We start from the raw sequence: 144,179 nt of genomic DNA on the forward strand, positions 1-144,179 counted from the left end.
TTTTTCTAGAAAGCTTTATTACTAGTAGCTAGAATGAGCTCCACAATAAACAATTATAATGTATATTCTCATATAATATACTGCTATTGCTACAATTTGAGAATGCAGAGGAATGAAAGAAATTAGTTACATAATCTTTCTTCTTTGCCCCTCAAGACTCTCACACATCATCTCCAATTTGTAATCAGTTTGTGAAATACTGCACGAAGCTTGGCACGTGTAAGTTTAACATCTCTGGCCTCAGAGTACGGAGGAGTTACGGAACTTTCAAGGGCTGCCCAGAGCGGTCCCACCCACTTATAATGTGCGAGCCGGGGCCTCTCGTGGCCCCCAAGCTCCGTCCTCAAGCAGAGGCCAGGGATGCGAGGCTCTCTGCGGTGCGAAAGGCGGGTAAACCCGGCGAGCCCAAGAAAAACACCATCGAAACGCGTGGTTTGAGCCACAGCGACCGCCAGCCCAGCTGTGGGCGCATCTTCAGACCTCCCGGCTCCCCGTCGTCCTGGTAACCACACTGAGAACGCGCGTGCGCAGATAATTCTCTTATCACGTGAGGCCGGGCCAGGGGGCGGGGCCGAAGAATGCTCACCCGGACCCGTCGCCCCTCCCCTGTCAGTGCGGGGCCCGCCGAGGCTGGGCTAACCTGCCCAATTGCGTGGGGGCGCCTCGCAGCTCCCGCCCCTTCTCGCTTTGCTTTCTAGCGGCTGGTTCCTCGCACCACGTGCCCTCCTGGCCGCTCCCCCTGCTGCCCTTTCCAACTGCCTGTTGGAAGCTGCTGTAAAATGTCGTGAGGGGTGCTGCCGCTTTACGGCTGCCTCTCCCAGACTCCAGCCCGGGAGCGCCCACCGCCGTCAGCCGTGTCTCTGAGAGTCGGCCCAGTGGAGAGTGAGAGACCCGGCCTGCCGCTCTCTCCCCGCCGCGCCCGATCCGGCCCCCGGCGATGTGAGCTCGAGGAGGCTGCGGTGCCCCCCTGCCCGGGGTTGAGACGGGCGGCAGGTGCCTGTGAGGCGGGCGGGTGCTGGGGGCCTGCAGGATGGAGGAGAGCATGGAAGAGGAGGAGGGGGGCAGCTACGAGGCGATGATGGACGACCAGAACCACAACAACTGGGAGGCCGCCGTGGACGGCTTCCGGCAGCCCCCGCCCCCCCCGCTACCCCCCTCGTCGATTCCAGCCCCTGCCCGAGACCCTCCGGGGGGCCAGCTGCTGGCGGTGCCCGCCGTCTCTGTGGACAGGAAAGGCCCCAAGGAGGGGCTCCCGATGGGGCCGCCGCCGCCGCCGGAGGCCAATGGGGTGATCATGATGTTGAAGAGCTGCGACGCGGCCGCCGCCGTGGCCAAGGCGGCCCCCGCCCCCGCCCCCAGCGCCACCATCAACATCAACACGTCCACCTCCAAGTTCTGTGAGTCCAGCCTTTCCCCGGCAGTCCCGGCTTTCCTTCTCCCCACCCGGACGCCGAGTCCACCCCTCTCGGCCAGCCCGCTTCCTTTGTTCCAGGCCCGGGTCTCTCCTCCCCTCCCCGCCTCTCCCCCCTCGTTCGGTGTCTGCGGCCAGCGCCGGGGCGGCCCTGGCTTCTTGTATTACCTGGCCGGGAGAAGCAGCCCGGGACGCGCGCAGCCCCAAGTTCTGCAAACGCGATCCTTATCGCAACCGGCTCGCTCTCGACTGTAGGAAGCTCTTTTCTTCTCCGTTCCCCCTTAAAGTTTCACTCTCAAACGTGAGGGGAGATTAAGGGTCCCTAAGTTTCGTCAGGGAGAGGCCTTTAGTCTTCCTTTTACAGCCAGAGAGAAAAGAAACCTGGCAACTTGTGCTCTTGTGCTTTTAGCCAGTCCGCGTTAAACAAGTCAGGAGTTAGAAAGTTAACCTACATCTACCCCTCGTTCTTTCTCTTCTCCGGTGTACACCTTCTGCATCCTGATAGGTAGGGGCATGTGTGAGTTGCTTCTTGAGTAACACCAATGCAGTGGGAGCTGCGACACCGTTTTGAAGCTAATAATGTATAAAATTACTTTTCAAAGCCTGCACTTGTAAGAATAAGCCATTCAGCATGTGTCCACATCCCAGATTCTGTTGAATATTGAACTTTCTGTTAGTGATCTGCCTTAACGCTCGATTGCAGGCAGAAAGATTTAAGACCATAGTCTGTTTTGTAATCGGAAACTGTCCCTGACCAGGATGTATGCTTCCATAGCTAGGGAAAAAAGTGCTTTTGCTCTGAGCGGTTTTTTTGGGGAGTGGTGGTGGTGACAGTTGACCATTACGGCCAGATTTTTCTCTCCTATTAATAACTGTAAGTTTTGAGTGGCATCTGCTAAACCAACTGGAGATTTCATTTCTAGTTACTAATTTTATCAAGCTGTACCAGTAATTGTCCAATTAGCTGTGCAGAGGAAATATCTGCCTTGATTCACATGTGTAGTCACAGCCTTACACTTTTTGTTTTTTGTGGGAACAAGCACATAACCTTATTTGTTTGCCTTTGAGATAGTGCTTTAGTCAAAGACATTCATATGTAGGTATGGTTGGTAAGATTTGTATGTGATTTTTTCCATATTATTCATACGTGAGAATAATGGTTATATCGTATAGTTTGTATGTTGAAGTTTATGTGGTGAAACCAGACCTTGGACAGAGTGGCAGGGTGACTTGTCTAATGCTGAAGGAAGCTTGCTTTAGTGTTTAAACAAAACTCTTTTGAAGAGTTCAAAAAAGATCATAAATTTAAAAGCAGAAATCAGTGAAATTAGGAACAAAAGGAAGATTTGCCAAAACAAAAGATTGTTCTTTGAAGATTAATAAGCTAGACAGACCTCTGATAAGATTGATCAAGAAAGAAAGATGCAAATAAAATACGTGAAAAATGGGAAATAACTACAAACATGAGATTTTAAAAAAGAATTTTATGAATTGCTATAGGTTAGTAAATTTGAAAGCCTAGATGAACTGTATAAATTCTTAGAAAACTACAAACTGATAGTTGGTATCAGAAGAAATAGATAGCTTGAACTGACTAATAGATATTTGATAAACTGAAAGGGTAGTTAAAGACCTCCCCTTTCAAAAACTGGACTGAGATAATCTAATGAGTTGCATCAAACTTTTAAATAACACTTAATTCCTTTTTACATGTTGTTCTGGGGAATACGGGGGAGGGGGGGAAAAGAGATGCTAAGCTCATTTTATGAGGTTGGTTAAATCTTTATTCTAAAACTAGATTAGGACAATATGGGAAAATTATAATCTGTCTCAGTTATTAGCATAGATATGAAAATCCTACACAAAATACTAGCTCATCAAATCCAACAATGTGTTAAAAGACTCATGATCCAGAGAGTTTGTTTTAGGAATGTAAGTATGGTTCAACATCTGTTTATCTATTAATGTAATTTATCATTAATAGAGTAAAGGAGAAAAATCATGATTTTCTCGATACCATAAAATCAGTGAATAAGATCCAGCTACTACGTATTATAAAAACTCTTTGCAAGCTTGGAGTACAAGATAAACTAGATAAAGGTCATTACCAAAAACCTATAGCAAATAGTAATACTTAATGGAGAAATTTTAGATACATTCACTTTAAGATTGGTAACAAGATAAAGATGCCCTCTATCATTGTTACTGTTTAACATGGTAAGAAAAGTCCTGGCTAACACTACAGAGGGAAAAAATAAGAAGTATAAGAATAGGAAGGGAAACAATAAAACTCATTATTTGCAGATAATATCACTTACCCAGAAGAACTGTTAGAATCTAGAGTGAAGCTATTAGAACCAGTCAGAGATTAGCGAGGTTACTGGAGTTAAGATCAACCTACAGAAACTAATAGCTTTTACTACACTAGCAGTAACCAAGTAGTAAAGGTAATCAAAAGCAAATACTGTATACGATAATAGCAACAAAACTATAAAGCCTCTGGGAATTAACACAAGACTACACAAGACCTTTAAGGAGAAAACTTTAGTAAGGAGCTAGAAGAGGGTCTGAATAAATGGGGAAACTTTCCATGCTTTGGGCATAAGATTACTGATTATAAGGATGTCAGTTTTGGGGGCCAGCCCCGTGGCACAGTTGTTAAGTTTGCACATTGTGCTTCAGTGGTCCGGGGTTCACTGGTTCAGATCCCGGGTGCAGACCTGTGCCCCGCTTGTCAAGCTGTGCTGTGGCAGGTGTCCCACGTATAAAGTAGAGGAAGATGGGCATGGTTGTTAGCTCAGGGCCAGTCTTCCTCAGCAAAAAGGGGAGAATTGGTGGCAGATGTCAGCTCAGGGCTAATCTTCCTTAAAAAAAAAAAAAAAAAAGAATGTCAGTTTTGGGGTTGGCCTGGTGGTTGAGTCGTTAAGTTTGCACGCTCCACTTTGGCAGCCTGGGGTTTGCAGGTTTGGATCCTGGGTGCAGACCTACACACTGCTCATCAAGCCATGCTGTGGTGGCATCCCACATAGAAAATAGAGGAAGAGTGGCACAGATGTTAGCTCAGGGACAATCTTCCTCAACCACAAAAAAAAGCTTTCTCCATTTGTTTTTTTTTTTTTTGGAGGAAGATTAGCCCTCAGCTAACTACTGGCAGTCCTCCTCTTTTTGCTGAGGAGGCCTGGCTCTGAGCTAACATCCGTGCCCATCTTCCTCTAGTTTATACGTGGGACGCCTACCACAGCATGGCTGCCAAGCAGTGCCATGTCCGCACCCGGGATCCGAACCAGCGAACCCCGGGCTGCCGAGAAGCGGAACGTGCGAACTTAACTGCTGCGCCACCGGGCCGGCCCCAAAGCTTTCTCCATTTTAATCTATAAATTCGATTAAACTGCCAATAAAATTCCACTTGCTTTGTCTGACAAACTCAGTAACCTAAATCTAAAATTTGTATGGTAGGCGGGATAAAGTTTCTGAATAGCTAAATCAAAGATTTGTTTTGGCGGTGGCTTGCGTTATCAGAAGTTAAGATACTGTTTCAGGGCTGTAGTAATAAAAACTAGGGTAAGTGCAAGTATAGAAATACAGACTGGGGGAACAGATTACAGAACAGAGACTTACATGTATATGTTAAGGAACTTAAGACAGAGGTGGCATCATAAGTCAATGGAGAAAGGAGGCATGTGTTTATGAAGAGTCCCTCACTACATGGAGAAAAAACAAACCTAACACAGACAGGATGGACAGTGGATAAATTAAAGAGCTAAATGTGAAAGGAAAAATTAGAAAAGTAATGGAAGACTATGTTGAAGCTTTTTCCCTAGGGACAGGGAAGGCCTTCTTAAAGTTTCAAAAACTTACAAAGGTGAAAAAATAATGACACTGATTCTATAAAAATTAAAGATTTTCATTTAGTGAAAGACATGAAAGAATGAGAGAAGATATTTGCAGTGCCTAAAATTGACCAGGGATTAATATCTAGAGTAGAGAAGGAACTACATATCAATAAAAAGAAGGCAGCGGCTCCTGTGGAAAAATAGGCAGAGGGTATTAATAAGTAGTTTACAGAATAGAAAATCTTAAGCATAGAAGGAGATGTTTGAAATTATTAAATAATCAGAGACATGCAAATTAAGAGAGTAATGCAATATCTTCTTTTTCCATGTATTAGGTTGGCAAAAAGTAGAAAGCTGGATGGTACCAGGTGTGGGTGGAGTATGGGGCTGTAGGATTCGCTGGTAGGACTAACAGTGTAGCGGACCTGTGAGGTGTTGAGATGCCTGGTCTCTGTGACCAGATAATGAAAGACAGCTGTAGTGATGAAGCCCTGAGCCGTGACGGTGAGGGTGTACTTCTGATCTGTAAGGTGAAAACAGCTTCTGATGGTCTGTTTTTGGAACAGATTGAAAAAAAAAAAAGCTTTTGTTACCTTACTGGGTGCGTACCAGATTCCAGGGACTGTTAATTTGTCCCAGAAGGAGACCATATCTGGAACAGCAACTACAATTGTAGTTGCCACTTGATGTGATTTACTATATACTCTACAGTTATTTTCCAAGACCCAACTCCTCCACTCTGGCCAAATAAGCTACTGAGATCGGAATGTCATAACAATCACAGTCCCTGTATCTTTTAAGTCTTTGAAGTTGGTACCATCCTCTGCAGTTTCCACCGGGATGCGCTGTTGTTTTGGTAGGAAAGGGCACATCTAAGGGATTTTACTTGACCCTTCCTACGCTGATAGCCCTTACTCCATAGTTTAGGGAGCCTTTAACTGCATTCAGAAACTAGGGAAGTTACAGGGTGGGTCTGTGGATCCACTGAACCTGCTATGAGACAGATTGAGGCCAAAACACCATTTATCAGTGTGACATCTACAGCTCCTGATCTGACTAGTTTACTACAGTGACGTTCTGTCAGGGTTTGTATTGGCTTAGAGCCAGCGTTGAGTAACCCCTAAAAAGCCTGAGTGATTCTGTTTCCCAAATGCACTGTCTCCTTGATGAATAGCTGCATGTTCTATTGGAAGAGGCTAGGAGGAAGACTTTAAGTATGCTCTTGATGCGATTTTATAGGATCCTTCCTCAGTGAACCCATTTTCTCCTTTATTCCGGGAACTCTGTGTCTGTGAACAGGCTCAGTCTGGGTATTAGGTGAGGTGCCGTAACTCTCCATTGTGGCTACTTAAGTCAGGCCTCTGATATACTTAGAGTTTTTTGTTTTTGTTTTTTTTCTTTTTTCTTCCCATTATACAGATCAAGTAATACCTTAGTATACCGCCCATCTTTTTTTCCTAAAGACACCATGGTTAGCCACCACCAGAGATCCAAGCCATTCTGATAGCCGTTTGGCCCTGCTGCCTATTATAATAACCATCCCCACTTTATGTCTGAGGAGTTAGTATTTCTACTTACCCTTTATCACTTTGGAAATCCCATTATCCCACTGAAATCAAGCAGCCGCTTTTAATGGTCAGTGTTGCCTGTCTTTAACCCAGAACTACAAAGGATAGCCACCTCAGCATTTTATAAGGATGTTGTATCCTTCACCAATATATTTATCAATTCCTTGGTGAAGGGTCTTCTCAGAGGACAGTTTAAGAGTGTGTATGTGAGTGGGCTGGATATGATAAAAATACTCTAACATGCGTGTCTTCATAAGTCTGGATTCATTCGTCTGCATACTAAGGAATTTTTGGCATCCTGACCTCCTCTCTCCTTCCTCCTCTTCCTCACTCAGTTCCCTTCCTGCTCTTTTTCCTCCTTGTCCATTTCCTTCTTTCTCCTACACTTTTTCTGTTTTCCCTCCTCCTCTGTTTATAGTCAATGAAGTGTACCCGTTTTAGCTATGTAGTTTGATGGGTTTTGACCCATGTAACTGTTTTATCTGGGAAATCCAGATAAAAGCAAGCTAAAAGCTAGCCCATTGTTGTTATTACTGGATGCTGGCAGAAGCCAGAAGACTCCTGGGTCAGAGGAAGAAATATGTTATTCATGACACAGCAAATAGCATGAGAATCGGCATATTTGCATAGGTTTCCTTTCCCCTCAAGTCCCCCAGAGGTGACATCATATGGCCAAGATGGATGCTCCCTCAATGGGTTTGTGTTGCAGCTGAAGAATATTGAACTTGAGGAATTCACTGCTTTTATAGAAAGCAGTAAGCAAGCCTGCTCTTTTGTCCAGAGGAAGATAATACCTCACCTTTCAAGGTTGTCAACTGTAGAATGGCCCAGGTTCAAGAGTAATTGCTCTGGGCCTTGCAGTCTTTGCTCACTCAGCAAGACATGTAGGAGTGCAAGAGGCCGGCAGAGGACTGTCTCTCCGATGGTAATCACTACAACAATCAACAGATAGAACATTTCCATCACTAAAATACTTCTCATGCTTCTTTGCAGTCAGTATCCCTGCCCCTAGCCCCAGGCATCCACCGATCTGCTTTTTGTCGCTAGGTTTTCCTGTAAATGGCATCATACAATCTGTATAATTTCCTGCTTGGCTTTTTTCCTTCACCCTGTTTTTGAGATTTATGCATATTCTTGTATGTATCAGTTATTTTTATGGCTGAGTACTATTCTTTTTTGGGATATACTACAAATTGTTTACCTGTTCTTCTGTTGGTGATCATTTGGATTGTCTCCACTTTGAGTTATGAATAAAACTACTATAAACAATCATGTGGAAGGTTTTGTGTGGACATAGGTTTTCATATAAATATCTACAAGTGGAATTGCTTGGTTATATATTAGTTGTATGTTTACCTTTATGAGAACCTGCTAAGCGGTTTTCCAAAGTGATGGTAGCATTGTACATTCCCATCAGCAAGGTGTGAGAGTTCCAGTTGCTCTGCATACTTATTGATACTTGTACTGGCCAGACTTCACCTTCTTAGTATTGTCAGTCTTTTAAATTTTAGGCTTTGTAGGGTGAATAGTGATATCTCATTTTGGTTTTATTTTGCATATCCTTTTTACATGTGCTCTTGGCTTTTTCATGTGCTTATTGGCCTTTCATATAATTTTGTTTGTGAGAATCTCTTCAGGGTTTTCCTTGGATTGTTTGTCTCACTGTTTTTAAGAATTTGTCATCAATTTTGTATGCATATTTTTTCAGATATGTATTGTGAATGTTTTCTCTGTGGCTTTTTATTCTTAACAGTGTCTTATGAGTTGCAGAAGTTTTAAATTTTGACTAGGTTTGATTTGTCAATTTTTCTTCTATGGCTTGTGCTTTTTGTATCCTAAGAAATATTGCTTACCCCAAAATCAAAAAGATTTTTTTCCTTCTATTTTCTTCTAGAAATTTTATGGTTTTAGCTTTTATGTATAGATCTATTATCTAAGTTATGAGTTGATATCTGTGTGTAGTTAAGGATTGAAGTTCATTTTTTTTCACATGGATGTCCAGTTGTTTTAGCACCAATTGTTGAAAAGATTATCCTTTCCTCACTGAGTTACTTTGGTAACTTTGTTGAAAAATAACTGACCATATATGTATGGGTCTAAATTCTCTGGTGTATCATATTTAGGATTGTTATATCTTCTTGATGAATTGGCTGTTTTATCATTATGGAATGTCTATCTTTATCCTTGGTAATATTCTTTACTCTGAAGACTGCTTTTTCTGATAGCCATTGCAGTTTCTTCAGGGTTATTGTTTACACAATATATCTTTTCCTGTCATTTTATTTTTAACCTCTGTATTTAAGTGCATTTCTTGTATGCAGCATATAGTTGCGTCTTGCTTTTTTTAATCTAGTCTGATAACTTCTGCCTTTTAATTAGAGTATTTAGACCATTTATGTTTAATGTCATTAGTAATATGGTAGGGCTTAAATCTATCATTTTCCTGTTTGTTTTCTCTTTGTCCCCTCTGTTCTTTTTTTTAATTTCCTTTTTTCCCCATCTTCTTTTTGGTTATTTGTTATGATTCAGTTTTGTCTCCAGTTTGGCTTATTAGCAGTCTTTTTTTTTTTTTTCATTTTTTTTTTTTAGTGCTTACTCTAGGATTTACAATGTGAAAATTTAACTTATCACAGTCTATCTTCAAATAGTAAACTGCTTCATGTATAGTGTAACCATCAGTTTACTTCCATTTCTTCCCTCCTCTCCTTTATGCTATTGTTGCCATACATTATCATAATTTTACTTCAACATGTCATAACCCCCCCAAATAGTTATTAATTTTGCTTAAGACAGTCATTTATCCTTTAAAAAAAATTTGAGATGAAATTCATGTAACATAAAATTCACCATTTTAAAGTGAATCATTCAGTGGCATTTAATACATTGGGCAACCACCCCTCTGTCTAGTTCCAAAACATTTTTTTTTTTTAAATTCACCTTGAGCTAACATCTGTTGCCAATCTTCCTCTTTTTTCTTCTCCTTTTCCCCAAAGCCCCAGTGTATGGTTGTCCATACGATAGTTGTAGGTCATTCTAGTTCTTCTGTGTGAGATGTCGCCACAGCACAGCTGTTGACAGATGAGTGTTACAGTTCTGTGCCTGGGAACCAAACCCGGGCTGCTGAAGTGAAGTGTGCCCAACTTTAACCACTACACCATCAGGGCTGGCTCGCCAAAACATTTTTTATCACCCCAAAATAATACCTGGTACCTATTAAGCAGTTACTCCCCATTCCTTCCTCCCCCCAGCCTCTGGGATCCACCAGTCTGTTTTCTGTCTCTGTGGGTCATCTTATTATGGATGTTTCAGATGAATGGAATCATATATGAAATTTGTCTTAAATAATCAAAAAGTGGAAAATAAGTCTTTTTTATTTCCCAGGTAGTATTTGTCTCACTCTTCATTCCTTTGTTTGGATCCATGTTTCCACCTCTTATTTTTCTCCTACCATAAGAACTTCTTTTAACATTTCTTACAGTGCGGTTTATTTTGGCCTTCATTTATTCAGCTTTTGTTTGTCTGCAAAAGTGTTTTACCTTCATCTTCTAAGGATATTTTTGCTGGATACAGAATTCTAGATTGACAAATTTTTTTTGTTTTCTGTTTTTCCTTTCAAAACTTTAAAGATATCTTTCCATTATCTTTGGCTTGCATTGTTTCTTACATGAAGTATTGATATTCTTATCTTTGTTCCTCTCTATGTAATGTTTCCTTTTTTCTGGCTGCTATTAAGGTTTTCACTTTTAGTTTTCAGCAGTTTGATTGTGGTGATCCTTGGGGTAGGGTTTTCTTTATGTTTATTTTTAGTGTTCGTTGATCTTTTTGGATTGTGGGGTTTTAGAACTTGTCAAACTTGGGACATTATCAATCTTCTGTATGTTTTTTCGGAATTACTTCTCCTCTGGGTACACATTAGACCATTTGTTATTGTACCCTAAATCACTGAGGCTCTGTTCATTATCGTTTCTGACTCCCTTACCTCCCTTCAGGTCAGATAGTTTCTATTGCTATATCTTCTTTGGTGTCTAATCTACTGTTAATCCTGCTCTTATCAGCAGGAGTTACAGCTGTTTTTAATGTAGGCTGTCATTGAGTCCAGGTTTTAGTCAGTTAACTGAGCAAACTCTTATACCCATATTTAGCTTCTTGAGGAAGTGCAGTGAATAAAGAATCTTTAGTAAGTATGTTCCTTTTGATAACTTAAGTCTTATCTAAAGTTATGTTTCTTTCTTACTCAGTATCCCCAGAATCTGATCCCACATGTATTCTTTAGGTGTCTGTCCATATAAGATGTTCAAGTCTTTGGAAGTCTTAAAGTCTTCCCAAAGTCTGTAGATCTTTTGGAATGTAAGCTGGCTTCTGTTCATTTAGCGTTGGTACTTGTTCCCTTGGGAAATCTGATTTAGTTGGAGGATTAGAAGCAGTGAGGGCTGTCTGGAGGTGAGGCATAAGGAGAATCTGCATTCCCTTGCAAGGTTTCAGGTAATATCACGGCAGGGTCTTCAGTCATGTGAAGATTAGTCATGTAAAGGTTAGTTGGAGAGGAGGGGTGCCTCTTAGGCAGGGAAGGCTCAGTGTGTTGTGCAAGGTCAGAGTCCTCGGGTTGATCAGACTCCACTAAACTGGCCCCATTTCTGGTTTCAGGGTCCTCCTCTTTCACAGTTAGTGTCCTAACTTTTACTTAAGAGATCTCTCTAGGATTTGAATTATTTTTATATGGTAATTCTGTAATTTGCAGGATCATTCTGTTTCTGATTTTTGGCTATATTAACCCTGTGCCTGGAAGAATTAAGAGATTCTTTTATGGAAGTCATAGATGCTCTTTGGCTGTGTCTTCATTGAGCTAATCATTTTCTTAAAACTTTTACCTGTCATCAGAATCAGACAACCCACTCCACAGTCTTTCTATTTCTCATTAACTGCCAAAGCAGCCTGCCATGTTGTTTTCTTCAAGAACAACTTTATTCCAGGTGTCTACAAGTAATAATAAGTAATTTTGTGCTGCTACATGGCATATATTGTTAGTATTATGCTATCTAATGGTGGTAATGTCATCATTGCCTTTAAATCCAACTAGATCCTAAAACCAAAGCCAGCTTCCTAGCTTTTGAGGGTGTGTGTCCTGTAACTACTCTGATACCAAAGACTTTTATCAGTCACAGTTCAGTGCAAGAAACCGCTCTAGGTATCCAAAGTGAGAAGAGATTTAATACTGAAAGTTAGGTCTTTTTAAAATTGTTGGAAAGGTTAGAGGTAGTGGGAGTCAGTGAGGCTGCTGCTGCCGCCGTTCTTACGTCGTCACAACTGCCTCCCTCATCCCTGAAGTTGGTGACCACACACTGGAACTTGGAGTTTGGCTGCCAGAAACTCTCGCGTCTCTAACCTTACTGCCACAACCACCAGCAGCAATATGTCCTTTGCCTCACCTTGGCCTTCCAGATCTCAGTCAAATCTATCTCATTGGTGGAATCTAATTTGGGAAGTGTAATTATTTAGTTCAACTTTCCATTCTACATTAGTCAGCTTTCTATCATAGTAGCCCCCAAGTCTCAGGAACTTCAGGAACAACCAGGTTTATTTCTTGCTCGTGTTATGTTAGCGGCTGACAGTTGGATGTGGCTCTTAAAATGTTGTCTCATTCTGAAGACAGAGAATGAGACACAAGCTCTTTTCTAGGTCCTGTCACTCTTGGCAGAGGCACAGAGAAGAGAGTGGACAGAAACACAAAATGGCTTTTAAAGGTTCTGCTCAGGTGTAGCGTGTGTCACATCTGCTCATATTCCAGATTTATTACACAGTAGAATGGTTCCCCGTCTGCGTGTGTTGGGATGGGGGCAGGTGGGACTGTGGTGTGAGGATAAAAGGCAGTGAATGGGTGGGCGGAGGGAGGGAGGGATCTTCTATTGACTGATGATACTGTGCCGTGATCTTAGGAGAATTATTAACCCAGTGCACCAAACGGTTCTCTCCTCCAGATGAACAAAGGCTTCTAGTGTTTTAAATTGAACTCAGTGAAATTATTTTTTAAATTATTCAAAAGTGTGTTAAAATTGACTTTTGAATTGAGTGAAAATGTTAACTGATTTTAGTAAATCATAAATAAAGTTGCCCTTTACTTGATCAGATCCTATCTGCCAGTTTCCAGATTGGTTGGTTGTTTTACAAGTGGATCAGGTAATGTATTCAGGTCTTAAAATATGCACTTTTTGTAGCATCTGTGGTGGTATTTGGTATCTTCTTGCCTTCTAGCTTAGTGGAGTTGTGCTATAGCAAGCATCACTATGATATTGATTGATTGTCCAAATTCTAAGATCTCATTGGGGACATCGTCTTGCTGTCTTTTGACATGTATTGCACCAAGTGACATTGATGAAACTGTAAGAGAAAACCATTGTAATATTTATTCCAGTTCCAAATTCCTAAAGAAAGTGAATGCTGTTTACTTCCTCTTTAAACTGTAACTCTGTAAGGGATAGACCATATGTAATCACTCTGTAAACTGTTAAATAGTATATAAAACAGTTATTGTTGATATCCTTTTGTAATGTGTTGGCAGCGCAAACTGCCCTTCCATTCTTCTTCCTACTTTTGTTGTCATTTGGCTGTTAGCCTCTATAGAGTTATAGATCTGTAATTTGTAGTTGCAGGTGTGCTGACTAGACCGGGAATGGCATTTTATTCAACAATTATTTATTTAGTGTCTTCTGTTTACCAAGATAATATTTTAGCCTCTGGTGGTGAATGAGACAGAGTTTAGTGTGGGAGATGGTGGACAGATCATTATTATACATTATGGTAAAATGCTGTAGTAGAGTTATCTATGTACGTGGTAGCATAGAGGAAAAAAATAATCTTTGTGAAAATGAATATAACTTTGTCAGGAGGATTGAGGAGGCAGGGTTGGGCTGGAAGAGACCTCCTTTGCAGAGGGGGCAACTTGAGCTGAAGATCCAGAGTTGAAATTACTGTTGGAACATAGGGTGTGAGGAGGAAGTGGCACAAATTAAACCTAGATAGAAAGAAAGGTCTAGATATGAGGTGCATGCGTATTAGATGTAGGATTTTCTTCTGTAGGAGTAGGAGCCACTGAGGGATATTAAGGGGCTCAACTTAGTAAAATTTGTCTTAGTGTGTTCAGGTTAGAAGAGAGAGAATGGAGGCTTAGAGACTACTTAGGGGGGTTGTAACTACTGTAGTCTAGACAAGAGATGATGGCCTGAACAAATAAAGCATCGGAGGAGAGATTGCTTCAGATTTTGGAAATATCTGGGGACTAGGTACAAAATTTGGGAGTGAAGGAGGAAGAATATGGATATGGGAGGAGTATAGGTAGGTGCCTCTATGTCTGCACATGTGTGCGTCTGTCTCTTTTTTAAGGTGTCTCTGGAACATTCAGGTAAAGAGGTTCAGTAGGCGGTACACTCTGAGCTTTCTCATTCCCTGTGCCTTAGAATATTGGAAATACTGCAACAAAAATTTAATTTCACTAGGTTTGTTTTTCCCTTTCTGAGGATTTGAGATTCACCAAACTCTTTGGCCTTAAAACAAAACAACACAAAACTTTGCTCTTACTAAAATACAGGTTTATAATTTGAGAATTCAAACTGTGAAGACACATAATGAAAATCAGTGGTTCCCTCCCCTGCCCCTTCTTATGCCGAGACCTGTGACCCAGAGTCAGTCACTTTTAATTCTCCTAGCTGTTTCTGCTGGTAGTTATCCATACGTCTTAATGAGTTAATATTGTTATTCCTTAATTTATCACTTTTATATTATCTGTTGGCTTCCTGTTATTAATATGAGGTTTAGTTCTCTTCTACCGCTACACACCTTACCTCTTCAGTTCTTTTAATACCACAACTTTTGGTTCAATTAATAAGCCATGTTTATGTTATAACTATGTAAATATTCACTGAAGGACCAGGAGTGTCTCAGATTTCTTTTGCATAGAACTTTGTTATTAGTTGTCCTGTTTATACTTGTATAACTTTTGTTAAACTTATTTTTAAAACGTCAGTGGCTTCATCAGATCTGCCATATACCCCTCACTGGTGTTTTTGAAATGCTCAATTAATTAGTATTTTCTTTTTGTCTGCTTATGAAGCTGTTAGACTTCTTGTTCCTATTTATTCTTTAGGGCCACTGCATGGTTGCCTCTCAGGGACGTCTTAGATAGTGGGAATGACTGTGGCTTGGCGTCTTCCCCTTGTTGGTTTAGTCGTGTGTGTGTGTGTGTGTGGCACAGATCTTCTAGTAGCCTCCTGAGAAAGTGTGTGTGGATAGTAGTTTCACGCCTTGCATATGTAAAAATGCTTCTTTAACACTTGATTGACAGTTTGATTGAATATAGAATTCTTAACTGAAAATTTTTCTTAAGTTTTTAAAGTGTTGCTTCATTGACTGTAAGCTTGCAATAGAGAATTCAGGTGCCATTTTAATTCTTGTTCTTTCGCATGTAGCCTTTTTTCCCCGGAGGAAATTTCTGGGATATTTTCTTATATTTTTGTGTCAGTATTTTTCTCCCTTTACATTTTGTCTATTCTCTCTTTTCTCTGGAATTATTGGTAGTCAAATGTTGAATTTCCTGTTTTGATCTTCTAAGTCTTAACTATGTTTTGCTATTTTCTTTTTCTCTTAATGTTCTGAGAGAGTTCCTTGATATTTTCTTCATTCTTCTATTGGATTTTTAACAATGGCTATATTTCTAATTTTGAGAGCATGTGGATTGCTGTTTTTCATCACAGTGTTCTTAATTTTTATCTTACATCTCTGGGGATAGTAATTATAGGGTTTTTTTTTTTGAAGTTTTCTTCTATCCTCTTATCTTTGTTTTTATCTTTTCAGTTTCTTTTTGTTTTGATCTATCATGTCTGAGACTTTGCATATCTTGGTGATCCTTAGCTGTCTATTCATATTCAAAAGTGAAAAAGGCTGATTGGTAGTTCTGTGTTTACAAGGGGCCTGGCCAGGTTTCACTGTTGCCTTTCACTTCAGGCTAATTGGATGCAGAGCGGCTATTTTGTTGGAGAACTGCCAAATATTAGTTTCGTGGATGACTTTTCTCTGGTCAGAATGGTGGGGGTGGGTAGGTGGAGCGGGAAGTAAACTGCATTTCTCCTGCCTGATGACGTTCTAGAATTAAAGAGAAGGAAGCAGGTTAGATGTTTGAGCATTTCTTATGTTCATTTTTGACTGTTATTTTGTCCACCAGCCCTCTGCTTCTCTCTCTCTCACACACACACACACACACGCACACACGTCTGTGTCTCAGAGACACAAGTTTTATCTTTCAGTTTCTGTGCAGAATAACCCTTCTCTTTTTCACTGTTTAGTCTATAGGCCAGCATCCAGTCTTCACCCGCTACCCACTGACTTCTAACCCACTCTCGCTGTATCCTGTCCTTGTGCCCTGAACTTCTCAGGGTCCTGCAGGGCAAGAGGAGCTCACTTATTGGTGTTTCCACCTCAGGACACATGGCCTTATGCTCCCACCTCAAAGTTACTTTCCTGGTCTTAATGCTATGGAGAGATCAACTTGAAATCTTGCAGGAAATCACAGAATTATAAAACTATGGCAGATCTGCAAGTAGCATGGTTTATACCTGTGTAATCTCAATTGAGCAGATACTTTCTATTCGAATGTTGTGAGTTTTTGGATTAGTTGAGCCATAATGGATGTCTTGTTAGCTCTTGACCTTTTCATATATGTACTATCATAACATGTTCATTTTAGGAACTGTGTCACAGGCTCAAGTGTGATGTTGTAATTGTAGAATGACGTTGAACAGTAACTATTCTAAAGGAGTATAGATTTCAATCTTGCTGGTAGGCTGCTGCAGCTAATTTTCATTTTTTTAAGATAGTAGTGATGAAGGAAGTTTCCACTATTCTATTACATTTCCTCAAACTGAGAAAACGTTGGATTTCTAAGCAGTAAAACAACAATGAAATGTATTTTCTATACAAGTTTTACAGTGTTTTGGGGAAAGAATGTTATTTGAAGCAAGGCAAAGCAGGTTATGTAGTTTCATATAGTTAATATGTTACAAGCCTTATCTGTACCAAAATGTTTTCTTTTTGTGGGGGAGAGGGTGGGGTGGGAAGCACAGAACTCTGAAAGAATGTGTTAATGAGAACCTATATAAAATAACAAGGGACTGGCCCCCTGGCCGAGTGGGTAAGTTCATGAGTTCCGCCTTGGTGGCCCAGGGTTCACTGGTTCGGATCCTGGGCGTGGACATGGCACTGCTCATCAGGCCATGCTGAGGTGGCGTCCCACACACACAACCAGAGGCGCTCACAACTAGAATATACAACTATGTACCGGGGGGCTTTGGGGAGAAGAAGAAGAAGATAGAAAAAAAAAAACTTTGGCAACAGATGTTAGCTCAGGTGCCAAGTCTTTAAAAAAAAATAAGACATCAGTGTTTAGTTATTTGTTTAAATGAATGTCACCATGTTTACATGGATGTAAGATTATATTCACAGTAGACATTTTATATTGTCTGTAGTGTTTAAATTGAATTATGCAAACCACAAACAGTAAAACTTAGAAACTCTCCAAACAGACACCTAAAGCATGCAACTTTAAAAGGTTTTATCCTACTTTTTTTATTTTTTATCTTTTGTTAAAAGATTGGAACCTGCGCTAACATCTGTTGTTGCCATTTTTTTTTTTCTTCTTCTTCTCCCCAAAGCCCCCCGGTACATAGTTGTATATTCTAGTTGTGAGCGCCTCTGGCTGTGCTATATGGGACACCACCTCAACGTGACCTGATGAGCGGTGCCGTGTCTGTGTCCGGCATCTGAACTGGCGAAATCCTGGGCTGTCGAAGCGGAGTGTGGGAACTTAACCACTCAGCCCCAGGGCTGGCCCCAGCCTACTTTAGAAACAATTGCTTCATTAGGACTTAACATTACCTACCCTCTTCTGTTGACAAATCAAAATATACCTGAGTAGGTGGTGCAGGTGTTTTTTTTCCCTACTGAGGAAAAGGATATTTAACATATTTGGTAACTTATTTTACTGTTTTTTTTTTAACTGGGCCGTTCTTTTAGGAGCAGCTAAGTATTACTGTCTCCTTTGTCAGTATCAAGTTACTTTCCTTTTGAAAGAAATGAATAACTGGAATTTTCTTAAAAATAAAGGTTAAAACCCCATTTATTTATTAGACTACACTACCTTGTTCTGGTTCTCCTCTTCCACTCTGTTCCTTTTCTGTATTCCTAGAGGCTTCCCACCTTCCACAGGCTTTGATCTTGGTCTTCAGCTTCTCTCTATTACTGGAAAGATTTCAGTCATCCCCTTGTGCTGGAGGGAGCAGAATGTTCCACCAGGTGGTAGTGTTTTGGACCACACAGATGTCCTGGATTGTTACTGATAGATGGGCACACCGTGGCAACAAGAAGTCATAATTTTTCTCTTAGATCACATACGCTAGCCAGAGTTAAATAGAAAACCCAGGGCCTTTTCTCCTAGTCCATTTTGTCAGATTATCCAATTGTAATTAATTATGGTTAATCTAAAAAGTCATTATTTTGAGACATAATTTAGCCTGTTAAATTTGGCTTAATCATTTATTTAATAATTGCTATCAGTTTTTTTAAAGATTGGCACCTGAGCTAACATTTATTGCCAATCTTGTTTTTTTCCTTCATCTTCTCCCCAAAACCCCCCCAGTACATAGTTGTAGATTCTAGCTGTGAGTGCCTCTGGTTGTGCTATGTGGGACGCCGCCTCACCATGGCCTGATGAGCAGTGTCGTGTCTGCATCCAGGATCCGAACTGTCGAAACCCTGGGCTGCCAAAGCAGAGCCCACAAACTGAACCACTCGGCCACGGGACCGGCCCTCTATCATTGTATTCTTAAGGAATCAATTCTAAATGAGGGTGGCTTTTTTGGTGGGGAGAAGTGATATGAAAGAGTGGAACATTAATGAGTCTTTGATATGAAAACAGTTCCTAGCTGCCCTTTAAAAATTTTTCTTTGCTACATTCACACCTTTGACTCTCCAATTCAAGTTGTTTAGAACAAACCGTATGTTAGCAATCGAAAACAGAGGAACACCTGTGACCCCTGGCTGTCCTGAGCTGCTGATTCTCAAACTTGAGAAGGCATAGGAATCACCTGGAGGGCTTGGTGAACAGATTCCTGTATCATGGGGTGTGCAGCCCCGTCCACCCTGCCCATAGGGGTTTGAGTTTGTAATGCCTTCTTTAAACAGTAGTGTGTTATTTTCAAGCTGGAAAATCTAACCTAGATAAAATTTAGTAATTTAATGGTAATTTCATTTTTGTTTAGGTTCCATATAGTATATTTCTTTTGGTCAGTCTGATCTTTTTTGTGGGCAGATTGAAAGCGATTGATTACATTTCTTTAACAAGAGGATCTAGTTTTAAAATTCAAGACTGTACATACATACACACACTTACTTTGAGGCTATGTATGTCAAAGGTTATAAATAAACAAAACAAACAGCTAATATATATTTTTGTTTTGTTTTTAAATCAGGGATTAGGTTGAATTTAGCAAGGAAATAAATATCTTAGAGGTTCCTGGATTGTCATTTTAAATGTTGACTGCAGATTGGTATAAAAAAGCTTCCTGATCTTTGGCTCAGAGTATATACCAACTAGTACTCATTCTTCAGACTTCTTCTCGCTCTGCGGACTCTTGTCTGTGTTCTATTTTGCTGAGTCTGTTCAGGCTGCTTTAACAGAACACCGTAGACTGGGTGGCTTGTTTATGTCTCACAATTCTGGAGGCTGGGAAGTTCAAGATTAAGGTCCTGGCAGGTTTGGAGTCTGGTGAGAGCCTGCCTCCTAGTTCATACAGGGCCGTCTTCTCACTGGGTCCTCACATGGCAGAAGGGGTGAGGGATCTCTCTGGAGGCACTAATCCCATTCATGAGGACTCCACTCATGAACTAATCACCTCCCAAAGGCTCCACCTCATAACACCATCACACTGGGGGTTAAATTTCAACATATGAATCTTGGGGTGGACACGAACATTCAGTCTGTAACAGCTATAATATATGGTCAACTGATTTGGCAAAATGTATGTGGAAATAGATAAAGCTTTTTTTTGGATGTGGAAATAGGCTTTAAGATTTTCTGCTGTGACTCATGCCCTTTTCATTTTGGTTTTAAAGTCTCTTTTCAAAGATGTTTAAAAGCAGAGCATTAAAAAAGAAAATACCCCGTGAAAGACACTGGAGAGGCACTAGAAATCCCTGCTTCTGTGGTGGGACTGCATTCTGTACTTAGAGCTGCAGGACTTTACATCGTAGGTTCTTTCTCCTCCTTCCTGTCTTTGACTTTGTGATTTGCTAGCGTGTGAAGCCTGTGCTTGAGAAGAAGGAGTGCGCCCACCTGCAGCCATAGGGTGTAGTTTGTTGAACTGAGCACCAGGAGCCCATGAGATTGGTGTGTTAATTCTTGGCTTTTCTGATACTTGGAGTTTTCTTTCTGAGCATGTCACTTACTTTCTTTAAGAATCAGCTTTTGGTGTAGAGCCGGTGTATGATGTGGTTTAGGTGATACACTGTTAGGGGGATTCAGTAACCTAGACTCACATAGCAAGAAAATTATTTCTTTTTCCATTGTTTTCAAATTTTTTTTTTTAATTCTTCTGAAAGCAGAAAGGTAGTATTTTGTAGCTGATGTGTAACACTTCTCAACGTCTGCCAGTCTCCCTTTTTCACAGGGAAGGAAAGCAAGCTTCAGGCTCAGAACCTTTAAAGGCGGTAGGACCTATCTAGAATTTAATAACATTGTATTTATTTCTATATTTCCTTCTGTTTAATGGCAAATGACACTGCTTTTCTATTTTTGATCATTTCTTTTTTTTTGTTTTAAGCCCAAGTACTTTTAATTAAGCACACGGGGGTGATTCTGGGAAGCACCTGTGGGAGTGGAAATGTGAGACAGAGATGGTAAGGAAGCTAGTAAAGCGGTCACCACTGTGGTCACCTGGAGCATTATCCCAGTGGGCACTCTGGGAGACAGTGTAGCACATGTGCCTTAGCCTTATCTCACCTGAGAAAAAAAGGGAGATACTGGGGTATCAGTGTTTACAGCGAATTCTCTTTAGTCGTTACCTGAAGGTGGCTCCTGGGGGTTAATTCTCCAGAACTTCCAACCTGCTCCTCCTTTAGGCAGAGCAACTTTGGCAGCCAGACGCAACGCTGAGGCAAATAGTGGTAGGTGTTGACAGTGGCCTTTTTGGACAGAGTAAACTGTTCACGGAGCACGAACTTCCACGCATGCTGAGCTTCTTCTGCATCCTCCTTGTCTTATTAAACAGCAACCCCAAACTTTGGCACTCAGGCCCAAAACTTTGGAGTCCTGCTTGACCGTGCTCGCACATCTTGCATCCAAACTATTAGCAAATCTTCTTGGCTCTACCTTAAAATATATTAAAAAATCTGACCCCTCCTCTTGACCTCAGTGCCACCACTTCATTTAATTGCCCATCATCTCATAGCTCCTAACTTAGTTTATTCCTAACACAGCTGCTAGAATGATCTATAGAAAACTAAACTCAGATGATGTCACTTCTCTGCTCAAAACCCTCCAGAAGCCCCTGTCTTACTCAGAGTAGAAGCCAAAGTCTTTACGATGGCTCATAAGGCCCTCCAGGATCTGGCTGCCTCCTGCCTTGTGTGTGTATGTGTCTGTGTTGCACGTGCATGTACACTTCTTTTTGTTTTTAGCCTTGTATGTGGTCAAACATTTCTTTCTTCCCCATTCCCTTCAGTGCAGTTTATGTGATTCTTTTGTAACTTAGATTCATTTGTGGGAATCTCAGTTTGCATTTCTATCTTTACCACTATGTTCTGGTTGATTTTTTAATTTATTTTCATTCAGTAAGTTGACTTTTATGGTGTATAGTTCTGTTGGTTTTGACAACGCATGGCATCGTGTATCCACTCCCACAGTTCCATACAAAACAGTTCGTCCTAAAAATTCCCCCAGGCTCTCCCTTTGTAGACGGTCCCTCTCCTCACGTTCCAGCCGCTGTCAGCCACTGATCTCTGTTCCTTCCTGTAGTTTTGCCTTTATTAGTGTCTTAGAAGTGAGAATCTTAAAATATATAGCCTCTTTGGTCTGATTTTTTCATTTAGCAGAATGCATTTAAGATCATTCCGTGTTGTGTAAACAGTAGTTCATTCCTCGTGTCCTTTAAATTTATTTAAATAAATTGTTCAGTATTTTCTTTAAAAGTGATTTGATTTAAAGAAAATATTGAACAAAAATGATAGAGGTGATACATAGATATGAGAAACATGTCGAACCTGAATGACTAGGATTTGGAAATCAGTAATATGGTAGAAAGATGCTAGGTGAAGGCTTTGCTTCACTTGGTACTTCTGCTGGTAATTAGCCATGTACTCTTGGGGAAGTCAACCCTCTCTTCCCCATTTTCTGGTAAAATAAATGTAAAACTTCTGATCTAGTGGTTGTTAGCTCCTTTCATGGTTCATAAGAACCGGGGTATCTTAGGTGCTTCAGGTAGCTCTTTTTAACATTAGCATTTCCTTGTTGTGAAGCACCTGTCACCCCTGGAGTTCAAAGTTGTTAGGACCAGCTGTTATAAATTCTTTATTGACCCTATAGTGAAGAAATAAGAACCAGCCTAGGAAGACAGAAGCTTTCCTCCAGGTCATGGGCATTTTTTTCTGTGGAGCTTATCTATAGTGTAAGATAGTGAGAGCCTTAGAGCTACAGTGACCTCCAGGAGGTACTGATGGTGCCATAAATCTCTGTAAGTTTCTAGCAACCTCTTTTGTTAGTGTCACATGTGAACTTTAATCCCCATAGTGTTATCCTTAGGTAGGTTTCCCCAGCAGTGTCTGTAAAGATTGATTGTTGGAAGTCGTCGTTTCCCAGAACTTTATTGTGGTTCACGGATATGCCATCTTGGCTCGTCATTGAGGGTCAGTGCATGTTTGAGAACGCTCCACTGAAGGCTTACAGAAACCAGGAAGGGAAACCCGTGATATTTGCTCATTTTGTTTTTATTTTTAAAGATGGGCAGATTCATAGTAATTCCTTTCTAAATCATAATTAATGGCTGTTTAAAATTCCTGACCAGGTTGATTTTTAAAAATTGAAAATGGGATAGTGGTTGAGTTGTATTTGGTGATAGAGTGTCATTGTGAAATCTGAGAGTAAGTGAAAGGAATTTGAGTGCAAAATTGCTGTGATTTGTGTGTTTTACATGTGGCACATAGTAATATTAATTTTACTTTTTACTTTTAGTAATGAATGTTATAACTATTGAAGATTATAAGAGCACATACTGGCCAAAATTGGATGGTGCCATAGATCAGCTTTTAACCCAGAGTCCTGGTGACTATATCCCCATATCCTATGAACAGATATACAGGTAAGTCGAGATTTAATTTGCCTAAATTTGAGAGGGTAAATTGAGGTTCATAGCAACTTGAATTATGACATTATGTATGCATAGAATATACATAAGATGAGGTTCTGTAAGTAATTTATATGTTACACACTTGTGGGTGGGAGGTTTGATTTATACTTTTTGCTTCAAAATTGGTTTCCAAATGAAGATAGTGTTAACCCCATTCAATTAGACTTCCTCCTGCCATACATAATGCAGAAATTGTGGAGGTCAGTGAAAAGGCAAAAATATGTATTTTTAGTCTCACAGGAAGACCCTAGCTTAATCTCTGGATGTTTATTGACACAGTTCTGACTATCTTTGGTTGTTTTGTTTCCCAGCTCCTGGAAAATGGAAACAGCAAATTAGTGAGGAACCGGGTTGGGGTATGGGATCAGCCCAGTCACAAGAGGAAGAAGTGACAACTGTGTTGTTCCTTCCACATAAGTGATGCATGTAGAGGTTATATTGCAAACGTTTTTGTGAATTAGAAACCTTCTGCTAATTATCGTTCCCTCTTCCTTGTTTTGACATTCATTAAAATGAGAGTGAGAAAGAAGCTGGTTTGTAAGTGGTTATCATAGTCAGACTCTCAGATTATCACCCAATATTAGAGTATCTAGTACTGATAAAATGTGTAATAGAGTACTCAAAAAAGATTATTTGTAACTGGTGGTAATGTCTCTTCCATCTGAACACTGATGGGGGCAGGATAAATTTTTATTTAAAATTCATGATTGGCCCCATTTTTTAGGCCAGAATGAATTATTTGGCCAGTGGCTGTCTCTTGAAAGTATGCTTTAACCTTAGGTTGAATTAAGCGCTTCATCGTTAACTTGGTTTTTCTGTATTCCCACAGTTGTGTGTATAAATGTGTATGCCAGCAGCACTCGGAGCAGATGTATAGCGATCTGATTAAAAAGATAACTAATCACTTAGAGAGAGTCTCAAAGGAGCTGCAGGTAAAGAACCGATTGTATCGATTTTTGCTTCTTTGGGATTTTCTGACTGGTTGGAATTAACCTGTGTAATATACATTTGGAGGTTTGCTAATTTGATTATGATATAAAATTATAAGTATTTTTCTAGATGAATATTGACCAAGTCATCTAATCTTTGGAATAGATTATTAATTTGAAAATTTGACATAAATTATGGAAATTTTTAGATTGAATTTATTTTAGACTTTAATTGGTTCCATTTATTACCATGTCAACGTTTCTTTTGTTTCAAACCTTTTTTTCTGTTAAGCTTCAGTATTTGGTGACTTTCATAAGATAAACATGTATGTTTTAATTTTTTTCTGGAACTTTTTAAAAATTATCTTTGAAGTGTGGTCTGCCTACCAGTTTCTAATATTTGCTAATAGACGCAACTGAAGTCAGCATTTTATTGATAAGCCATCTGTAGATGAATGTCACCCCAGCTGTGGAATCTGGGGCCTAAGGTTCTGGAAATCTTCTGTCTGAGGAAGCACTCGGCCTCTTGATCCCCACCCCGCCCCTCCCGCCTCGGCAGAGTTTCCAGTGCTTGAAGGTCAGGAGCTATCTTTATGCCAGGGCCAGATCGTATTTTAGTTCTGGTGTAGGAGTTACATGATGTGTAAAAAAGCCACTCGGCAGTAGATCACCAGGGTTCACCCACAATTAGGAGGTGCTCCAGCAGTTCTGAAATATCCGCAGTTTCTAGCAAGTGCTGGGGTGTGTTTTAGATATTGTTCCTCACTTACCTTGTGGTCTCAGGTATCTTAATCTTGTTTACACCAAACAGTTGTGGCACTAAGTAGCTTTTTTTTTTTTTAAATTATAGCCAGAGCTATGTTTATCATAGCTAAATATATACTTTTCCTGTTGTTAGTGTAAGTTGTTTTCTTCCTTTTTTTGCCACTAAATACAAAATCTTTATTCATTTAACAAGTGTAAATGAATGTTTAGTGCCTAGGCATTGTTTATAAATTATAGATGAAATCTAAGATCTGTGCATTATAGCTTTGAATGATTTGCTTACTAGTTCTTGACTCTACCTTCTCCCTGAATTTCCACATCCAATTTATTGCCAAATCCTATTTACTTCCTCTTTCTCTCTTGGCTGTTGTCCACTTCTGTTTAGTTGCCACTACTCCGTCCAAGCCACCATCATTTCCAGTGTTTTACTGAAATGCTGGTCTTGGCTTGTTGCTCTGCCTGTAGTCTTAACACCTCTAACTTATTCTTGCATTTTAGTCAGAGTGACTGTTTCTAAAGCACAAATCTGATTATCATATTCCTGTTAGAATAAAGTCTAAACTTCTTAATGTGATGTAGGAAGCCTTTCATTATCTGACTCCTGCTTATTTCTGTAGCCTGATATCTTACCTCTCTGCTCCTGCGTACTGAACTTACTTCAGTTCCTTGGACATTTTGTGTACTGTCTTACCTCTTGACTTTTGCCATGATAACTTGACTGCCTGAAACATTCTTCCTTTTCCTCTGCCATCTTGTTTTTTTGGTCAGTGTGAACTTAACATTTAGGCTGCAGCTTAGACATCATATGTTTTGGGAAACATCCTCTTATGCCTTGTTCCCCCTAGTCTGTGTTTAGGGGGTCCCTCATTTGTGCTTCTTTAATACCTCGTACGTTATTGTAGTTCTTTATGTATTGTAATTTCTCGTTTAGCTGCTCTCCCTCCCCACAACCCCTCTCCCCGTACTGTGTTCTGACAGGGCAAAGGAACGTGGCTGTCATCTTCGTTATTGTCTTGGCAGCACGTAGTCCTGTATCTGGTACATACTAGGCATTAAATAGTTACGGAATGAACGTTTGTGAGTAAATATTTACTGGTTGTTGGATAGTGAAAGTTTTTCTAGTGGGAATCTGAGTTTGATCATGTTTTTTAACCTGAAGTCCAGGTGGTCTTTGGGGTGCCGGCAGTACCAGAGATTTCATTAGATGAGCAAAGAACTCAGTGACCTCAAAAAGGATTGTTTTGCTATTACTGAAATAATTCTAAATGTCTTCTGAAACAGCAAACCATTTCAGTTCAAATTACAGGGACAAAATATATTACTTGTCTTGGTTATAAAAGTTACCTATCAAACGTGAATTGGAAATTTTATAATATGTATTATACTTGTGCTCTGCCTTCACATGTACATCATTAATTTGTCTGATAGAATTGTGATTTGCTAAATTTATTTGTCATACTGTGGTTTCTGCTTGAGTAGATTTTCCTTGTATTTAGTTTTGTAAGCATTGTAAGAGCTCTTTTCATTCTTATAATTAGAATGTTATTGTAAAATATTTTTAAAGTTAGAGGGCACTGTAGTACTGTATTATCAAGCTCAGTCTAGTTGGTAGTTTTAGAAGGCCACTTGGCTACATTTTCTGGCATGAGTTTGCTTGACCAGTTATCGGTAATGTGAGGGTAACTTGCCCAGGCTGGGCTGCACAGGGTACTAATACTTGGAGTCACTGAAGTTCAGAGAGTAAGTTTCTGAGGTTTTGGAGACTGGTCCCTGTCAGTATGTGAAGAGCTCCTTTATCATGAATGCATAGTAGTTCATTGCACCTTACTTCATTGATGTACCTTCATTTATTTAACCATATTTAGGTTACTTCCAGTCTTTGGCTATTACTAACAGTCTGCAGTGAATAATCAGTCTTGTAAGTAATGTCATTTGCTACATCCATGCTGTGGTTCACAGAAGTTGTACCACGTTACTCTCGCACCACTTCTGTGTGTGTCGGAGTGCCTGTTTTTTCTCACCCTTATTAATATAGTGTATTAGAAAACTAAAGAATTTTTGCTTTATATTAATATAGGGATAATTCTTTAAAAAATTAAAACATAGTTAAGAATGATCTCTTTTTTTTTATTTTTTTTTTTGAGGAAGATTAGCCCTGAACTAACTGCTGCTGCCAATCCTCCTCTTGTTGCCGAGGAAGACAGGCCCTGAGCTAACATCCGTGTCCATTTTCCTCTACTTTATATGTGGACACCTGCCACAGCATGGCTTGCCAAGTGGTGCCCTGTCTGCACCCGGGATCCGAACTGGTGAACCCTGGGCCGCAGGAGCGGAATGTGCGTACTTAACCGCTATGCCGCTGGGCTGGTCCCAAGAATGATATCTCTTTTGATGTTAGTATTTAAAAAACCATATTGATAAATGTAAAGGTAATATATGATGTAAAAGCAGGGAATTTAGTTTATTTTTAGAATCAATGCATGTCCTACTTTGTTTTCAGCAGTCTGGCCCTATAAAAAATCTTACTCTGAAGTGATCTCTTTTGTAAGATTATAAAGTCTAACCATTATTAAAATCAAGGTGGAGTTGGTGAAAAAAACATGGGGACCTGGGCTCTGGTCTGAACTCTGCCACTCAGCAGCTGTATGCTCTTGATGAAACATGCTAATATCATCTTGTAAATTTTCTCAACATTAAAATGAAGTGGCTTCACTGAAATATCTGGTTCCTTTAAGCTAAATTCTAAGATATTTTTTCTTCTGCTTCCAGCTTGGCAAATGCTCCTTCATTCTTTTCTCAGGCTTACACTCATTTGTGTCCACCCTGCAGTCTTCCTGGAATCCTCGCACACCCCTCACAACAAAACAGACCATTGGAATTTCTTCTGTGGATTCCTAGCATCTTGGCAATAGCAGCACTGTTAGAGCAGTGCTTATGTTGTTTCTCCTTCCACGTCTGGCCACTTCACAAGTTCTCCTTTGAGGGCAGGGACTCTGTCTTGTCTTTTTATCCTTAGTGCCTGGCACAGTTACAACTCAAGAAATGCTTGTTGAGTGAATGCTCAGCAACTAAATTTGACCTATACCAGTGGGACGATAGCATAATTAGCCTCTTATGACTACTAATCTTTGTTCTCTAGATGCTTAGGCGTTTTATTAATTTATTCAGTGTTCAATTAATTCAGTTTATTAATCAGTGTTACAAGTATGTGGTATGATACTGGTGCAATCTCTATAGAGACTTTAAAGGCAGTTTTCTTGTGGGACAGAATAAGATTATATGCCAGGCCCCATGAGAAAGAAAAGTTTTGAGAGGAGTGTTTTGTTTGCAGCTCTGATTTTAGTAGTGAAATATTGTTTTTTATGAGTTAAAATGAGAGTGTGGAATGAATGGCTTTTTGCAGATAATGAGAAATTTAGTGTTAGGGTTGATAAATGACTGAGTTGAACCTTCAGGGCATCAGTCTCTATCTTTCAAGGGCATCTTGAAATTGCTGGTTTGTATAGTTTATGTATCAGAGTGACTTATTTATCTCTATCAAAAGACATATCCTTTTGAGGAGACTGAAGAGTATATGAAATAACGTTCCATATTCCCCAGTTATTGACTTAAAAGCTAGAGAATACTGTTTGCAGAGATTTTAAAAGATTATTTTAAAATTTTGAACCTAAATGTTTTTATATAAATAGCATAATCTAACTTGTTGCCTCTTTAAAAAAAACATTATTTCTTTCATTTTGGAAACGGTGACTTTTCACCACTTGAGTAACTTTAAAAAGTTTTTTGTTGTTGTTAAATTAATAAAGCCACTTAAATAGCTAAACTTACTTAGTATTCTGCTTACTGTTGTATTTTATTGTGCGTGTATCTATACTTTTTCTACTTACTACTAGATTGTTTGAACTATGACAGTATATTTTCCCTTAGTTTTTTTTAAACCACTCTCCCCCCTTGTGTTTAACTCTTCTCCTCTTTAAATGTGGTAATGAAAGTCTCTATTTTATTCTCCTTTTTCCAGGTCTCCAAAGCCTCAAAATGTGAATTTCCAATTCTGATTTTTTGATATACCAATGAATGGAAATAGATAATTATAGAGAGAAAAAAATTGGTTTACTAATTTAGTAAATTTTATTCTGGTTAGTTCTGGAAAATTCTGTTGAAACTTTTAGCAGCCACCCTACTTTTGGTGAGGGTTCCGACCAGGTTCTCCAAAGGCTTATTGAACATTTCAACTTGGATTTCTTCTTGTAGATATTTCATATTCTTGTCTAAATCTTAGTTCCTCTTCACCCAAATCAGTTTCACTCTCAGACTTGTGATTTCATATCCATCTTTGACTCCTTTTTTTCTCCCTCACTTCTTGCTTCCAGGTGATAGTCAGGGTTGATGGAATACTATATAATTTCACTTGCTTCTATCCTCTTTCATTCTCATTGCTGTTGTCCTTTTCCTGTCCTTATTGGCTCATGCCTGTGCTAGTGCAATATTTTCGTAACTGGTTTGCCTTTCTATAGTCTGTTCTTTTGGCTGAATAATCTTCTAAAAATGCTATTCAATGGGTATACTTTCTTGTTCAAAAACCTTAAAGACTCCCTCTTGCTTTTCTCAATTAATCATAGTTGATTTCTTGGTCAGCATAAAAAACTGAACTGGTTGATTGGTTCCAGGCCTAGTGGGAAATCTGATAGAGCAAGCACTCTTCTATGCAAGTATGCAAGGTTCTTTATTAGGTACAGCAGTAGACATGATTGATAAGACTAGATAACTTTGGACCAACCTTTCTACTGAGAACAGTTTAAAAAATGGACCATGGAGCTAATAAAAAGTGAAGAATTATGGGACCAAGATAAGGGGAGAAAAAGTAAATCCAGAGAGAGGTGCTAGCATTTGAGTCATTTTTCTTCTAGGGGCACATATTTATTCTGGAAGCGGAGGCTAATAGGCTGAGAGGCTAACAGGTGGGGATAGGGTGGTAAAAATTGACGTTTAGTTCCCACCAGACCTGAAGGATCACATCCCAGGAGTAGTAAGAATAAAAAGTCATAGACTAGCATGTTGTACCGGGTGCCTGATTCCTGACTGGATTAAGATGGTGTGGATTTGCTAGCACCTCTAGTTGCTTATCAGGAGCAAAAATAAATTCTCTCTGGAGAAAGAACATTATCCTAGGCATCAAATTATTTCCATAATTTTTCGTAAATGGTATCTGGCACTCAATCAGAAATAACTAGTCATATTAGGAGATGAGGTGATCATAAAACAAGAGAAATGGAGAAATACATTTTTAGATAGGAATTGAGAGTTCATCACCAGAAGTAGAAAAATGAAGAATGTTTTTCAGACAGAAAGAAAATATTCCTAGATGAAAATTTGGAGAATCAGGTAGGAATGAAGGATAACAGAGGAGATAAATATGTGAGTATAGAATAATGATACTGTCTTACAGGGTATAAAAAAATATATAATCAAAACCATGACAATTGCATATAAGGTGGAAAGGAGTAAATGAATTTAAAATGTTCTAAGGTCCTTCCATTGTCTGGGAAGAGGTAAGAGTATTAATTTATTTTAGACTATGATAAGACAAGGATGCAGTCTGTAATCTTAGGGTAACCACTAAAGGAATAGTAAAAGAAAGTGTAATTAACAGGATAATACAGAAAGTGGAATGATTTGAAAATAACCAAAGAAGTCAGGAAAGGATAGAAAAAGGTACAGAGAACAGATCGGACAAATATAAAACAAATAGTAAAATAATAAGTGTAAACTTCAGTGTATTGACTATTATATGAAATGTTAAAGACTAAATGCTGCATTAAAAAAAGGTAAACAGTTGGGGTCTGGCCCCATGGCAGAGTGGTTAAGTCTCTCATGCTCCGCTTCAGTGACCCAGGTTCGCAGGTTCGGATCCCAGATGTGGACTTACACCACTTGTCAAGCCATGCTGACCCACATACAACATAGAGAAAGATTGGCACAGATGTTAGCTCAGCAACAATCTTCCTCAAGCAAAAAAAGAAGAGGAAGATTGGCAACAGAGGTTAGCTCAGAGTGAATCTTTGTCACCAAAAAAAAAAAAGAAGTAAACAATTTGAATGAAATTCTGCAGCCTTACTAAATGCTGCCAACATGAGGCACATCTAAAATGTAAGGAGACAGAAAGATTGCAAGCAAATGGTGGAAAAAGATATACTATACAAACATTAGGCAAAAAGAAAGATGATATAGCTACATTGGTGTCATAAAAAGTAGATTCAGAGTAAGAGGTATTATCGAATATAAAGAGAACTACTTATTATGACGAAAGGTTCAGTTACCAAGAAGATAACAATTCTAAATTTGTGTGCACCTAATAACACAGCCACAAAAATTAACAGACCCGAAAGGAGAAACAGATAAATCCACAGTCATAGTGAGAAATTAACACATCAGTGGCTTCAGCATTTATCTCAAGAAATTAGAAAAATAATAACAAATGAAACCCATAGAAAAAAGTCACAATCTCTCCTAGGAGACCTTTGGAACAATAAGAAATACTAAGAGAGCTATGATGCGAAGCAGAATAGGAGAGTGCCACCTCAGACTGAAGGTGAAATCACAGCCAGGTGGAGGAATGAAGAGGAAGGCAGCAGGAAAGATGGGTAGATGTTTGGGGAGTGGGTGTTTCGGACTGAGGGAGCTTCCTAAGCAAAGGCAGCTCTTTGGAGAGGTTTGAGTAACAAGGAGTGGTCCCATGAGGATACAGTGTGAGATAGTTGAGAGAGACTGGGAGAAGATAAGGCTGAACAAGGCAGACTGAGCCAAATTTTAGAAGCCCTTCAATGCCAGGAGTTGCATCTTAGATTGGTGTGGTAAGACAATACACAATGGATTGGAGTAGGAAAGAATGAGATGTGATTGCAGTAGACTAGGTGAGTTATACAGGTCCACAGTCCCTTATCTGCTATTCCAAAATCCAAAAAAAGCTTTGAAAATGGGATTTTTTTCCTCCTGGGTTTGGTGCCAAAACTCATTTGGGAGTCAAACTTGATCTAAACTCATGTGAGGAACTTAGTGGGAACATTCATACATTTTCTCTCAGAAATATATCAGTGTGTTGATGTTCCCAGTCTCTACTGGGTGTTTTACATAATATATGGTATATGTACCATAATACCTTCCAGATCTGAAAAGTTCTGAATTGTGGCACGCGTCGGGCCCCAGGAATCATGGATAGGAAATCACGGACTTGTTGGTAATAAAAAAGGAGAAAGAAGTATTTGGGACCCGATGCAGAGATCAAAGAAACAGTACAGATAAGACAGTAACTAGTTGGAGGAGAGGTGGGGTGAGAGGATTCAAAGGTCATTTTGGTTTCAATAGAAATGTTAGAGGGACTTGAGAGAGGGGAGGAGAATGGTGATGGTTTTAGAATCTTTAGTTCAACACATGGTTAGTGTTCGTATGCCAGGCAATGTGCTAGATGCTTAGGGTACAGAGATAAAGAAGATATGGGTTTATTCTTTATACTGTTTAGGGGAAAGGTGTAATGATCATTTTAATGTGCTGGAATTTGGTGAGTAATAGGACAGAGACATGAAATGAGTCACAAGTCTTGCTAATTTCTCCCTTTGTAAAATGTCTCAAATCTATCCCCTGCCATCTCCCTAGTTTAGGTCCTCATTGGTACTTGCCTGAACAATAGAAAAAGATTTCTAGTTTATATCTTGGCCCTGCACCTTCCCTGAATCCGTTTTGTTTATTTTTCACACTTATCATGTCATCTGTTTATTTAACCGGTTGCCTCTCTATCTAAAGAGCGAAGACCATACTCCTTAACAAGGGTTTCAAGGCCCTTCACACTCTGAACTCAGCAAGATAATGTAACAGTGTTTTGCTTTTAAAATTTAACCGGACTTTGTCTTTTCTTCTTTGTGTGTTTTCGCATTTGGTTTCTTTCTTTCTCTTCTTTTTTTTTGGTGAAGAAGATTGGCCCTGAGCCAACATCTGTTGCCAGTCTTCCTCTTTTTTTCTTGAGGAGGATTGTTGCTGAGCTAACATCTGTGCCAGTCTTCCTCTACTTTATGTGGGATGCTGCCACAGTGGGGCTTGAGGAGCAGTGCTAGGTCCATGCTCGAGATCCAAACCTGCGAAATCCGAGCTGCCAAAGCGGAGTGCTTGAACTTAACCACTATGCCACCAGGCTGGCCCCTCGTTTGGTTTCTTTTGCTGCTACTTCTTTCCTCCTTTCCCTTTCTGCAAGGGGGGCATTCTACTTGTCTGTTAGGGTTTGCTCAGCTTTTAACTTCACTATTCTCGGCAGGCTTAATCAATCACTTTCTCTTGTTTGCTGTGGCACTTTGTTTGTATTGATACTGTAGTCCTTAGTTTAGTGCTTTGGCTCATATTTAGTTACCAAGCAGGTTATCACCTTTGCCAAATTTAAGCTTCTGGAGGGCAAGAATCCTGACTTAATGGTACTGGTTTCTCTTGGCTTGTTGTAGTCTTGGACTAAGATAACTACACGTTAGGTAAATGTGCTAGTCGTCATGCTGTTGACCAAAGGTTTCCAATTCTCTTCCTTCTGGATACCTGGTAGGAGGGTACTTCTCTCTGCCATCGCAGTTAGACTTGGCCAGGTGCTTTGGCCTGTGAATTGTGATGAAAGTGAAGTGTGTTTAGTGAGGTGTGTACCCAAAGATCTGAAGCCGTTAAGATCCGCTGTGCAATTTCCATGATTCCCTTTTCCTGCTGAGTGTTCCAGATGGTAGCAGCTCCCTTAACCTGGGTCCCTGAGTAAGTATGACATGGACCAGACCCTCAAGATGGGCATGGAACATGAATGAGAAAGAAAGGTTTGCTATATATTTTTTCTATTTTTAAAGTCTGTTTTTTTATTGCAATACAATTCATATATCGTAACATTCACCTTTTTAAATTATACAACTCAGTAATTTTTAGTATGGTCGCAAAGTTGTGTACCATCACCAGTAACTTCAGAATATTTTAGTCACCTTGGAAAGAAACCCAGGACTCATTGGCACTCACTCCCTCTTCTCCCCTTATCTCAGCCTCTGGCAACAACTAATCTGCTTTCTGTCTCTGTGGATTTGCCTGTTCTGGACATTTCCTAGAAATGGAGTTAGACAGTATGTGGCCCTTTGTGTCTGGCTTAATTAACTTAGCATAGTGTTTTCAGGGTTCATTCATATTTATAGCATGATTAATACTTCATTGCTTTTTGTGGCTGAATAACATTCCATTGTATGGTTTTACCACATTTTGTTTATCCAAGCTCTGTTGTGTTAAGTCGCTGAGATTTAGGGGGCTGTTTTTTGACTGACACAGTAAGTATTTGAATTGACGATGTTGGGAATATCCTGTTTTGCCTCACTACTGTTTCGGTAATTGAATTTGGTGGATATGGCATCCTTTATTCTTAAAGCTGTCTTAAATGACACTTCCACATTGCAATTACGTTTGTGTGTGTCTGAATCCAGAATCCACTAGAGCATTTGGGAGGCATTTTCTTCCCACGTAATGGTGATAAATTTATTGTATACGTTAATGCGCTTTATGGAATTGAGAGTATATTTTCACTTTCACCAAACAATAATAGTCTGCTGTTTTACTCTAGTACTTTTATAGTCAGTAACCCACTAGCAAGTGTGTTCCTTCCAACAGTTGTCTCTCACTGATTTGGAACTTACACTGTACATAACCCCCAGTAAACAGTGTTTAAACAGAGATCTGGTTCCCAGGCCAGGACGATAACATTAAAGTGTTAGGAATAGCACCAGTAATACTAACCTGAGTTCTGGGTCCTGAGGAGGAGAGACCACAAAGACAGAGGCGGAGAAGGAAAATGTTGCAATTTTTATTCTCAAATAGGACTGAATTTATTTTTTTATTAAAAAAAATTTTTTTTTAAAAGATTGGCACCTGAGCTAACAACTGTTGCCAATCTTTTTTTTTTTTTTTCCTGCTTTTTTACTCCCCAGATCCCCCCAGTATATAGTTGTATATTTTAGTTGTGGGTCCTTCTAGTTGTGCATGGGGGACACCGCCTCAGTGTGGCCTGATGAGCGGTGCCATGTCCGTGCCCAGGATCTGAACCGGGGTAACCCTAGGCCGCCGAAGTGGAGCACGCGAACTTAACCACTTGGCCATGGGACTGGCCCCAGGACTGAATTTAGAATAGTTTAAATGAGTATTTTTCAACTGTTTTAAGAGGAAGTTAACTAATTACGTTTAAACCATTCATTTTAGTAAAATTATACTTTTGATGTCTTCTAAGCTAAATATATCTTGAATTAAATATAATTTGACTCTCAAACCAATTAATAATAGAAACTAAACCATAATCAGTCCACAATGCTTAACTTCACTCTTCACAGACACCAGATTACACATAAAAGCTTTATTTCCAAACTGCCAGCAAACTGAGCCAGACTTTGTTGGTGTTTAAAATCAGAGAAGGGTTGCTTTGCTATTTGTGTTTTGTCCGGTGGGTGGCAGCAAAGCTCAACTAGTTGTATGTGGTCATTTGAAATTCTATGTTTTTTTTAAAGGGTATAATTTCTATATCTCTTGAACTATAAAGTGTGTTTAAAAAAAAGAACTTTCATTCCTCCAAATATGCTATTTATTCCTTACTAGAGTGAGGAAGATTTTAGATAATAAGAATTGCCTGTTATCCTTTCTACATAGATTTCAAGTAAAATAAATATCATTGCTAGCTGGTAAGTAGCTCTTCACGTGTGTATTCTACTGAAAGTTCTCCTTCGTAAGTTATTTGGAGATCTGTTTTCTAATCCAAACGAGCGCTTAAAGCAGTTGTTATAGCAAAGTTGTTCTTGTCTCAGAGAATTTGCCAGAGACACCCTAACCCTCAGTCTCTAGGCTTCCATTCAGAGCATAATTCTAATAAGTTTACTATCAGTCTTTGGAGACAAGGACTGTGTTTTCTTTTCATGTGTCCTCATAGGGCTTATCATAAAGCCAGGCCCCAAAGAGAGATCCAGTAAAAGTATTTCTTAGTTGATAAAGAACATGCTTGCTTTACAGTGGAGATTCACTAGAATCGTCGACTTGTCCCAGTTAAAACAGCATCCTCAACTTGGAAGGTGGAATTTGTGATGAGCAGGAGAGTAAAATCACTTAGATAACAAACAGTTATTTGCAACTGTTTATTATCATAGTGTACGGAATACAATTATGAGTTGTACTCTTTTTGAAATAAGCTTTTTTTTTTGAGACAGTTGTGTGCTTAAATTGGAAAAAATAAGGAAAAAGTTTCCTTTAAAAAGTAAGCAAATAAGGATAGATGGTAATTTTTGCTAAGTGTTAAAAAGGTATATAGGTGTATAGGAAAGTGAGAAGTCATCCTAGTCCGTCAGACTTCTTTAGATATTTTCTCTATTAAGTAATCCTTGAACCTTTTATGACTAGTCTGTGAAAAGCTAGGATTTGAACCTAGGTTTATCTCATTGTTGTGTGGATAAGCTAAAGCAATCCAGGATCACAGAGGCTGTTCAAGCCAAATAGTATTTGGAAAATGAGGAAAGTCTTATTTTAGAAATAAATCAAGAAGACATTTCCATATGATAGTAGTAGTAACAATTGTAGCAGTTAACTTTCAGAGTGGAGAGACCTAAGAGAGAAGTGTCTTCTGCTGTCTTATGTTAGACTCACTTTAACTTCTGTATTGTGCTTTTAATTAGAAAATCATTCTTACACTTTATATTAGGAGCATCTCATACATATATTATAGCTTTTAACAGCTCCTAAGGTTCATTTACCTTCTATATAACAGCTTTTTTTTGGATATTCTACTATGGAAACAATATCTGTACAGCAGGAATGAGAATGCAATGTCAGATGTATGTGTCTATTTGGGAAGAAATTCCATTTTTCTGTAGCATCTTTGTGTCAGCCTCAGGTGTAATTGGTGTTGCTTCTGTAGCCTTAACAAATCTGTCCATTGGCAGTATGGTGTTGCTCTGGAAAGTCTTGGAATAAACTAATTAGACTAAAAGCATATAACACACTGTTAGTTTTTGCTAGAGTTAGTCATGTAGAGGCAGATTTAAAAAAAAAAAAAGGAATTTCTAGTTTTGTTCTGAAAATAATACTAAGGATCCTTGAGAGAGCATCCAGGTCTATTTGTATGGTATCCAAAATGCCGAAGTCATACTTGGTAATATAGGAATACATATTAAAAGATTATGAAGGAACTATTGGAGAATTTTTAGCATTCCCAATTGATTTAGAAAGAAATACTTTCCATTTGTTTGTTGAAATTCCCCATCTTTTTATGTGTGTTGTCCACCATTTCTAGTAAGTCATTACATATATTAATCATAGTTATTTTAAAGTGTGTATCATAGTTCCAGCTTGTGAGCATCTCTGCATCTGGGCCTGCCGACTCTTTAACTCTTGACAGTGGGTTGTGTTTTCTTGCTTTTTGGGGTATTTCTTAATTTTTGATTGAATGCTGGAGATTGTGTATAAAACAACAGCAGAGACTGACATCAGTAATATTTATGCCTAGAAATCGGCATGCCTCTTTTCTGTCAGGCTGTTAGTGTGAGGAGCTGAGTCAGGCCTGTCAGTAGTTGAGCTGGGTTTGAGTTTTGTTGTTACTACCAGCTTTAGATTCTCTGCTAGTGGGCTGTGGCTACCCTGTTCCTAGTGTGAATCAGAGGTATTTTTCCAGTCTTCTGCTCTACCGCCAGCTCTTAGCAGGCCCTGCCTCACTGAGGGGCTTTTCTTTGCTCCATGGCCCCTCTCCCAGCAGTGAGTGGATGGCTCTTGCTTATTGCTTGGGGAATGGGGGACAAGTTTTTTGGTTTTTTTCTGGTGCTCTCGCTCCTGCCGTAGTCATAGGTAGTCCCTGTGTGCTGAGCCCTCGGAGGTGGGGCTTGCTCAGTGTTCTCAGCTCCCTCTTCGCCACCCCAGTTGCAGATGGTCTTTTCTTCCTCAGTTCATGGTTAGAGCAGGGGTTAGTAAACTTTTTCTGTCAGGGGCCAGATAGTAAATATGTCCATGGGCCTTATGGTCTCTGTTGCAGCATCTTCAGCTCTGCTGTTGCAGCGTGAAGGCAGCCATAGACAGTTCATAAATGAGTAGGCATGACTGTTCCAGTAAAACTTTATTTATAAAAACAGGTGGTGGACCAAATTTGGCTGCAGGCTCTAGTTTGTTGACCTCTGGTCTAGCTCTGGAGGGTTTCTTGCTCTCCTTCTACCCCCGTACCTCTTGTCCCCTGCACCCCTGTGGCAGCCGCATTTTGCCTTGTGTCTCTTGGGCGCCGGGGAGTGAGCAAGTTTCCTGCACTTCCCTCAGCAGTAGTATGCTTTTGCTTTGTAATAGTGTAGAAACCTGGGCATGAGTGGATTTTCTTCCCCCTCTCCAGTGGTGGCTGACCTTTACCTGTGACAGGAGGGCTGGAGGATTACCTGCCCATCCCCCAGCAGTAGGCAGTTTTTGCCGCAGGTCAAAGAAGAGTCACGAGGGCGTGCAGGTAGGTCTCTGACCTCTTCCCTTCAGCAAGCTTGTGTATCTGAGTCGGGTCCAGTACACAGGCATTTGTTCATGTCTTCCGTTGGCAGCTAATCACCACCTTTTTCCTGATGGAGGGCCCAGAGTGTGCATGGGCTTCTCCGGTACTCCTCTTCCCTCCTCAGACCTTGACAGCCTTGCACATCTGTGCCATCCAGGGTGGCTCTCAGATCTCTTTCTCTGTCCTCAGTCTCTCTCTGAATGACCTAGTGGAAACCCATGGAAAAGAGCTGGAGAGTAGGGGTGGACCGCCCTTGTGTTGAGGCTCCCAGGGATTCTCCACTGTTAGTTCACGCTTGGCTTTTAATGATTGATGACAACTTCTGTTGTTTTCTTACCAGCTTTTGTGGCTGCCATCACCAAAGGAGAAACAGTTCCTGTGTCTTTTCTTTCCTTAGAGGAGCTTGTCACTCTTTGGAATTTGTTTCTCCTGTTTGGACGTTGCAAATGTAAAACACAGTCACCTCAGGTCTCTGATGAGCTCAAAAAATTGATTATGTAGGTTAACCAGCTTTTTGTTATTGTAAGGGTGGGACTGATTCTAAGTGGAGGTGGAACTTCACTGTGACCTTCTAATAACTTTGTTATCACTGAATTCAGTAACAGTCAGGAAGGTGTTAAATTTCAAAGAAAAATTCACCTATAGTCTCAACACTAATGTTAAAATGTTAGTGTATCATGTTTTTACTAATTTCAGTATAGTTTGCGGCTAAATTGGCGTGGGTACTTGCTGCTCAACCCTCTCGTGAATCCTCTAGGCCTCCTTCCTAGAGAGCTCCTCTCTCTCCTTTGAAGTGGTCCCAGGTAGAGGTTTCTAAAGGCTTAACAGCTGCTGGGTCAGCGGTTGAAGGAATCCTCTGAAGTTCTTGTTAAAGATATACAGTCTGGAAAGTTTCTGAGTCAGGACGTTGGAATATGGCAAAGGAATCTGCATCAAGAAACTCGTTAGGTGATGTGCCTGTGGAAATGTGCCATTGTTCCTCACCCTGGTCTGTCTCTTAAGCAAGGAGTGGTGTCATTTTGTGTTTAAATATAAGGTGGTGCTATTGCTGAAGCCACTGAACGTGTTTGCACCACCAAAGTGCAGTCTGGATTAGAAGCATCCGTGTAAACCTCGATAACAGAAATAGCAAAGCACAGTTTAAGTATCTAATGAAGGGGGATTGATGGAACAGACGATGGTGTGTGCAGAGGTCATTAAAATTAGGTTGTAGAAATATATTTGACCTGGGAAGTGTTGATGACATATGGCTGAACGATAAAAGCGGTTTACAAAACAATGTAATCCCATATTTGTTAAAATATACACACACACACACACACACAAAAGAACAGGAGAAAATGTTAGTAGTTATTTACCAATGTTGGTAGTGGTTATTTTTCTATAATTACATTTCACATTTTTTTAAATTTCAGTGAACCTGTATTACTTCTGTGAAGATACGTTAGTGGCCTTGTTATGTTTATTAGATCCTTCCCTCCCTTCCTTTCTTCCCTCTCTCTCATTTTATTTGCAAAAGTCATTTCTTCACTTGAAGACAGCCAAAATGTTTTTGTGAACATAAAAGCACATATTCTTAAATTTTTTTACGTTTTGTTTTGATGGGATGGGGATGGGACATAGGAAAGAAGGGATATAAGTATGAAATTGTGGAACTTGTCTGTATTTTACACCTGCAGTGTCTAATTTGGTAGCCACTAGCCACATGTAACAAAATTAAAATGAAATAAAAATTCAATTCCTTATTTTCGTTAAATGCATTTCAGGTTCCCAGTAGCCACACACATGGCCACTGGCCACCATATTGGACAGTGCAGATGCAGGACATTTCCATCATTGTGGAAAGTTCTTTTGGGCAGTACTGACCTAGATCATAGTATATTTAAGGTTATTGGCTGGTAAAATTATTTAAATAAATCATGCTGTTTTAATATGCATCTAATTAGAGTAACTGACCAAGCTTCTTTATCTAGCTTTCAAAATTAAAGATAGCAAGCTTCTGTTCTCCTTCCTTCCTGCGAAGGTTTGGTGTGTGTATCAAACCTGACCCTTCCTTTCTTGCTGTAAGGCATTTCTCACAATTTACTTATTAAGGAATATACTCAGTAAGTAAATTGTGTGTGTGTGTGTGTATTAATTTATTTGGTGAAATTTAATGGGTTGAGTCTGTAAAAGTGGGTGCCAAAATTATTTTGTTTTTAAATAGTGATACATAAGATTATCATCTAGTTCTGCATTTTTTAACTTTAAAATTTTTCTTTAAAACTGCTGTCTACAAAATAACATCTGTATGAAGTTATTTATTACAACATTGTGGTAACAAAAGATTAGCAACAAGCTATTAATATGGAGACTAATTAATACATTCAAACATTGTACTTAGAAAACAGATTTCTTAAAGAGTGGTTTCAGGAGCTCTGAGGGTCCCTGAAATCCTTTCAGGGGGTCCACAAAATCAACACTGTTTTTCTAATACTACTAAGATATTATTTGCGCTTTTCACTAGGTTGATATTTGTTCTGATGGTGCAAAAACAATGGTGGGTAAAACTAGTGTTGCCTTAGCCCGAATCTTCACTTCCACACACTCGCAGTAGAAAACAAAAGCATTCCACTTAAGAACGTCCTAGATGAAGTGGTGAAAGTTACTAATTTTATTAAATTCTGACTTTGAGTATACCTAAAAAAATATTCTTTGTGAAGAAATGGGAAGCTGCGTACCAAAGTAACAATGATTGTTTTGAGAAAAAGCCCTTGTGTGGTTTTGAGCTAAACTAGCTGGGTTTTTTTCCCCCTCTAGAACACTATTTTTATTTGAAAGAATGAGTGACTGACAAACTGTGGTTATTTGGACTTTGTTATTTGACCCACATTTTCTCAAAAATGAATGAAGTGTATGACTTCCAGGAAAACAGCTGACAGTATTTGTTGCCAATGATAAAATCTGAGCTTTGAAGTGAAAATTAGAGTTTTGGAAAATGCGTATCTACCATGATGACCTTGATAGTTTCCCAATACTTATAAAGACTTCTGATGAGATAGGTGGTGATATTAACAAATATAATTTTTTTAAATGTTGTATGGTGAAATTTGTCGACGTTTGGAAGTTCTGCTTAGCTCAGTGAGTCAGTATTTTCCAAATGACCAATTCGTGATGTTATAAAATGTCTGTAAAAGAGCCATCAAAGTAGGAGCTAGAACAGTGGGTTTTAATGTAATGGAGTACAAAGTTTCAGATTTCATGTTGCAACTATTAAGAAACTACCACTTGTCAAGTTTCAAAGAATATCCACGATTGTCTGAAAAGGCTATTAAATATACCTTCCTTTTCTGTCTACATATTTGTGCGAGGGTTGGTTTTCTTCATTTACTTCAACCAAAACAGCACGTCACAGCTGATTCAGTACAGAAGCCGACAGAGAATCCAGGTGTCTTCCATTAAGCCAGACTCTAAAGAGACTTGCAGAAATGTAGAAACAATACTGCTCTTCTTACCATTAAAAAAAAAAAAAGTTATTAACATATAACTGTAGTTTATAATATAAAATATGTAACCATGTTTTAGTATTAAAATATGTTAAAGTGCAATGCGTTTATAGTCATTTTAGAATGAGTTAACACGTATTTTTAAAACCCAGTTTTAATTTCTAATATGGTAAATATGATAGATATAACCCACAGTATAAACAAAAGCTTTTTGGAATCTAGTTATTTTTAAGAATTTAAAGAGTTCCTGAGACCAGAATGCTTGACAATCACTAGAATAAAACTGTCTCCAAGATGCATTGTTAGGAAAAGTGCAGATCAGTGTGATTGTGTGTTAGCATCTGTGTGGAAAGGGATATAAACGGGACACTTATGTTCTTGTATGTGCGTAAAATTCTTCTGGAAGAATATAGAGGAATTAAGTGTCGGTTGGTTCAAGGAGGAAGGGATGACAGGTAAACTCTTTAAACTTTTTTGAACTCATTTGAATTTTAAACCAGATGAATGCATTACTCATTTAAAAAAAGAAGAAATTAAAACATTCCTACCAGCTATATTATAAATTTCAGGGACTCTAGGTCTGTTATGAAAAGTTGGAGCAAGTTTGGAGTCATGGTTATTTTTCTGGCTGCTTGCTTTTTCTTGTTTTGTTTGAGAAGAAAATGAAGCTTGCTTATTTTAAGGGTAAAAAATTTCATTTAATGTCCAAGCCAAATACATTCATGTTGAAATAATGTAAATCAAATAGGTTGCAGTTTCCCCAGTGGGGCCCAAAGTATACTGGACTTAAGTTTTAAAGAGGAATAATTTGATTAATTTTTTTTCTTTTAAACAGCAGTTATTTCTAAGTTCCTAGTAAAGAGATTGGATTTATTTTAGAAGACTTATAGTTTATAGTCCTGTTATTTAAAAGGTTTTGAATAAGTGCTGCATGAAATGTGGAAGTATAAAAAGCTAAGTAAATGTTCTGACGTTTGATTCTTTACAAAAAGTCCTTTTTAATACTCATAACCTTTGAGGCTTTGGGAATTCTTGAAAAGAATAAAGAATTCAATTTTATTTATTCTGTCTGCTATTAAGTGTGCCTTTTGATCAGTGTTCATACTTTTACCTTGTGGATAAATGAAGTGTCCTTTTTATGAAAAGGGAAAATTATTTTAATGCAAAAACTCTTCATTTTCTTTTTTCATATAATACTTCTAAAATTTATTTTTTGAATACTGAAATATCATTTCCAGAGTTCTTTGAAGCAGTTTAGAGAAAGATATTACATGTGATTCTGTTCATTAGTTATAAAAATTTGCTCATCATGTGGAACCATTTTCTGCAACTTCTTTAGTTAACAAAGAATGCCTTTAATAATGTTAATGGATTTTTCTGAAGTCTTAGACAAGCAGGTAGTTAATTCAGAAAGGAGTTTACTTACTCTTACTAGTTACATATGCATGTTTGACATTTTCAAAACACACATTGTTTTCTTTGATTCTTAGCATATCTTGGAAGTAGCACAGTTAGTATTTTTCCTCTTTTGTGTGTATGGAAATTGAAATTCAGGGAGCTAAATGAGTTGCTTAATGTCATACAGCCTTGTGAAATAGTAAAATAGCAATTTAGATTTAAACAAGCCTAGATTAGATTTAGGTTTAAAGACTGTCCTTGCCAAAAACGCGTTTCTCTCTCCCAGGCTCTGTGGTCAGCGTTGGTGATACTGCTGATATAAAGACAAGACACGGATCTTGTGCTTCAGGGGCTTAAAGTTTAGTGGCAGAGACTACTCCGTGGGGGAAGTGAATAAGTGCGATGGTGTCCCATTGAAGGGCCATATAGCTCAGATAGTTTTGAGGAAGTGACACAAATCTTGAAGGATGAACAGGAGATAGGCAAGGTGAGTCTGGTTACGGGGCCGTGATGAAGGTGTTCAGGTGGAGAATGAGTCAGAGGCCTAGAACAGCACACTGATGTTGTTTGGGAACTGTTACTAGTTCCATATGGTCACTGTGCTGGGTTACATGTGAGAAGGAGTGCGATGTGAAAGCAGACAGGTAGATAGTGTGCCCTAAATTGGAAGTTTGAACTTTTTTCTAAAGGTTTCAGGGTGCTAAAAAAAGGAATGTAAATAGTTGGAAGGACTCAGATTGGCCAAGGTTTGAGTCTTTGTTCTTGGGTTTATTAGCTGTGGGACTGTAGTCACGTGACTATTTCTGAGCTCCAGTTGACTCATATGTAAAATGGAAATAGTGTTCAATTTGAAGGCCGTTAAGAGGACTAAGAAAAATAGCCGTAAAAACAGCACCTAGGGTGCACCCAACCTGTAAGTAGGTACTCGAGTGGAAGATGAATTAGAAGTAAGGACAGTTCACTACACATATTCTGAGCTTCTAAGTAGAACTGAGAAAAATTTGAATTAAATCTTATTTTGAAATAGTATTGGAACATTTGGTTATTTCTAAAACAGCTGAAATGGTTTTATAATTTTAATGTTTAATATTTAGGAATCTTTCAGTGTGGCATTTCCTTGTATCCTTGTTTGAAAGTAAGACTTTCTGTATATGATTTGGTTGTCAGGTTAGGGGACTGCCGTGCGTAAGACCTGTGTAGAATCTGGTTTGTTTATGAGGTTTTGTGCCATGCCCATTCCCCCAACTCCCTGGCCCAGGAATGAATTCTTAGCTGGAATACCTGGATCTGTCATCTCCTAACACTCTAATTTTAGGCAAATTACTGGCGCATTTGTGTGTTTCTTCAATGTCAAAATGATACCTAATTAATTTAGCTCTAGAGAATAAAATAAAATAGCATATGGATGCATTTTTGTAAAAAATAGTATGTTAGTCTGCTTGGGCTGCCATGACAAAATATCACAGACTGGGTGGCTTACGCAAAAGAATTTTATTTCTCACCGTTCTGAGGCTGGGAAGTCCCAGAGTAAGGTGCCAGCTGGATTGGTTCCTGATGAGAGCTCTCTTCGTGGCTTGTAGATGGCCTCTGCTCGCTCTGTGCTCACATGGTCTTTCCTCTGGGTGTGCAGAGAGAGAGACCATGTTAGTACAACCAAGTTAGTACAGAACTCAGAATATTACTGTGCCTAAGGTAATTATTAAGTCTGTGCCACTTCCTTGATTTTCTTTCCCCCCCCACCCCATTCCAGGCCCAAATATAGTTTGGTTCCTATAGAAAATGTCTGTATAGTTTAGCGATAATTTTAAAAATCTATCATTTACCTTACTTGTGAATGTACCTTTTTAGTCATTAATACAGCAAGCCTTTTAACTAACATGGTAAAGCTACACAGTTTTTAAAGACAGCTAAACCAAACCTCAGTTTTGCATAGCAGATCTTGGAACAGAGATCGAACGTCTTAACTGAACTTTAGGATATAAACCTCCTCCTTTTCTTTATTGTGAATTTCAGTGTGAATTTTGACTTAGACTTCTAAGTCTGTGTGCATTTTAGGTTGTGGTGGAAGGTCTTTATACCTGGTTTCCCAGAATGATCACATTTGTGTTCTTTCTTACAGGCCAGCCCTCCAGATCTCTATATTGAAAGGTTTAATATAGCTCTTGGACAATATATGGGAGCATTGCAGAGCATTGTGCCTCTTTTCATTTATATGGTAAGTCAGAGCTGTCTCCCCCTTTCCAATACCTCAGTTTATTGGTCTGAGCACAGATAGATGCAGAGAGTTAAGCATGTTCTATTTTTCTTTTACTATATGTTATGTTTGAAATGGAAATTAATCTATTTCAGTAATGTTTGATAGTGTTGACATAGAAGAATTATTTACCCTTTTACTTTTCTAAAGTTTCATGAATAACATTGCTGAATAGACAATTAGGCATTAATAGTCAGCAGTCACCCAGTGAGCGTTTATTTTATTTCTGCCAAATGGAAGATACTGTGCTTGGAAAATAAAGATATATAAGAAAGATTTCTTGTCTTCAGAAAGTAGAGAGTTAAGACATGTATCTGAAAACGTGATGTGTGATAAATACCAAATAAGTCATTCCGTAAAAAGTAGAACAGTGAAGTGTGCTTCCATTCTGATGCTCGCTTTCATTTGGAGAATTAATGCCATGAGTCTAATTTGTAGTCTCTTGCCTTTGTTGCTTATCCTCCCCCCCTCAAATATATAAAGTATAGAATCTTAATGTTAGTGTTCCTGTTGAACAGAGGGGCCCTTAGAAACCATTGTCCCAATTCCTCTTGGTTTATTAGGTTAGGGAATGGGATGTTTAGGTTGATTCCATGTTCTGTGGTGTAAAGATCGCTAATGTGGGATACCATCCTCAAAATGATTTACTCTCTATAAGATATACTTTATTTAAAAAAACAAAACAAAACATTGGGAGAAATCTGTATTATCAACAGAGGACTATCATTTAAATAATTTATGAAAGATATTTCAGTAGAAAAATATGCAGTTAAAAATAATGACGTCTGTATGTTATTTTGAGAAAAATCTTCCCAAGTTACAACATTAGGTGAAAAAGCAAGATGCAAAGCAATGTGTAATATTTCTTCATTAGCAAGTATATTTTTCTTTACTGGGAAAAAAAGCACATACCCACATATATGCAAGCAACATTTTAGAAAGAATATTCAGAAGGTATCCCAGTGTAGAGTGGGGTCTTTGGGAATGGGACAGAGGGTCTGCTGTGGAAGCCTTCTTTTTATTGCACACCTTTTTGAGCGATTTTATTTTGTAACCACGCTCATGTTATTTTTATACTTTTTAAAGAAAAAAAACCCTTCTGTTTAAGAATTGAGAGAATCAGTGAGCAACTTGTCAACATTCTTCTTTGTATTTTCCGCTACTATACATTGAGTTAACATCTAAACATGAACAAATTCGATCTTTTTTGACTTGCTAGTCATTCTAATCAGGATGCTTTTGGCTGTAAGAAACAGAATCCCTGATTTAAGTAAATAAGGAAAAGTCTTGTCTCTTGTAATAAAACTCCAAAAGTAAGGCAGTCTCCAGCTTGGTTGAATCTCTGGTTCAACAGTCACCAGTGTTTCAGGTTCTTCTTTGTCTCTTTGCTGCGCATGTCGTCTGTGCTCCTCATGATTGTAAGATCACTGTAATTTCTTGCTCAGCCTAGGTTTCTGTCAGTCTGATTGGGCTACCTTGGGTCACGTGTCTGCCTTTGAACCAAAGTCCATCCATAGGGAATGCCATAAGCTGAATGACTTAGACTAATCACTGAGGTGGAATGTATGTTGGGGAGTCAGCCAGTGTATGTCCACTGCCTGCTTTCAGCCCAGATCATTGATAAATGGGGAACCTTTCATTAGTGTTTTCTGATGTTGCCTTTAGATGACAATGTAGTGTTTTTAAAGGGCATATTAAGTGCATGTCACACAGTGTGGTTCATATGTCTGTACATCTCTGTCTAGTTAATGTTGGGTATCCTCCTGTTCTTTTGGAGTTGTATGGTTCATTGCATTTTATATTTATGTGCTTTTAACCTCATGCCAGAAAGACGTATAACTAATAGTGGCAGGGCTTTTGTTTTTTGATGTTGGGTTTTTATGTTTAATTGATGCCTTTATGAATTGTTTCTTAAAATAATTTATTTTTTAGTGCTTCAGCTCATTGAACTAATCATTTCCCTCTAATCGATGCACTGAAAAATAATGTCTTTTTCAGAATAAGTTTTACATCGAAACCAAGCTTAACAGAGACTTAAAAGATGACCTTATAAAGCTGTTTACGGAACATGTTGCAGAAAAGCACATTTACAGCCTAATGCGTAAGTAATTCAACTTACAGGGTGCGGTAACACTAGCAGTGATCTTTTTTGTTTTGTTTTGTTTTGGTGAGGATGATTGGCCCTGAGCTGACATCTGTTGCCAATCTTCCTCTTTTTTTTTTTTTTTTTCCCTCCCCAAAGCCCCAGTACATAATTGTATATGCTAGTCATATACAATTCTCCTATGTAGGATATTCTCTTATGTAGGATGCTGTCACAGCATGGCTTGATGAATGCCCAGGATCCGAACTGGCAAACTCTGTGCTGCCAAAGCAGAGTGCGTGAACCCAACCACTATGCCACCGGGCTGGCCTCTATGATCTTTTTTTTTTTTTTTGGATCAGAGAGCATTGTTATATAAACCCCAATGAGGACATCTTCTGAATCCTATAGCAAGAAGTGTTGAAGCCCATTTCTACAGAGAGAGACACTGATTGAAAACGTGACTTGAAGGCCACCTAGTGAGCTGGGAGCAGCTTAGCCATGTCATTGGACAATGCCTTCATATCTGGTCTGATGCTGGATGCCTTTTTTTTCCGTCTGATAGTGTGGAAATATTAAGGGGTTCACCCCAACTTTGTTTCACTCTAGAAGGAGCGCAGTGCTATATCTTTGCAATGGTAGTATAGAATCCTCTCTGATTTTTACTTTTAAGTGCAAAAACTCTTCTCTAGTCTGGCTCTGTATTATTGACTGTATCCTAGGTAAGCTGTTTAGCCTCTGCTCCTGCATTTTCTCTTCTGTGAATTGTGATTTTTAAAATGTTTAACGTGGCTATCTATGCACATTAAGTAAGCAGGTCAAAGTGCCGAGTTCAGTTAGTTTTTCCTCTCCCCCCGTTGTCGGGCCCCCTGCCCCTCACAGAGGTAGCATCTTATCCTACCTTTCCTCAAAGAATACACCTCTCCACGTGGAGTTTAGGAAGACCCTGCAACCTACTGTTGCAGCATCCTTTTAAAGCTCATAGTTTATGCATATCATCAAGTTGTTTTTTAGAATTTGGCACATATTCTGGATTTGCGGTATGTATTTTTACTTTCCTAATAGTCATAATTAATTTCTACCACAATGAACTTTTACCAGAATTGACAAAAGGATTGTTCTAAACTTGACCACAAACTCTTTTTTCGTTTTTGAGTTTAAATTAACAGAAAGAATTGTTAAAATAGGGCCAGTTTATTTTAGAAAGGCAAGATTTTCAAATAGTATTGTAGATGAAGATAATATATGTTTCATTATGATGTTCCCAGGAGATTCTAGAATCAGAATAAAGGCCTAGAATCGTGGGAGTTTGACTTTTTTTTTTTTAAAGGTTGGGCAGATATTTACAAATATCTTTAGACATTATCTCATGGGGTATTTCAGCTATTAATTATAACCATTTGAGTATCACCTCTAATGTTAATATTGTCTTCTGCTTTTATTGTAAGATAGAGCCCAGCATTTTAGAGTCTTTCCTGTTCAAATTCTGTAGAGAAATGCTACCATTTGTTAGAGAAGCTTATTCACTATGTAAATATGTTTTTTATGTTTGTCAGTAATTTGGAAGTCAGTTTTATTGGGCATATGCAAAGAGAATATTCAAAGAGAATATAGTAGTCCAGATCTGGTGAGAGAAAACATAAACAGATTATTCCTTCCTTTTGTTTTTTTTACGTAGTCTGATTTTCAATAAAAATTACGCTTAAAGATGGGTATGCCTGTTCTTTTCCAAGTACACTGAAAAGGCCATTAAGCTTTTGTAAATGAGGGAAAACTGAGTTATCAGATATTTATTGAGCAGCTACCATGCACTGTACTTAGAGTAGGGGATACAAGAAGCGACCACTGGCCTCGCCACCAGGAGCTGGTTTGGGCTCTCTAACAAGGGACTCTATAAGTGTTTAATGATGTTATGTGGACGGTCATTAAAAAGACTTTTTTAAACACACACATGCTGCTTACTATGTGGTATAGGACCTGTTGTAGATTGTTTACCAATATCATTTATTTCTTATAACTCTGTAAGGTAGGTACAGTCATTACCTCCATTTTACAGGTGGGGAAACTAAGGCACAGAGAGGTTAAAATTAAACCAGAAAAACACAACTGTTAAGAATTGATGTCTTGTCTCCAGCTACACATTTTCCTATACTCACCCCCTCAGTTCAACAAAACAAATAACTATACTCAGTTTCTATAATTGTCTGAAATCTGATCAGTAGTTTCCTTCTTGTGGCTTCAGATACGTTTGGAAATGCTAGTGTTTCATTTATTATTGCTGTGTGACAGATCACCCCAAAGCACCATGGCTGAAAGTAGTGGCTATCTCTCATTTGGCTCACATCCTCGGTCTGGCCAGGGCTTGGTGGGGCAGCGTCTCGCTGCTCTGCTCTGCGTTGGCTGATGCGACTTGACCAGGAGTTGGGGACTTGCAGGATGGCTCACTCAAATGGCTGGCAGGTTGTGCTGGATTTTGGGTCCTCTCTTGTGTCCTCCAAGAGGGAGCTTCCCAAGATAGAGGAAGTGGAAACTGCCCGTTTCCTAGGTCGTGGGCCCAGAAACTGGCCCAGTGTCACTTTTGCTGTATTCTGTTGGGCAGGCAGTTACAGAGCCCAGGTTCCAGGGGAGTGGACGTGGATACACCTCTCAATGCCAAAAGACTTTGGTGGCCATGTTTTAGAACCAGTACAGCAGGGCAGTGGACACCCTCTGTGCTAATAAATAATCGGTACTTGAATGCACAGTACTAGCAGTTGTTTCATGAATGAGGACAGGGACTTCTCGCTGCAGATCAAGGTAATTTTCTATCATCTCTCCATGGTATAATAATTTTTTCATACATATATGCTTCTAAAATGGCTTCTACTTTGGGCTGGTGGTAAAATTATTTTCCTTTGAAATGAATTCTTACTTTGCATTAAACTTTGAAAACTGCAGAAATGCTAGAGTCTACATTAATCCAGGTTTCTACATTATGTGGTACTGTTGTATTGATGATTCTGAGCAAATATGACAAAATGGGCCAGTTAATGGTAGAAATTTCCTGAGAAAATGTACTATGTTGAGTTGCAGTAGAAGATTTATAGTTCAGTTTGCACGGAAGGTTTTAAATACATTTCAGTTATTATCCTTAGGAGTTATCTTCTGCCTTTTAGTTGAGGCCCTTGTAGTTTGAGATTTTTGGTTTTAGTTTTGATTTTAAGAATTGCTTCTCAAAGTAATAAAGGAGAGAAGCTCCTGGGCAAGTTTGTAGCTCTGAGGAGTAATGGAAAGAGCGGAAGAGTTTGGTTCTGGTCCCAGTTGAGCTATTAAAAGCCATGTGACTTTCAAGAGGGCACTTAACCTCTGAGACTTTAGTGTCAAAGGGATTAGTGCTGGAAGTTCTCTAAGGTCCTATTCTAGTTTTAAAACTATTGACCGACTGACAGTTGGCCATCAGTGGGATTGTTGGAGGATCCTTGTTTCTTTTAAGTTATATAATTTTTGGAAGAAAACTGTTACTAAGGGTAAAACTTTATTAGTACCAGTTTGCATATAAAATCAGCATTTCGGTGGTGGCTTGGTGAAGTAGAAAGAATACAGAATTTAGAATGAAACACACGTTCTTGGACCTCTTCCGCCACCTGCTAGCTCTGTGACTTTAGATGGATTATTCAATGTTTTTTGCTCCATTTGTAGCCTCAGTTTCCTTATCTGTAAAAAAAAAAAAGTAGATGAGGATAAAGCTTGTGAGAGAGTAAATTCTAAGTTAAAGCTTATGAGAATTAAGCATAATGCAAAGTACCTAAGACCTGATAAATACTCAATAAATATTTTCTTTCCTCTCATGCTACTGCTTCCTCCATAGTCCCATTCCTTTTTCTTTAAAAGGGGAGCTCAATTAGAAAATCTTTTAAACACTGTTTTCCTCCAATGAGTTTAGGTGGAAAGGATTTTAGTGAAATGTTATACCTTCTCAACTTTAATAATTTTTTGTTATTGAATATAATTATTTTCAGTTGATTCATTCAAATTAATTTATATACTTTTTATGTATAATTTAGTCTGTGAATTTATCATTTCTTCATAGCTATCAGATTTGACATAGGTGATTGTAGTTATGTAGGGGTTATTTGCAAATGTATATATTTGACAACATAATGATGTGTGGTTGAGTGTGAAGAGTTCGTGAGAACAGGACTTACTGAAGGCCAGAATGATTGGTCAAAAAGTAGGATGATTGATTAATAGAGAGCGCACCTGGGTTTTGGGTGCATGTTGAAATTAGAACCTTGAGTAGAAGAGACTCTCAGAACTTCAACTTTAGAATTTGTTTTTAAATGTTGCGCTTCAAAATGTGATTTTCTGCAGTGCTTAACATTTGTCGTCCTTACATTTATCTATGCCATTCAAAATTATAACTATCTACTGATGATAAAATCAGAAGGATAAACTTGAACAGTGCACCTCTGGCCTTCATCATGTAAATTCAAATGTAACGCACGGTGTATGTTTGAAACCATAAAATCATTATAGGCAAGTGAGATGGTGTTCTCATTTTTAAAAAGGCATGGAGAGAAGAAAACAGCTTATACAATTCTACAAGCCTGGCTTAGAGTAAAATTATGCCAAGTTTTATGGGATTTTGGTTAGTACATTACAGGTCTTTGAGAGAGAAATTAAAAATGAACTGAGTCAGTAATATCTGTTGTATCCACTGAATAATAGAATTCATTTGTGTCTGTTAATGATGTTATATGGAGGAATTATTCCTATCCATTTAAAAATGTTTTTGTAGGATTTTTGTGTGGCAGTAGATAACCTAAAAGAAAACTGACTCTGTTGTCACGTTTGGTGTGGGTCACATGGTCACCGGTCAGGAAGGTGGGAAGGATGAGCCAGTGTGATGTAAGGAAAAAAGGACATGCAGGTGTAGCATTTGGGAAAGTGAGTTTCTGACTCGGATCACAGTTAGTGAAATTACTAATAACATGTATTTCAGAAAAATTCCGAGAGCCAAATGTGATGATTTAGGGGAAAGAGAAATGATTGAGTGAGTTAGAGAACAGTTTATTCCCCAGATGCGTGACTCTTTTTGAATCGTGGACTTGATGGGAGGCACTCTCAGCACACTCATTAAGCACCATGAATACTATTGCTTTTGGAAAGCTTTACTTACTTATTTTCAGAACCTCCATGAATTGAATCATTTCCATTAGCGTTTCAACAGACCTGCACGTATTTACTTGTTAGATTGAGCTACTGCATCATATTTTTAAAAAAAAAATCTTCAGTGTATGAACTCTTAGTTTCTTCTCTTGGGCTGTTCTTTTCTTGTACTTGTTGACCTTTCAGTCTTTGGGAGAAATAGTAGTAGGAAGACAAACCTTGACAATTCAGTGTTACATCATTTTTGTAACCCATTTTCTCGTCTTATTTCAGCTTTACTTTTAGAAGCCCAATCAACACCATTTCAGGTCACACCTTCAACTATGGCAAATATTGTGAAAGGCCTGTACACTCTCAGACCAGGTAAACATTCATCATTTCTTTTGGGGTTGGCTTGTTTGTTTGTGGCAGTTCCGGCCTTATCCAAGAGGACAGTGTTTCTCTGTGTGTTTTCTGAGGCCTATCGTATTTGGATTTGCTCTAGCGAAAAAGTCGACTAGATACTTATCATTGTGAAATGTAAACTCAGGACTTACTTGGAATTCTTTCTCTGCTAGTGAAAATTGTGGTACTAGGGATAGACTGTGATGGCAGAGATATCTTCTTTCTCAGGCCACTTTAAACAATTAGTGACTTGTAGAGTATTCAGATTTAAAGTTACTTAAATTTGGATCAGGTCTTGCTCTGTTATAATTTTTCAACAGATTATTTGTATTAAGTAGTTACTTACATAAAGTAGCAAAAATATTCTCTTGCATGTGTCCAGTAAACCAATGTTTTTCTTTTTCTACTGTCTCAGAATTTTGAATTTCATTTTACTAAATTTGATGAAAATGGTTCATGAATTTTTCTTTCAGTGCTAGATTATGAATGATTTTTTTCTTTTATTTTTATTAGGCATCCAAGTGCAGTATGACAAATTTCTAAATTCTGCCTCCCAAGCAGGCAACTTTATCAGCTCTGGCTTTTATTATAAGTAACAAAATTGCAGAATAAAACTAATCACTAAGGGTAAAAAAACTTGTAGATACGTATTTGTCTAAATGCTGTTTTATCCCAGTTTGAGCTCTTTTGTAATAAGATTCATTCTTCATACCTGTGAAGAGATTTCTGTATTTGAGAATTGTGCTTTTGAAAAGGTGAATTTTATCACAGACTAACCTTTTGCTACCTGAGGCCTTTTCTGAAATGCTATTAAACATATTTTTATATTTACATGTCTTGCCAGTACCCATTATATTCTTAGTTTATTAAAGCAGTTTATTCACCTGACAAATTAAGGTTAAAATATTTTAAAAGTTAAATTTTACATGTAAAAGTTTCTTTCATTGCAGTTGTTCTCACGTGCTGCTTTTTGTATAATGAATGCATCTGAATCACCCAAGAAAGTTTTTTAAACTATGAATTCCTGGGCCTTAATCCTTGGAGATTCTGATAGCTATTACCATTTTTGGTGTGTTTCCATCCAGTCTTTAGAAGCTCATTTTAGAAATAGTTCCAGCCATCCCCTCCTGCCCTTCTTCGTTTAATGCACACACTTTCTTTGTTTCTTCATCTTTGTTTTAATGACTCCCTAGAGTTCCATAACCTGGCAGATCGCTTTGACTCCTGCCAGCTCTGGCTGACTGGTTAGTGGTTCCCCGGAGCACTGTATTGAGACTCTTTCTAAAGCCATGTTTGGCCTGAGCTGGAAGGAGGGACCCTGTTGAGTACATTTTGCCGTGAGTTTGTACAAGGGGTGGGTGGATGGCTTGTGTTGTTTGCGGTGCTTGTTTTTTTTTGCCAGCTCTGACTTAGCTATTCTCCTGTTGGACATTTTTTTACTTACCGGTGACCCAGATTGCACAGCATTAAACATGTTTTTTTCAGATTTAGAATTATTTACTCATATTACAGTTTTTAAAGTGAGCTCATGAGATTAGATAGAGCATTGGTATTTTATGTTTTTGTTTTGGTTTTTTTTTTGGTAAGGAATATTAGCCCTGAGCCACTATCTGTTGCCAATCTTCCTCTTTTTTTTTTTTTTGTTTTTGCTTGAGGAAGATTAGCCCTGAGCTAACATCAGTGCCAGCCTTCCTCCACTTTATATGTGGGTCAGTCCCACAGCATGGCTGACAAGTGGTATAGGTCCACGCCTGAATCAGAACCCATGAACCTGGGCTACCAAAGTGGAGTGGACCAAATTTAACCACTGTACCACGAGGCTGGCCCTGACGGTTTTTGATATATACGGCCACGATGTTTTCACAAGGGAAAATTTGAAAGGGCTAGATTAAAAGAATCCACAAGGGATAATAGTGTTGCATTGGGCTGACCAACAAGGAAGGCGTTGCTGGTTTTGCCACGCCCCTGCTACAAGTGGGCAGTCTTTGTGTTTGTGAGTAGCGGAAAGGGGGAGTAGGTTTATTTTAGCCTGAGTTTTTCTGAATATTAACAAGGGTGTTATTTATTTTTTCTTGTGAATTATTCAGTCCTGTCTTTCACTCATTTGTTTGGTCTTATTTGTAAAAATGCTTTGTAATAAATATACTAATTTATCTGTCATGTCTGACACAAATATTTTCCTTAGACTTCTCTTTGCCTATTTATGTATGAATGTTTATTTTTCTTTAGATTATTCTCTTGATCTTTTATCTTAATAACCATTTAATTCTCTTTTCTTTTACTGTTAGATATAATTTGCTGTAACTTAACATGGGTCAAAATAGATTTTTATTTCAAAAGTAACTTCCTAGTTATCTCCAGCCCACTTATTAAATAGTCAACCCCTCTACCCCCATTTTTGTGGTACTTCTTTTTTTATAAGTCTGCTTATTACTACCTGTAGTCTTCTATTCTTGGGCCAGGATATTGTTTTAATTAATGCTTAATGGGGCTGGTATTGCCACCAAGCCCCCTCCCTCCAAATCGCCTCCACTCAGAATTCTTTGGTTTATCTCATTTGTTTGCCTCCATATTTAAAATTTTTGATAACGTCCCTTCAAAAATTCTCTAGAGATTTTCATTAAATTTTGTTAAATCAGTAAAATGTAAAAATATCTGCTTTCTTTGTACTGTAAATTCTTTTTAGAGAGGAAATCGAACCTCTTTGTATGTTATCAGATGGGATTGCACTATTTTTTTCCCCATTGTAAGTTTGGTTTACTTTATATTCTTTGAACAAAGAAAAACTTACCCTTTTCCATTTACTTTGTCTATATGATTGCCGTAATGAATCTTCTCCTTCCCTCACAGAGTGGGTTCAGATGGCTCCAACTCTATTTTCTAAATTTATTCCAAACATTCTCCCTCCGGCTGTGGAATCTGAACTTTCTGAATATGCTGCTCAAGATCAGAAACTTCAAAGAGAACTAATACAGAATGGCTTTACAAGGCAAGTTTTTTTTCCTTTTGTGACAAGATATGTCCATTTCCTTAGGCGCGTTTGGCTTGGCAGGGGAGGGCTGCAGGGTTCTGAGATCAGCGTGCAACTGTGCGAGAATCAGAGGAGCCGTGCCCAGATCGGCAGCTCCCTGTCTGGGGAGCTGTTGAAGCTGGGTTTGATTTTGTGGAAGCTGCTCTTCACTAAATGGATTTTGAAGAAGGGATTTCTCGTTGGGTGGGCAGTCAGGCTGGGCACTCTCCAAAGCTCTTCCAGCTTCCGTCCTCTCATATTCAGTCTGAACACTTGGAAAAACAATGTAGAAATTTTATCATCAGTTATAATGAACTGTTATGACTAAATTAGTAAAGAGGCTTTAGATTCTGTTTTTTATATTTTCACTTTTGCCCTAAATGCTAGTTATTTCTTCTTAAAAAGTAAGATATCTGTTGATATGTGTCTAGAAAATTTGACTCGCTTGACTTTGCTAGTTTTTCTAAAATTTGCAATTCAATATCATGGCTACATCATGGAAAATTTTGCAAAGTGCATATTTTCAACTAAAACTGTATAAAAATTTTGTGATTCCCTATGGGAAAGCACTCTGTGTCACCAGATCATTGAAGGGTACAGTAATACCTTATATTTTCATAATCCTTACTTAGCACTTGTACCTATCTTCTCGTACTGGAATCCCTGGCTTTAAAGGAAGAAAACTGTGGAAAGGAGGACGCCTGGCTTCCTCACTTCAGCATAGTTAGGACTGCTGGAGGTGGATCTTCTCTTTCATAGGGTCTGAGGCCAAACCAGGTCTCAGAACATGAGTTACTCAGTCTCTAGTTTCAGTACAGGTTAGGAAAGAAAGCAGATAATTTGTTCTTTGTTGCCGGTGGGTTGGCACTTATCCCCTTTTTGTCCCTGTGGCATCTGTATTCGTGTGCTAGTGGGGGCAGTAAGTAATCCACTGGTCGTTTACCCCACTCACTGGCAGCTCACACTGGAACGCCTCAGTGAAGCTGTGGAGTTAGGTCTGGTCAACCTGACTTTCTTGTGGTGAGTTAGGGGAAGGAAAGGCCAGTGGGAAATGGTAGAATGGAAACAGCTAGTTTTTCTCCCTGATGTCCAGTGGTCAGGTGTTTCCTGACATTTACTTTAATATTATTTCACACATAGAATGAGACCGTTTAATGCCGTTGTTATTTTACTTATTTTTGAAGAGCTAATATATTTATATAATTCAAAAATAAAAGTGATACAAAAAGTATACATTGAGAAGTTTTGTTCTCACCTGTCTCTCCATCTACTCCCACCCCCCTAGGTAACCATTTTTATTAGTTTCTTATGATTCCTTCCAGTGGTTTTTTTTATTTACAGTTACAAGCAAACATAATGTATGTTCTTGTTTTCATTCCTTTCTTACACATTCCATTGTGCAGATACACTACAGCTTACTTACCCAGTCCCCTGGTTGGCAACGTGCATTATTTCCATCTTTTGTTATTACAGAGAATGCTGCAGTGAATAACCTCGTACATGCATAATTTTCTACCTGTTGCTGGTATATCTGGAGAATAAATTCCCTCAAGTGGGATTGCTGGGTCAAGAGTCAATGCAGTTAGAATTTTGATTAATATTGCCAAATTGCCCTCCATAGGGGATTGTGCCATTTTGCATATCCACCAACAGAGTTGAAAGTGCTTCTTGTTCATGGCCTTGCCTACACAGTATGGTGCTAAGCTTTTGGATTTTTGCCAGTCTGGCAGGTGAAACATAAGTACTCAGAGTTGGTTTAATTTGCATTTCTCTCATGAGTGTGAGGCTGAGCATATTTCCACAGAAATACGTCTGCTTTTTCTGTAAACAGTCTGTTTTTGTCCTTGCTTTACTCTTCTCTTTGATTGTTGGTCTTTTTCTCTTGGTTTCTAGGAGCTCTTTCTGTAGTGAAGAGATCGATTCTCTGCCCAAGATAAGACAGTTATTTTTTTCAGTTTGACTTTGCTTATGGTGGTTTTTAAAAAATTTTAAGTCATGCAGAAGTTTTTAAATTTTTTTATTTTTATTTATTATTTGTTTTAGTTTAAAAAACTAACTTTATCGTTTTTTCTTTATGGCTTATATATTTTGAATTATAGTTAAAAGTTTTTCCTTAAATGTTTTTAAATAAATGCAAAATAATCTGAGTGTACCTTCTATGTTTTTTTTCCAAGGCTGACCACAATTTGAAGTCTTTTATGCTTTTATTCATGTTTTATTTGAATGTTTGCTTATAATTTTAGAGATGAGCTTATTGATGCTTTTAAAAAATAAACAGTCTTCTGAAACTTTTATTCCTGTGAAGCAGTTTAGGAAGATAGCTTTTGTGGATTTTTCAGAACTCCTTGAATTCACCTTCCATAACAGTGTGTGGAACTGTTTAAACACATCCAGAGACATTTTCCTAATCCTAATTTTGGAACTAGAGTAAGAGAACAGGGCCAGGCCAGCCTGATGATAGTCGCTCTTATGTCACGTTTGCTTGGGCTGAGATGGGTAACTGACTTGCTGAATAGCCTCACGTAACATTGCCTTCGTATGGGAAGGACTAACGTAGCGCTGTTCTGCCAAGGCCAAGTGGGTCGTATTCAGGGAACTGCCTTGGATTTTTTATGTAAATTGGAATTTTTCTTTCTCTTAGTGGAATTCTTTCATACAACTTTTGCCTGAAACTGAAACGTTAGAATTCCAAGAGGTGATAGAATTAAAATGTTTTATTTTACAAACTTTCATGAATTGGGCCATTTCTAGAATTAAGTTAACAATTCATTATATGTTTACCATGAGGATTAAAGTCTGCCTCGTAAATTATCCTGATGGGCACTTTGCACAAAGTAAGCCCTGCCTAAGCTGATGTTCTCAGACTCACTCTGCCCCACTGCCAAGCTGGCCCAGACCGGTCAGCAAGCATGTGCACACACCATATTCTTAGCAGCTGAAAGTCTGCCTGTACGTCCAGCTTTTGTGCTTCCAGCTCTTGTCCCGCATTCTGCCCTGCCACACTTGATCCCTTCTTTGATCGTTATTTGGCTAGGATTGTTTTGGAAGAAAAGTTGTGCACTCATACAAAAAAATTTGAGAATATAGTATAAGCTATCTAATAAGAATTCTGTTACTGGCTGTTCTGATATGAGGAGTCATTTTATGGTTTATGCCTAGCCAACCACATGATTCCTGTTCAGCTGTGCAAACTGTTTTTTCATTAAAGATTATGTTCCACTTAGTTGATGTCGGGAGCCCAGAATAGGCAGGACAGGTTTGATGTGGATGGCAGGGCGGTCCATAGGTTTGATGTGGATGGCACAGAGTGTTTGAAATGTTTAGAAATAATGTGTGACTGTTGTCAAATATATCCTCTTTTGCAGTTAATGGACAGATTCTTATTTGAGCTGGAGTTTATGTTCCAGCTCCAAGAAAGATTTTTAGGTGCATGGAAATATAGTGTGGAGTTATTTCAAAGCAAGAATTAACATAAAAGCTAAAAGCAACATTTTCTTTTTACCTGTTACCTGCGTAATTGAATTGATTATTGTGGAGGAGAGCAGGTTGGTGTCTCTTGTTGTCAAAGATTGCATTTGGAAGATAAGCTCCTTTGAGAACTTGTAACATGCACATCCTCAGATGGGACATCCTCATTCCAACCAGCTTGTGGTCCTCTACACAGTGTCTGCCAAACAGCTTTTAAAGGCAAATAAAACGTTCTTTCTGAGTAATTGTTACCTGGATTTCTGAAACAAAATAGAACTTAATAGGAGTGTTGTTGGTCTTTTAGGCTGTGGGTAACTCTAGAACTGGGCTTTTCCATTTGTGGCAGGGGTCTTGTTTCCAGGGCAGCTTATAGCTTTCTGGACTTCGGCAGCCTCTCGCATACATCATGTTTACGTCCTTTCTTCCTTCCTCCTGTTCTCCCATCTCTATTTTTCTCCTGTTATTTTTGCATGTTCAGTTTTTATTTAACCTCTGAGGGGTAGTCCTGGAGGTTGTCTGTAGAAATTGAGGTTCCAGATAGAAGATCCTTTATCTTCCTTTTGATCAGCATTAACTTGTTTGTTTCAGAATATTTGGTGAATGCTGCTGTGATGACACTAGTGTAAATAATAATGTAAGACATTCTGCTGGCTTTGGGTAGGTGTAGTGTTAATAATAGAGGTGGAATTAGAATGTCTGTTTAAAGCTCGTTAGGCTGACTAAGGCTGATTCATGCTAAATGTTGTGTGCATGTTTTGCCCTAAATGCTCAGCCTAGAGAAAAACCCTTGATAAGGCCATTAGGGTTTGTTCTCTTTCTGTTGGTCACTGCGACTCCTCTCCTAGCCCGAGCAAGAGGCTTCTGTCCTTGTCTTGAGCATGACCAGAGAAAGAAAATGGGAAACTTTGGCAATCTGGAAGATGGTTCAAAAGTAGAAACTAATTATTTGGACTAGGATTTTAATAATCCATCTGTAGAGGCCATCTATGAATTATTCACTGATTTATTAATTCAGCAAATGGTTATTTTCTACAACATGCTGAACACTGTTCTAGGTACTGGGTGAATAAGACAGGCAGCATTCCTGTTTTTATGGTGCTTATGCTCTAATGTCAGGAGATAAATAATAAACATGTAAACAAATTATTTCAAATAATAATAAATGCTGTGAAGAAAGTGAAACAGAGTGGGATAGAGAGTGAGTGACCGACCAGGGCGTGTGTGTGGGGCTGTTCCAGCTCACCTGGAAACGTGACGCCTTCCAAGGAGAGGGCATTCCAGCTGGGGTTTAGATGCTGATAAGGAGACAGGCAGCTGGCTAACTAGGGGGAGAGTGTTGCAGGCAGAGAAAATAGTAAGGACAGAAGTGCTGACCTGTCCAAGGGGCAGGAAGGAAGCAGAGTGGCTGCAGTGTAGTGAGCAGAGGTAGAAAATGAGAGTGGTGAGGTCGGCAGGAGCCCGTCTCACATGGCTGGGAAAATGAATTTGAATTGATTTTTACCCCAATGGGAAGCCAGTGAAGGGCTTTAATCAGAGATGTGAAATAATCTTGGTTATGCTTTCACATAAGATCACTCTGGCTCTTGTCTGGACTAATAAGAGGACTCTTGCAGCTGTGTAGGGAGAGATGACAGTGTCTTGGATTGGGACTGTAGCCCCTGGGGTTATGAGGAGTGGTTCACTGTGGACTGTGTTTTGGGATAGAATGCTCCAGGGTGAGGCTTGGAATCAAGAATGAACTGTGAGCCAGTCGTGATGGCCTCGTGGTTAAAGTTCAGTGCTCTCCACTTCAGCGGCCCGGGTTCGGTTCCTGGTCATGGAACCACACTACCTGTCTGTCAGTAGCCATCCTGTGGTGGCAGCTCACATGGAAGAACTAGAAGGACTTGGATCTAGAATATACAACTATTTAGTGGGGTTTTGGGGAGGAAGAAGAAAAAACACAGGAAGATTGGCAACAGATGTTAGCTCAGGGCAACTCTCTCCCAGCTAAGGAACCGAGGAAGAAAAAGCTAGTGAACTGGTCATTATTACTCATTACTTAAGCATTTTAGTCATTTGTCTGGATTATTGTCTGAGAAACCGGAGAGACAAAAATAGAATAGACTTGACAGGTAGCACAGGACCTAGTCAGAACCTCTATTTTCTTATCTCTAAAGTAGAGCTGGAATCTCTGCTGTAGGTGCTTGAGGATGAACTGGTTCATGTATTTAAAGGCTCATGTTCTTCTGCCTGCGAGAAGAGTTTTCATACATTAAGATTCTCAGATTTTTCAAAAGCTTTATGCAGTTTTTGGTCTCGTAATAGGGCTTTTAGGGAAGATTTTGAATTATTCTCTCTGTTGTACTTTTGAAATTTGCCATAGTATATGGAGGTCACTAGGGAAGTTGATAGCAGAACCCAGGTTAATCTTCAAAGACATTTTAGTCTGAACCTATTTAGAACCCAGTGTAAATCGTCTTTATAGATAATCCTTCCTTCATTTAATAGCTTTCTATATTTAAAAGACAGCACCATTTAGCTAAGAATATTCAGGTTATAAATGACTCAACTACTGTTTAAATTTAATGTCTATTTTAAAATAGGTTGTTGGGTTAGAGTGGAAATATCTGCTCTCCTCCATTATCAGCTGTGTCAGTTCATTTCTCCTGTTTGGTATGTGAAGATGTCAGTCACTTCTGTTGACTCCCTCTTCTTTTCTTATCCCCAGAGGTGACCAGTCCCGGAAGAGAGCTGGGGATGAGTTGGCTTATAGTAAGTAATGATACTCCTCACCATCTTGATGGTTTGGTGGTGTAGGGCAGCCACTGGTGGTGACGCGCAGTGAGTATGAGGATGTCCGCGGTGTTCTTGATGGCAGTCTTAGAAGGCTCTGTGTGCTCGAGGTCAGAGTGTTCCACACGCTGTGGCAGCTCTCGAGTCCAGCTGGCTGTGGTGCTTCTCAGGCAGTTGTCACGAGGCTGCCACGTGCTTTAGTGTCTCTTAGAATGGGATGATGACCCAGTCTCAGTCCATGATCTAGCCCCCTTTCACTTCTCTCAAAACCATACGGTTTTCAGTTTTGGGGTTTTTGAAGAATGTCCTTTTGGGGATTGCGAGAGGGATCAGAAATATGTGTGAAATATACACATTCCTACCATTATCAGATGCTGTCTGCTATTCATACTTTTTCCTGTTCCGATATTTTCTTTCAGACAGCTCGTCAGCATGTGCAAGTTCCAGAGGGTACAGATAGTGAATGTGTTGAATGTACTTTCCTTCCTGAAAAGAGGACACACTGGAGCTGCAGAGACTATTGAGAGCACAGCGGGGTCCTGCGACACTCAGGAGCTGTCACAAAGCCCTTCTTGGAAGAAGATGTGGGACTTCTTACTTTGGTCTGTAATTTTAAAAAACAAAAAAACTAACAAAAACAAAAAACAGTCAGTTGCTGCTAGACTTGGGGATGATTTTGAAATGGGACAATCTTTTAATGAGTTTATCTACAGATTCCGTGAGGAACAAGCATCTTGAAAAGTGACCATTGCTAAATGAAATCTGGCAGCCCAAATCAGCAGCTTCCTCCAAAAATATAAGAGCAGAAGAATCGTTTTTTCCTAAAGCACTTGATTTGTTCATTTGTGGACTTGGCACTTCGGCATATTGGTTTCACACATCAAGATATCTTTTGCTTTAAAAATCAAGAGGATCATTACAATACAGTATTTTTCACCCATAACCAAAACAAACCCTTTTAAAAGAGTTGGTCTTTGTTTAGCATTAGAAAGTCTCGTTAAGGGAAAATGCTAACTCTGCTTTTGCTATAATTTTCCCCATAACTTTTCCCCCATTAGTTCACAACCTTCTTCTACTCTGTGCCTTGAGCTTTGTGCACTTTGCAACTCTGTGACCATGTTGTGAAACTCACAAATGCTTCCTGAAAAAGCGTGTGGTACCACAGGCTAACCCACCACGTCAGGTGTGACTGTAACGGGATGCTCAGTAAGCGGGAGAATAGAAGCGTGTGGCACGTTGGTCAGACTTCCCCTTCTTCACCGCGGCGTCTTCACGTTGACGTTGGGGACCAACTCTTGTAGAACATTTCCATTCCCTCTGTCACTTCATGTGATTTCACCAGCTGCTGTCGTATTGCATTACGCAGGTTTAGGGCTGGGCAGTAGCTTAGCATTAGAGCTGCCCTTTTTAGTGTTGTTGAGAATTAGCCAACGGTGAAAGCTGGTTCCTTGGCGCTCTAGGAAGCAGATACGGTTATTAAATCCAAATATAATCAATGGCGTGGGATTCCTGGTCCATTTCATTTTAAATGGGTGAGGTAAGTACTTAAAAAAAAGTCTGCAGTCTGCATCTTTTAAACGTTATATTCGAGTATAATAGAGAAGTAGCTATGCTGTTTTAAGGCTCCTTTTCAGCTGTAGCAAAGCTATATTTTCTGTTTTTCTACACCCACAGTGCTATTTAGTTCCATATAAAAGACTCGGAAGCTTATTCTAGGTGTTTTTGAAAGGCAAAGAAAAATAGAAAGATGCGGCAAGGGAAAACTATTTTTCTTCTCAATTTTGCTTGAATCTAAGTTGAACATATGCTTGACTCTATTCAGCTATGTCAGACTAATATTTACCTCTTTAGAAAACTTAGGGCAGACAAAGAAGACATCATGGATGCTGGCACACTTCTGATTTGCGGGTTTTTCATAGAGTTGCCTCTGCCACTTCAGTTTGTCCTTTTTTTGTGGAGTGGGGTGGGTGGGTGAGTTAGAAGTGTGATATTGGGAGCCACTAGGTCATCTAATAGAAGCCCTCTATTTGTAAAATTGTTATTCAAAGAAGTAAAAGTAAATGTTGTCAGATTGATTTTTTTTTAAGTACTTATCAACCAGAGTTGGATTTTGAATTGGACCCATTTAACTCTATGAGCATCTTGGATTGTATTGATAAACACTGAATTACTGTAGGAATCACTATACCCTGTACACTTTGATTTGCTACACCAGTAACATTCTGGTATCAAGGAAGAATTCCATTTTATCATGAAAGCCAAATTTTACTTTTCTCAGTGGAATGCTTACTGCAGGCTTATAAAGAACACTTGCACCTGGAGTCTCTCCTGAGTGGTTTTAATAATATTTCTGAAAGGAACAGAATTGGAATGTTTCTTTAAATGTGGATGAATTCTTCAGTATCCTAATAATATGCCGAAATGCTTTTTCTGGGAAAGAGTGTTCTTCTTTGGCCAACAATGGAACTTTCCCTATAAAGCATTGTATTATGATGTGAATTGGCATTAAAACCTTTGGATGCTTTTGCATTATTAAGTTAATGGAGAAATATTTTATATTGTTTTCTTTTTATTATTATGTATGTGTTAACAAAAAGTTGGCAGTGTAAAGTTTGCAAAATTTAATTTCTCTAAATTTTTGCACAGTGATTACAACCAGCTATGGGCCAGGGCTTGGTACTGCAAAGCCGTGATTGGAAGGCTCTGTAGAGAAAATACACGCATTCTCCCAGTGCATGTGACCTGGTTGTTACTCATCTTGGCCCCTTGAGGTACATCGTATGAAAAACCTATTTATTTCAAGTCGAAATTGACCTTGCTTACTTAATTGGGATTCTTAACAACATTTCTAGTTTGCAACATGAGAGGAAATCAGATTTGCCCTCCATTTTGTATTGAGTAAGCACTGTTTGCCAGAAGTATTTTCTTCTCATGTTCACTTGTGTTCTTCTTGCCAGTACAGTATATAGTTTCTCCACCCCAGTTAAATACTGGCTTTTGTGGGGCCCAGATCATTGAAGACAGAAAATCGCACATGCAAGGCTGGTGGTCTCATTAGTCGACACGTGCAGTTGATGTGGCTCAACTGACTAGCGTGTGTGTGCAGCCTGGAACTAGACCCTCCGAAAGAAAGCCAGTTCAGTCACTTGAAATCATGCCATGGAAAAGTAAATAGATGATAATTGTTTCCAGAGACAGTACTTATTTTAAAGGTTGGCCTTAAGCTTCAGTAACAGTGTCATCTCATGTCCTCTGTTGTCACAGCTGCACCCTAACCCGACAGGAAGTACTGCTTTGTTTTCTGTGGGCAGAAAGCAAAATCTGATGTAGTGACTCTTGACCCAGTAGTTCTTAGGTAGAGTTAGTGAGAAGAGACACAAACCTGGATGCGTGAGTTGTGCATTATTAACTTTGGTGGGAAAGTTACCTTTTTTCCTGTCCCTTTTACAAGTTTGAGGCAGTTCCCCTCCCTTTCTTTGAGGTATAGGATGAAAACTGATTTTTGAGTAGGTGAGATTGTAGAAGAATGGATGCCCGTGGCCATTAACACTGCACAGGCATCTTCAGCGCGGCAGCCCTGTAAAGCTGCCACCCCCCTTGCTGTATGCCGTGCTTTCTGTTGGGTTGCAAATTTGCACACATAAAGAATTCCTCAGGAAGAGTTTGCACATGCATCACCTCACAATATTCTGTACTGACCAAACAAAGGATTTGAAAGTTTTTCAGCACGGAAGGAGAACTTGAGAGTGGTGGTCTGTGCACACATACTAGCAAAGGTAGTGGTGATCCAGCAAACACGGTTGTTTGTGCAGTAACAGAGTGAGCAGGAGCACTTGTATCATAGTATTTAAATAAGCCTGTTTAATCTCCCAGAGTAACGCTTCCAGATCACCTTTTTCTCATTGAGGCTAGCTGTATTTTCTTCTGTGTTTTTTGTGTTTTATTGCAGTTAATTATTTCCATGATGATTATTCAAGAGGCATTTCCCTTGAGCTAAAACTCAGTTGTTTAATAAGCACCTAGTATTAAAAAAACTAAACATTGTTTTATGAATATACACTAATCTGAAATATTAAAAAAAACTTTACAACTAAAAAGCAAAACAAAAAACCTATGTTAGCTATCCAGTCATTGTTTGGATGTTTTGGTTGATTTTTTTATGGTGTCTCATTGAGGTTCTTAGCTCAGAATATTATGTTTACTTTAATCCAGGTCTAGGCCTCTTAAGGGGCTTTAAATTTTAAGATCAGAATGTGAATCCCTTGACCAACACCTGTAAGAGGTTTATAAGGTCTTTTTGACTGTGATTACTGTTTTCAGTAAGCTTACATGAGATGAAGTTCGTGCTTATCAAACTTAAAATAGAGGTCACAGGAGTTCATAGAGAAATGGCTTTCCTATTACTTTCATTACCTTGTTGAAATTTGCCCCAGTTTCCGGCCATCAGAATATATGAAAGGACCCCTGTTCTTTTCCGAGGGAAATGATTCTTCTTCTGTCCTTACTGTTTATTAACTAAGTCACTGATACTTTCCCTCCTGCACTGGCCAAGACCCTTTTCGAACCTCTTGTCAGAGCCGAGTGGCACAAGTACATACACTATTTCTGCTTATGTTGATGGAGTGGCTGTGGGAGCATTAAAGAAAATGCTAATCAGAGGTACATTCTTATAGGACCCTAGCATATATTGCACCCATGCTGGTTGGAGATTATCTTCGTTTCTGGTTGGACTGCATTGTTTAGAAAAATGTTAATGGCTTACAATTCTGGGAATTTTTAGTGTGGCTCTGGGGTGAATTCTGTGGTTTGAAAAAAATAAATATTTTGTATTGATTCTCACATGTCATTTCAATGTTGTGACTATGTACTAAATGCAATAAGACTGTGGATATTCTTTTAGAAGGATATGTTTTGTTAAACAGATGGCAATTTAATTGCTGTCATTAGTCCCGTTTGTTAATATTATAGCCATGCTATTCAGGAGAAATTATTCAAATGTGAAGTTGTGGGAAGCTATGGCTGGAAACAGGAATGCTTAGGAAGAAATGGGAGGTCAAATGCAGACAAGAGGCGTTTGCCACCCACCAGCACAGCCAGAGTGAGAAGGAAGCAATGAAGTCTTGTCCCTGGTGGTGCTTGTTTGTTGGAAAGCATTAGAACCTGGTGTTCTGTGCGTCAGCTCTGAGTAATCCAAGAAAAATAAAATGGTGGGTGAAACTCTTATTGACCGGGGATGCAAAGCTGACTTTGGCTCTGACCTTTAACTCTTGATGGATTTTGAATCACTCGTTCTGTATTAGAGTGTAAACCATCACTCTAAAACATTGTGGTTATTGAAATAAATCTTGTACAGATGTCCTTGGCCTTGTTATATTGATACCTGGTTCACTGGAACTTTGTTATAATACAGAACATAGGATTTTGCTTACAGTACATTCAGTTGCCTCCTAAACCGTAACCACACTCGGCATGTGTCTGTTCTGCCGTGGTTCATTAGCCCGCAGGGCAGTGTCCATCTCGACCTGTGTACCAGTGAAGAGAACTGTGCGTGTGTGTTTCACTGTGTACATATAATCACATATTCTATATACACGTATAGTATATATGCATATGGACAGATATATGTAGTTTTTCTTTTTTAAACAGTGACACATTGTGGGCCTTTAATTAAAACTTGCTGACTTGGGGGTCTTTTGCATTGATTATACTGTGCTTTTTAAAAATAACCCCTTGTGTTTTCTTGCTGTGAAATTAGTAATATTCCCTACGTTTTTTTGTAGTCATTCTACACAGTTTTAGTTTCTCTCGCTGTCTCTGACCTCAGAATGCTGGTTCTCCTCCTCTTTTTATGACCTGAGCTGTGCTTGGATGACCACACACAGTAGGATGCGGTGACTGTCTTTTCTTTTTCTCTGCATTTGGATCACTTGACAGTTTACTTCTTCAGCTTTTTTTTTTTCTCTCAGCCAAGTAGGGAGCTGTTTAAATCCTCTCCTTTCTCAGCAATTTTTTTTACTGAGTATAAAACTTTTCTACTAGACCCAGTTTTTTGTATGTGTTTATGTTTAATTTATTTCCTTTATTGGCTTATTTCTCAATAATCCAAAATTCTAAAACATTCTGAGTTTCAAAAAACTTGACATAGTAGAAAAAAATATCATACATAGGATTTGAGAGCAAAAGTTTAAATATTGGAGGCCGGCCCAGTGGCACAGTGGTTAAGTTCATGCACTTGGCTTCAGTGGCCTAGGGTTCACAGGTTTGGATCCCAGGCGTGGACCCACACCACTCATTAAGCCACACTGTGGTGGAGTCCCACATAAAATAGAGGCGGATTGGCACAGATGTTAGCTCAGTGACAATCTTCCTCAAGCAGAAAAAAGGAAGATTGTCAACAGATGTTAGCTCAGGGCCAGTCTTCCTCACACACACAAAAGTTTAAATATCAGCTTAACTAGTTGTATGTTCTTGGGTGGGTTATTTTTCTGAATCTCAGTTTCCCAGTATTAAGTCTTTTTCCCTCCCCAAATTACTGGTGATAGAGAGCCTCTATATATGGCAACGGGCTTAATTTGCCAGAAGGAGATAACAATTCTAAACTTAATTATGCACCTAAGTGACTGATAATATTCCTCATAATATGTTTTTTTTAAAAAATGGCCACAAGTACAAGGAGAAATAGATTAATCTACCAGTACAATAGGCATTTTCAACACACCTCCTACATTAATTAATAGATCATGCAGAAGACAAAATCATGATTATTAAGGGCCTACAAGATTTAAATAGCACAGCTAATAAATTTGATCTGATGGAGAATAGGAAAATAAGCACTTTTTGCAAACCAAATCTAACATTGTATTTAAAGTATAACATGATGACCGAATTGGGTTCATCTCAGGAATGCAAATTGGTTAATTTTTAGAAATCATTTGTGTCTCAACCATTAACGGATTAACATTGTATGATCAGATTAACTCTGAAAATCCAAAAAATCTACAAGGCAAATTAAAAGGCTTAAGAGTTGATCAAGGTTGCTGGAACTAAATCAATATGCAAATGTCAGTTACGTTTCCGTGCACCAGCTACAAGCTGTAATGGTTTTAAGACTTTTTAAATGTAATTAAGAATTTACAGTAGGAATAAAAAATATAAAGCACTTAAGAATAAATCTTAATAAAAGGCGTATAAGCCTGTTAATGAGAAAATGATACTAAAAAGCCTCCACCTTTATTGACCTAAATAAATGGAGAGACTGTGATGGATAAGATCATCATCTGGGTCTCAACCGTTTCTCCAGTTGGTTAATAGATTAATGCAATTTTAACAAAAATTTCCAATAGTTTTCATTGTGGTACTTGACAAGGTGATCCTAAAATACACATGGAAGGGCAAAGGGCCAAGGATATCCAAGATGCTCCAAAAAAGAATGCAGTGTGAGGGGAACTAGCACTACCAAATTATCAAACTTATTGTAAAACATAGTGATTAAAACAATGAAATTGGTACGGAGATTACAAGTAGATGAACGGACAAGAATAAAGAGCTCAGAAACTGACCCACTCGTGTACAGGAACTTAATTTTTAAAAGGGCAGTTATTGCATATCAGTGGGCAGGAAGATGGGTTATTTAGTAAATGGGGCTTCAGTCATTGTTCACAAAGGGGAAAAATGAATGTAGACCTCTGCCTTGCACCAGGCGCCAGTCAGTACCCAGGTGGATTAAGGATTTACATAGGAAGGCTAAAACTATAAAACTTTTAGAAGATAATATAGAAGAATTTTTTTATGACTTTGGGGAAGTGAAGGATTTTGTAAACAAGATAGAAAGTGCAAACCATTAATTATTAACATAAATGATTTGGCTACATTGATAGTATTTTTGTTTACTAAACATGCCATGGAGTGAGAAAATAAGCCCAAACTGGAATGAGATACAGATAATCAGAATAAATTGATAACTGTTAAAGAGCACCTGAATGCAAGTCAGTAACAAAACAACTTGGGAGAGAAATGGGCAAAACAGACAAGCAGGCATTTCACAGAAGAAACAGAAATGGCCCATAAGCATGAAAAGATGCCCACCCTTAATAATCAGGACATGCACATTGAAACCATAAAGAAATACCACTTCCTATCCACCAAATTGGCAGCAACTAAAAAGTCACAAATTACCAACAATTGGAAAGATTATAACAACAGGAACTTTCATCTGCTGCTGTTGGCATGTAGGTTGGTACTACCACTTTGGAAAACAGTATTATCCAGTGAAGTTGAACACAGGTATATCTTCTACCTATACCAGGATTTAAGCTTGTAGAGAAACTCTTGTGTGGGTGTATCACCCAGGAAACATGCACAGGAATGGTCACAACAGCATTATTTGTAATAACCAAAAAGGGAGAGGGAAGGAGAGAGCCAAATGCCCATTCACGGTATGATGAATAAATAAGGTACGTGAGTGCAACAGGATTCTGCAGAGCAGTAAGTGCCCTCTAGAGCTTTGAGCATCAACATGTGTGGATCTCAGAAATCATGTTGTTAAAGAAGCAAGTCAGAAGAATACAGTCAGCCTGGGTACCTTTATATAAAAGTTCAAAAACAGGAAAAACTATATTGTTTAGGGATTGAGAGGTAGTAAAGCTGAAAAGAAAAGAGAATTATTAACATTCAAGATCATGGTTTCCTTGGTGGGGTGGAGAGGAATGAGAGCAGAGAGGTGCACAGGGGCTATTTATAAAAGCACTTGATAATAGGAACATTTTGACCATTGTAAACATGTTGGTTCTTGAGTTAATATGTAAATTCAGTGCAAAGCCAATCCAAATGCCAGAGTATTTATTTTTAATACATATTAGGGGCTGGCTCCAGGGCCGAGTGGTTAAGTTTGCACGCTCCACTGCGGCAGCCCAGGGTTCAGATCCTGGGCACATTGAGTCGGCGTCGCACATCCCACAACTAGAAGGACCTGCAACTAAGATATACAACTGTGTACGGGGGCAGGGTTGGGGAGATAAAGCAGAGAAAAATAAAAAGAAAAGAAAAAAGATTGGCAACAGTTGTTAGCCCAGGTGCCAATAAAAAAAAAATACGTATTAAAAATTCACATGAAATCATAAACAGATGAAAATAGGAAAATCTTCGTTGAAAGAAGGGGAAAAAAGGGAGGAACTTGCTATACCAAAAAGCTTTTTTTTTTTTTCTTTTGAGGAAGATTTCCCCTGAGCTAACATCTGTGCCAATCTTCCTCTATTTTGTATGTGGGTCTCTGCCACAGCATGGCTGACAAGTGGTGTAGGTCTGTGCTCGGGATCTGAACCTGCCAACCTGGGCTGTAGAAGTAGAGTACGCCGAACTTAAGCACTATGCCACAGGGCTGGCCCCCCAAAAGTAATTTTTTAAAAAGTGCAGTTAAATTTTTACACTGGTATAAAAATAAACAAGTTAATGGAAAACAGTTAAAAAAAATAGAAAACCTCAAATACTGTTAAGAATTCAGAGTATGTTAAAGGTGGCATTTTGAAATACCACCATGATGGATTATTCAGTGAAAGGTGCTGGTATAACTGGAGAAAATTAAGTTGATTCCCATAATACCATTCACCAAAAGAAACTGCAGAGACTAAAAATTATAAAAGAATTAGTTATAAAAATTAGAAGGCAATATAGTTAATATTTTCTTGGGATCAGAGAAGTTTGTTCTAAGGATATAAACGAGGGCATGAAATAGAACCATGTGTAAACCAGACAGTCCCCTGTCTGCACACGACGGAGCACCACTCCCAGCAGGTGTACATAGACATATATATTTTTTAACTAATGTTTATGTATTATACTAATACACGTAAGAAAAAATAGAAGAAAGATGAGGTGAAAAATGTTTAAAAATATTTTGTGTGTATTGTAAAAATACCTTTTTGCTCTTTCTAAAAAAATTTCTTTTAGTGAGATATATGATTAAAAATGCTTCATTATTTTTGAAACTCCTAGTTTTAACACTTTATAATAAAAACTACTTAATATTTGGTTCTAAGGTAAGTTTATTTTAATGCTAGGTTTTAATGGCTATTGTAGCTGAAAAAGCTACTTGCTTAAGATCTGTGGATCCACATGACTGCTTACTGAAAAACAACGCTCTTCAATTCCATCCTCTAGTCTTAAAAAAGTGTTTGTTGAAATCTTTATAATAAATTGCCGTCTTTCTCACTGTCGGTAACTTGTTCTCACGCATTAATTGCAAGTGTGGCATTTTTATTATTGGTAACAAATGGGTTCAAAACCTACTGAGACACATTTTTGGATTTCATTTCCCAAGTTTTTGTGCACTTATGAGAGTTTTTGTCGGTGACAATTTTGGGCAACACTTTTTCATAAAGCTGGAAGCATGTCTAACCATTTTCAAAATGCTCTTCACATGAATTTCTTTTGGAAAAATAGCTACTTTCTTACTCATTGTTAGTATATCATCTTTACCTTGAAAGGTCGGATAAACTCTGTTTGGTTTTTTAAAATACCTTTTAGATTGCATATTACTGATAAGTACTGTCACTACAAGAAATGTTGGCAAATTGCAAACATTTGTCTTTTTATCAATAAAAATATGTAACATGTTAAGTTTGACAATACTTTTAAGAATGTTACCATGAGATAACCAGCAAACCTCTTTTGGTGTTTAAATTTCCGCATCTCGTAAAAGATTATAAAGATGCTCTTAGGTAAGATGATAAAATCTCTGTGTCCAGCTGCCTCGTAGGGGCACATGAACGACAATATTCTGGAAGAGGATGGCGCATCGTCAGCCCCTCTGTGTGTGGAGCGCTTCCTGCTCCTTTCACGGTACCTCTCTGTGCTACCTGACCACTTACATGTGCAGTGTGTATATTCAGTTCTGGTAAAGCTGCTTTACTCTTAAAAACATATATAACTCACATGTTTTCTTCCTGCACCTGTGTGGATCATCTTGTTTTCTTTGGAGACCACTAGCTCCAACATGAAGGGAGATTTGCTATCTCACAGAAGTCCCATGGTTGGGCACTTCCAGGGCTGGCAAATACAGCAACTTAAGGACATCATCCAGGACCTAGGTTTCTTCTAGCTTTCTGCTGTGCCAGCCTCAATAAGTTAGCTTTGTCCCTCAGGGTCCTCACTTGGCTGCTGCAGTAGTCAGACATGACCCCAAGCAGTGGAGAGGAAGGCCTCTTTGTTCCCAGCATCTTTATTTAAGAACGAGTTAGTTTCCCAGAAGCCCATCAGCATAGTTCCCCTCACTTTTTTTTTTTTTTTGGTCCCCCAATTCCCCCAGTACATAGTTGTATATTTTAGTTGTGGGTCCTTCTAGCTGTGGTGTGAGGGTTGCCACCTCAGCATGGCCTAATGAGTGGTGCCATGTCCGCACCCAGGATCTGAACCAGCGAAACCCTGGGCCACCAAAGCGGAGTGCACGAATATAACCACTTGGCCATGGGGCTGGCCCCATCCCCTCACTTTGTGTTAGGGAAGTTGGGATGCGTGAACATGCCCAAACTGATAACTGGGAAGGAGAATGGACCACCATGGTAGACTCACGCTAAATACGTCTCACCTCTTGTGGGCTGTGGCTGGGCTCAACCTCCCAGTGGTCTGAGGAGGAGATACTGAATACAGTGGGATCTGTTAGGAAGGTGGAAGGGAGGAACGGCTGTTGGCAACTGTGGGTTGCATGAACCTACCACACAGGACAATGACGACTGCTAATTGGGAGCCTTTGGGAGATGGCAAAAACAAACCAAAAAAAACCTCCTCTGGTTCCACAGCACTTCATTTTCCACACGTACACAAATACACATCAACTCTTTCCACCTCTCCGTCAGAATGAACTGATGTGCTTTTGTTTGAAAGTCATGGTGGTCCAGATCTAGAATCCATAAACGACAAAGAATGTAGTCACACTCCTGACTGGAATAGCCAGGGAGCTATAAATAAGATGAAGAGCTGGAAAGAGCTGGAGCTCGCTGAACATAGGCCAAAGAAAAAGTCTCTGGCTGGAAAAGAAAGTGCTCTCTTGGGTATGTCTAGTTTCACCCGTGACAAAGCTAAGTAGGATGCTGGTATGTAACAATGTAAAGGTGAGAGGCCATTGGGGAACAAAAATAGGACCATGCCAGTTGAGCTGGTTCTTGGTGAACACATCCTCTCTCAATGAAAAAAGACAGTTCAGATAACAAAGGAGAGGGGAAGGGAATAGATGAGAAGGGGGCACCTACCGTATGGGGATGGCTGCAATTTCCTGGATACCTGCCTGTGTGGCAGGTGCGTTACGCACATTGTAAGAGCAGTCTAAGTGAGACATTTATTAGCCCCACTCCATACATGTGTGGTAGGCAGTTTCTGACACAGCCTCCAATGATGCCCACCTCCTGGGACTCACACCCTTGTGTCATCCCATCCCCTTGCGTGCGAGCTGGACCTAATGACTCACTTCTAATGCAGAGAATGCAGCAAAAGTTAGGATGTCTCTTCTGTGATTAGATCACAGGAGTCTGTGACATCTATCTGGTGTGCTCCCTCTCGCCCTTCTCATGCGCCTGCTCTAACGGAGAGGGCCACCTGGCAAGGAACTGAGGGTAGCATTCAGCAGACAGCCAGCAAGGAGCTGAGACTGTCCGTCTAACAGCCCGCAACGAACTGAATCCTGCCAACAACCACTGAGTGAACTTGGAGGTGGATCTTGCCCCCGCTGAACCTTGAGATGATTTCTACCCCAGCCAGCACCTTGATTGTAGCTTTTTGAGAGATGCTGAAACAGAACTTCAGCTCTGTCCAGATTCCTGACCCATGGAAACCATGAGATCATATGTGTGTGGTGCTTTAAGCCACTAAGTTTTGGAGTAGTTTGTTACCCAGAGATAGCTAACTATTACCAGATAGCCAAGATGTCAGAGATTTAAATAACTTGCCCAAAGTCGCATAGTAGGGGCAGATTTGAACCCTTGTCTGTCACAGTGCTTTTGCTCCCTCCTGGCAGCATCCAGTGTAGGTAAACCGTGTCCCATGGACCTCTGTTTAGTTAGAGGCTGTGCATTCTTTTTTTTTTTTAAAGATGGGCTGAGCTAACAACTGTTGCCAATCTTCTTCTTTTTTCTTCCTCTTCTCCCCAAAGCCCCCCAGTACATAGTTGTAGATTCTAGTTGTAAGTGCCTCTGGTGGTGCTATGTGGGATGCTGCCTTAGTATGGCCTGATGAACAGTGCCATGTCTGCGCCCAGGATCTGAACCAGTGAACCCTGGGCCTCCAAGGCGGAGCTCATGAACTTAACCACTCCGCCACAGGCTGGCCCCAATGCTGTGCATTCTTAAGACCCCCCAATCATACCTCCCCAGCCAGGGCTGTTAAACCAGCCTATAATAACCTCAGGAGAGTCAACCTTCTCAACTGAGATGCCACGAGAGGAGCCCTACAGAAAATGATTCGAATAATTTTTTTCACTTTTTCCAAGGATGGTAAACTTCTAGATGCACAGAGGGAGGTTCCACATAATGGATGCCTTAGGGCCTAAGGGCTTAATTTTGTCCAGGAACCAGGCTGTGGGGAGAAGGAAGCAGAGAACGGGAAAGTCATGAGGTGTGTTGTGGGGAGAAAAATCTGGTTCCATGCCTTGGGTATCCTCTAGAAAAGAGAGTTTCCTCATGAAGCAGCCTAAAAAGCTACCACGGAGGCCAGGAACTCCCCATATGCCAGGGTCCTGCTGGGGCCAGCTGAGGCCGGTCCCCTCTCTGCCTTCCCCCAGCCCAGGGCTCCACCCGGGTGATAACAGGGAGGCCAGATTGGGTTCTGAGGGCTCTTGCATTGTCCCGGGGTTCCCGAGGTGGGCGGGGCCCGCGTGGAAGGCCCGGGGAGCGGCGGGACCCTGCTCTGGGCAGGGCGGTGGAGCGGCGCCCACCTCTGCTTGTTCAGCTCGGCCCTGCGGGGTCACTCGCCAGGCTTCCCCTCCTCGCCTCCCCTGATGACTCCCTGGCTGCCTCCAAAGGGGGCGCTTTCTCTGGGGATGGCCCGAGTGCGGCACCGCTCTCGGGAGGAGGGGCTGCAGAGGCGAAGGGGGCTTCCTGCCACCTCAGAGGGCGTCCCTAGGCCCTGGCCCCAGGCAGAAAGCCGTGCCAGCCCAAGTGCTTGCCTCAGCCCTGCAAAGGGCGGCGTGCGTCCCGCGCCTGGCAGACGGGCATGGACGCATCTCTTACAGGCGCAGTTCCCGGCTCTCTGCAAAATCCCCTCCCGGCACGTCTTAGGCAGAGCTGAGGCCATCCTATAACAAGAGGTCGTCGGTGTGGGCTTGTCCTGCAGGGACCGGCTGAGGACGGTCAAAGCCCCAGCTCTGGAGGATTCAACGCCATGCAGGGTTGGAGGTGGGGCTCCTGGGGTTGGGGTCTGGAGCCCGCCTCAACCTTCCTGGCTGGCTGAGGCCAGGCCGGAGCATCGCGAGCGCAGAATCCAGGCCCCACCCGCAAACCGACCAGCACCCACTTTCCTCTCACGGCTTTACTGCAGCCTGACCTCAGAAGTCCTGGGTTTTCCGAGTCGAGTCCGTGTCTCCTTCTGGGGAGATTTCTCTCCACGTAGTTGCTGCCTCGTTTCCTGACCTCCTAGACTAGTGATGCATGGTCCTTATTGGGACCAGCCCCTCAGGCAGCGCCTGCCAATTGGTGCGAAGTCGGAGGGAGCCCGTGAAAGTCGGAGATTTCAGGGAGCGTTTTTCAGCTGTGTGGGTTCTTTCCGTGTGATTGTGATGTCCATACACCTGAGAGCGCCCCTCAGGACACCTGTCAAGTACTTCATGCTTCCCCAGACGCTTCGTCTGTCACCTGGCCCTTACAGTTAGGCAGGCTGAAGTCATGACCTCTGGATGTAGTGGCAAAACTTGAGCTTTGGAGTTATAACAATCAGGGCTCAGTCCGGCTCTGTTCTGTGCACAAAGTGATGTGCTTGGAGCCGGTCACCTGTTCGAGCCTCAATCTCCTGCATGTGAAGCGGAGATCATTCCACCCAGGAGGCAAGGATGCACTGCGTGAAAGTCGCCTCGCACAGGGCGGGCGCCGAGCAGGCCCCCGGTCACAGTCAGATGTCTCCCGAGTAGCCGAGACTCAGAGCTGGGCTCAAGCCCACATAGCTAGTTAGTGCAGTCATGCCAAGCGGGGTCTCCCAGGTATGAAGGAGGCCTGGGTGGAGTGACCAGAATCATTTCCCCAGTCCTGGAGACCATCTGCCAAATAAAAGGACCCTTTTAGGGAGGCCGCTTCCCAGTTTTTCTTTCTGCCTGTGACCTGCCACCAAGACCAATTAGGTTTGCCGGCTGCTGTTTGTGAAGAGAAAGGCACATCATGAGGGGAGGTGCTCAGCTTCCTGCGTGCAAGGGAGGTTGGATATGTATCAAATTCATCCAATGGCTTTAACCCAAGAGAAGTTTAACAGAAGAATTCAGGGCTGAGACAGAATTCTACTCGATAGCGTTTGAGTTTGAATTTTGTTTCTCAAAAGCCTGGTGCACCCCCCTGATTTGGACGGTGAGAAGCATTTACGGCTTGGAGAACAGACGGCTTGTTGAGTGGACCACTCCTCCCGTTGGGATCAAAGGCCAGAGGATACACAGAATTCTGTTGTTCTTACCAACCTTCTTCCCCATGAGACGGAACACATTAAAGCAGCAATCAGAAACATTGGGACCTAGGGGCTGTCTCTGTGGCCGAGTGGTTAAGTTGGCGAGTTCTGTTTTGTTGGCCCAGGGTTTGGCCAGTTTGGATCCTGGGCACAGACCTAGTACCACTCATCAAGCCATGCTGAGGTGGCATCCCACATAGCAGAGCCAGAAGACCCTATAACTAGAATATGCACCTATGTACTGGGAGGCTTTGGGGAGAAGAAGAAGAAAAAAAATGGATTGGCAACAGATGTCAGCTCAGGGCCAATCTTTAAAAAAAAAAAAAAAAACTATTTGGGCCTAAACCTTGTCTAACCTTCATACAGGATAAGAAAGAGGAGATTCAGCCCTCCAATATTGGAGGAAAAAATGGCATGAGATCTGAAAAGATGTCAAGCAGACCCATGAAATATTTTATTTCAGGAAAAAGGGAAGTTTTTGTTTTGTTTTTGTGTTAAGATGAGGCGGTCTTAACTTCTTGGGCCTGTGGTATTAATTAGGGTAAAAGTTTGGCAAAGATTGAGGCCACTCTGCAGGGCAGAGGCTGGGGCTCAGGAAGTGAGAGGACTTCTCCTAGAGCCTTTCCAGCGTTAGGTGAGCAACGGACAGAATTCCTGGATCTCACTGGGAGAAGGTGGAAGTTGAAAGCCTTCAAAATCCCGTGGACTGGAGAATAAGGACTAAATCTTCCTTGCAGAAGAATTCCAAATAATAAATTGAGAAGGAATGAGGGAAATAGAAAATCCGTTAGAACACCACAGTAATAATTGCTGCAGGCAAGAATTGAAGATGCTAAATTAGTGGGCAAAAGCTTAAGGAGAAACAGGATGATTGCATAGATTCAAAGTTATCCCTCACCCTCTCCAAAATATTTATTAGTCTGGTGGTTTTAATGCATATATACAAATTCTTTGATACTCCTACCTCCAGAAGGTGGAGCTTAATTACCTCCCCCTGAGCGTGGGCTGGACTTAGTGACTGGCTTCTAATACACAGTATGGAAAAGGGGAAATCCTAACTTCACTGTAGTGAGACCCCAGGGCAGCCCCTGATCCAAGTGGTCAAGGTTCACATCCTGGTGAGAAGTCACGCTGGTATCTTGTGCCCCCGGATACGATGCACTGAGGACGCTTCACGTCTGCAGCATTTTCCCCAAATCCAGAACCTCAGCCTACACGTGAGAAAACACTGGACAATCCAAAGTGAGGGACTTCCTACAGGACAGCTAACCACTCCTCTTCAAAGGTGTCAAGTCATAAAAAACAGGGAAAGACCAAAAAGCTGTCACAGGTTAGGGTGACTATGGGGACGTGGCGACCAAATGCAACGTAGGATCCTGGGCTTGAAAAAGGATGTTAGTGGAAAAACTGGAGAAATCTGAATAAAATCTGTGGTTAGCAGTATTGTGCCAGTGAAGATTCTTAGTTTTGGTAAATGTAACACAATTATGGAAAGGGGACACTCGGGGAAGCTGAGGGAAGGATTTACAGAAGCTCTGTACTACTTCGCGACTCTTCGGTAAATCCAAAACTATTTCCCCAAAAAAGTTAAAAAAAATCCCATGGGTTTCTCCGAGTTATAACGGGGCATGAAAAAACAGTTCTCACAGGAATCTGAGCCTCTTTTTTTCCTCTTCTTCTCCCCAAGCCCCCCAGTACATAGTTGTGTATTCCAGCTGTGGGTCCTTCCAGTTCTGCTGTGTGGGACGCCATCTCAGCATGGCTTGACGAGCGGTGCTAGGTCTGTGCCCAGGATCCGAACCAGTGAAACCCCGGGCTACTGAAGTGGAGCACGTGAACCTAACCACTCAGCCACGGGGCCAGCCCCAGAATGTGAGCTTCTAATTCCTCTTTCAAAAGCTGGACAGGGAGCCACAATACTTCCAACATGCACGTGGCTATTGGGCCTGATGGCTGATTTCTAAACTCTGTCCTAAAAAATATCAATTTGAGATAACTTAAATGTTCATCTTTAAATTGAAGGGTCTGAACTTAAGCTGGCATGTGAACCACCTGACTTTTGTTCATAGCGTCCTCTTGCTGGCTCTGACAGTACTTTTTGGCTTCTAATCAGGGATTAGAGAACTGGATTGATGTTGGTATTACCAGCCCAGCTGTAGCTAAAATGTCACGCAAGCTATCAGGGGAAGCTTTGAAAGAGGGGCAGTTGAAGTCCTTGGCACTCAACTCCTAGCTGGGGATCTTGTCCCGGCACTGGGGGGGGGGGGGTCCCTCTTTTCTGGGGTCCTCACACTCTCTGCTCTCGGGCTTTCCAGGGATAACCTGGTTATCCTCAGATGCTCCCCCAGACCTGGAGTTCTCGGCTCTGCTGAAAATCATGCTGCATCCAGCTAATCCAAGGTGGCAGTGTGAAGGGGGGACTGCTTCAGAACTACAAGCACAACAAGAGGATTAAAGGCACCACACCCATCTGATCATATGGGAAAGGACATGAAAGGGAAGAGAACAGGCATGAATGGGTGCGATCTTAGCAGGGGGCCTAGGAAAGAAGAATGGGAAAATTCAAGTGAGAGGCAGGTGCTGCGGGGAAGGTTGGATGTAAGACCATTTTTAAGAGACCAGACTATCACATCAGGCCCTGGCCACCTCCAGCTGGGAAGGCCATCGTGGGCCAGGGCCAGCGTGAGCCCTCGTGGGCAGGAGACATGAGGAGCCTGTAGAATCAGAGAGGCTCAGGGAGCAAGAGGCAGCGAGGTGCAGCTGAAAGAAGATACACTTCGGACTCAGAGATGGTTTGGGGTCAGCGAGCTCCTGGTGCTACGAGGGTGTCCCCCCGTGCAGGTCACTTCACGCTCTGAGCCTCAGTGTCTTCTGCTGCAAGAGAGTATTCTCGCCTTCACTTTTCCACGGCTTAGCTGTTTCTCAGCCTTCAGGTCTCAGAATAACAACGACTGCCACTATTGTTACTGTTTCCACTGCTACGTTTACCGAGGGTTCAGGGTGTGCTTGGCCCTGTGGGAAGCACTCTCTGTCCTCTGCCTCAACCAACAGGACTTCCGAGAGGTGCAGTTGAAAGAATACATACTTCAGACTTGGAGATGTGCTTGGGGTCAGCTAGGTCCCCGTCCTACGAGCTGTGCAACCCTGAAATTGGCCCATGGTGGCGACCGCTGGTGTTTGGGTCTGCTCAGCCTCCATTGCCCTTCTTCCTGTGATTTACTTCGAGGACGTGCTCCTCCCTGTTCAGCATGGTGTTGCAGTTTGAAGTCTGCAAAGGGCAGGAGCAGGGCCGGCCCGGTGGCACAGCAGTTAAGTGTGCACGTTCTGCTTCAGCGGCCCGGGGTTCTCCGGTTCGGATCCCGGGTGCGGACATGGCACCGCTTGGCACGCCATGCTGAGGTAGGCGTCCCACATATAAAGTGGAGGAAGATGGGCATGGATGTTAGCTCAGGGCCAGTCTTCCTCACCAAAAAGAGGAGGATTGGCAGCAGTTAGCTCAGGACTAATCTTCCTCAAGAAAAAAAAGGGGGGGTGGGCAGGAGCTGGCCCTTCCCAAGTGTGGCGACGCCAGGGCCTGGGCTGAGCTCCTGCTGCTGAGGTCCCCAGAGCTGCTGGTGCTGACTCCTGAGGCCAGCTCCAGCTCTGCCTCACTCGGTCACCACCCTCCCTTCACCCACCACGGCCTCTCCCTCACCCAGAGGAGCGGAGGCCAGTGTGGCTTGCAGCCCAGGTGCCCTGACTGAGACACTCAGAAGACACCCCTGGGCACTCTTGCTTCAGAGCCATTCCTTCCCCATAAGTGGGGTCTTTGTTACCCACTTGGGAGCCTTTCAGAAATAAGATGTTGAAAAAATTAATTAGTGCATTTAAAAGATGAAGACGACGGTTTCTTCTCTTCTGCGCTTTCTCTCTGGAAAGAAAAGGGAGATGTTGATCCCAAACCCCAGGTTCCCAGGAACACACAGCCAGGCACAGGCTCCCTGGCAGTCCCCAGTCCTTGATCATCCACAGGCAGAGGAACCCAGGTGTCTGCTCACCCCAGCCCCCGTCCGGCACGGCCGGGCCTCTGCTCACCGTGAACAGACGCCTCTGCCTAGTGTTGGTGCCTCTCTCTCCGCCCTGGTCAGTGCTGCTTAATGAACCGCGAAACACTTCCAGCCGCTCTCCGCGGGCTGACCACTCGTAAATGACTGCCCTGGTGCCTCATGGTGAAAAATGCATCTCCAATCTCCGGGCAGCAACAGGTGTGTCTCTGTCTCCGCAGCAGGAGCTCACAGGGATGACCTGACAGCCTGGGCCCTGGTCCTCGGCGCTGGGTCTCCTGGGCTTCCAGAGGACGGGTGATGTTCCGGGAGGGGGGAGCCAGGCCACTCCAGGGAGGGAGTGGGTGGGCGATGGGCACCGTGTGGGGACCCTTGGCCGTACACACAGCGGGCTGTAACGGGGAGCAGGGGCGAGAGCAGCTCTCTAGTTACCTGCCATGTGATATGTGGATGGAGCCCCCACTGCCACCCCAGCCTCGCTGGGTCCTGAGCAGGACCCTGAATCAGGGCCTCAGTTTCTGTTCTCTAAATAAGGCCATTTAGGAAGCCAGCCCCACTTGGCAAGCCCTCACTCTGTGCCACACGCTGCACCGGGCACTTTCCACACTTTGTGTCACACGTGCATCCTCACACTGCCCTGTGAGGCGGGCATCACTGCTGTTCATCCCGTTTTCCACATGAGGTTGGGTCCTGGGTCCCAACCAGGGCTTTGTGACTCTGGAGGGGCTCTGTTATCCTGCAGCCCTGGGAGGCCAGCTGATACATCCAGGTCCCCCTGCCTCCCCCAGGGCCATCGTCTCTCCTGACACCACTCCATCCACACACCGGGGCAGAGCTGGCCCCTGGCATGGTGGCACCTGGGGGCCACTTACTTGGACGGCTTCCTGGGGCCTCGTCATCCGTCCCGTCCCGCCTGGTGAGACAGAAGTGTGGGAGCTGGTGCTGCGTTAGCTGCTGCTGGGTTTCTTCCTGATGTTCACTCCAGGCTGCTAGTTAAGAGTGTGTTTCCTAGGCGGCCGGCGGGTCTCGGCTCTGCCCCTTGGAGCAGTGGGACCCGGGTCCACATGCCCCACAATGCACTGGGGGCTCATCCTAGAAACGGGGCTGGTAATAGTCCTGGGGAAAATGACAGCCGCTGTGACTATGGTGAGTTTAGAGGGCTTTTTCTTTAAAGGAAAGCAATTATCCCACAGCACGTGCTGGCAAACAGCAGCCATATTATCACACTGTGTAGCCAAAGCCCATTATTCAAGCTGCCTTTTAACTTTCTCTTCTTTGGGCTAAAATTGGATTCCTGTTTTCTTTTAACTCAATAAACAGCCATAGAGCAGCCTCCATGGATTAGATTAGACCATCTCCATGGTAATCCGAAGCGTCTGCATCTTATTAGATCTGTATCTAGGCCTCTGTTCAAGGCTGCGTCCGGAATGGAAGGCCTTGGTAAAAACAGTAGCTTTCAATTACTGAGCGTGTCTGTCGTCGGGTTGTGAGCTGAGCCCTTCATACACACGATGGCGATTACTCCCCAAGGCAGTTCCACGAGGGCGGGAGCAGTAACATTTTCAACCCCATTTTACAGATGAGGTAAGTGGAGGTCAGAGAAATTGGGTAACTTATCCAAAGTCCCTCAGCTACCAGGGACGGAGCTGTGGTCCGATGTGGATTTGTCCCCAAAAGCTGTGCCCTTCCTCCTGGGCCACACTGCAGACCCCAGAGTGGGAATGGGACCCTGAGCCACCTCAGGATGCTTAATAGAAACCAATCTCATAGCCCAGAATTCTGCTCAGACTGACTCATTCCAGGGCTGAAACGCTATTAACTCTTCATGGCCACCCTGGGGGTCTCCCTCGGGTCTGGTTGGCTCTGATGGGCCCTTAAAGATGGGGTTAACGAAACAGAGGCTGAGTTCACACTGAACAGCACTGTGGGCAGGCAGCCTGGAGTCCAGTGGGGCTGGGAGCAGGGAGCGAAAGGCGTGGGTGCTTAGGGCTGGGAGCAGAGTTGGGAGCTCCTATTTTACCCTCCTTCCTCTTGTCTGTTCAGAAACAGGCAGGGATGAGGGTGGGCATCAGGGAACCAGGGAGGACCTGAGAGGCAAACACAGCTGAGCTGCCTGCCCCATCTCATGCACCCCCCAACGATGTAGGAGCCCTGGTTAGTCCTAGTTTTCAGATGAGGAGCTGAGGCTCAGAGAGGTACCCGGGGTCACATAGCTGGTAGGTGGCAGAGCCAAGATGGCCAGACCCAAATCAGAGAACTACCTGAACTGTTCCCTCCTCTGTCATCCCTGCTGGTTATTGTCGCCACACAGCAGTGGACCCCAGACCAGCAGCCGTGCCTCTTCCTGAAGACCCTACTGGGCTGAGACTCTGTCTGCCTGGCGTGCACCTACTTCTCTGGCTAAAAGGGCTGCCAGAGCCCGGGTCCCCTTACCTGCAGCTGAGATCCATCTTGCTGCAAAAGTCCAGGGCCTTATGCCCCACATGCCTCCCGACAGTCGAGGCTGGCCATCACCCTTCTTCCCGCCGTCTCAGCCATGGCAGCACTTCTCAGAGGCGTGCCCCAGGCCTCCCCCTGACAATACCTTGCTGGGGGCCCTCGGCCAACCGGCTGCCCCTCTGTCTTCTCACTGGCAAGAAGAGGGGGCTCCTGAACGTCGGCGTGCAGAGCTCTCACCCAGGGAGCCTGTTCCTCCCGCTGCCCGATTCCGATTCTGCAGCTCCGGAGCAGGGCCCAGAAACCTGCATGTCAGCCTCACCCTCCAGGTGACTCGGATGCCCATGGGGCCCACCACACATGGGGACACAGGCTAGATCAGGTTGAAGGTTCTAACTGGTATATTGTCTAATTGAAGACAAATTCTCAAGTCATCTTTAAACTTTTCTCATCTAGGGCTAAAATGGAATCTCCAATTTAGTTGACTTTTCATTCAGTTCTGTCACTGTGCCCCGAGTACCAGTGGGGCCAGGACCTGGGCTGAGGGCCTGATAGGGACACACAGTGGTCCATGTCCTCCTGTTGTAGGTTCACATAACAGAGCCCTTGGCGGCAGCTGGGAGGAGCTGAGTGCTTCGATGGGGGCCCAGCTTGCAGGGTCCACAGGTCCCATCTTCTGGAATTCACGATGCCTTTCTCCCTGAGCATTCTCAGGGCTTTCTCCTCTCCCACACGCCCTGGGAGCCCTGTTGCCGCTCAGTAGGTAGGCACCGCATCTTGGAGCCCTGAGGAGCTGGCGGTCTGTTGGCCCGGTTAGGGTGGAGTGATTACCCAGCTAGCTGGGGATGGGATGGGCCAGGGTGGAAGATCTTTGGAACGGAGTACCCCAGAGCCCTCTGCATCTAAGGGCTTTGTTAGTACAGATTAATGGGCATAAATAAGATTCTTGATTTCCTCAAATAAATGAATGGTTACTCTGGCAATCAGGCTGGGCTCCTGTCATTATCCAGGGGAAGGAGACTGAGTCTGGTAGGATCTCTGTGCTTGCCCTTAGATTTTGCAATCCGTGAGTTTGGGGGTGGGGAGAGCGGAGGGTGGCTTGAGAAGTGTCATTCAAGGGGCACCATTGGCCTCTTGGTCTGAGGCCAGGCCCTGAGGGGAAATAAGGTAGGTCTGAAGTGGACAAGTAGGCCTCCAAATTCTGGGCCAGTGGGCTCATCACCAGGGGCCTTGAATGCCAGTAGCAGTGTTCTGTCATTCGATGACAACATGGAGGTTGCCTGTGGGGCACAGATCCAGGACTCGCCCTGCTGAGAAGGTTTGCAGCTGCCTGGCATGGGGGAGGGCACTGGCTGACATCAGTACCACCCTCCACCCTGCCTGCTCTTGGGCCTCCCTATTGTGAGGCTCTTGAGAGGAGAGGAGAGGAGAGCAGGGGCTTGGGGGTGTAGACAACACTACAAATATGCCAGGCAGAACCCCAGGAGCTCAGGGAAGGAGCCCTCTGAAAAGCGGAGCTGGGAGGGCACCAAGTCACATGACCAGCTGCTCAGAATTCTCTGCAGACACACTCCGACCCAGTGTGGACGCCGAGACCAGAGCAATGCCAAAGGCCCGTCACGTGGAAACCAGTGGTCTAGGGTCCCGTGGGACCCTCATCCTCTTCACAGCAGCCACCATGTCTTGAGCGCTATGCCTTGCTCTCTTTTTGCATGTGTGATCTCGTTTCATCCTCCCAGTGGCTCCATGAGGCTCGGAGATGTTAGGTCAAGGTGGCAGAGCCAGGAAGCAGGGTGCAGACCCACGTGGTCCGGCTCCAGAACACATGCCCATTAAGCAAGTTGTTCACTCAGCAACTCTTTGCCAAGTGTCTATTTCATGCCGGGTTCTGTCCTTGAACCCAGTAGGAGTCCTAAAGCTTCTGGGTACAGTTCTGGGTCTCTGGCGTCAGATCAGTCCCACACCTCTGACCTAGTCCCTGGGAAGGCTGACAGTGTCCCTTTGTCGGCGTCGCTCCCCACCTCAGCTTGTGGAACGTGATAGATGAATGGTCTTCAAAAGCCTCCTGTCAGGCTCAGATGGGAAAATTGCAAGGGAAGAGCTGATCGCCACCCACAGCTGCCCTCTGAGCGAGGCTGCCCGTCAGGAAAGCAGCAGAGGTTGGGCCGGCCCCTGAGAGGGGGCAGTGGGCTTCTCCCCCATCCTGGTGGAGATTCTGTCTCCCCCACAGTATTTGTGCCCCTGCTAGTGGGGCTATGGAGGGGTTCTCATTGTCTTAATCTGACTCTTGCTCAACCCTCCCTGGATCAGCCTCCCACTAACCTGGCTTGCAAGGAGATACAGAAATACTTGGTCTACAGCTGCGCAAGGAGACAGGTTTCCCCAGAGCCGACTGTTCGGTTAACTCACGCGCCTCCCTCCTTCTCTCCTTTCTTTAGCTTTGCCATCTTTTCAGGAATTCAGTCTGAAGTACTTCTACACCTCATTCAACAGCACATCAGCTCATAGCGAGCACAGTTTAAATTTGGCTTAGTGATCCTTAGCCTCCATTTAGAATAGAAACTATTGTGGAGTGATGAACTAGATGCTGTTACAGCGGTGCTGGCCAATTCAGTGGCCACTAGGCACTGTGGCTATTTAATCAAAAGTAAATTAAACATCCAGTTCCTGGGTCGCATCAGCCACATTTCACGTGGTCAACAGCCCCAAGTGCCTTAGTGGCTTCCATCCTTGCAGAAAGTTCTCTCGGACAGCGCTGGTCCAGAGAGCGCCTGGGGTGGAGAAACCATGAAGTGGCCGAGGGGAGCCAGGTGCCCCGGGCCCTTTGATTTTCGGATGTGCAGCCAGTGGAGCCCGCCGTGGCGATGCAGAGAGCGGGCACAGCCACTGAGCCTGGACGCGGGCGGAGTCTGGAGCCACAGATGGCTTTTGAGCCCAGGCAGCCCCCAGGAAGAGCACCTACTTCATGGAACTGTCAGGAGAACGGCAGGCACCAGCGCAGGCCACCCACCGCTCAGCGCCTCTCCTCGTGTCCCCCGGCAGTGTTACCGCCATCTGTCGGTTAGAACAGACACCTGTGTGCACAAAGGTGATGCTTCTTCTCTCTCTGCTCTTTAGAAAAATTTTATTAAATTATGGTAAAATATGCATAACATAAAATTTACCATCTTAACCACTTCTAAGCATTCAGTCCAGTGGCCCTAAGTCCACTTACGTTGTTGTGCGGCCATCACTGCCCTCCATCCACAGAACTCTTCATCTTGCCAAACGGAAACTCTGTCCCCATTAAACAGCCACTCCCACGCCCCCGCCCCCAGCCCCTGGGAACCACCACTCTGCCTTCTGTCTCTATGAGTTTGACTGCTCCAGATGCTTTGTATACGTGGAATCACACAGTATTTGTCCTTTTGTGATGGGTTCATTCCACTTAGCATACTGCCCTCAAGTTTTGTCCATGTTGTAGCGTGTGTCAGAATTTCCTTCCCTTTTAAGGCTGAAGAATTCCATCGTATGTATACAACGAATTTGATTTATCCTTTCATCTGTTGACAGACACTTTGGTAGCTTCCACTTTATTCCACCTCAAGTGAATAATGCTGCTGTGAACATGGGTGTACAAATATCTCTTTGAGACCCTGCTTCCAATTCTTTTGGGTGTATACCTATGACTTCTTTTATATATGCACAATATTTAGTGTTGATGAGGAAATGGGAACTCAGAGATGGGAAGTAACTTGCCCTAGGTCACACGGCTGGACAGAAGCAGCACAGGGGTCCTGATTTCCAGCCCAAATTTCTCTCACTGCATGATCCATTTGGAGGCACATCATAGGAGAGGCAGTGCAGTCTAGTGGTTAGAATGTGGGTTCACGGGCTCAGATCATCTTGGTTCAAATCTCAGCGCTGCTACCTGTTAGCTGTGTGGTCAGAGACAATTTACCTAACCTCTCTGTGTCTCAGTTTCCCTATTAGAGAAATGGGAATAATGATAACAGCAACCTCACTACACGATTAGAGATGAAGTGAAATAACCCATGTAGAACTTTGAGAACAGTACCTGCACACAGTAAGTACTCAGTTGGCACTCAGTCTTACTATGGTCCCGTCCCTTGAGTCTTGTTCAGGACACAGATTATAGTCTTTGACGGTCCAGTTACTGAAACGGAGATTTATTTCCTGCATTCAAGCAAAACAAGGGAGAACAAGGTACCCATTCTGGGCTCCACACTCTCGGGGGGATGTTGATGAACTGAAGCAGCCAGGACAGCAAGTGGGAGGGGGCAGAGCATGGAAACCCACGGAAGGCGGGAACGGTGGTTTAGCCAGGGGATGTTGGGAGGAGGGTGTTCCTCATTCTGGGGGAGGGGAGTTGCTGACCTGACTGATCAGAACTTGGCATTCGCTTGGCCGCATTTTGCTAATGGGCAGTCACACCACCTCGGAAGGAAGCCCCCAGGCGCTGTCTGTACCTATGTGGCAAGCGCACAGAGGTGGGGTCTGCCCTCCCCACGCCTGCCGCTGGTGGTCTCACTGCTTCTAGGCTGCCCTACAGCCCCAGACACCTTCAGTTCAGTTCAGTTTCAGGGGGAGGAGCTCAGATAGCTGGAGCCTCCTGGCCAACCTGGTTTCTCCCAGGGAGCCCCCTCCTGGAGGGCTGTCGGATGCTACTTTGGACGTGAACCAAGTGTGCTTTGACTCCCAGCTGCTCTTGTTCTGAGTATGGCTCCCTGGGCGGGGGACCTGTGGGAAAGAAGAGCAGGCAGCAGGGCAGGACCTGGGCATCCCTGGGTCCCAAATGCTATGCCGTCAGGCTAGCACCAAAACTTCCAACAAGGGGCAACTGATCACGTGAGAATTCTTGACTACAATGCACACACGCATTCCCCAAATGAGATCTTCTTCACCAGGGCTGCTAACAAATCACTAGAGAACCTGGAAACATCAGTGACCCCCACCAGCCTGTGACTGCCTGCGTGTCTCCTATTTGGGGAGCCTTTTTGCACACCCAGGGCTGCCTGGCTGGCTCTCTTCTAGGTGACCGATGGAAGTTGAGCCTACATGTCAGAGCTGGAAGGCCCCTCGGCATCACATGGGCTAGACGTCAGCAGCCCCTACAAAGGGCTTTCACCGCTTATCTTAAGTCAGGTTCCCTGGAAGCAGAGCCTGAGACAGGGATTCTGTGCACATGATTTACTGAGGGAGTTCTCCGGAAGGAAGCTCTCGGGGAGTGAGGGAAGCAGGGAAGAGCCCAGCAGAGATGCGGTTTGGCTTAAGTGTGGCCTCAGCCTGATCCCATGGGGAGCTCTGGAGCATGAATGGTCCCCCAGAGGTGTCTTACTGAGGCACAGGTTCAGCCTTCTGCACCCCATATTGGTCAATCCTTGGCTGTCAGCTGCTCTCCCCCACCCCAGAGTTGGGGGCATAACTCCCAAGGCCTTATATAGTGAGGTGGCCCCCCTGTCTGAGGGCAATTTTCAGAAGAAATGTGGGGTGAGTGCACCAGCCTGGTAAAGGGGGTCTGGATGGGGACCCCAGTATCTATTGCATCCCCTAACTGCACATGCCACCATCTAGTATTTGGGGGAAACCCAGGAGGGGTCTCCCGGGTGCTCACAAACAGGTCCGACCCTATTGGGTACCAGTGAGTCCTCTGGGCATACAATGCCTCTGCCCAGCATCACGGCCCCCACCACATATCACTGTTTCCCTTCCAGGACCCACCTGAGCCCCCTGGTGCCTGATGGGTGCAGGACTCTTTGAAGAAATGTGAAGAACGCCCTTCTCCCCATTGGTGTTCCATCTTGTCACCTGGGCCCTGAGGCAGCATTGCGTGGGCCTGCATGTCTCAGGGGCCTTTGGCATCTGCCTGCAGCATTGACTCCATGGACCCCCTGTGGGCAGGATGGGTCCCATGTGTATATAGGTGTGTGTATATATATGTGTGTGTGAGTATATATGTATGTATATATGTGTGTACATATACATGTATTTTTTACTTATACTGACACTAACAATTATATATATATATTTTATTTATTTATTTATTTATTTTTCTTTTGATGAGGGAGTTTGGCCCTGAGCTAAGATCTGTGGCAGTCTTACTCTATTTTTTTTTTGTACGTGGGATGCCACCATAGCATGGCTTGATGAGCAGTGTGTAGGTCCGTGCCTTGGATCCGAACCCATGACCCCAGGCTGCCAAAGCAGAGCATACAGATTTAACCACTACGCCACTAGGTCCCTAACAATCATGTCTTTAAGAACGCCCATGCAGAAGGGTTCCCTCCATGAGTTACTAGGCCTGCGGTCTAGAGAAGAGGCTCTCAGCAGGATCTCAGAGTGAGATCCTTCCATATGCAGACAAGGAAACTGAAGCCCAGCATGGGAAAGCGACTAGGCCAGGATCACACAGCAGCCTAGTGACAGGGTCAGGGTTCCCAATTCCTTATCCAGAATGTTCTCTGGAACTCAAGGTGGAGCTGATCTGAGGTTTGAGTTCCTACCTGGACCAGGGGGGTTCAGAGATCTGTTGAGAAGTCTGCAGAACCTTGACCCTGGAGAAAGGAGAGGAAATTGGTCAACAGCAATCAGTTTCTACTGCTCAGTGACCGAAAGGCAAGGTGGACGCTCCCAGCTCTTGAAGAGATGAGGCCCCTGCCTGCAAATCTGTGGGTGGCTAAACACCACATCTCCAGCAGTTTGCTACATGTCTTTTATTCAATCTTTTATATAGAAATCATTCACATGGTTCCAAAATTTAAAAATATTTTAAAAACTTAAAAAGCAGTGAAAATTCTCATTCTTACACCTATCTTCCATCCACTCAGAATCTTCCCACTTTTCCTTTGTCCACCAATAACCAACCACATTAATTAGCTTCTTGTGTCCTTCCATAGTAAAGATATTCAAATATAAGCAAATACAAATGCATATTCTAATTCCTCCCCCTCTGTACACTGCCCTTCACCGTGCTTGGACATCTCTTCCCTCCACTGCAGAGAGCATGCCTCATCCTTTTCCACAGCTGCATAGCATTCTACCACCTGATGTATTCAGCTCATCTCCTCCCATGAACTTTTAGGTTGTTTCCAGTTTTTGCCTAACAGACACAGCCTGCAATGAAAATCCTCTGCATCTGCCATTTGGCACATGAACCAGTTTATCTCTAGGATTAATCCTGGAAGTAGAATCACGGAATAAAATGGCACATGCATTTAAAATTTGGCTTGCTATTGCCAAATCACTACAAGTGATAATCAGTTTAGCGCCCCCTCCCCCCCCCCCCGCCAGGTAGGAGAGAGCCCGTCACCCACATCCCCGCTGACAGAGGGGCCTGCTAACCTTTTGGATTATTCCTGATGCGCGAGGCACACTCCTGTCTCAGTGTGGTTTAGTTTGTGTTTCTCTAACATCTATTGAACTGGGCACCTTTTCACATGTTTAGGAGACACTTACGCTGCTTCATTTAATCGGCCCTGCCTTCCTCCTGATCATGGACCAAGGTTCTCTTTTTGTCTTTTAATTAGGAAAAAAGAAATTTCGGGAACATACAGAGAATAATTGGATCATGGCTGCAGAGCCACGCTGTCCAACGGAACTTTATGTGAGGATGGGAATGTTCTCGCTCTGCACCATCCAATTTGGCAGCCACTGGCCTCTGTGGCTCTTGAGCCCTTGAAATGTGGCTAGCGCAACTGAGGAACTGAATTTTTCACTGCATTTAATTTTAATGAATTTAAGTGTAAATGTCAATAGCCACATGTGGCTTTGATACACTAACACTGCTGACAGCTGGAGGGTGCCACATTCTGGGAGACTCTGAACCTCAGTATTCAAGACCCTACTGGACGCAATCTGTCTGTGCTCAGTGAGGCTGCACAGGCTGAGGTCACATCAGTTCAGTGGCTTTGAACAGAATGGTAGGAGGGCAATGGAGTCAGCAGCCGGGGTTCAAATCCAGGCCCTACCACTTCCTAGCTGTGTGACCTTGGGCAAGTTACTTGACCTCTCTGAGCAGGTTTCCTCATCTGTAAAATGGGAGTATTACTAGCATCTGCTCCAAAGTGTTGCTTTGAGGGTTAAAAGAGACCTTTTGGTAAAGTGTACTTGAACCCTGGAAGGGGCCAGGACCATAGGAGGGATAGACACATCCCTTCAGGCTCAGGCTGACCACAGCTGGGTTAATGAATGCTGACAGGATTCCCAGTGCTCCAGGCACCTCGAAGGTATTCCTTCACTTAGTCCTCCCCACAACCCTAAAAGGTAGCTATTGTCCTTAGCTATATTTGGCAGATTAAGAAAATAGGCCCAGAGAGGTTAGGTAACTTGCCCCGGGCCACACAGCTAGGAAGTGGCAGAGCTGGGTTGGCTTCAAACCCAGTTTGGTTAACCCCTGAGACTGTTCCACTGACTGCTGTGCTAAACAGTCTGTGATTGAGAGGCTGTTTCGAAGTATGTTTCCAAAGGCAGTGGTTCTTGAAATGCGGTCTCGGACCGGCAGCATCAACATCATCTCAGAACTTGTTAGAAATGCAAATTCTTGGACCCTAGCCTAGAGCAACAGAATCAGAAACTCTGGGGGGCGGCCAGCAGCCTGTGCCGTAACAAGCCGTCTGTGTGATTCTGGGGCAGCCTAGAGCTTGAGAAGCATAGCTCACAGGGCATTTGAGTCTTGGCTTTAAGTTTCGCTGGGGCTCGAAGCTCCTGCTCTCTCTCCTGGCCCGGTACAACTCCCTCCCCGACGCGCAGCAGCCTCCCTCAAGCTCCGACTGCCCTGTGATATATGCCCCCCAGACAGGGCCCTCCTCTCCAGACCTGCTCGTGGACCTGAGAGTAGGCCAAGACTTCAGTGGTTAGCGAGGGCTAGCCCCACCCCTGTCCCCCTGCTGCTGGCCCGGCTCCCGTTTGGGCGTCATTAATCTGCAGTCTGCAGGGGTTGCTTCTCAGACTGTTAGCCTCCCGGTAATTAGCCCCATGGAAAGTGGCGCGGACAGGGGTGCTGCTACCCTGTTGTTTTGAAAGGGGTATATCTCCCCGGCTGATGGCTTGTTGTGACTGACTGTCAGCCTCAGACGACAGAAATCAGGCCCCAGTGAGAGCATCTGTCACAGCTTGGAGCTACTAGGTCCCCAGGAGAATGAAAAGGGAGGGAGAAGATGTAGACATGTAAGCCCCAAATAATCGGTGGAGGCCAAGGCGCCGTGGGGCACCCAGGGCCCTGGCTGCACGTTAGCATCGCCCAGGGAGCTTGAGGACATGGGGAGCCTAGACCCCATCCCAGGCCAATGAGGATCAGACCCTCTGGGCTGGCACCTGGGTGCTGATCATTTTTAAAAGCTTCTCAGATGATTCCTCCCCTCCCCCCAACTTTATTGAGATACAATTGACATATAACATTGTATAAGTTTAAGATGTACAATGTGATGATTTGGTGCATGGATACACTGCAAAGTGAGGACCACAATAAGCTTAGTTTACACATCCATCACCTCACATAGTTATTTTGTTGTTGTGGTGGTGAGGGCATTTAAGACACTGTCTTAGCAACTTTCAAGTAAATAATACAGTATTGTTAACTATGGTCACCATGCTGGACATCCTATCTCCAGGACTCCTTCATCTGATAACTGAAGGTTTGTTCCCTTTGTCTCACATCTCCCTTCCCCCATCCTCTAGCCCCTAGCAGCTGCCAGTCTACTCTCTGTTTCTATGAGTTTGGCTTTTTTAGATTCCACATCTAAGTGAGATCATACAGTATTTGTCTTTCTCTGATTATTTAACTTAGCATATTGCCCTCGAGCTTTATCCATGCTATTGCAAATGGCAGGATTTCCTGCTTTTTTATGGCTGAATAATATTTCATTGTGTATATATACCACGTTTTCTTTATCCATTCATCTGTCGATGGACACCCAGGTCGTTCCCACGTCTTGGCTGTTGTGAATAGTGCTGCGGTGAACACTGGGTGCAGATCTCTCTTCGACATAGCGATTTCATGATTCTAACGTGCAGCCTGTGCCGGGGAGCAGGTGGCGGGCGGGGGGACTGCTGCAGCCCGTCCAGGCAGTGGTGGGAAGGCTTCACCAACCCTAGTTTGAAAAATTAAGCTGAAAAAGAATCAGACGTCCCGTCTGACTCAGCCCCATTATCCCTAATCACGTTGAGATTGCACTAACCTCTGCCTGGCAAGTTCCTATGGCAGCAGCTCAAGAATGATGCGCGGGTGGAGGGAGGGGAGAGTGGGCAGCGGAACTGCTCACTCCTGAGCAACCGGAGAAGGCAGCCCCTGCCCACTGGACATGGCGCTGTCACGGGGGGCTTGTCCCCGGTGGGGACGACCAGTGCCTTCACTTGTCTGCCTGCAGAGCTGTCGGGGATGTGGGCTCTGCAGCGTAGGCCTGGCGTGGAGGCTGGGTCCCGGCCGTCCTTGGGTCTCCCCTCAGCCAGGCTCACGATGCTGCTCTCGGGGAGTCCTTGCTCCAAGACAGAAGGCACATAAAAAGCCTCGATTTCAGAAACATTTGGTATAAGCTGAATGCAGGTGTTAAAAATGATGAGGTAGCCCTTACAGAGAAGGACCTCAAAAGACGTCTACTGTGCACTATCAAATGAAAAAAACAGTTTAGGAAATAGTGTGTGGAATACTCCTAGCCTGCCCAGTCTGCTGTAACACAACACCACGGGCCAGGGGCTTAAACGACAGACATTTATTATCTCACAGTTCTGGGGGCTGGACGTCCACGATGAAGGTCCTGGCAGTGTTGGTTCCATGAGGACTCTATTCCCGGTTTCCAGAAGGCCACCTTCTCACAGGGCCCTCGCACGGCCTTTCCTCAGTGTGTGCGCTGTGGGGCCGGGGGAGAGAGCCGGGGTGGGCGGAGGAGCACTCGCTCTCTGGTGTCCCTCCTTAGGACGCCCATCCTATGAGAGCAGCACCCCATGACCTCAGTTAACCTTAATTGGAGGCCCCATCTCCAAATCCAGCCACACTGGGGGCTAGGGCTGCCACATATGAACTTTGCGGGGCACAAACATCCAGACCATCACTAGGAGCAAATGCTGCCAAGGACCTTGGGCTCCAACCAGCTCCTCTGTTGACGCATTGGGTCACCTAGGTGAAGTGATGTGACTTCTTAGAGGTCCTCAGTTTCCCCTCCTGCAATCTGGGGAAGACTGTACCTCTGCCTCCCACCTTCTGGGACCGTTACAAAGATGAAGATGGCTGTGAGACCGTGAGAGAGCCTTGTAACTTGTGAGGACCCCGCAATCAGAGGTCCCATTTGAGAAGGGAGAGCTGGAGTGATTCTGGGGAGCCCCTAACCCTCAGGCTCACCTCGGGTCGGAAGGGGGTGTTCACGAAGATGCCTGGTGCTTGAGGTTCCAGGTGCAGCACATGCATCTGCCAGGGCACAAACACAAATGCCAGAAGGCTGGGCTGGTCCCATCCTTCAGGGGAGTGGAAGTGGGCATGGCCAGGATGGCAGGTTGCCATGGTGACAAGGCACCTGGACCCGGCAGGCCACACCCTGCTTCAGCCAGGGAAGTCGGCTGTTTCCTCTCAGTTTCTGAATTATCAGGACAAGATGGAAATTTGACTTGTTCTGTGGGTGGGTAGGTAGCTGATGGAAGCATTTAACACACTAGCAAACCAAACCAAACTAAACCAAACAGGCCCAATTTGGCCCACAGTCCAGCAGTTTCTGACCTAGGCTGTCAGAGTCGCTGGCAGGATGGGCAGGGTTGGGCTTGGGAAGGATAAAGGAGCTGGAGAGAGATGGGGGTGGTGGTGGTGGGGTACCACTGGTATCTAGTGGGTAGAGGTCCGAGACGCCGCTGAACATCCTCCAGTGCACAGGAGAGCAACCCCTCCCCACCCCGCCAATTCTTTCTTGTCCTGTGCATTGTAGGACACAAACACATGGTCTTAACTGGGAGCTAGGCAGTAGGGGACTGTCCCTCAACATTCAGCCTGATGCCACTCTTCCTCTGAAATACATTCAGCCCAGTTCCAAGCTGCCTGTCCTTGTTTAGAAGGCAATTCTCAGGTGGAAGAGGTTTCTAGCAGTCTAGCCAGGCCTGCTTGTTCCCAGCCTCTCTGGGAGAAATGTGCAGCCTAAATATTAGTTATTACCATCTTGATAAGATTGCACCTAAAACGTTTTATCTTAAGTATGATCAACTGGGCTCTTCAAGAGAGAAACAAACAAGCTTATTTCATTTACTCTGAAAGTTCCCATCCAGAACCCAATTTCCCTCCCCCTCCCTGCTCCCGGCCAGCCAGCAGGAGGGCGCCTGAGCACTCTGAGAGGGGAGGGCGCAAAGGCAGGTGCGCCCTGCTGTCTCGCCGTCTTGGGGCTCAGAGTCCTTAACTGCTTCCAGGGCCGCTTCTCCATGAACCAGCGCTCTCGGGAGTGTGTCTGCCATTTATTATTTGATTAGTCTCTCCAAGGGCATCTTAATTTGTCCTTCCCAGACACGTCCTCCAGCCAGACGGTGTGAGAAATTACGTCTCTGAGCCTGCTATAATAAGACAATTATTCCAACAGCCTCCCACATCACGGCAATAAGTCCTGAGCTTGGTCATGGCCCTAATTTCCATCAGGGGTGAGAACGCACGGAAACTTTGAGAAGCTGTAGCTTTCAGAGGACCAGTGTGCAGAGGAAAAACCCAGGCAGGGCCTTGATTCTGGGAGTGAGGTTTGTTCCCCTCACTGTGCTCGTGGTCTCTGGAGACATGGGGACAGCGTGCGGGAAGCCATGGGCTTTGGAGCCCAAAGACTGGAGCTGGGATCCGAGTTCTGCACTGTGTGTGGCCCTGGGAAAATGATTTAACCTCTCTGGGCCTCAGTTTCCTCATCTGCAAAATGGGTGTGATTATAACAGTCCTATGGGACATCGGCTGCTTACTGGCTGCTCCACACCTCTTTTCCCTCCTTTGGGAACAGCGTCTTGATTTCCTTTTGGGGAACTACCTCCCCACCATGTGCAACATCAGGGAGACACAAATCAACGCATTCTGTCACCCTGGCCACTGAGCGATCATGGGACCAAACCAGACCAATCAAAGTGACTCCAGGTGGGGACACCTGCAGAGTGACCGGGGCTCCTCCTTCTGGCAGCTGAGCCCTGACAAGACCCCTGAGAGATGCTGCTTCTCAGACCCCCAGATCTGCTGGGGTTCCTGGGCCTCTTCTGCTCCCGTTTCTCCAGCTTTCTTGTCACCTCCGTGAGCTAACCAATATCCTTCCAACAGACTCCTCTTTGCTTCCATTCTCTGGCGTTAGTTTCTCTCATTCGTAAGCGAAGACTCCTGTCACCCCTAGGCTTGTTGAGAAATGAGAAAGCGGATCTCTTGTATAATTAAGTTCCTCCCTCAGAGCCTAGCATATGTGGGTCCTCAGGCAGCGGGGCGCTCTCCCAATCTCTGCCCAGGAGAGCAGAGTGTGTGGAGCGGAAGAGAGGCCTGAGAGAGCAGCCCACGTGTGTGTGTGGGGCGGGGGGCGCTGCCACGGAGGGCCGAGACTGTCTGGGGCGAGGGCTCTTCATTCCCCTGCTTCGATTCGCCTGTTCCCCTGGGATCCTTTTCTCACTCCTTCTGACTCCTCGGAGGGAGGGGGAACGGTCAAGGGAGGGGCTGGAAAGGGACCATGGACCCGAGGCGCCCCTCCTTTCTGGTTTGGAGGAGGCGGCGGGCTCCAGGGGTGGGCTGCCCGTCCACCGCCCCGCAGCTGCTGAGCCTGCCCACCTGCCCGCTCTGGGTGAGGAGAGACGCGCCGCCAGAAGGAGAAGCTCTTTGGATTTCAAATCGCATCTCCATGTGCACAGATGAGCTGCCTGAAGCGCCATCAATTTGCCTGAACCTCAGGAGAGGCAGGATTTGCTGGGCCCCCTGGACAGCAATCATCAGATCCAAACGCGCCAGCGAGAAACAAATGTTCACTAAGTGGCATTAAATGAGCAAAACACTTCAGAATCACCTACTTCCCTTTTCTTGGAAAAAAAAAAAATCTATTTTGTGAGAAATTAAATTGCACAGAAAAGTACAAAAAGAATATAACCAACATCTACCTTGTCACCACTTAATAGCTGTTAACATCTGATCTTATTTTCTCCCCTTCTCCCTTTTCTAAAAACAGTAAACAGGAAGGGAGCTAAAGTCTTTTTGACTCTCTTGCCGGATCCCATTTCACTCCGCCACAGCCCAAGGCTGCTCCTGCGAGGTTGCTGTGGCCCCGTCCGCTCCGCAGTGCGCACACAGTGTGTCCACAGTACGATCAGTACTGTTTTTGTGTGTTTTAAAAAATGACATAATTACATTGTTCTATACATGTCATTTGTCTTCTTGCTTTTCTCATCCACCGTTTTGTCTTTGAAATCTGTGTTGGGGTGTACGCCCTAAGGACACACTTGCTTCGTTTTAACTTCCATAAAGTATTCACTGTATGGAGAGGCGACCTCCTGCTGCCCTGTTGCTGGACACTCAGGTGTGTGTCCCCTGGGGCTGTGTGCCTCTGCGTGCACCTGTCGCCCTGAGCATGTGTGCGCTTCCCTCGGAAGGGTTTGGGGTGTGCATTTCCAGCTTTAGGAAATCCTGCCAGGCGGCCACCCATCCTCCCTCCCCACTTTTCCTAGCTGCTCCGTCCTCCAGTGTCACAGGGGCCTCCTCTGGTCAAATCCAGGGGTCGCTGACCAGCCTCCTCCTTGATGCTGGCTGACCACGCCCACCTTCCTGGTGTCTCTCCCCCTCTCACCCACTGTTGCTCTTCCTGCTTTTCTTTACATGCTTCTCTTCGCCCACTCCCCTCCAAGGCTCCGCCCAGCTGTTATGGAACCAGGTCCTTCTTTGCCCTCTGCCCAGAAAGCCAAACCCTGGGATGATGAGATTGCAGCCGAGAGAGAGTTTAACCACGAGGCAGCCATGCGAGGAAGCGAGAGCGTGTCTCAAATCTGCTTCCCCGAAAATGGGGCCTCAGGGATATTTATGGGGTGGGGGCAAGGAGGTCTGAAATGTGGAGGGAGGTGATGGGAGGTGAGGAGAGGTGAGGTAATTGACGATCTGCGCAGGCGTAGTCAGACTCCGTGCCCCTTCATAGGACCCGTGTTCACAAAATGGCGGCTTTAGCATGTTCTGGGGGAGGGGTTTTTTAGCCTCTTGAAGTCAAAAGGTCGCCTGTTGGACATCTGTGTGGGCCCAGTTGATGGGTTGGTGGTCTCAACCAGCCTGGAGTGGACAGAGGGGTTCTAGTTCCTGACAAAGAGCTCAAACATCCACTTTCACGGTGACCCAGGCTGCAGGGAGATGTTGTCTAGAGGAATCTAGTGGGAGTCGGATAGTGTATTGTCTAAACAGCATAGTTAACAATGGGTGGGTTAAACGGCTAAAAGCTATAATTTGTCATTGCAAAAAGGAAAAAAAAAAACTTTAGTTCCTAGCTGCTTAATCATCAACGGCTAACCCTCTGCCAGTTTCACAGCCTCTCCGATTTTTGTTTGTGCCCGGACTCGCACGCTGGCAGAGAGGCAGCTGTGGCTGAGATGTGTCTCGTCTGGCCAGCACGATGTTCGTGAAGCTTTTATAATGGGAACCCCCAGCCCCAGGTACTCCCCTCTGTGTCTTACACCAGCCGGAAGGAGGTTACCTGCTTGGCACCTGTAGTGGAGAGCGTCGGTTGGCTCACTCAGCTTCTGTTCCAACCTCCTTCTGGGATAACTTCCTCCACGGCAGAGGCTGGAAAGCTAGGGTCTGCATTTCCCAAACTCGCTGCAGGTGTGGCTCCAGGAGGGACTCAGTCACCATGGGACACACTTACTGGGACTCGCAGGGGAGAGTGGCAGCAGCTGTTTTGCTGTGGTGGATTCCAGCAGGTACAACGCGGCTCTGGAGCCAGCTGTTCTAGGGGCAGCTTTTTGACCCCCAACCGCCAGTGGTGTAGACGTGGAGCCAGCAGTTGCCTCCTACCCCTGTAGCTTCCTGATTATAGCAGAAGTAGCAATTCCCTTCCCTCGGTGGACCAGTTCTGTGGGGTTTTTTGGAATCTCTTCTCAGCCTAGAGATTATCTGTTCCTCCATCACTTCCAATGACTCTGTAGGCACTTAATTCCTGGAATTAAATTCATTTCTGCTTAAACTAGGTGGATTGGTTACTCTTATCTGCAGCTGAGCCCTGACTAATAGGGGCCCTGAAGGGAAAGAGTTTTTTTTTTTTTTTTTGAGGAAGATCAGCCCTGAGCTAACTGCTGCCAATCCTCCTCTTTTTGTTGAGGAAGACTGGCCCTGAGCTAACATCCGTCCCCATCTTCCTCTGCTTTATATGTGGGACTCCTACCACAGCATGGCTTGCCAAGCGGTGCCATGTCTGCCTCCGGGATCCGAACCGGTGAACACCGGCACCCGGCCACCGAAGTGGAATGTGCGAACTTAACCGCTGCGCCACCGGGCTGGCCCCAGGGAAAGAGTTTTTGACCCCTGATTTATTCCTTCACTTTCTCTGAGAGCACATGCTGACTTCAGTTTTGTTCATTTATTTATTGAATCATCCAAAAATATGTCTAAAGCATCTGTTAGGCGCTCGTCACTGTGCTGAACTTGGGGGATTCGACAGTGAACAAGATGGTGCCGATCAGCATCCCCATTCCAGTCCTGGGAGCAGCACTCTTTCTGTCTTCTAAACTGGAGACCACACACACGCCGTTGACTCTTCTCTTTCTACCCCCGTCACATCCCAATGGCTCCTCTGTAAGTTCTGGCTTCATAGGGAGCTTCAACAAATGGTTGATTTTATTCCGTAGGACCCTGAGGCCCTACGTTCTCCAAGCATATCCCTGTGCAGACAACATGACAGACAAGCCGCGAGGAAGGAGGTTGTTACCCAAGAAGGTCACCTGCATTCCTGAGCTTTCTAAAGGGCAGCATTAGCATCTGCCCTGAAAAGCCCAGCTATCTGGCTCTAAGAGAACTGATCAATTGCCGCTTTCCCCAAGACAAAGGGCCTTATCAGCCCAGCTGACAGAAACAGCTGCTTCCCCTGCAGCTGAATTGGATCACATCTGGGAAGGTTTAAATCAAACAGACCATTTCTTTTTGTATAAATGGATGCTGTAACGTTGAGATCCGCCGTGCCTCAAGAGAGGGAGTGAAAAACCCCACAGAATGTCGTTGACTTTAAATGAGCCAGCGCTGCTGCAGGGACGTACATACTTTCTTGTCTTTTTCTTTTTTAGAGTTGGAAGGGAGCGTATGAATTATTTAAACTAGACTTCAAGATAAAGAATATTGCCAAAGCTATTCATCATGACAGACCTTTCCTAATGATGAAAAAGGCCAATTCATCAGAAGACATAGCAATCCCAAATGTATGTGCACCCAATAACAGAGCTGCAAAATACAAGAAGCAAACCTGACAGAACTCAAGGGACAAGGAGACATATCTGCCTTCTAGTAGGAAATTTCTTTACCCCCCTTTCAGTGATCGATAGAGCAAGTGGACAAAGGATGTGGAAGATCTGAACAAAACTATTAACCAGCTTGACCTAGTTGACCTTCATAGAACTCTCCACCCAATAACAGCAGAAGACACATTTTTTCTCCCTGTGAATGGAACATTCACCAAGATAGACCATATGCTGGACCACAAAACAAGTCTCAATAAATTTCAAAAGGGTGAGATTATATCAAGAATGCTCCCTAACCAAAATGGAATCGCATTGAAATAAAAAATAAAATATCTAGAAAATCTCCAAATATTTGGAAACTAAGAGACATACTTTTGAACAATCCATCGATCAAAGAAGAAATCATAAGGAGAATCAGTGTATCACCAATTGAGTGGATAATCATACTTCCTTTCACTCTCAGAAACACAGTGACCAAATGTCCCCCGTCTGCTCAGGGCTGTCCCAGTTGTTTCCTGAAAGTCCCATGTCCCAAGAAATTCCTCAGTCCTGGGCAAATCAAGACAGTTTGTCACCCAATGAAATGTTTGCATTCAGAGTACAAGTTATGTGATCACCTTAAGTATAGGGCTTCTTTCTCTCTTCCCTCTCTCTCTCTCTTTTTTTTTTTTTTTTGAGCTTCTATTTTTTTTTATTGAGTTCATAATAGTTTACATCAATGTGAAATTTCAGTTGTACGTTATTTCTTGTCTGTCACCACATAAGTGCTCCCCTTCACCCCCTGTGCACACCCCCACCCCCCTTCCCCTGGCAACCACTGGACTGTTTTCTTTGTCCATATGTTTGTTCATATTCCACATATGAGTGAAATCATCTGGTGTTTGTCTTTCTCAGTCTGGCTTATTTCGCTTAGCATAATTCCCTCCAGGTCCACCTATGTTGTTGCAAATGGGATGATTTTGTCTTTTTTTCTGGCTGAGTAGTATTCCATTGTATATATACACCACATCTTCTTTATCCAGTCATCAGTCGATGGGCACTTGGATTGTTTCCATGTCTTGGCTATTGTGAACAGTGCTGCGATGAACACAGGGGTGCATATGTTACTTTGGATTGTTGATTTCAAGTTGTTTGGGTAGATATCCAGTAGTGGGATAGCTGGGTGTATGGTGGTTCTATTTTTAGTTTTTTGAGGAATCTCCATACTGTTTTTCATAATGGCTGCGCCAGTTTGCATTCCTACCAGCAGTGCATAAGGGTTCCCTTTTCTCCACACCTTCTCCAACATTTATTTTTAGTCTTAGTGATTATAGCCATTTTAACAGGTGTAAGTGGTATCTTAGTGTAGTTTTGATTTGCATTTCCCTGATGATTAGTGATGTTGAACATCTTTTCATGTGTTTATTGGCCATCTGTATATCTTCTTTGGAAAAATGTCTGTTCATACCCTCTGCCCATTTTTGATTGGGCTGTTTGGTTTTTTGTTGTTCAGTTGCGTGAGTTCCTTATGTGTTATGAAGATTAACCCCTTATCGGATATATGATTTGCAAATATTTTGTCCCAGTCGGTGGGTTGTCTTTTTGATTTGATCCTAGTTTCTTTTGCCTTGCAGAAGCTCTTTAGTCTGATGAACTCCCACTTGTTTGTTTTTTCTTTTGTTTCCCTTGTCTGAGAAGACATGGTATTTGAAAAGATCCTCTTAAGTTCGATGTCAAAGAGTGCACTACCTATATTATCTTCCAGGAGTTTTATGGTTTCAGAACTTATCTTCTAGTCTTTAATCCATTTTGAGTTGATTTTTGTGTATGGCGTGAGATAATGGCCTACTTTCATTGTTTTGCATGCAGCTGTCCAGTTTTCCCAACACCATTTATCAAAGAGACTGTCTTTTCTCCTTTGCATATTTGTGGCACCTTTGTTGAAGATTAGTTGTCTGTAGATGTGTGGTTTTATTTCTGGGCTTTCAGTTCTGTTCCATTGATCTGTGTGCCTGTTTCTATACCAGACCCATGCTGTTTTGATTACTTTAGCTTTATAGTACATTTTGAAGTCAGGGATTGTGATGCCTCCAGCTTTGTTCTTTTTTCTCAGGATTGCTTTAGCAATTCAGAGTCTTTTGTTGCCCCACATGAATTTTAGGATTCTTTGTTTTATTTCACTATTTCAGAGTGAAGAATGTCATTGGGATTCTGATTGGGATTGCATTGAATCTGTAGATTGCTTTGGGTAGTATGGAGATTTTAACTATGTTTATTCTTCCAATCCATGCGTGTGGAATCTCTTTCCATCTCTTTATGTCATCATCTATTTCTTTCAATAATGTCTTATAGTTTTCATTGTATAAGTCCCTCACCTCCTTGGTTAAATTTATTCCTAGATATTTTATTCTTTTTGTTGTGATTGTAAATGGAATTGTATTCTTGAGTTCTCTTTCTGTAAGTTCGTTATTAGAGTATAGAAATGCAACTGATTTTTCTAAGCTGATTTTGTACCCTGAAACTTTACTGTAGTTGTTAATTATTTCTGATAGTTTTCTGATGGATTCTTTAGGATTTTCTATATATAAGATTATGTTGTCTTCAAACTGCGAGAGTTTCACTTCTCCACTTCCCATTTGGATTCCTTTTACTCCTTTCTCTTGCCTAATTGCCCTAGCCAAAACCTCCAGTACTATGTTGAATAAGAGTAGCGATGGTGGACATCCTTGTCTTGTTCCTGTTCTCAGAGGTATGGCGTTCAGTTTTTCCCTATTGATTATGATGTTGGCTGTGGGTTTGTCATATATGGCCTTTATTATGTTGAGGTAATTTCCTTCTGTCCCCACTTGGTTAAGAGTTTTTATCATAAATGGCTGTTGGATCTTGTCAAATGCTTTCTCTGCATCTATTGAGATGATCATATGGTTTTTATTTCTCATTTTGTTAATGTGGTGTATCACATTGATTGATTTGCGGATGTTGAACCATCCCTGTGTCCCTGGAATAAATCTCACTGGATCATGATATATGATCTTTTTGATGTATTGCTGTGTTTGGGTTGCCAATATTTTGTTGAGGATTTTTGCATCTATGTTCACCAGCGATGTTGGCCTGTAGTTGTCCTTTTTTGTGTTATCCTTGTCAGACTTTTGTATCAGAGTGATGTTCGCCTCATAAAATGTGTTAGGAAATGTTCTGTCTTCCCTGATTTTCTGGAATAACTTGAGAGGGATAGGTATTAAATCCTCTCTGAAAGTTTGGTAGAACTCTCCAGGGAAGCCGTCTGATCCTGGGCTTTTATTCTTTGGGATGCTTTTGATTACTGTTTCAATCTCTTTACTTGTGATTGGTCTATTCAGATTATCTATTTCTTCTTGAATCAGCTTTGAGAGGTTGTAAGAGTCTAAGAATTTATCCAGTTCTTCTAGATTGTCCATTTTGTTGGTAAATAGCTTTTCGTAGTATTCTCTTATAATCTTTTGTATTTCTGTGGTATCCATTCTTATTTCTCCTCTTTCATCTTTAATTTTATTTATCTGAGCTTTCTCTCTCCTTTTCTTTGTAAGTCTGGCAAGGGGTTTGTCAATTTTGTTTATCTTCTCAAAGAATCAGCTCTTTGTTTCATTGCTTCTTTCTACTGCCTTTTTTAGTTTCAATTGCATTTGTTTCTGCTCTGATTTTTATTATTTCTCTTCTTCTGCTCACTTTGGGCTTTGTTTGTTCTCTTTTTCTAATTCAGTTAAGTGTAATTTGAGATTGCTTATTTGGGATTTTTCTTGTTTGTTAAGGTGAGCCTGTATAGCGATGAATTTCCCTCTTAGTACCACTTTTGCTTCATCCCATATGAGTTGGGATGGTATATTTTCATTTTCATTTGTCTCCAGATATTTTTTGATTTCTCCTTTAATTTACTCAATGATCCATTGCTTGTTAAATAGTGTGTTGTTTGGTCTCCACATCTTTGTCCCTTTCTCAGCTTTTTTCTTGTAATTAATTTCTAGCTTCATAGCATTGTGATTGGAAAAGATGCTTGTTATTATTTCAGTCTTCTTAAATTTATTGAGGCTTGCCTTGTTTCCCAACATGTGGTCTAACCTTGAGAAGAATGTGTATTCTGCTGTTTTTGGATGGAGTGTTCTATATATGTCTATTAAGTCCAACTGATCTAGGTTTTCATTTAATTCCACTGTTTCCTTGTTGATTTTCTTCCTGGATGATCTATCCATTGATGTGAGTGGAGTGCTGAGGTTCCCTACTATTATTATGTTATTTTTAATATCTTCTTTTAGGTTTGTTACTAGTTGCTTTATGAACTTTGGTGATCCTGTGTTGGGTGCATAAATATTTATAAGCATTACTTCTTCTTGATGGAGTGTCCCTTTGATCGTTATATACTGCCCCTCTTTGTCTCTCTTTACCTGTCTTATCTTGAAGTCTACTTTGTCTGATATAAGTATTGTGACACCTGCTTTCTTTTATTTGCCATTAACTTGGAGTATCATCTTCCATCCCTTCACTCTGAGCCTGTGTTTGTCATTGCATTTGAGATGTGTTTCCTGGAGGCAGCATATTGTTGGGTCTTGTTCTTTAATCCATCTCTCCATTCTGTGTCTTTTTATTGGAGAATTCAGTCCATTCATGTTTAGGGTGATTATCGATATATGAGGGCTTAATGCTGCCATCTTATCTCTCATTTCCTGGTTCTCCTGCATTTCTTTTGTTTCTCCTTCTGTGTATTTTAGTCTACCAATTGAGTTACGTAGTTTTTTATGTTGTATTTTTTTGTTTTCTCCTTATTTACTCTTTATGTCTCTGTTCTGCTTTTTTGTTTAGTGGTTACCATGAGGTTTGTATTCAAAATCTCATAGATAAGATAGTCCCTTTTCTGATGGCCTCTTATTTCCTTAGACTAAAGGGATTCAGTCTCTTTCCTCTTTCCCTCCTAATTTGTTTTTCTCACACATTATTCCATCTTGTTTTGTGAGTTTGTGGTTAAAATGACAAGATTGTCTTTGTTTTTGGTGTTGTCCTTCCCTTTATCTTTAATGTTATACTTCAGTATTTGCTAACCTATTCTGATGTATAGCTACAATTTACTGATTCTGTCTACCTATTTATCTCTTTACTCTCTGCTTTGTGACCCCTGTCTCCCTTTTGTTTTCAGGTGTGAGGGCCTTCCTGAGGATTTCTTATAGGGATGATCTCATGGCTATGAACTCCCTTAGCTTTTGTTAATCTGGGAAGTTTTTATTTCTCCATCATATCTGAAGGATATTTTTGTTGGATAGAGTATTCTTGGCTGAAAATTTTTTCTTTTTTTAAAGATTTTATTTTTTCCTTTTTCTCCCCAAAGCCCCCCGGTACATAGTTGTGTATTCTTCATTGTGGGTCCTTCTAGTTGTGGCATGTGGGACGCTGCCTCAGCGTGGTTTGATGAGCAGTGCCATGTCCGCGCCCAGGATTCGAACCAATGAAACACTGGGCCGCCTGCAGCGGAGCGTGCGAACTTAACCACTCGGCCATGGGGCCAGCCCCTTGGCTGAAAATTTTTGTCCTTCAAAGACTTGAATATGTCATTTCAGTCTCTCCTAGCCTGTAAGGTTTCTGCAGAGAAATCTGCTGAAAACCTGATAGGGGTTCCTTTGTAGGTTAATTTCTTCTGCCGTGCCCCCCTTAGTATTTTTTCTTTGTCATTCAGTTTTGCCAGTTTCACTACTACACGCCTTGCAGTAGGTCTTTTTACCCTGACATACTTAGGAGATCTAGTAGGCTCTCCCACATGGATTTCCATCTCCTTCCTTAGGTTTGGGAAGTTCTCTGCTGTTATTTCTTTGAACAAGCTTTCTGCTCCATTCTCCTTCTCTTCTCCCTCTTGAATGCCTATAATTCTTATGTTGCATTTCCTAATTGAGTCTGATATTTCTCAGAGACTTTCTTCATTTCTTTTTAGTCTTAGTTATCTCTCCTCCTCTTTCTGGAGCATTTCAACATGTCTATCCTCAGTTATGCTGATTCGCTCCTCTATGGTGTCTGCTCGAGCATTCAGGGAGTCCATATTTTGTTTTATCTCATTGATTTTGTCTTTCATCTTCAATATTTCTGATTGATTCTTCTTTATAGTTTCAATCTCTTTTGTGAAGTAGTTCCTGAACTTGTTGAATTGTTTCTCTACATTCTCTTTTAACTCATTAAGGTTTTTGATAATAGTTATTTTGAATTCTCTGTCATTTAGAGTACACGTTTCTGTGTCTTCAGGACTAATTTCTGGGTACTTGTCATTTTTCTCTCTGTTCTGGAGATTTAATATAATTTTTGATACTGTTAGGAGGTGCAGCTTTGTTCTTTTGCATCCCAGTCACAGTTACCACCTATCACCACTGGGTGAGGGTCAAGAGCTGCATATTCTGAGCCCTCTGCCATCTGCCAAGATCCCAGGCACTGAAGCCAGTGCTCGGTGGGTGGTGGGGAGGGGCGCTTTCTCCTGTGTGCTCTTGGGGTTTTCTTGCTCTGCCCTCACTATCTGCTATCCTGTGGTGTTTGCTTGATAAGGTCACCCCTGCGTTAGCTTTCTCTTCAGTAGGGGCTTTCCCTTAGGCTGCAGGGACCTCAGGGATCTTTGATGCTCCCATGAATGAGTGACCTTTCCTTCCCTCTTGGAGGCTGCACACAGTCCCAGATCGCAGTCTTTTGGGGAGGAGCAAAGTTTTCTCTTACCCTGTTCCACCTTCTCCAAGGGGGGTTCCAGCCTCTCCACCCTCCGATGTGTGGCTGCATGGGTCTCTCAGCCGTCTTTTGTGTTGTGTGGATGTCCTCTGTCGGAGTATGAATGTCTTTTTTGTTGTATGCTGGAGAGGAGAGATCACGACTCACTCTGCCATGATGCTGATGTCACTCCTTTCTTTCTCTTTTCTCCCCCAGCTTTATTGAGGTATAATTGACAAATAAAAACTGTATATATTTAAGAAGTACGAATTGATGCTTTGATATATGTATATATTGTGAAATAATCACCACAATCAACCTAAGTAACATTCCCATCACCTCACAAGGTTACCTTTTCTGGTGTGTGTAGTGAGAACCCTTAAAATTTACCTCTTAGCAAATTTCAAGTATATAATACAGTATTATGAACTATAGTCACATTGCTGTATGTTAGATTTCCAGAACTTATTCATCTTATAATTGAAAGTTGGTACCCTTTGACCAACATCTTCCCATTTCCTCACCCCCCACCCCCCTGGTAACCACCATTCTACTTCTGCTTCTATGAGTTTGACTATTTTAGATTCCACATAGAAGTGAAATCATGAGTCATTTGTGTTTCTGCATCTGGCTTATTTCAGTTAGCATAATGTATTCCAGGTTCATCCATGTTGTTGCAAATGGCTGAATTTCCTTCTTTTTATAGGCTGAATAATATTCCATTGTATGTGTATGTGTGTGTGCATGTATATATATATATACCACATTTTCTTTATCCATTCATCTATTGATGGACATTTAGCTTGTCCCATATCCTGGCTATGGTGAGTAATGCTGCAATGAACATGGGAGTGCAGATATCTCTTTGAGATCCTGATTTCATCTCCTTTGCATATACTGAGAGGTGGGATTGCTGGATTATATGGTAGTTCCATTTTTAATTTTTTGAGGAACCTCCATACTGTTTTTCATACCAATTTAATTCCTGTCAACAGTATACAAGGGTTCCAATTTGTCCACATTTTCACCAACACTTCTCTTTTGTCTTTTTGATAATAGCCATTCTAACAGGTGTGAGGTTATATCTCCCTGTGGTTTTGATTTTCATCTCCCTGATGATTATTGATGCTGAGCACCTTTGCATATACCTATTGTCTATTTGTATGTCTTCTTTTGAGAAATGTCTATTCAGGGCCTTTACCTATTCTTTTCTCTTTATTTTTATTTATTTTTTTTTTGAGGAAGATTAGCCCTGAGCTAACATCTGCTGCCAATCCTCCTCTTTTTGCTGAGGAAGACTGGCCCGGAGCTAATATCGGTGCCCATCTTCCTCTCCTTTATATGTGGGACACCTGCCACAGCATGGCTTGTCAAGCAGTGCCATGTCCGCACCTGGGATCTGAACCGGTGAACCCGGGGCTGCCAAAGCAGAACATGCGCACTTAACCGCTGTGCCACCAGGCTGGCCCTCCCTTTGCCTACTTTTTAATTGGGCTATTTGGGTCTTTTTTTTTTTTTGGCTATGGAATTGTATGAATTCCTTATATATTTTGGACATTAACCCCTTGTCAAATATATTGTTTGCAAACATCTTCTCCCATTCCATAGGTTGATTGCTGATCGTTTCTTTTGCTGTGCAGAAACTTTTCAGCTTGATGCAATCCCATTTGTCTATATTTGCTTCTGTTGCCTGTTCTAGCCAAAAAAATCATTGCCCACACCAGTATCAGGAAGCCTTTCTCTTATATTTTCTTCTAGTAGTTTTACTATTTCAGATCTTATGTTTAAGTCTTTAATCTAGTTTGAGTTGATTTTTGTATATGCTGGAGATAAAGACCCAATTTCACTCTTCTGCATGTGGCTGTCCAGTTTTCCCAACACCGTTTATTGAAGAGACTCTCCTTTCCCTTTTGTGCATTCTTGGCTTCCTTGTTAAAGATCACTTGACTATAGGTGCTTAGATTTATTTCGGGGCTCCCTGTTCTGTTTCATTGGTCTTTATGTCTTATTTTTTCCCAGTACTGTACTATTTTGATAGGGCTTCTCACCTTTTACAGAGATGGCATCAGTGGTATAATGAAAAGATTTGGTTTCCAATTCAGGCTGTATCATTTATCAACTGTGTAACCTTGGGCAAGTTACTTCATCTCTCTGGGCCTAAGTTTTGTCATCTTGCAAATAGGGGCTAATATGATCTACCTTGCAAGACATTTATGAGAAGTAAGTGAAATGAAGTGACTATAGTGCCTGGCACACAAGCACTTAGTAAACAGGATCTATGGTTATTATTATATCAGCTCGTTAAAAAAAGATATTTTTCTTGTTCAGCTACAAGGCAGGAAGGAGCCTTGGAGATGGGTCATTAATCCAAATGCCCCATTTAACACTGTCATTATCATCATCACAGAAACAGCTACTATTCACGGTGCATTTGCCATAAGCCTCTCACTGTACTAACTGCCTTTTATGAGTCTTATGAGGAAAGTTAAGTACCAGAGAAGAGCAGTGATTTCCCATAGTCACACAGCAAGTCACGAATAGCTGTGGCATCAGCTTCTCAGTCTCTTGAGCTCAGAGAATCTTTCCATCATGTCCTGGAGGGTCTCCTAGCTTTTGGGAGAATCAGAAAGCAGAAGGCTGAGGGGCTGGGCATGTCCCCATCCTTTTCTGAGCTTTCCATGCTGCAGGTAAGAACCGACTGTGGGAACAGACTGGCAGGGACAGCTATTTCTGCCATGCCCTGCCACAGCCTCGGGAGGCCCAGAGTGAGAGGGGCTGCGTTGGTCACAGGAGTTGCTGTCACCAGCAGGAAACCCTTTTCTGCCCTTTGATTCAGGGAAGCAGATTTGCAAGCCAGTTCTGAGCCCCCTGCTCCTCTCTGAGCAATGGTCCAATTGCTCAGAGCTTCCTTCTTGCTACAGGGAGGGCAGAAGGCATAGGCCCCACTGGTCTCCAGCTGGCTCTCTTGTGCCCTCCCCGTTTCCCCCTATCCGAGGCTTTTTACAGAGTTTCCATGCTGGCTGTGTGGAGGCAATTATATTTCCAGACAGTCCTTACTGTGGTGGAGAAGAAAGAGCCTATGTGAGGCCGCCCTGACCCAGCAGAGGAGGTGGTTCCTGAGAGGAGGGGCCTCTGAGTTTCTGTTTGTATTTCCTCCCTGCAAGGGCAGTAGTGCTAGACACAGAGCTTGTTTCTCTGGTGAAATGTGGCTACTGCCCTCAAGGATGCTGGATGGCAAAATGATTCTTCAGTTCCTTTTTTTTATTTTGCAACTGGCTAATCCCCATGGCTCAGATGCTGCAATTGCTCCTTGGCTGCAGAAGCCCCTGTGACAACATGCTTGGCAGATGGTCCATGCCCATGGCTTTATCTTCTATCTGCACAGGAGAGTGCCCAGCAAACCTACTCATAAATCCGGATGGCGTCTCCACCTGGTTGGATGACAATACCTCAAACACGGCATGTCCCAAAGTGAGACAGTCGTCTTCCCCTGAGCCCGCTTCTCTTACCGTCACACAAGCTAGAGCCCCTGGAATCTGCCTCCTGTCATTCCCTCCCCCAGCCATAGTCTGTTTTCTCAACATGATTGAGTACAAATGTTGATCAGGAAGATATCCATGATACAGGATAATAGAAAGGCATCAGCATTAGCTAGGAGAAATAGGAGCTCAACTGATAAACTCAGGAGAAACTTGCTGGTCCAGCTAGACCTTGAGGAAAGAAGGACTTGGAGGAGAGGGAAGAAAAGAAAGGGCAGGGGACAAGAGAAAGGCAGAACTGAGCATCAGCGCCAAGATGCGATAGAATCTGATGCATTTGAGTTTCTGGGAATGTCTGGGTGGGAGCCATTGAGACAAACCCCAGCAGGTAACAACAAACTGTTGAGCTGCCCGGTATTGAGGGGATTAGCAAATAGGACAACAAGCCAAGTGAAAGCAACAACCAAGCCTTCATTCACTCACTTCACAGTGTAAATCAGGGGTGAAAAAGAACGGGACTGGCTCCTCGAAGGGTGTTGGGCGAGGGTCTGAGGACGCGCAGTACAGACTGGGGAGGGCGGAGGATCATGTCACTGCTGAGGAAGCTCGAACAAAAGGACCAGGGGAGCTGAGTGGAGAGAACGTCTCAGCTGAGGCCCCTGACTCCCATAGGGAGGCCTCTGAATGGAGGTACGTTATGAGGGTAGGCATCACAAGTGTTAATTCATGCAAAAATTTTAGATTTTTGTGCCAAAACTTCCTGTGGTTATGACTTGTTGAATTTCATTTCATTTTACTTTTTAGTGTGGCTACCAAAACTCCTGGGGAAGGGATAAAAAAACATGGTAATTATTTGTAATGATACTGGGAAATATCTGAATGTAGGGTGACTACAGGATTTAAATGGAAATGTCATAATCTGATTGTATCTTTGCCTTTTGAGGGTGGATTCTTGAGTTTCACAGCACAGTCAATACGGTGTATGATGTATAAGATATGGAGGTTATTCTGTAAACTCTCTGGGTGGAAGTTCTAAAATTATTTTACTGAGAACATGTATAAGTTGGGGTAAACTGATACAACAAAACTCCCCAATCTCAATGGTTTAATACAGTAACTTTTTATTTCTTGCTCGTGTCACAGTTCAATGTGGCTTAGTGGTCATTGGGAAGGGAGGGGGAGGTCTTAGTCTGTTCTTTACTATCATTTAGGGACCCAAGTTTCTTCCATGATGTGGGTCTTTCATCTTCTGAGGTCTTGTCCTCTTTGCATGCAGCTGGCAGAAAGAAAAAGAAAGATCATGAAGGAGGTTTTTCAGGAGCCAGACCTGGAAGTGGTGTTCAACAATTCTGCTTGTATTCCACTGGCCACGCTTAGACACATGGCCACCTGACTGCACAGGATGCTGGGAAATGTAGTCCAGCTTGTGTCCAGGAGAAAAGGGCAATGGAGTTTGATGAATAGTCTCTGCCACAGGACATTTGTTGGGTGGCTCTTTTTTTTTTCTTTAAGAATTTTTTTTTTAAAGGTATGCTTTTTGGTGAGGAAGATTGGCCCTGAGCTAATATCTGTTGCCAATCTTCCTCTTTTTTTTTTCTTCCCCAAACCCAAGTACATAGTTGTATATCCTAGTTATAGGTCATTCTAGTTCTTCTATTTGGGCTGCTGACTCACCATGGCTTGATGAGCGGTGTGTAGATCCTTGCCCAGGATCTACTCAGGTGAATCCCGGGCCACTGAAATGGAGCAGGTGAACACAACCACTTGGCTATAAGGCTGGCCCCTTGGCTGACTCTTGATATTAATTTAATTCCCTTTTTTGCTAGTCTTTGTTAACTTAAGGAATTGTGGGACAACACTAAGGTAATATGTATGTGTCCATGTTCCTCTGAAAAACTAGACAGAGCTCAGTGCTAAAGATGCTTGTGATGGAGAAACAAAAATTAATAAAATTGGGGCTGGCTCCATGGCCGAGTGGTTAAGTTCACACGCTCTGCTGCGGCGGCCCAGGGTTCGGATCCTGGGCGCGGACATGGCACTGCTCGTCAGGCCACGTTGAGGCGGCATCCCACAGCCCACAACTAGAAGGACCTGCAACTAAGATATATAACTATGTACTGGTGTGTGTGTGTGGGGGTGGGTTTGGGAAATAAAAAGCAGAAAAAAAAAAAGATTGGCAACAGTTGTTAGCCCAGGTGCCAATCTTTAAAAAAAAAATTAATAAAATGAAGAAAAAAGGGAGAAAACTGTGATTGTGATATAATAAATATATATTTTGGTCTTCCTCCACAATTCCTGGCATATAACCCCTAAAGCCCTTATAATTTCCTAAGTGATTAGAGCTATACGGGCATATTTTGTTAGAAAATTTCGTTTTTGTTCCCAGTTCCTGAAATAGCACCAGAGTGATGAAGGTGAAATGGGTGTCTTTTGTTATTCATAACAATCCTCTTTCAATCACACCTGAGTTTAGGTAATAAGGTGACTTTTGGAAAGCCCTAAGGATAAGGGCTGCTTGCAGGGGAACCAATCAGATGATTAGAGGGTTGGAATTTCGGCCATACCCTCCACCTCCTAGGAGAGGAGAGGGCCTGGAGATTGATGTAATCATCCATGGCCAATGATTTAATCAATCATGCCTGCATAATGAAGAGGCCATAAAAATCCCCAGTTGGTGAACACGAGGAGGTGCCGGGAGGGTGGCGCACCTGCAGAGGGCATGGAAGCTTCCTGCCCCTTCCCCCATACCTTGCCCAATGTATCTCTTCCACCTGGCTGTTCCTGAGTTGTATCTTTTTTTTTTTTTTTTTTTAAAGATTTTATTTTTTCCTTTTTCTCCCCAAAGCCCCCCGGTACATAGCTGTACATTCCTCGTTGTGGGTCCTTCCAGTTGTGGCATGTGGGACGCCGCCCCAGCGTGGCCTGATGAGCAGTGCCATGTCCACGCCCAGGACTCGAACCAACGAAACACTGGGCCGCCTGCAGCGGAGCGCGCGAACTCAACCACTCAGCCATGGGGCCAGCCCCCTGAGTTGTATCTTTTTATCCTGGACCTGTAACCTAGTAAGTAAACTGTTTCCCTGAGTTCTGTGAGGCACTCTAGCAAATTATTAAACCTCAGGAGGGGGTCATGGAATCTCTGATTTATAACCGGTTGGTCAGAAGCACAGTGACAACCTGGACTTGTGACTGGCATCTGAAGTGGGGGAAGCAGGCTGTGGGACTGAGTCCTTAACCGTGGGGTCTGAGGCTGACTCGAGGTAGATAGTGTCAAAATTGAGTTAAACTGTAGGACACCCAGCTGGTGTTGCAGAATTGCTTGGCGTGGGGGAAAAAGCCCACATGTCTGTTCGTAGAAGTGTGAGCGTGGTAGAAGCAGAGTGTGAGAGAGAGGGAGAAACAGAGTCTTTCCTATTCAAAAATAAATTTAAAGAGAGCTCAAGTGGTGAAAATTAGAGGAGGATTTTAAGTAAAACCTCAAGAGCTGATAATTTCTGTGGTTCTCTCTCTTTCATTTTTACCTTCCGTTAAGCATATGAAAACTTTTTCTGATGACACAGGGTGCTCTGTACCTTAGGGCTCTCTGGTGTTTCCCTGGGGAGAGGTTTGGGTGTCTCTTTTCAGATACTTGGTACTCAAGTGATGCTCTGGGGCTGGTCACGTCTACATCCAAACACTTTCAAATCAATTCCAGGAAGTTGAGCCAAGAGTCAAAAACAGCCAAGGAAATGGAAATGTGTAAACCCCAAGGGAAACACAGTTATTTAAGCACAAGTTCTGTTTGTTTAGCTAGGAGATTAACAGACAGTACTTGTGAAGACGGTGGGTTATTTATTTATTTTTTTTGAAGATTGGCCCTGAGTTAATATCTGTTGGCAATCTTTTTTTTCCTTCTCCCCAAAGCCCGCTCCCCCACCCCCCAGTACACAGCTGTATATTCTAGTTGTAGGTCCTTCTAGCTCTGCTGTGTGGGACATCGCCTCAGCATGGCCTGATGAGTGGTACTAGGTCTGTGCCTGGGATCTGAACCGGTGAACCCCAGGCTGCCACCAAAGCGGAGAGCGTGGACTTAACCACACAGCCGCAGGGCCGGCCCAAAGGTGGGTTATTTTTAACAAGGTGGTAAAAATGTAGAAAGACACATGCAAAAGGCGGAGGGTTGTTGAGTACTGTGTCTAGTGCTTGCTATGAGCTCCTCGGTGGAAGGTGCCAGTGCCTGGCCCTGAGGCTGACAGTGCTGCAGGCTGTCATGAGATGGCATGGGTCCCCACCAATAGTCTGGGACTGTTATGGGAGAGCTGGACCAGAAGTGGCTGTGAGGCTGGCTCCTCACCCAGCTCTGAGCATGACTACGAGGGAAGTGAGGTTTTGTCCCCATCCCTACCAGGGAACTGGAAGCCCATCTTGCTTCTCGACTGGTCGCCGAAGCAGTGGCCCCTGGAGACAGATCCCAGATCCCTTTGGGAGGGCCTGACAGGCGCGTCTGCAAGATGCTGCCCGGAAGCCCCAGGTCTGGAGGCCAGCTTGCCCCAGGCTCTGTTGCCTCACATCTGTTCCCCCCTCAGGGCATCCTGGAAGGCCCCGGGGGAAGGAGAGTGGGGACGCGGGAGCTCTGATGAGTCAGTGTCCCTGCAGCGGTCGGACCTGTCCCTGCCCCGAGGAACAGGGACTTTTAAGGACATCACTCTTGACATCTCAGAAAGCCCTAAAAGGCAGTGGCAAAAGAGAATTTGCCTTCTCGTCAGGATGAAAGCTTGCCTTTACACTGGGCAATGCATCACTCAAAAACCAACCGCAAAAATGGTGGGGGTTGTGAGGTGCACAGAACAAAGAGACAAAGCAGGTCCCAGGCGTCGTCTGCAGTGGTGAAAAGAAAAAGCTTCTGGATGGAGCAGGTGGGCTAAATAGGAGGCGTCCTCTGCAGAAGGAGGGCTTTGGGATTATATAGCATATGAGGGAATGGTGTTCCTGGGGATAGCATTATTATTTTATTGGTATCATATTTTAGTACAGAGCAATGGGAGGGAAAAAATGAAACAGAAAGGGCAGGTGGGAGAAATGGTCACATCTGGGCTCCCTTTTTAGATGATAAAGAGTTTAGAATGCCGCTTGTCGAAAGTGAGGGAGCATGGGGTAGCATGTGTGGGTCAGAGGGACATCTCTGCTTTAGCAGGGGGGATCAAGCTTTGCCAACAGATGTGGGAACTAAGTTAGCAAATTCAGGAGCAATCCACTGGTCCACCAGACCTTCAGGGGAAGGAGAGAGGGGAAGTGGAGGAAGAGGGGATGAAAAGAGAGGGGGACAGCCCAGGCGGGACAGTGGCAGGGGTTTGATTCTGTTAGTGGCAGAGGACCTGGCAGAGTCCCAGAGGTAACGGGCGGTCGAGACTGCCCCGCACACGCCACTCTCCATGGTCCTGGCACCACATCCTCATTTTACCATCCTGGCATCGAAACAAAGATAAAGCAAGGCTGGAGAAGTGAACTGGAATTAGGGGCAGGGCCTCTTTGGTGTGGGCGGCTCCACTTTGGGGAGAATGCCTGGACACAGGAATTTGGGATGGTTTGTGCCATAGACAGAATGAGCCATGAAGGAGGTGAATGGGTTCTGAGCTCATGTGTCCAGAGGGGAGAGCACCCTCCTGGGAGCCGCTGGTTCTCCTGTTGACCTGAGAGAGGCCATGGAGAGAGGGCATCTGGCCATACCTGCGACCTTGTGTGTGCTTAGAAGGAAACGTAGCATCTGAGGAACACGAGTTGTGCCCAGGGTGTGTGTGCATGCCCTCTAGGTGCTCTGGGTCGCATATGGAACAATCCAGGGGCTGCAGCTTTTGTGTGTTTCCCTTCCCTTGGATTCTCCCCCCGCCACCCCCCACCCCCCGCCCCCCCGCCATGTCACACACAAAAGTTTGGCCCATCCAGTGGTGGGAAGGGAGGAAGGGATGGTACAGGGAGTTAGCGATGCTCCTCCCGTCACTTCTCCCTACACTGTTTGGGCTCTCCTCACCTCTCCCCTGGACCTCTGCAGCAGCCTCCCAATGGGCACCCCAGCTCCTGACTCTCTCCACTTCCATCTTCCCTCCAGACTCTCACCTCAGTGAGCTTCAGCTCCTGGTTGAAGACCTATCGGTGAGTCCCAGTACCTAGAGAATAAAGCTCTAACTCCTTAGCCTGGCTTACAGGTTCCTTCCTGATCTGGTCAGGCCTCCCCAGCCTGCCTTCTCTGTGCACCTGACTCTCCTCCCCCAAACTCTGCTCAGCCACCTGTACCACTGGCATTCTGGGCTGGGATGCTCTGATCTTCCAGGTCTGCATGTTTCTTTCTCTGTCAGTCTCTTCCAAGACTCATTCCAAGTATGTCCTGACCCATAGCCACCACCTCCTTTCAGGAGGGCAAAAATGCAGCTGGGCTTCAGGAAGAGTGGGATCCAGGTACTTGGATACTGTCAAGATTTTCTCTTGCTCCATGTTCTTTGTTACTCTCTGCCAGTCAGCTCCATTCTTTTCTTGAAGGTGGGACCTTATTTTACTTGGTGGGGAACAAGCCTTCCCAGGGTTCCCTGTGGTGGGGTTCAAGACATGCTACCCCAAAATATGGCTCATTGGCACATTAAATATCTCAAGCTGAAGGAGTTAAAAAGACAGCAGAAGCAGGAAGGTCACTTTGACCTCCCCCTCACTTGCCCTTCTTCCCTGAAACAGGTCATGAATGTCCCATGTGATGAGTCCCATCCCTGGACCAGGAGGAGAGAAGACATTTTCTCACCAGAGACGGGGAACTTGGGGCTGAGAATCTGTACAAGCAAACCTTGTTAAACTAATGCTTATCTTTCTAGTCATTTCTTCACCACTTACTACCCTTCACCCTTACTACCCAAACCCCTTTGTCCTGTCAATTCTTCACATATTTATTGTTTCTTTGTCTAAAATATATAAAAGCTTCCTGCTCTGCTCACTTCTTTGGGTCTCCATCCTCTTGTGCGGGCTCCCATGTTGTAAAATGTCAATAACATTTGTATGTTTTTCTCCTGTTAGCCTGTATTCTTCAGGTTCATTTTTAGACCGAGCCAGGAATGCTAAGAGGGTCGGGGACAGCTTTGTCTTCTTCTGCACTTGTCTTACTTCTGGAGGGCTCCACCTTAGGGAGGGCTCATTCTCTTTCTCAACTTCAACTTGAAAAGACTTAGGGAAGAATTCTGAGTGGCCTTGCTTGGGTTAGCTGACCACCTCTGACTCAATCAACCACGGTCAAGGGGCAGGGTCCTTGTTATGAATAATGTTGTCTAGATGTGTGTGGCTTTCTGATTAGCCGAAGTACTAACTTATTTCTGGTTACCTTGATGCCAACTAACACTGAGTTCCTCAAATCCCTCAAAGCTTTACATCTTTTCCACGTGACCCGCCACCAGGTTAACTCAGATCAATTTGCTGAATGGCCATTGTCAAGGTACCACATTGACTAAAAAAATAAAATAAAAAGATAAAATAAAATTGAATAGTTTTAACTTACTGATTTTCCCTTTGTCTTCATAGAAGTATTTTAAGGCATGTTCCATTTGTCTTTGCTTTGCTCCCTGTTGCTGAAGCCAGAAGCTGTGGAACAGAGATGCACGAGGAGAGCTGGTGGTGGCTCGGGGGGTGGGGGTGGGGGGGGTCGTCCCAGAGGAGAAGGAGGGGAGATGAGGAACCATGAATAGATTTATAAGAACATATTCATAAGACTACAGCCTGAGGATGATATATTCACTGAATATAACTAATTCATTCAAAAATATGTTCAAGAAAAATATATGCATAAAGAATATTCTTGAATATAAAGAATTCTGCTTGCTACATTCTTTTTATGAATAATAATATGTTGGTGAAGAATATGTTGGTAGGAACTTTCATATTCAACATAATCTGATAACTGACTGAACTTAGGACAATAACTGAGTCCTAAGTAAATAAGTGAGATAATGGCACGATCAGTCTCCTTAAACTCACACCCAGTACTTCTACTAGCCACTGTCATTGTAAAAATCGTTATTAATGTTGTCTAAATACGTGTTCATTTCTTAATATGACCCCCGCGGTGAGTCCCCACTGGGCTTGCAGCCAGGTACACCCCTCCCCTTTTCCGCATTACCTGCCTCTGGCCTGGGAAAAGATTCTCTATTCCAGACCTGGGACCCTGGGAAAACACAAATGAGGCTCCCTCTCCGTATTCCAAGCCCTTATCTTTGAGTGGGAAGCAAGGACCTGAGATCCGACATCATTTGAAAATGAGAGTTTGTATTATTGATTTTTAAAATTGTCTTGGAAGCATTGGGTACTTTTACAAACTCTGGCAATAGTTCTAAGATTTGTAGGATGTGCTTGCTCCCAGGTTTATGTAAATCCTGGCAACACCACATCTTGATGGCTTGAATCTGTTTATGTGTGAAGACTTCAATTGTGCATCTCCCTGTTTGTGAAATCACATCGTGGCTTCGTTGGAGTCCTCTGTGGCAAATTCTGTGACATAATTAGTTTTTTATTTAACCGTGGAAAAGGAAAGCATATTATGTTTCCAGACAGCGTTTCCACTTGAACTTGAAGGCTTTTTCCATCACAGTCTAGAATCGGGGTGTGCTTTCACCAATGCTCTCAGCCTGCTTATTTCATTCTGACTTTTCCCGCTCAAGGCACACAACAAAATTAGCCTTTAAATACTGATTTAATCTCTGTCATAATTACGTCGCTCTTTACCCCTGAGGCTTCAATTCTTGATTGTATGCTAAAAAGCAACAAAGCTTCAGGAAATAAAAAATAAGTCTATTTAATATTTTGAAAAGAATCCCGTGGGCGCAGGAGGAATTATGCATGGATTGCCTTAGACGGAGGTGCTGGTTATTTGGGCAGGCGGCTGACGGGGGACTGAGACGCTCCAGCTGTGTGGATCTGGTCTCAGGTGGCCCAGGCTCTTAAGACAGGATGGAGAGAATCCTAGAAACCCAGCCTTGAGTCTCCGCCCCTCTGGCACTCAGATTCTTCCTCTGTAAAATGTAGCTAAACACAGCTCATGTTTACCGAGAGCTTATTCTGTCCCAGGTGCTATTCTAAGCACTTTAGTCATTCGATCTTACCAGGCAGGTACAAAAATCACTATGTCCATTTTAGAGATAGGAAAACTGAGGCCACCTAGAGCTTAAGTAATGGCCACAGCCACATATCTCGTTAGTAGAGGAGCCGGATTTGAACCCAAAAGTCTGGCTCCATAATCCACACTCTTAACCCCCAACTGTACAGCACAGAGCAGTTGCCCTCTCTGTTTTATGAAGGAGTTGAATGAATGACTGTTGAGTGAACTGCTTGGCGAGCTCAGACGCTCCTTAGTGTTCTTAGAGCGCCCAGTGCCCTAGTTTCTGGCGCCCTCAGGAGGAGGGGTGGGGCAGGGAGCCTGAGGGACCCGGATGCGGAGCTGGGCTCGGCTTCTCCGGCCATAGGATCTTCAGGAAATCATCCAGTTTCTCTGAGTCCCAGCTCCCAAGTCTGTAAAAGGGGCGTAACCATCTCACCTACTTCTCAAGGCTGCTGTGAGGTGGAAACAAGGCATCGAAAGTGGGGAGCACCGGGAAGAACTGTCACGGGCTGAGATGGTTGCTGGCATTTACCGAGCGCTAACCCCGTGCAGGGACCTGCGTGCAGCCTGTTTCCCGTGGTGTCTCATCGAGGCTCACAGGAGCACTAGAAAGGTAGGGCCACTAGCAACCTCATTTTATGGAGGAGGAAGCAAGCTCAGAGAGGTAGGTGGTTCACCTGGCATCACACAGCCAGGAAAGGTTAGAACTTTGAGTCCATGTCCTTAACCCCTGGCACCTCTACAGACCTCTACAGGAAGTTGTTTCTAAGAGGCTGCGTTCCCCTCTCCAGGAAGCCTTCTGGACGACCACCTCTGGGAGCGCACCCATCTCCATGGATACCTCCTCGAACCTGTCTCCACCACTACCAGCTTAATCCCCGGCGTAAGTGTGTCCTCAGTCGTCCTTCTCCCAGGCCCGGCCTTGTCTTCGTGAGCCTTGAACTTTCAGGGCAATTGCTTTGGACGGGGTGGCAGTGACAGTGTTTGCTCCCCCTCCCATTCCCCCTAGTCCTGCTCTGGGTTCTGGCCCAGGACTCTGCCCCGGCTTGGATGTTCGGAGTTTGTGATCTTGAACCACTGAGCTTAGGGATCGCTCCTGTGGATGCTGGCCCTCGCTGTGGCACAGGGAGGATTAACCAGGGCAGGACGAAGGCTCAGGTGGTAGAAAACATGGGCTACACTCTGGGAATGAATCCGGAGGATGTGATGCATGAGGGCTGCTGGACCACATCTCGTGACTCCTGTGACGGCAGGGAGGCAGCGGGGCTGAGCATGGTGGAGATGACCTGTCAGCCGCAGGCCCCTTTACTGCTCTGAGGGACTGTCCCCCTCTTTTACTGTCTCGGAGAAGCCAAAGCCCACCGCTGTCAGCTCCAGGTCAAGCCCCTCCCCGGTGGTGTCTGCTTTGGCTCAAAGGCCATGTTGAGTGAAAGGGAGGAAGGTGAGCAGACATGGTACAAGTCAATTATTTCTCCTGTAAAATCAGTGCTCTGCCTTCAAGGAATCGAAGGAAAAAAGCAAAGGATGAATTTATAAAGCAGACACGAGACTGTCTCACTCTATCTCTAGGGAAAATTTCTTTTCTCGTCTCATTCCCACTGACTGGAACAAACATCGTGTCTTATGGGTCCGCTCTTGCTCACGGTGCTTCAACTAAATTTGGAAGTTGTCAAGTCTCCTTCATCTGGATCTAATTTCAGAAGAACTTACAGAATGCTATGGGAACAGGAGAATCGCTGTCCCTGGCTGGTCTCACGGGGGCAATTAACCAAACAAATAAAACTCAGGAGAAGGAGAAAGCACTAAACACAGTGAGAGATGGACCACAGGACATTGGCGGCAACAGGCATGGGAGGAGTTGGGAAGAGGGAGAGATCAGTGTGGGCTCGAAATGGGGAGAAGTGGTCCTTTTTTACTTGGTTTCATAAAATAAACAGGATTTTAAAAGATCAACATGGTTGAGGATGCCCTGAGCTTGCTGGGGTTGGACACAGCCTAGGCAAAGGCATGGCCCTCTGCCTGCAGCTCTTTTCTCTATTTTTAGTGTTTTGTGTGCACAGCCAGCATGGTTTTCTATTTTGAATGAATAGAAGAGACAAGTCATAAAGGTCTGGGAAACCAGATGGGATGAGTCAGGTGGTCATAAGTGTCATAAGAACACTCTCCACCCAGAGAAAAAGCACAGAATGTGAGCTCCGGAGAGCTGGAGCCACGGCCTCGCTGCTCCCTTGAATAGCCGGGTGACCTTGGCCTGTCTTTCGGCCTGGCCTCAGCCTCCTCACCTGTAAAAACCCTTTTGCCCTCAAGTTCCCTGGCTATCTTTCTCCCTGGGCTCCAGGGGAAGTGCCTGGTGCTCAGATGGATTCTGCAATAGCCATGCCTGGCTGAGTGGAGCCAGCCATCCAGCAGCATTGTGTTTTAAGCAGTGAGACCCCCTCCTTCTCGAACCCAAAGGATCAAGGTAGGTTTTGACACATGGAGTTTCAACCTGAAATGACTGCGTCCCCAGGGACCATGTCTGCTCTCACCCATGCCCACCTGGATGCCAGGCTCAGCACTTTTTGAATCCAGTTCTCACTCCCCCCAATATCAAATGCCAAATGCACTGGTGAAATGCCAGATGCAGAGGTTAGGCAGGAGATGGAGGAGAGGTTTACATCCTACAACAGTCAAACTTCGTTACATTTCCCTCAAGATATTTGTTCTTTTTCCCCCAAGCGTACTTTGTCCATCTCCTCCCATGTCTTCATTCTGTTCCCTATGTGGGGCAACCTCAGTCCCTCTCTCTCTCTCTCCATGGAGCAAACAGAGGATTCCTTAGAATGCAGATGGATTTTAAGTAACAAATCGTCTCCCCATCACACAGAAACTAGGTAAGCGAGGGAATCCTGGTGAAGCTCAAGCAAGACTAGAGAAACAACCTGAAGACAAAAGGGCCCCTTGTGCCCAAATCTGTGCCGTGCAGCCCTGTGACCCCACGTGAGGTGGCTGCAGATGGGGCTCCGAGCATCCTCAGCACTAGGAGGGGAGTACAGCCAGCTGCATGGGGCCCAGCCTGCCCACCAGCTCAGGAGAACTGCAATGTGACAGATGGTTAGCTGTCTCCAGTAGCCTCTCCTCCTAGAAGGAGCAGAATTTTAGCTGGGTGTGTGCTACATTTCCAAGCCTCCCTGGCAGCAAGGAATGGCTGTGCAGGTTGCGAGCAGAAGTGGTAGGTCTTTCTTCTGGGTCTACCCATGGAAAGGAATGGTCCTTTGATCCTTTCCTTGTGGCTGGGGAGTGAAGAGAGCTAGACACAGAGATGGAAACCACTTGTTGGATGGCAGAGCCCTTGCCAGCTCTGGACATCTGCCTCTGGGCTTCTGCATGAAGGAAAAGCTTTTCCTCTTGTTAAAGCTGCTGTGTATTTAGGGCCTCTTAGAAAAGCAGCTTAGCTTGGATTCTGATGTGACAACTAAGATAGAGAGATGCTGTCTATTCAATTCATCCTTCCCACATTGACTTGAAGAGTCACCTTTATCACAGGCTGTACTGTCTTCTCTGGAATGTAAAGCATCAGATGGAAGCATTGAACCAATACATGTTGCAAAATGGACAGACCTTAAAAGCATAGTATTAAATGAAAAAATGATGACTTATAGTACAATAATCTTTATGTAAATTAAGCCTTCCCCCAAGCCCACAGGACTTTATTTCAAGGATCTACATGTATATCCAAGAACATATATGAATCATTAGAGTGAGTGCCTAAAAAGGGAGATAAGGGGGAAAAATAAACATTTACAAGAGAGGGACCTTGCTAATGGAGATGATAATAATTGGTATGAACTGAGGAGTATGGTTAAGCCCCCACCTGTAGTTCACACACATACCCCTACACACACATGCACCCGTGGTGTGGAGAGTAGGAATAAGGCGGGATTTGGGTGAACAAAGTACTGTGTAGGGGTCCATGGTGAAGGGTGAGACATTTCCATTGGAAAGACCAGGATCAAGTTGGGGTAAACTCTCAACAGTTTCAGGTCTTTTCAGGGCCTGATTTTGGCCTGAGCTACATAGACGCATTTTCTGACATGATGCTGGTCTGTCTGCTCAGGAGCAGAATGAGGGATGTGCTTCTGAGCATGCAACTGAAGGTGAGATGGACAAGCTTCTAGCACAACGCTTCTCAAACTGGGAAGTGCACACTAATAACCTGGGATCTTGTTAAAAAGCAGATTCTGATTCAGGAGGTCCGAGGTGGGGCCTGAGATTGTAATTTACAACAAATGCTAGGTGGTGCTGTTGTTGCCGGTCCACAGACCATGGTTTGAGTAGGAAGCCCCTAAAGTATTTAAACTCATTTTTGATAGGCCAGTGAATAGACTTGAAAAAATAAAATGGAGAAATGAAAGCAAGAAAGTCTGAAGTCCTAGTATTTTCCCTGGATTGTCAGCTGCTTAAACATTTGATTTAGATGCAGGGATGGTGTCAAGATGGTGGTGTAGGTGGACTCAGAACTCACCTCCTCCCATAGACACAACAAATTTACAACTCCTCTTGGAACAATTACCCCTGAGAGAGAACTGAAAACTGGATAAAAAGAACCCCAACAACAAGGGACAGTGCTGACTGAGGTGGAAGAAGCAGAACTTCCTTTCTGGAGAGAAAGAAGCCACCTGTGAGCCATGATGCTTCGTGCCTGGCCGGGAGCAACCTTAAGGTACAAAGCCTTCCCTGGAGGAGTGGGGGGTCTGAGTCAGGAAGCATTACCACAATAAGCAGCTTTTGGACTCAGCACAACCAAGACAAGTGTCATAATGCCTGCATTGCTGGCTATTAACTACAACAGAGAATACTCCCAGAAAAGCTATCAGACATAAGAGAAAAAAAAGCCTGCTCTTAAAGAGCGCAGGCCCAATTCACGCATTTCAGAAAGCAACCTAAAATCACTAGAAAGACAGGTGCACAGTCCTTTGGTGAAAAGAGACTCACCTGATAAGGTCTGGGTGTACTTTGGTGAGATGTGAGACCTCCACAGTGACTAAGACATTGGCAGCAGCCATTGTTGTGAGCTAGTGCAGGGGTGCTGACACAGACACTGGCAGATGTCATTGGAGTTCTTCCCCTGGCCTGTTAGCACAGGGGTCTGCCACACCCACCAGTGCACCGATTTAATCCAGCTCAGCCTAGGGCAAGCAGCACACCCTAGGGACTGGCCTCACCCAACAGCAAGCCCTCAGGTGACTTGTAGGCCAGCATTGGTGGGGTGCCTAGAACCTCTGCAGCCAGGCAAGTGGGTCTGCCTCTGCAGGGCAGGGCATGTGCAAGGAGAGGGCCTGCACTGGTGGAGTGTGTGGAGCTTCTGCAGTGGGGCGACTGGATCTTCTTCAGTGGGTTAGGGCACAGGGCATGACTGTGTTGACGGGTTATGTGGCCCTGTGGGTGGTGGGGCCTGAAAGCTGCAGCAGACTTGTGCTTCTCAAACACCCACATAGGGGGTCGGCCCTACCACCCAAAGCCTGAAACAACGGGGTACTCCCATGCCTGGGGCCAGCTCCACTCAGCTGCAGCCCTGAGAGAGCTGACAACAACCTTGCAGGCCAGAGGCCTATAGTAGTTGTAAGCTCCTGAGCCCAACAAGCAGCCACACTGGGGGCCTACTCACTCAACAGAAAAACTGAGACATGAATGTGCTATTAGAACTTACAGCCAACTGTGCTGGGGCTTTCCATGCCTGATAAAGTATCCAAAGGGTCCCTAGCAGCCACATGCAGCTGAGCATTACAACCCGCCAGCCGACGTCCCCCAGCACCTGCAGCAAGAGCAACCCTGCCATAACAGAAGGACACATGTATCCCACACAGAGGACACTCCTGGAACATTTGGAACTGGTGATGAGAGGGAAGCACACTGTTGGGCCTCATAAGGCATCTCTTACATAAGGCCACGTCTCCAAGATTGGGAGACATAGCTGACCTATCTAATACATAGATATAAGCACAGAGAAAGAGGCAAAATGAGGAGACAAAGGAATGTTTTCCAAGTAAGGGAACAGGACAAAACCCCAGGAAAAAAATCCTAAATGAAACAGAGATAAACAGTCTACCTGACAAAGAGAACAAACTAAGAGTCATAAAGATGCTCACTGATCTTGGGATAAGAAGGGAGGAACTCAGTGAGAACTTCAACAAAGAATTGGAAAATATAAAAAAGAACCAATCAGAAATGAAGAATATAATAGTGGAATTGAAATATCCACTAAAGGGACTCAATAGCAGGATTGATGATACAGAAGAATGGATCAGAGAGCTGGATGAAAGACTAGAGGAAATCACCCAAGTTGAACAGATAAAAGAAAAAAGAATTAGAAAGAACAAGGACAGTCTAAGAGATCTCTGGAGCAACATCAAGTGCACTAACATCTGTATTATAGGTGTCCCAGAAGAAGAAGAGACAAAGGGGCAGAGAAGCTATCTGAAGAAATAATAGCTGGAAACTTTCCTAACCTAAGGAAGGAAACAGACATCCATCCAGGTACAGGAAGCATAGAGAGCACCAAACAAGATAAACCCAAAGAGGCCCACAGCAAGAGACATTATAATTAAAATGTCAAGAATTAAAGATAAGAAGAAATCCTAAAAGCCACAAGAGAAAGGCAACATGTTACATACAAAGAAAACCCCATAAGGCTATCAGCTGATTTCTCAGCAGAAACCTTACAGGCTAGAAGAGAGGGTCACAACATATTTTAAGTGCCAAAAGGAAAAAACCTATGGCCAAGAATACTCTATCTGGCAAGGTTATCATTCAGAATGGAAGGAGAGATAAAGAGTTTCCCAGACAAGCAAAAACTAAAGGAATTTATCACCAAGAAATCAGCCTTACAAGAAATGCTAAAGGGACTTATTTAAGTGGAAAAGAGAAGACCACAAATAGGAATAAGAAAATTATCCAAAAAGAGCAATAAAATCACTGGTAAAGACAAATATACAGTAAAGGTAGCAGATCAACCACCTATGAAGATAATATGAAGGTCAAAAGACAAAAGTACTAAAATTATCTATTTCCGTGATAAGAGGGTAACAGATATACACACACAAAAAGAGGTAAGACATGATATAAAAAACATAAAATGTGGGATGAGGGGAGTAAAAAATAGAGCTTTTAGCAAGAGGTCAAACTAAGGAGACCATAAGCTTACTATAGATTGCTATATATGTAGGTTATTATATATGAACCTCAGGTAATTAAAACCAGAAACTTATAATAGATACACAAAAAATTAAGAGAAAGGAACTCGAACATAATACTAAAGAAAGCCATCAAACCACAAGGGAAGAGAGCAACAGAAGAAGAAAGGAACAGAGAAGAACTACTAAAATACTCAGAAAAAAAGTAACAAAATGGCAATAAGTATGCTCTTATCAATAGCTACTTTAAATGTCAGTGGACTAAATGCCCCAATCAAAAGGCATAGAGTGGCAGATTGGATAAAAACTGAGACGCCAATATATGCTGCATACAAGAGACCCACTTCAGACCTAAAGACACTCACAAACTGAAAGTGAAGGGGTGGAAAAAGGCACTCTATGCAAATGGCAATGAAAAGAAAGCTGGGGTGGCAATACTTATAACAGACAAAATAGGCTTTAAAACAAAAACTGTGACAAGAGACAAAGAAGGGTACTACATAATGATAAAGGGAACAATCTAACAAGAGAATATGACACTTGTAAGTATCTATGCAACCAACATAGGAGCACCTAACATATAAAGCAATTATTAACAGACATAAAAGGAGAAATAGAAGCAACACAATAATAAGAGGGAACTTTAACACTCCACTTACACCAATGGACAGATCATCCAAACAGAAGATCAATAAGGAAACATTAGCCTTAAATGACACATTAGACAAGATGGACTTAATAGAGATATACAGAATATTTCATCCAAAACTTGTAGAGTACACATTTTTTCAAATGCACATGGAACAGTCTCCAGGATAGATCACATATTCGGCCACAAAACGAGACTCAATAAATTTAAAAAGATTGAAATAGTACCAAACATCTTTTCTAACCACTATGGTATGAAACTAGAATCAACTACAGGAAGAAAACAGGAAAAGCCACAAATATGTGGAGATTAAACAAAATGCCATTGAACAATGATTGGGTCAATGAAGAAATCAAAGGAGAAATCAGAAAATACCTGGAGACAAATGAAAACAAAAATACGACATGCCAAAATGTATGGGATACAGCAAAAGCAGTTCTAAGAGGGAAGTTTATAGCAATACAGGCTACCTCAACAAAGAAGAATCTCAAATAAGCAATCTAACAGTACACCTAAAGGAACTGGAAAAAAGAAGAACAAACAAAACCCAAAATCAGCAGAAGGAAGGAAATAATAAAAATCAGAGCAGAAATGAATGAAATAAAGACTGAAAAAAAAATAGAAAAAAAATCAATGAAACTAAGAGCTGGTTCTTTGAAAAGAAACAAAATTGTCAAAACTTTAGCTAGACTCACCAAGAAAAAAAGAGAGAAGGCTTGAATAAGTAAAATCAGAAATGAAAGAGGAGAAATTACAATGGACACCTCAGAAATAAAAAGACTGTAAGAGAATACTATGAAAAACTATACGCCAACAAATGGACAATCTAGAAGAAATGGATAAACTCTTAGAATCATACAACCTTCCAAAACTGAATCAAGACAGTGAATTTGAATAGACCAGTCACCAGTAAGGAGATGGAAAAGTAATCAAAATCTCCCAAAAATAAAAGCCCAGAACCAGATGGCTTCCCTGGTGAATTCTACCAAACACTCAAAGAGGACTTAATATCTATCCTTCTCAAACTCTTCCAAAAAATTGAAGAGAAGGGGAAGTTTCCTGACTCATTCTATGAAGCTGACATTACCCTGATACCAAAACCAGAAAAGGACGACACGTAAAAGAAAATTACGGGCCAATATCACTGATGAACATTGATGCAAAAATCCTCAACAAAATACTAGCAAATCGAATACAACAATACTTTAAAAATATCATACACCACGACCAAGTGGGATTTATACCAGGGACATGGGGATAGTTCAGCATGGGCAAATCAATCAACATGATACACCACAATGACAAAATGAAGAATAAAGACCATACGATCATCGCAATAGTTGGCAGAGAAAGCATTTGACAAGATACAGCATCCATTTATGATAAAAACTCTGAATAAAATGGGTATAGAAGGAAGATGTCATAACATAATAAAGGCCACACCTCACACCAGTCAGAATGGATAATTAACAAGACAGGAAATAACAAATGTTGGAGAGGATGTGGAGAAAAGGGAACTCACTGTTGGTGGGAGTGCAAAGTGGTGCAGCCACTTTGGAAAACCATATGGAGATTCTTCAAAAAATTAAGAATAGAACTACCATATGATCTAACTATTCCACTGCTGGGTTTTTATCCAGAGAACATGAAAATGTGAACGCATAAAGATATATGCACCCCTATGTTCATCCCAGCATTATTCACAATACCCAAGACTTGGAAGCAGCCTAGGTGCCCATCAAGGGATGAATGGATAAAGACGATGTAGTCTATATATGCAATGGACTCAGCCATAAGAAATGGTGAAATCTTGCCAGTTGTGACAAAATGGATGGAACTTGAGGGTATTATGTTAAGCGAAATAAGTCAGAGGGAGAAAGTAAATTACTATGTGATCTCACTTATAAATAGAAGATAAAAACAACAAGAAACAGACACATAGAGACGGAGATTGGATTGTTGGTGACCAGAGGGGAAGGGGGGGAGGGAGGAGGGCGAAATGGGCGATTAGGCACATGTGTGTGTTGATGGCTTGTACTTACTCTTTGGGTGGTGAACATGATGTAATCTGCGCAGAAATTGAAATATAATGATGTGCACCTGAAATTTATATGATGTTATAGACCAATGTTAATGCAATAAAAAAAAAAATCAACAACAACAACAAACATTTGATTTACGACTGGACAGTTCCTGGGAAACATCTTAGTGCCTTGTCTCCTGCGTGTTTCCTTTTTGTTGTTAATGAAGATGTTTGCATAAAAAACATCTCAGGGAGCTCTCTAGCTAGGTTTAATTTTGTGGGTTTGATGTAAGGAAAGAAACCCTTCTGTATCCCTTAATTATGTTTTTGCAATTTGTGATACGAAATGAAGGTAGCTGAGGGAACCATAGACAGACTTAACAGCTTTTTTTCTTAATCTTGCAAAAGCATCATCGTAACCAGCAGAACCTTCGAGTGGCCCGGAAAATGCTGGAAAAGTGAGAATGAGTAATTGTTTTGATTGGGTCTGGTGAATCATAGAAATCAATCAAAATGCAACTTACTAAGCTCTGAAGCCTGCCAAACACTATAGGGCTGCCTTTCCTCACAGTGCTTGAAGCTTGGGAGCTGAGATGTAACGAGTACACCTGGACTAAATTATTTCCCTCAGGGACTCTTCACTCAGTGAAGTGCAAATCCAAGGGCCTAATATTATTCCTAGACATGCAGGAAGGCCAGACCTGTGGAGAGAAAAACTAAAGTGTGGCTGTAAAGGATCCCCAGGTGCATCAGATAGAAGGTGGAGCACTTTTATCAAGGTGGACCTGGGAATAAGTGGTGTCCCCCAGGTGTGTGGAGAGCGGATGTCATCCAGGTGTGTGCAGACAACTGATGTCATCCAGGTGTGCACATAGTTGACTATTTTAGGACCAGAGTCTCGGACTCCTGGACTATCAAGCTGTGGAGACCTCCAGGATTGTCTAGTTCTCTTCCCCCGACCTACTTTACAGATGAGGACATGAGACCCTGAGGTGGCCAGGGCTTGCTCTGGGTGGCTCGGGGTTATTGTCAGTGTGGGAATTCGCAGCCAGGCGTCCTGATCCGTAGGCCTGGGAACGTTAGCGTTTCCCCTTAGACCTCATCAAGCTGTGTCCTCCTCATCCTGGCTCACTCCTACAGGGGCCTAGCTGGTCATGGTCTCAGCCTCTCCTATGAGCTCCACCTGATCCAGCGGTTTAGTGGCTTAGATTTAGGCCTTAGATGTCTTATTAGCTGTAGAATTATGAGCTTAAGTGAAGTCTCCCATGGGCACCTAAATTTTAAACCATATTAAAATAGAGGTCCCTCTGCTGAGCCCAGAACCAGGTGGTAAGCAATGCCTACGGCTGATGGGTCCACTTTATACAGGTCCTGCTGGGTGAGCCAATATCACTCCCAGGACAGTTCATCCTTCCCAGCAGCCACCATGAGGCCCTGGCTGTCAATGGGCTGTGTAAGGACCATGGCAGCTTGCTGTGCCCATGGGAGCTGTGGACAAGTATGGGGGCTCACTGGAAGAGAGAGGAGCAAGTAGGAAGACCAAGTCGGAGGGATGCGAGGGTCGTTCCCAACATCCATGAAGGATGCTGCTTGGTTCAGTAGCAGCATTCCGTTCCACACACACCTGACCGTTGTAAGAACTCATGCTATACATAGTGAGCTCTTATAATCCATTAAACAAAAGAGAGTCCCCTGGAGTGCTCGTGAGTGTGAATTGGGTCATATCTTGTGACTTGCAAATTTCCTTTTCCCGGATGGCACCTGGAGAAATCTCCCCAAGGAGACATTATTTTATTTTATTTTTATTTCTCTGAATTTGAATCCTGAGTTGTTACAAAATAAATAACAAATATGGAGCTGTATAAGAATATTTCTGTCAGCTAGAAAACATCATCACTGATAATATGCGATACTCTCAATCCAAATAATAATAAGTGGAATCTTTTCTTTCCAGTTTTACTGAGAAATAATTGACATATAACAATGTGTGAGTTTAAGGTGTACACAACGTAGTGATTTGATACACTTGTATAGTATATTGCAAAATGATTACCTGACACCTCTATCCCGTCACATAATTACCATTTCTTTTTTGTGGTGAGAAAATTTAAGATCCACCCTCTTAGCAACTTTCAGGCATATAATACAGCATTATTAACTATAATCACCATGCTGTACATTAGATCCCCAGAATTTATTCATAGTATAGCTGGAAGTTTTTACAATTTTTTTACGATTGGCACCTGAACTAACATCTGTTGCCAATCTTCTGTTTTTTTTTTCTTTCTCTCCAAAGCCCCCCAGTACATAGTTGTAGGTCCTTCTGGTTGTGCTATGTGGGATGCTGCCTCAGCATGGCTTGATGAGCAGTGCTAGGTCCGTGCCCAGGATCTGAACTGGTGAAACCTTGGGCTACCAAAGTGGAGTGCAAGAACTTAACCACTCGGCCACGGGGCTGGCCCATATAGCTGGAGGTTTGTATTCTTTGGCCAACATCTGGAACATCTTTATTATAGTAAGGTTCGTAATGGCAAGAAGTTGCAATCAACCTAAATGTTCATCAATACTACTTCTTGTCTGTGGGCTCAGATATATGTATGTAAACGCACAGGGAAAGGTCTAGAAGGACAATGTAACCTCTGAGGGAGGGTCTGGAATTGAGGGTGGAGGTCAAGGGGATTTTAGGGCATATCTGTTCCATTTCTATTAAACTGGAGAATGTGTTCACGTGCTACTTATGCCATTTAAAATAACTTGAAAAAATAGAACAGAGAAAGCACTGAGCACGTGCAACACAATTGGAAAAATGTCTATCATGCACGGACAGAAGGAAGGCTGTGATCCACTGCTGGGGTCCTCTGGCAGGAGGCCGGGCTGGCCTTTGTGTTCCCCTGGCTAGCATCCCAACCACGTCGGGGAAGTAGGGAGCCATGACTACATGGAGTCACCACCTAATGGCAGACTGTCAGACAGCGGTTCTTACACTTCAGTGTGCATCAGAATAACCTACAGCGCTTGTGATAAAATAATCCATTTTCCCAGATCTCATCATCAGCAATTCTGATTTAAAGGGTCTGTCTGCATTTTATTTTTGCTGAGGAAGATTCACCCTGAGCTAATGTCTGTTGCCAATCTTCCTCATTTTTTGCTTGAGGAAGATTAGCCCTGAGCTAACATTTGTGCCAGTCTTCCTCTACCTTATATGTGGGTCACCGCCACAATGTGGCTGATGAGTGGTGTATATCTGTGCCTGGGATCTGAACCCACGAACCTGGGCTGCTGAAGTGGAAGGCACCAAACTTCACCACCACAACATGGGGCTGGCTCCTGCAATATGCATTTTTAATAGCACTAGAGTTGATTCTGATGAAGGTGGTCTTTGGGAGGAGAATAATACGTTCCTGTTATTCGCCCTTAGCAGAGACACTGCTCATGATCTCCAGGATGAAAGGCAGGGCTGTTTCCCTGGTGACAAAGGCCCACTCGCTAAGGTAAAACACAGGGAGGACACCCCATCCTAGACATTCAAACTGCCAGACTGCCATCCCTGAATGTCCTGTGCGTGTGCGCACACACATGTATAGTGCACTTGAAAAACTGCAAGGACCATTCCAGTTCTGCACTTTGTCTAAAATTAATAGGAAAGGGCCCCTCACACTAGCTAGTAACACCAGAATGCACTTAGATGCGTCTAGATAATAATTCAGAGGTGGACATAATGAGATGTGGCTTGGGTTCATCACTGTGTTTTGTCAGGAGACCTATATTAATGGAAACTCAAATGAGGGGCTTCTGCAAGGTCAAGGTCCCCATCTAAATGTGGCTACAAAGAGCCCTTCACTGCTAAATGCCACAATGCAGATGCGAGATGATTTTTGCCATCCATAAAAGCCATTTCTAGTCGATAATGAAGCAGGACTGGAATCAAAATGGGAAAGCAAATTGCCTTGTCCCTGCCTTTGGAAAAGAATGTAGTAGAAATGGCTTTCAAGTGTTTTGTTTTGGTCTCCATGTTTATTTATCTATTTAGGTATTGGCATATGTTTTCTACTCCCTGTAGACTAAGCTGAGATATGCTATCCATGCTGCTGATGTCTGAGTATTGATAAAAGTCCAATCAAAAGGTAAAAAATAAAACGTGCTGAGATCCTGAATTGGGCAGGTTAGCCAAGTTTTGTGTATTTTAGGGGGTCTTTGTACAGAGTGTCACCAGAGAAGGTGACCCGGTTGGGTCCTGGATCTTCAGGAATCCAGTGAGGTCCAGGTATGGTTGTAGTGAGGCTGCCAGTGAGGAGAGGCCCTAGCTAAACCAAGGGCAGGGACTAAAGCTGCCCTAGAATGTTGAGGAGGGCCCTACCCCAGCAACGCAGCCAGCCTGGACCTCTCCTCCGCCCTGGACAATCGTGTCAAAAATAGGCCACACTGTCAGCATCATTCATGGACCACTTGGGATGTTGATAAAGACATACATTTCAAAATTAAATTAAACTATCAGAAAAGAGGAGAAAGGGGTTGTGCTATGCAGCAATCTCACCCAGTTACTCCATGCCAGGGCCTGAGAGGGATGCAAGGGTCACTGGGAGCTCCTCCCCTGGGAAGAAATGATGCTGAACAGTGGCTAGGGAAAGACGGGGGATGGATTCCTGACACAAAGCTTCAGACCGAGGAACACTTCAATGATTGGGAAAACACGATGAGAGCCAGCCCCGGTGGTCTAGAGGTTAAGACTTGGCACTTCCACAGTCACGGCATGGGTTCACTTCTGGGTGTTGAAACCACAACATCCACTTGTCAGTTACCCATCTGTCCGCTGTCGTACTGTGGTGGCAGCTCACATACAGAACTAAACTAACAACTAGGATACATAACTATGCATTGGAGCTTTAAAAAGAAAAGAAAGACACACAATGAGCGCTCACTTCCTGTTCATTTCTTGCCACCTGAACTCTTAACTCAGAGAGATTCATAACGGGCCCTAAATTGTTGTGTGTGCTTTTGCATAAACATAGGAAGGAGGACATATTTAAGCAACATGCTCAATGTTGACACGGTTGAATAACAAAATGTTGTGAACACTTTAAAGACTCTTGTGTGTTAAAATAAATATGATTTATAATAGTAAACACAATTCTAATTCAATAAAGCAATTAGTAAATTTCCCAGTGATAGTTGATGTCTCCCTTTTGTAGCAGGTGAGTAGTAGCATTTATCATGGTCATATATCACAGTGATTTTTGTAAACTTCTCTCTTATTCAGTAGACCACAAAGTTTTAGACAATAATGTCCTTTTTTTTGGTCTCTGATTCTTCCTACAATATCTTGCCCTGGGCTTTGCGTGTCTGGCAAACAACGATGAAATGAAGGAAAGCATTTAGACTGGAAAACAGCAAATTCTTCTCACCCCAAAGACTATCTTCTGAAGTAATGTTCAAGTGGAAGAGTTGGGAATTGTACCCCAGAAACGCTCTTGACAAAAGGCAGTCACATAAGGCAGGACAAAGGATCAGCCAAGAAGAGCCGCCATTACTATGTGCCAGCGCCTTCAACCATATCAGATCTTCTCAATATCCTCCAGAGCTGGGCATTGCTATGAATTCCTTTTAATTTCCCAAACTGGGGTTCTTTCAGGATAAGGGATTTTCAGAACAACTCACCCTGAGTAGTGGTAGAGCTGTTGTGCAAGCCAAAAGCCGTATGCTATTCCTTATTTGGCCTTTAGGCTTTGGGACCAGTTCTCTGTTCTCTTTGGCAATCAACTTGGGCTTATCTTAGGGTTTTCTTTTTTTCTTAAACATTATCTTTCTCCATTAGCCCTGTTGCTATTTCGGGAGGCAGTGAGAAGACAATCTGGGAAAGGCAATGTTTTTGAAATACAATTCTGGGGTCAAGGTGTCTGCAGAGAGCTGACTGTGAGGTCTGACAGTACTTTCAAGCAGAGTATCTTGTGAACTTTAAAAGGGCTGTGTTGATGTAGGTCACTGGTTCTCAGTCAGGAGTGGTTTTATCTCCTAACCCCCATCCCCAGGGGATATTTGGCAATGTCTAGAGGAATTTTTGGTTGTCACAACTGGGTGTGTGTGCTACTGGCATCTAGAGGGTGGAGACCAGGGATATTGCTAAACCTTCTACAATGCAAAGGACAGCCCCCCACAACACAGAGTTATCCTGCCCAAAGTGTCACTAGTGTGGAGGGTGAGAAACTCTGGTACAAGGTGTTGCTGTATTGCTTATAACTTTGGAAGCTAGTTTTTTAGAGAGGTTTATCTCTCATAAAGTGGAGGATACTTAATCACACATATTAGGATAAACTAAATTAATATATTCTAAAATATACATAAAACTTTTATATCCTTAACTCTGTTCTTCTCTGACATTTCCATTCAAAACAATGGAGAGGCAGGAGGGTAGAAAACTAAGAGAGCATGTGGGTCTCCTCACAGCTTTCGGTCATTGCAACCATTGTCACTGCTGTTAAAGAGTGGTGAACATTTGTCAGAACTCACGGCTACCCACTGTCTGCTTATATTTGGGGAAATTCCTCATTATCTGCCCAAAGTGGAAGTCAGAACCCAAATTCCCAGCATACTTTGCAATTAGAACTCAGGTGTGGGATCCAGGCTCAGATGCACCTGAGGGAGACTTTCATTTAGAAACGAGTGACCTGAGGAAACCTGAGGAAGTAGGGCCCCATTTTGTTGGACAGAGTGGCCGCAGAGATGTCTGGCTTTCAGGAACAGCAATGGCTGCAAGATGGAGTTCCTACTGCAGAGGGGGCATTGGTGGAGGTAACGTGGCAGTGGCAGCAAAGTTGTAGGTATGTGTGTGTGGGTGGAGGTTTCTTCATCAAGGATGATTCTGGGAACTTAGCCTTGAGGCTGATCCCTCGTCCTCCCAGCAATTATGGGGATGAGCTGGCATTCTTTTCTACTTAAACCAGCCAGTGGGTTCTGTTATTTGCAATGAAGAACTCCAACTGATGCACAAGGTTTATCAGCGGCAAAGTTGTTTAAAACTTAGAGTCCTTTAAAAAGTCTCTTTTCTTTTAGTAAAGTTGTGAGTTTTCAGTTGAGAACAAAAGACTGAAGGTCCTCCTTTCTTTATAGTCTCTAGACGTGGGGCTTTAGAACTGTTGGTAGCGGGTAGAAGGCCAGGTAGCTGGAGATGATGGAGGCGGCTCTTCCCTGAGGATAGGGGCTTGGGGAACCAGACAGGATCACACTCTGGGTCTAGAGGAGGCAAAAGAGAACAGGCGGGATGGAGGGTGCCTCCCCCACGTCCAGTCAAGAGCAAGCAGATGAGCTCTTGTTTGCTATGACACAAGCTTTGCTTAGAGAGGCCTTTCATATTCTATTTTGATTTTGCACATTGATCACCTTTTCAACGTGTGTTGGGGGGAAGCTTTGCGTTTGTCTGGAAGCAGCTTTTGTACTTATTTCTTTAAGCGTTTGGAGAGTAGAGAAACTTGTCCAGAGATGGGTGCAGGGCTAGATCAGCCAGGACTGCTGCAAATGTGCCCATCAATATGGTGTGCAGGTGGGCACTTCTTTGTTCTTAACACCCTGACTGCCGACTCAAGGTCTTATTTTTAGTTGAATGGGCAATTCGTGTACAAACCATTATAGTAAAACAATGAGAAATTACTTAAGGAAACAGCTATAATGAGATACGTAATTCTGAAAAGAGTTGGAAATCAAGAGTCTTGGCACTTGCTAGTTTACTAAAGCCACTAGGCTTTTCAGTTTAAGATGGGGTTTCCTAGAGTACCAGCCCCCTGGGATTGTTTTCATAGTTCCTTCAGCTAGATGACTCTGTTTCTAGTAAATTCTAGCCTGAGACTGTGAGCTCTGTGAGAGCAGGGAGTGTGTCTCACTTATTCGTCTTTCTCTTACTTGAGGCATCCTGTCTGGGCATAGTCACCTAATAGATGCATCACAAATAATGTTGAATTAGGAGGTTTCATCCTTCCCTTTTCTCCTGTGGCAGGGAAGTGTTTCCACCCCACCCCAACTCCTCACGTTACTCTGGGGGGCTTACCCATTCCTTTCCCGGGGAGGTAGCCCACCTTCAGCATAACTGAAGGCAGAGAGAAGACTTTGTTAGTCTAGTTACAAAATTACACAATTAGGGGAGTCCACACTATAAACGAAAGGTATGTTTATCTTGTGGATGTTCTACTCCAAGGCCATGCCAGCAAGGATCACCTCTGTCACCAAGAGATTCTCTGGAGTCTCTCCGAAGTCTGCCTGAAATAAGGACCGCCTGATAGGTGACTAGTGAGGAAAATGAAGGGCTGCCTTACCCCATCCTCTGAACTCCACGTGTGTGTGGAATCATGCAGTAGTAAGTTTTCTTTCTAGTAGTGACTGTGCCTTCTCCCCTTCCAGAGCCGAGGGCAGACAAGAGCTTTCACACAAACTTGGCTGCAGAAAGCCCAGAAGTTGCCTAGATGTCAAGGCCAAAGGATTGGGACCCTCTATGCAGCCCAGATCAAAATGAGGCAGAAACAGGACATATGTTCCGCATGCCACTTCAGAGATATCTCTGGGTTAGAGGACACAAGGCCATTTGGAGCTCACTTTGATTTTTGACAGGACGAGAAGGAAAGTCTAGCCAAGGAAAGACTATTTTTGGTCAGAATAATAGCTTTTAAGCCTCCACTCTGTGTTTGGACAAAGTTGGGCTGGAGGGTTAAAAATGACTAGTGTGTGCATGACAGAACTGGAAGTGATAATTAGTGTGTCTGGAATCTGTGATGAAAAGCACTTCTCAAAGTCATCTAAGGGAAACATCCAGGGTTTTCTTCACTTCCGTGTGTGATGTCCTGTCAGTTCTTACACTGCCTGTCACAGGCTGTCCTCTCCTCTAGGTGGCCAGCCCTGCCGTGCTGAGTCGGCTTCTAGACCTGCTGCATGGCTCAGCCTGTGGAGCTGGGGGGAGCCCAGCATTTGGAACATACACAGGACAGGCTTAGAAGACAAAACTCACTTCTGGGGGAGCTTCTACTTGTTATCGCCTGGACTTAGACATGTCTCAAAAATTGCTGAACCAGGGGCCGGCCCAGTGGCGTAGTGGTTAAGTCCTTGCACTTTGCTTTGACGGCCCGGGTTTTGCTGGTTCAGATCCCAGGTGTGGAGCTGCATGCTGCTCATCAAGCCATGCCTTGGCAGGTGTCCCACATACAAAATAGAGGAAGATTGGCATAGATGTTGGCTCAAGGCCAATCTTCCTCACTGCCCCGCCCCCCCCCAAAATTGCTGAACCAGCCTTGATGGCCTAGTGGTTAAAGTTCAGCATGCTCCACTTTGGCGGCCCCAGGTTCCGTTCCTGGTCATGGAACCACACCGCTCGTCTGTCAGTCAGTAGCCATTCTGTGGTGGTGGCTCACATAGAAGAATTAGAAGAACTTACAACGAAAATATACAAATATGTACTGGGGCTTTGGGGAGAAAAAAAGCTGCTCTCTCTCCAGCACTAATTTAAAACTGGTCTCTAGTTGTTTCCCATATGTTTAGGCTAACTGCAGTGTATCAGCATGAACTTTGGCATAAAAATCTTCAGCTCCCTTAAACAAGCTCCCCAGGCCCCTACCTGCTGTCCTTCCTTCTGTTGTCTCTGTCTTCTGTTATCCACATCATGTTCCCTGTTGTCATCTTGAAGCATAAGATCATACCCTGAAATTCAGATAGCCCAAGGTTTTGTCTCCTACGTGGGCTATAAGCAAGGGATATTTTGGGTGATGCATAAAGATACGTTTAACTTAAACATGATAAGGCTAGAATTAAAACAGAATTTTCTAGAGCTTCCTTTAATCAACCACTCCGGGAGGGGGTGTCTCTCTATTTATTCAATTCCATTTGAACCTACTTGCATTTTCAGTTTGTCAGGTCCATCTGTCTTTTATTTAGAGGTAGTAAAGTACAGGATTTGAGTGCTTTGACTCCAGAATCAGAGAGATCTAAGTTAAAATTCTAGCCCACTGCTTATTAGCTGTGCCATTATGGTTAGTTACTTAGCCATGAAGAGCCAGTTTCCTCATTGGCAAAATTGATGTAAAATAGCTTTGAGGGGATCAAAGGAGATAGTATATGTGAAATACTTAGCACAGTGCCTGGCATGTAAAAAGCCCTCAATAAATGGTGGTTGTTTTTCTCCACTTAATCAAAAGAAATGTGTCTTGGGTATCTGCTGGGTTCAGGCATGTTGTAGGTACAAAAAAAGCTTCAAGACATTGGCCCCGTCTGTAAGAGTTTATGGTCATGGTTGGTGGAGGCAGGAAAGCAAAACACTTTCACGTTTCACAGGTGGAAAGTAATAAAGGACAGAGAGATCGTGAAAGGTAAAAGACTTTGAGGACAGGGTTATCTTTGAGTCGGGCTTTATAGGATGTGGAGTTGGGTGAGAGTGAAGCAACCAGCATTCTGGAGAAAGGGAATAACCCAAAGAGAGGCATTTGACAGGAATGGTGAGGACATGTCATTGTCCAATAAACAGTCTAGTTTGACCTGAATATAGGGAGTGAGAAAGACAGAGATGGGAAGCCAGATCAAAAAAAAAAAAAAAAAAGAGAAAGAGAGAGAGAAGATCAGAACAGGGGTGCATGTCGGTTGCAAATGCCATTCTAAAGGGTCTGGCCCTTGTTTGATGGGCCATTGAAGGTTTGAGGGGAAGGGGAGGTAATAAAATCCCGCATTTTGCTGTTTACCATATGAAGTATTATCTTTCTTCCATTTGTCCTAAATCTTTTGTTGTTTATTTATGATCTCTCAGGTTTCTGGAGAATTATTAGTGCAGAAAATTCTGAACATTAGTATGGTCTAATCATGATGTCCTGGGAGAGAGAGAGACTAGCCTTAACTCCAGTGAGGACCAGAGAGAATAAAGATCTAAAGTGGGCTACTCTGCTCCAAGATGTTCACTTCTTTTCCACCCTGCTGACAACACTGAAACTCTTACCAGATTTTATCTGGAACTTGGCAAATGATGAACTCTTTTCTCTAGAGGGTGCTCCAATATTGAATTTTCAAATACTGACTTTGCATGCCCTTTAGTTGTTGACAAGGTTGTCTTGTTAATTTTTTTAACATTATATATCAATGATATTGACTAGAGTGATGGCTCTAGTTATGGAGCCTATCTACATTCCACATCCTTTTTCACCTATGTTATCACAATTTCCTCTGCTTAAGATATTTTGAAGCAAAAGAATTCCACTCTTCTTGGGCACATATAACCCTGTTGGTGAACATGATGAGAAACAGTACTGGGTAAGGGATTAGACAGGCACAGAATGCATTTTATTTTGAGAGTTTTTTTTAAATGTCATACTGTCTTTGGCTAAATTGATTATAACTCAGGGAGTGCGGCTTAGAATAGGTACAGTGCATAAAATGGATTGCTCTTGTTTCAATGTTGACTTTTCTTCCTGTATGAGTGAATTACTTGAATCTGGAGGGTGGACTAATTTTACTTCTTTCCAGCCTAACGGGGATATCTACAGCCAGAAGGCAAAGTACAAAGGCTTACCAGAGAGGGCATGATGAAGCTCCACTCTCTGGAAAAAAGAAATAAGATACGAGGGGATGAGATGTTTTCAAAGGAGGGAGGGAGGCTGCAGAGCCTCCCCCCACCGTTGATGGATGCCTTAATGCTGCTAAAGATTCTATGTGGCTTCTAACCTTTTCAAAGGTTTGTTAGTTTTGTTATCCTAGTGGAAATCCTGCAATTGCTAGTATGTTTTTTCAATCCTAAAATGAGGTGAGGAGGCCTGGGGGTGTTTATTTAAGGAAGGAAAATGGTCCCAGCCCAGGAACATATGTTCTGGACTGGTAGAGTCAGGCAGGTAAAGGATAGGGCATGGTAGCTGAGAAAGAGCAAGCAGAAAGGATGAGTAGGGGAGTGGTGGGGGCTAGGCGTTGAAGTGTGCCTGTGTAGGGTAGCTAGCACTAGCGCTTCATTTTGTAACTTTGGGAGGCAAAAGACAACGTCGTCGTCAGAATCACATCACCGCTTGCCAGTCTCCAGAGACCTCAGCTCATCAGCCTCCACTCCACCCTACTGCACTTAGCGTTGGCAGCCCCAGTCCAGGAAGCAGTTGGTGAGGCAGCTCTTTGAACCAGACCGGGTCTCTTCACCGAATGCATCGGACCCAGAGAGGGGCCAGAACTCTCTAATCGTTGTCTCCTCCCAGGCATCCTTGCGCGGCACAGCAGGATCCGCGGGAGCTGTCCATGGTGCTGAACCCTTTCTTAGGCTTGGTCGGACCCACGGCTCGGGAAACGCAGCGTAGGGGAAGGGCTCAGCGTGTCCTGGGGAGGGTTAGGTGTGCAACGAGCTCCGGGCTCTGAATTTTAAATCTCTGCCGGAAGCCCCTACGCGACTCTGTTAACCCCAGCCCGGACTCTATGCAAGATACAGGGCTGAGGGACAGCTCCCTCGTCTCTCCCCGACATCCCGTGGTGTATCCCAATCCCCCACCCCACTACCTCCCTTGATCCCTCCTTATTGAAACTGCACCGGGTCATCCGGAGAACCTAGAGTCCTCTTCTCCCCCACCGCCCCCCGCCCGTCCGCCGCACTCTCTTTCGGAGCAGGACTCTCCCAGGGCGCTGCGAAGCTCCCGCAGTCTGAGATGCTCCCTCGTCCCTCTGGCCCAGGTCTGTCGGCCCCTCCTTTCTTTTCTGTTTCCATCCTCCTCACACTGTCCTTCTCTCTAGTTGTCTGAGCACCGAGTCGGCTGCTGCACGCTCCGCCCCCATTTTCCATACAAGGGAGCGCTGGAGTGGGGGCGGGGCGGAGGGGAGGTGCTCCCAGTCCCTCTCAAAAGCTGCGAGCCCACTGGGAACTCCTGAATCTGTTCAGCTCCCGCAGAGAAGCCAGAAGCCTGCACCGTCGTAGTGGGCGGAGGACAAGTAGGGGACAGCAGGGGTTCTGTCCCTCCCTCCCTGGAGCAATTTCCTGCTCGCCAAGCCCCATTCACTAGGTAGGACTGGACTCAAGTTCTGGCTGTATGGACTGAGAGGGCTCTTTACTGAGTAGGAGGCCTTTAAATAGCCTGTGCATGTCTAACCACGCATAGGTG

The 144,179-nt window shown here is 43.0% G+C and overlaps 2 protein-coding genes across 2 annotated transcripts in view; both read left to right on the forward strand.

The window, feature by feature from the left end:
* The first annotated feature begins 419 nt into the window (after positions 1–419).
* Positions 420–67,854, forward strand: CACUL1 (CDK2 associated cullin domain 1). Its single transcript, XM_070590147.1, has 9 exons — positions 420–1,397; positions 23,080–23,206; positions 24,084–24,186; positions 45,494–45,589; positions 47,627–47,729; positions 53,133–53,222; positions 56,094–56,232; positions 62,432–62,475; positions 62,916–67,854. Exons 1-9 carry the CDS (start codon positions 1,031–1,033, stop codon positions 62,954–62,956), a joined length of 1,110 nt encoding a protein of 369 aa, XP_070446248.1. The 5' UTR covers positions 420–1,030; the 3' UTR covers positions 62,957–67,854.
* A 75,960-nt stretch (positions 67,855–143,814) lies between these two features.
* Positions 143,815–144,179, forward strand: part of PRLHR (prolactin releasing hormone receptor) — a 5,817-nt gene continuing 5,452 nt past the window's right edge. The window contains exon 1 of the mRNA XM_070590213.1: positions 143,815–144,080. The gene's annotated coding sequence lies outside the window, so the exon portion shown is untranslated. The remainder of the gene's footprint in view (positions 144,081–144,179) is intronic.

This window comes from Equus przewalskii, chromosome 1 (genome assembly GCF_037783145.1).
Source record: "Equus przewalskii isolate Varuska chromosome 1, EquPr2, whole genome shotgun sequence".
Taxonomy (NCBI): Eukaryota; Metazoa; Chordata; class Mammalia; order Perissodactyla; family Equidae; genus Equus; species Equus przewalskii.

What these genes read in the sequence shown, in the direction of transcription:
- CACUL1 (XM_070590147.1), top strand. Translation starts at nt 1,031, where the DNA reads ATGGAGGAGAGCATGGAAGAGGAGGAGGGGGGCAGCTACGAGGCGATG. An exon ending in CCTGTACACTCTCAGACCAG is followed by an intron (nt 53,223 to 56,093) that starts GTAAACATTCAT and finishes CTTCCCTCACAG; the next exon opens with AGTGGGTTCAGATGGCTCCA. An exon ending in TGGGGATGAGTTGGCTTATA is followed by an intron (nt 62,476 to 62,915) that starts GTAAGTAATGAT and finishes ATTTTCTTTCAG; the next exon opens with ACAGCTCGTCAGCATGTGCA.